Source organism: Bos grunniens, chromosome 2 (assembly GCF_055505025.1).
Source record: "Bos grunniens cultivar Pamir isolate PY7600 chromosome 2, Bosgru_T2T1.0, whole genome shotgun sequence".
NCBI lineage: Eukaryota > Metazoa > Chordata > Mammalia > Artiodactyla > Bovidae > Bos > Bos grunniens.
In genome coordinates this window covers 32009099-32117013 of record NC_141166.1, presented here as the reverse complement: position 1 = coordinate 32117013, position 107915 = coordinate 32009099, and the positions used below count along the sequence as shown (strand labels likewise).

The following is a 107915-nucleotide window of genomic DNA, read 5'->3' as shown; positions in this document are numbered from 1 at the left end:
TCTTTTAAAACTATTGTTAGATCTTTATTTTAAATACATTTTTTCTCTTTCTGTTTTAAAAAAATTGCAGTATAGTTGATGCACAACACTATATGTTACAAGTGTGCAATCTAGTGATTCACGATTTTAAAGGTTATAATCCATTTACAGTTATAAAGTACTGGTTGTGTTGTTGTAGAATATATCCTTGTAGTTTATTTTATACATAATAGTTTGCAACTGTGAATTCCCTACTCCTCTCTTGCTCCTCCTTCATCCCTCTCCCCACTGGTAACCATTAGTTTGTTCTCTATATCTGTGAGTCTGCTCCTTTTCTGTTATATTCATTAGCTTGTTGTGTTTCTAGATTCCATATATAAGTGGTATTTGTTTTCCTCTTATTTCAGTAAGCATGATAGCCTCCAAGTCCATCCATGTTGTTGCAAAATTTCATTCTCTCTTGTAACTGAGCATATGCATATTCCACTATATATATATAAAATAAATATATATTTATATATGTAAATATATATAAAAAACATAATATTGGGACTTCCCTGATGGTTCAGTGGTGAAGAATCCATCTGGTAATGCAGGAGATGCAGGTTCAATCCCTGGGTCACGAAGAGAAGAGAATGGCAACCCATTCCAGTATTTTTGTCTGGAAAATTACAAGGACAGAGGAGCCTGGAAGGCTACAGTCCTTGGGGTCACAAATGGGTCTGACATGACTTAGCGACTAAACAACAGCATAATATAATATTATTCAGTCATAAAAAATAAGGTGAGATATATACAGATAAAAGATGTGATATATATGATGTATATATAAAATGTGATATATATATATATATATATATATATAATGGAATATGTCATATCTTATTTATCTATTTGTATGATACTAGATGCTTAGGTTACTTCCATGGAGTTAGAATCTCTTTGTAAAACTTCTTGAGGTTGGTTGCCCCTAATATTTCCTTTTTCTTTAAGGCAAAAATTGTATCTATATATTATATTTATCTATGATTGGAAGATATATTCCTGGTTTATTATCTCCATATTCAAATTTCAAAGTAACAAAATAATAATTTTATACACCATACAATCCAGGGTAGGGTTGGGCTCAGGGTGATCAAATTCATTGTTCACAGGGTGGGCAGAACCCTCTGCCTTCAAACAACTTTTTAAGCTAGTTTAACTTTCAGCTCTGAGTCCTGGTGGCAGTCTTGAAATCACAGAAGGTTAGGGACTGCAATTACTCAGTCATAGGGATGAGCTTCTAGTTCGGAGGTGAGGAGAGGGTTCCTGGAAGTGACCAATGAAGCCTCTGCAGCAGAAACGGAAGACAAGGGCAGAGGGCACAGGGGCTGAACCGGAGGGGCGTAGACCAGGGGCTGCTTCAGAGCAGCAGCAGCCAGTAAATCTGATGTGAGAACGTTCTTCTTGTAGCTTCCAGAATTTAAAGGCAGGACCCAGACGGACCCTTAATTGGACCAAGGAGATCCCAGGAAGCCAGGAACTACAAGCCCTTGATTACTGAGGTGGCCCAGACAGTAGTTCCAGCTCCTGGAAGGTATGGTCAGGTTGTTTTTACAAGAATGGCCTAGGGACGGCCCCATACAACGACACTGGATGGGGGCCTACAGACTTCACATTGCTCAGGCCACGAATCAAAGCCCTCAACACTGTGGTCAAACAACACCAAGTGGACGCCCTTCTTGATGTTAGTCAATGTACGCACGATCCAAAAGGAGAAACTCTCTGTCTGCCACTGGATGGGAAAACGTTTATGAAAGAAATACTGCAGGATGGCATAGTTGGCATCTAGAAGTCTGATGACTGGCTGATATGTACGGTCACTGCCTTGTTCTGTCCAGCAGCGAGAGACAGAGATCCAATCTTTCCACTCTCCAGAAGTTCCAGCCACAGACCCTTCTTCTCCAAGTCTAAAAGTTCTCCCTCGTATCCACACCCATAGGCAGGACAGTAGCTCGCCTCCCAAGAAGTCTCCGGCCTGACCTCCACGTTTTCCCCCTCTTCCTCTGAGTCATCGCTACCAACTCAATGTCATACAGTTCCAGATATCTTCGCCCGTGGGGTTCACGCTGGGCTTACGTCCTATGGGTCTGTGGTCTGTGCTCGTAAAAGTGGCCCAGGATGCAGGGCCTGGGGCCCTCAGCAGGGGGCAGGCAAGTGCGGCTGACGGGCCACAGCTTGGCATGGTTATAGGGCAGGATGCTCTGCCACAGGTCCTGGCAGTCTGGCCAGCGCCAGCACACCTGGAGGCAGGGCCTGAGAAGCATGCTTGGGGCAAGTAGCTCAGCACCTCCCTGTATCTCAGCCCGTGCTCCTCTCCAGTGGGCCTTCTCTTTGCCGCCTCCTTTTTCTTAAATTTGGAGATTCATGAAGATCTTGAAATACAGTTCTTGGGAATGTCAAGAATTTACTGTACATCAAAATATTGATAGTGTGTTATCTCTGGTGGTTGGAAGAATGATCTTAAGTGTCTTCTTAGTAGCTTTTTCATGAATATGCATTACTTGTACAAGGAGAAATTAATGTTGCCTTTAAATGCTGTCTTGAGGGGAAGGTTAGGCTTTTTGCTAACCTTTTTCTGGAGGATGCTGATGGGTGAGCAGTGTGTAGAGGTGGGGATCCAATTCGAGTCTGTGCTCAGTGGGCCCAGCCAGCTCCTACCTACTTGCAACAGAGTGTTGCTAGGAATCAGATAATGGGGAAGGGAGATGGAGGAGGAGAGAGGAGAGTAAAAGAGAAAACCGCACTGTCACGAAAAGCTCAGAACTCCCCTTTCAGCCTTTCCCTTGTAATTAGTTGGTACAGCTAGCGGGGAAGAGCTCTTGGTAAGTTAGAACTTGTCGGGCTCGAGTCCTCAGGATGTTTAAGACTTGCTCAAGTGTTTGGGGAAAGCTTAGTTCTCAGATAGCTCCTCCTCCTTCCCTGTCTTTTTATTTTAATTCCCTGCCTGGAGGGGGTTTGCAAAGAGTTGGAAACTCTAGTGCGCTGATCAAGGAGCCTTCTCTCCAGGGCTGTTCTGGGGATGCTGGGATGAATTTGGTTGAAGCAGGTTTCTCTCTGCAGTGATTTGTGAGCTGACTCTGCAAAGCTCTTGAGGGGAGCAGTGGAGGAGGAAGAAAAGTGGCCAGGGTCCCAGAGAGTCAAGTGCATCTGCCTCTTATAAGGACTCTGTGACTGCATCATTAGGTCCACTCAGATAGTCCAGGACAATCTCCCCATGTCAATATTATTGGCTTCCATCTATAAAATCCTTTTTGCCATAGTTGTGTCTGACTCTTTGCAACTCCGTGGACTGTATCCTGCCAGGCTCCTCTGTCTATGGAATTTTCCAGGCAAGAAAACTGGAGTGGGTTTCTGTTTCCTCCTCCAGGGGATCTTCCCGACCTAGGGATTGAACCCACGTCTCTTATATCTCCTGATTTGACAGGCTTATTCTTTACCACTAGCACCACCTGAGGATGCCCCTTTTGTCATATAAGGTAGCCTATTCACAGAATAGGGATTAAGACATGGACATCCTTGGGGGGCATTATTCAGTCTACCACAGATGTTTTGCTGAAAGTTTTGTTTTAGGTTTGCAGGATTTGTTTACAAAAGAAACCGCTGGTTACCCAAAAACAATTTCAATTTTTATAAAAGATTATTTAACTTAATTTCAATACACAGTTCTTAGAAGAAAAGAAAGAGAAACAGTGGAGAGGAGTAGGCAGCATATACATCACCCAGTTGGGCTGAAACCCATGTCCAGACTTGAACAGTGCTGGGAAATCCCGAATGACAGCAATCTGAAGTCCCAATTGGGAAAGGGTCCCCGGTGGTGTGTCCACTCCATGGGTGAGACTTCAAATTGCAGTTTTGTGGGTTTGTCATCAGTTTGCATGGAAAAACCCAGCTCTGGTTTTTCTTTAACTTTTACAATGCTGTCTGTTTCACCTTGTGAGTCACAAGATTTTCTAGACCCCTGGGGGCTGACCAGGTCCCCAGGGGATCCAGAAATTCCAAGACCTACACCCTCTCTTATCTAAAGTGCCTCTTGATTTGCTGGTGACAATTGTGCTTTCTGGCAGGCACATTGTCCAGGCAGAGTCAGAAGTCAGTCAGAGGCCTGCTCACCTGCTTTTGAAGCCTGAGCAAGACTAATTCCATTTTAATTTCCCTAACAACAGAGATGGTTTTTGCTTCTAGAACAGTTGTTTCTACCTGCCTGTGTTGTAATCCCAGTAAACAAACTCCCGTTTACCAAACACAGCTTCTGGGCTTGACCTGGACCAAAAGTTTTATGAGGAACACCTTGTAACTTCCTGTACTCTTTCTGATGCTGGAGCTATTATTTTTATCCTCATTCTGTGCTGTGCTTAGTTGCTCAGTTGTGTCCGACTCTTTGTGAACCCATGGGCTGTAGCCTGCCAGGCTCCTCTGTCCGTGGGAATTCTTCAGGCAAGAATTCTGGAGTGTGTTGCCATGCCCTCCTCCAGGGGATCTTCCCAACCCAGGGATCAAACCCAGGTCTCCTGCATTGCAGGTGAATTCTTTACCATCTGAGCCACCAGGGAAGCCCCCTCATTCTACAGAAAAGAAATCAAAGCCTGAGATTTCAGCTGAGATCACACAGGGAGTAAGTCAAGGACCTGAGATTTGAACCCAGGTCTGTTTGGTCCCAAGATCATTCTCTTCTGTATCTCACTCTTCTGACCATGGTAGCAATCCCCTTGAGAAAACTCCCATAGATCCTTGCTCATTCCCTTATTAGACCCCTCCCACATCGTACTGGGATTAGTCAGTGTGACCAATAAAATACCATGAAAGTGAAGGTGGGTGTCTTCTGCAGTTAGGGCATCAAAGATGTTGTAACCATGCTCTCTCTTGGACACTCACTCTGGGGAGCTAGAGGCCATCCCACAAGCCTCTCAAACAACCCTGTGAAAAGGTCCACATGGTGAGTGATTGAGGTTCCTTGCTGCAGCCTGGAAAATCCCATGGGCGGAGGAGCCTGGTAGGCTGCAGTCCATGGGATCGCTAAGAGTCAGACATGACTGAGTGACTTCACTTTCACTTTTCACTTTCATGCATTGGAGAAGGAAATGGCAACCCACTCCAGTGTTCTTGCCTGGAGAATCCCAGGGACGGGGGAGCCTGGTGGGCTATCGTCTCTGGGGTTGCACAGAGTCGGACACAACTGAAGTGACTTAGCAGCAGCAGCAGCAGCAGCTGCAGTCCTAGCTGGCATCTTGAAACACCCAGAGCCCCGACCTTCCAGCTGGGACACTCTCAGGAAACTGTAAGACAGTAAAGTTTTTTGTGTTGTGCTTTTTAGCCACTACTTCTTGAAGTAATTTGTTACACAGCTATTTATGACTAATACAAGGCCTGAGTTCTAGAAATGTGGGCAAGTTTGCTCTGAGCTCTAGCTATGCAAAAGAGGTGCTGGTCAGACCTTGATCCTCTGAAACCTGTGTTCTGTTCCAACTACTTAGCACCTAGCCCTGCAGTGAAGAACCCAACAGTTACAGAATGTGTCCCATTCTTGAGCCACTTTCCCCAAAGAGCAGAAATACTGTTCATCTATTATCCTACTGCTCCATGACCATCCATGGCTCCATAATGCCCATAAATGATTCTCTCAAGCCCAAACTCCTTTGGCTGACATTTCTCCCTCCCATCTCCCTCATGTCACAGCCCTTCTGGTCTCATTTTTCACTGATCCTCAGGCTGACCCTTCAGGTCTGGTTGGACCAAGGTGTTCACCACTACACTCTCTTCTTGGTTGTTGATTTGTACTGCTCTTACCCCATTAGTTGCAAAGGAATGCACAAATCCAAGCTGAGAATCTGTTAGGTAGTAGGAACCAATGAAGGATACTCTGTGTGCGGTGTCTCTATTTGCACATAAGCCATTTTTACAGAGAAGGAAATGGAGGTAAAATGACCTGCCCAAAGTCCTAGGGGAAGTAGGTGACGGAATCAGTACTGACAGTCAAGCCCGCTCAGCTCTGTGGCTGTAAGCTCAGGATTTTTCCACTACACAGTCTTGCAACTGACTCACACTTCTGTGGAATTTTACAGTTTTAAAGCTCCTGCCTATGATCATCTTTACTGAGCTTCACAACAACCCAGGGTGATAGAGCAGGGACTGCTCACCCCATTTCACAGATGATAAACTCCACGAGGAAGAGTATTTGTCCCCAAGGGGACAAGTGTCAGAGCTGTGATTCCAAGTTAATATCTGCCTCCAGACCCACCGCTCTCTCCTCTGTCTTCTCTTTGAATGTCTCCCCAAACTTACCAGAGAGTTCTGTGTATCACTGATACTCAGTGCATATTTGTTGGCTGATTAATTTTTTAATGTATTCTTTAGTAAATGGAACTTCCCTGATAGCTCAGTTGGTAAAGAATCTGCCTGCAATGCGGGAGACCTGGGTTTGATCCCTGGGTTGGGAAGATGCCCTGGAGAAGGGAAAGGCTACCCACTCCACTATTCTTGCCGGGAGAATTCCATAGACTGTATAGTCCGTGGGGTCGCAAGTGTCGGACACGACTGAGCGACTTTCACTTTCACTTTTACTGTAAATGGTACAGACAGAGTCTGATGGCTAGAGAATTATCTGTGATGACTGAGACTGACTTTAAAAAAGCACACTTGAAAAGGTGTAGCAGAAAGCTATGAGGACAAACTCCAGGAGGAGCTTTATGATTGAAAGTCTGAGAATAGTAATACAGTGTTGAACAAAGGAAATATGGGACTAACTCTGCTGGGGGAATCTCTAAGAATGACCCATCCTTGCCTGGATTTACAAAAGTTCTGTTTGTTTTTAGGGGCAGGGGATGGACAAAATGAGCTATAAAGGGTCTGGCATCCATCACTCAGGTGTGGATGTCATTGTTATCTGAGTCACTGAGCCAGAGCAAAGAAGAGGAAGAACGTGTCATGTTCTTTGTAGGGGATTCCCCAGTGCTCAGGAATTCAGCTGATGAAGTTCTACAGAGAGATTCTTGGGGACAAGTCACACAGGATCAGGTTCCTTGGGCCTGTGAAGCTTCACAGGTTGTCCCACCCAGTCCTTGCATATCATCAGACACTCCAGAGGGTGCTCAATGAGTATCTGCTGAATGTCACATAAATGGATAGCTGTGCCTTTCTCCTGTTTCTCTAGGGTTCTCACAGTGTTTCCCCCTGTCCCGGACACCCATTCCAGTTCCAACTGTTCTTTGTTGTTAGGGCTTCCTTCTGCCCTAACCGCTTGCAAATCAAATCCAGTGGACTCTTGTCCTGCCTTCTGTGGGCATAGTCCAGGACTGGTCACCCCAGCCTGTGATCATCGTCCCTGTTTTTTTTTTTTTTTTTTTTAAAGCACCTTTTCATTTGGATTCAGAACGTACTTGGAGTAAGAGATGTGAAGAGACTCAGGTGTAGCCAGAAAGCAACCTTGAGCACTGGGCTGTCTGGGGCTAAGTTTCCCATTCATAATCCACTTCGGGGGGTTTGTGAGTGAGGGGGCCATTCCCCGGATTCCACTGGCCTCCATCTGAGGGCCAGGAGACATGGCTGACTCAGGATCTATCACACATGAGTCTGCATGTATGATCTTGAACAAGTTCTTCCTGACCTGCGCCCTGGCTTCTTCACTGTGAATGAGGTGGTCAGATTCCTTCATTCTGCCGTGCACTCAGCAGTTGTTTTCTGAGCATCTGTGATGTGCCAGGCTTTGATGACATGTTGGTAAACACAATACAGTTTCTGCAATCAGGGACAGTATGTACAAGGAGAGGCAGAGAAAAACCAATGGACGCAATGAACAAGTGCCGAGAAGATGTAATGTCAGGTGAGTGTGGGGAAGGTAAGTACAGCAGGGCAAGTAGGCGTTACTGATGGGGGTCTGCTTTAGGTAAGGTGGTCATGGCAGGCATTTCCCAAGAGGTGACATTTGAGCAGAGACCTGAAGAAAGGAGGGAGCAGGCCAGGCATGTCTCTGAAAGAGTGGATCCTCAGAAAAGGGACAGCAAGTTCAGAGGGCTTTGAAAGGAACCTATTTAGTGTATTTAAGAAGCTGCAAGGGACTTCACTAATGGTCTAGTAGGCTACCCTGGTGACTCAGATGGTAAAGAATCTGCGTGCAGTGGAGGAGACCGGGTTTGATCCCTGGGTTGGGAAGATCCCTTGGACAAGGGAATGGCAACCCACTCCTGTATTCTTGCCTGGAGAATTCCATAGACAGGAGGCTGGCAGGCTACAGTCAATGGGGTTGCAAAGAGTTGGACACAACTGAGTGACCGACAATTTCAGTGATTAAGAAACTGCCTGCCAATGTAGGGGACACAGGTTTGATCCCTGTTCCGGAAACTAAGACCCACATGCTGCAGGGGACCTAACTAGAGAGTAGCCCTCACTCACTGCAACTAGAGAAGGCCCGTGCGTAGTAACAAAGACCCAGCACAGCCATTAAAGTATCTGACTCTTTGCCACCCCATGGACTGTGGCTGGCCAGGTTCCTCTGTTCATGGGGTTCTCCAGGTAAGAATACTAGAGTGGGTTGCCATTCTCTTTTCCAGGGGATCTTCCTGACCCAGGGATAGAACCCCGGGTTCCTGCACTGCAGGCAGATTCTTTACCATCTGAGCCACTAGGGAAAGAAAGTGAAAGTGAAAGTGAAGTCACTCAGTCGTGTCCGACTCTTTGCGACCCCATGGACTGCAGCCTACCAGGCTCCTCCTTCCATGGGATTCTCCAGGCAAGAGTACTGCAGTGGGGTGCCATTTCCTTCTCCAGGGGATCTTCCCGACCCAGGGATCGAACCCAGGTCTCCCGCATTCCAGGCAGACACTTTAACCTCTGAGCCACCAGGGAAGCCTTAACTAAATACTTAAAAAAAAAAAAAAAGCAATAGCAGCAGCAAGGAAGCCAGGTAGGGACAAAGTGCAGAGAAGTCACCAGGGGCCGGATCACATGGTAAGGACCTTGGGTCACCCCTTGAGTGATTGGGGCAGTCATGGGTCACTGAGAGCAAGGGGCTGGCAAGGTCTGACAAGTGGTTAAAAGGGGAAATTGATCCCCAGGGATCCGACTTGGGCTGCTCCCAGTCCCAGGCTAAGGAGATCAGGCTTGGTATGGGAGGGGCAGGGTAGACCCAAAGGGAGGTCCTGCCCAAGAGGCAGACTTTGTGAGCTGTGCCAGGACAGACTGAGGGAACCTGCCTGCCCATGCCTCATCCTGTTCCTGCTCCAGGGCGGTAATCCAGACCTCGGTGAGCAGTTAACACAGAGCTGACTGACAGATGAACCCACACCCCCAAACCATAGGCTGTGGTGGCCTCAGGGTTGGGGTGTGAGATACTAACTTAGGGGTTAGATGTCTGGGGTCTCGGCCACTCCCAAATGATATGTTCTTCCCTCTTTAGAAAAATCCTTCCTCTTCCCTCGCCTCTTCTCTCTAGTTTCCCTTAGCGCCATCTTTATTCTTCCAGTCAATTCCCTTTTCTTCCTTTTCTATATCCAGCCTCCAAGGACTGCATAGCATCTCCTAAAAGTCCAGGGCTTATTAAATAAAATCTAGTAAGATGAGCTCCCTGGCCCATCGAAAAGCTAAGACAGTTGCCTTTGTTCTGGAAACTAGAAAGTTGTAGCGTCTGATGTTAAGGATTGTGATTCTGGAGTCCTCTAAAACCTTCTAGTAGGGAAAGGGGAAGTCGCTCAGATGTGCCCGACTCTTAGTGACCCCATGGGCTGCAGCCTACCAGGCTTGTTCGTCCATGATTTTCCAGCCAAGAGTACTATAGTGGGGTGCCATTGCCTTCTCCAAAAACCTCCTAGTAGGTGCCAGGGAATTACATATTGTGATAAGACCGAGGATGTAGGTCCATCCAAGGCATTCCGGGAAGACCGAAGGGAGCTCTGATCCAGCAGAGTGAGGTGGGGCCATCAGGGAAGTCTTCACAGAGAAGGGGCTGTTTGCAATAGGGTTTGAAAGGTGGGTCGGATTTTGCCAGAGAGAGAAAAGTTGTATGCAAGAGAATGTTAGGAAAGGCCAAGAGCAAGAAGACTAGTGTGTTTGGGAAGTGACCAGTCAGTTATCTAAATTAAATGCCAAAAAGTCTTACCTTAGTGGAAAAATCAGATGTGCTGGTTGTTTGATCCCATCCGGTAGTTTTTGTTTTGTTTTCAAGTAACTATCACTAAATAAACACAGATGATCTTCAGGTAATAAATGAGATTAAATATTTATATTATGTTCAGGTCAAAGGGTAAATATAATGAGGAGAGAAGGGAGGAGAAGGTTGGGGTCAGGGATAGGAGATTTCCTGTTTAGACAGAATGGTGTCTGGTCAGTTGGCGACATTTGATCCTGAAAGGAAAAAAAAAAGAAAGTTTGGGAAACCTGGTTGAAAGGTTCCAAAACACTCCACTCAACTGGAAAACCACTTCTCAGATCTCCTACTCCCTTTTCCTAGAAATGGTTCATTTTGTTAAGAGTATTAAGAGAAGAAGGGATTTAAAGAGAAGACATTCTGATTCAGAATAAGAATACCTAGTGTTCCTACCACACCTTTCTCCCAAGGAGCTCGGGTTGCTGGAGAGAAATTATATCATTAATTCTTCACCTCATTCCTGCCTCCTTTTCCCCCAAATTATCCTCCTCACCCCAGCTTCCCTGGTAGCTCAGACAGTAAAGAATCAGCCTGCAATGCAGGAGACCTAGGTTCGATCGCTTGATCCCTGGTTCCGGATGATCCCCTGAAGGAAATAGCAACACACTCCAAAGCACCGGTAGAGCGAGGAAGTTCTTGATACCTAACTCAAATCTCTTTAGCTGTAGTGGAGCCTCATTTTTTGGGTGTTGTTTCCAATTGGCACAAAGAGCGAATGTCTTGCCCCCATCGTGTCAAGAAGCTTCAGAAACTTCCCTTAACTGGCCAATTTTTAAAGTTAATTTGTTAGATACTCCATCTTGCAAATGAGAAAGCTAGACTTTTCCAAAGCTGACGGGAGGAAAATCCTTGCATCCCACCAGCTGGTGCAGGTGGGCCACTGACTCAAGGATTCTTCGGCGAGTACTGAGCTCAGAGCCCTCTCCTGTGCACCACAGAAGAGAGAAGTCGGTTCTGATGGTTCCCTGTCCTGAAGGAGCTTTCTGGAAAGAATGAAGCAGGTATGTGTGTGTGCTGAGTCATTCAGTCATGCCCGACTCTTTTTGACCCCAGGGACTGTAGCCCTCCAGGCTCCTCTGTCCATGTGGATTCTCCAGGCAAGAATACTGGAATGGGTTGCCATTCCCTTCTCCAGGAGATCTTCCTGACCCAAGGATCAAACCTGTGTCTCCTGCAATGCAGGTGGATTCTTTCCCGTCTAAGCCACCAGGGAAACATGTATCCACAAAAAGCTAAACATCAACTTAAGTGATAAATGTCAATGCAAGATAACCATGGACAATATCATGAAGAAGAGTATTATTATACTTTAAATAATAATCCGTTCAGTTCAGTTCAGTCGCTCAGTTGTGTCCGACTCTTTGTGACCCCATGAGTCGCAGCACGCCAGGCCTCCCTGTCCATCACCAACTCCCGGAGTTCACTCAGACTCACGTCCATCGAGTCAGTGATGCCATCCAGCCATCTCATCCTCTGTTGTCCCCTTCTCCTCCTGCCCCCAATCCCTCCCAGCATCAGAGTCTTTTCCAGTGAGTCAACTCTTCACATGAGGTGGCCAAAGTACTGGAGTTTCAGCTTTAGCATCATTCCCTCCAAAGAAATCCCAAGGCTGACCTCCTTTACAATGGACTGGTTGGATCTCCTTACAAGGAGTCCCTTGCAAGGGACTCTCAAGAGTCTTCTCCAACACCACAGTTCAAAAGCATCAATTCTTCGGCTCTCAGCTTTCTTCACAGTCCAACTCTCACATCCATACATGACCACTGGAAAAACCATAACCTTGACTAGACGGACCTTTGTTGGCAAAGTAATGCTTTTTAATATGCTATCTAGGTTGGTCATAACTATCCTTTCAAGGAGTAAGCGTCTTTTAATTTCATGGCTGCAATCACCATCTGCAGTGATTTTGGAGCCCCCAAAATAAAATCTGACACTATTTCCACTGTTTTCCCATCTATTTCCCATGAAGGGATGGGACCAGATTCCATGATCTTCATTTTCTGAATGTTGAGTTTTAAGCCAACTTTTTCACTCTCCTCTTTCACTTTTATCAAGAGGCTTTTTAGTTCCTCTTCACTTTCTGCCATAAGGATGGTGTCATCTCTATATCTGAGGTTATTGATACTTCTCCCAGCAATCTTGATTCCAGCTTGTGCTTCTTCCAGCCCAGCGTTTCTCATGATGTACTCTGCATAGAAGTTAAATAAGCAGGGTGACAATATACAGCCTTGACATACTCCTTTTCCTATTTGGAACCAGTCTGTTGTTCCATGTCCAGTTCTAACTGTTGCTTCCTGACCTGCATACAAATTTCTCAAGAGGCAGGTCAGGTGGTCTGGTATTCCATCTCTTTCAGAATTTTCCACAGTTTATTGAGATCCACATAGTCAAAGGCTTTGGCATAGTCAATAAAGCAGAAATAGATGTTTTTCTGGAACTCTTGCTTTTTCCATGATCCAGCGGATGTTGGCAATTTGGTCTCTGGTTCCTCTGCCTTTTCTAAAACCAGCTTAAACATCTGGAAGTTCATGGTTCACGTATTGCTGAAGCCTGGCTTGGAGAATTTTGAGCATTACTTTACTAGCGTGTGAGATGAGTGCAATTGTGCGGTAATTTGAGCATTCTTTGGCTTTGCCTTTCTTTGGGATTGGAATAAAAACTGACCTTTTCCAGTCATGTAGCCACTGCTAAGTTTTCCAAATTAGTTGGCGTATTGAGTGCAGCACTTTCACAGCATCATCTTTTAGGATTTGAAATAGCTCAACTGTAATTCTATCACCTCCACTAGCTTTGTTTATAGTGATGCTTTCTAAGGCCCACTTGACTTCACATTCCAGGATGTCTGGCTCTAGATGAGTGATCACACCATAGTGATTATCTTGGTCATAAAGATCTTTTTTGTACAGTTCTTCTGTATATTCTTGCCACCTCTTCTTAATATCTTCAGCTTCTGTTAGGTCCCTACCATTTCTGTCCTTTATTGTCCCCATCTTTGCATGAAATGTTCCCTTGGTATCTCTAATTTTCTTGAAGAGATCTCTAGTCTTTCCCATTCTGTTGTTTTCCTCTATTTCTTTGCATTGATCACTGAAGAAGGCTTTCTTATCCCTTCTTGCTATTCTTTGGAACTCTGCATTCAGATGCTTATATCTTTGCTTTTCTCCTTTGCTTTTCTCTTCTCTTCTTTTCACAGCTATTTGTAAGGCCTCCCCAGACAGCCATTTTGCTTTTTTGCATTTCTTTTCCATGGGGATGGTCTTGATCCCTGTCTCCTGTACAATGTCATGAATCTCAGTCCATAGTTCATCAGGCACTCTATCAAATCTAGTCCCTTAAATCTATTTCTCACTTCCATTGTATAATAATAAGGGATTTGATTTAGGTCATACCTGAATGGTCTAGTGGTTTTCCCTACTTTCTTCAATATCAGTCTGAATTTTGCAATAAGGAGTTCATGATCTGAGCCACAGTCAGCTCCTGGTCTTGTTTTTGCTGACTGTATAGAGCTTCTCCATCTTTGGCTGCAAAGAATATAATCAATCTGATTTCTGTGTTGACCATCTGGTGATGTCCATGTGTAGAGTCTTCTCTTGTGTTGTTGGAAGAAGGTGTTTGCTATGACCAGTGGATTTTCTTGGAAAAACACTATTAGTCTTTGCCCTGCTTCATTCCGTATTCCAAGGCCAAATTTGCCTGTTACTCCAGGTGTTTCTTGACTTCCTACTTTTGCATTCCAGTCCCCTATAATTAAAAGGACATCTTTTTTGGGTGTTAGTTCTAAAAGGTCTTGTAGGTCTTCATAGAACCGTTCAACTTCAGCTTCTTCAGCGTTGCTGGTTGGGGCATAGACTTCGATTACTGTGATATTGAATGGTTTGCCTTGGAAAAGAACAGAGATCATTCTGTCGTTTTTGAGATTGCATCCAAGTACTGCATTTCGAACTCTTTTGTTGACCATGATGGCTACTCCATTTCTTCTGAGGGATTCCTGCCCGCAGTAGTAGATATAATGGTCATCTGAGTTAAATTCACCCATTCCATTCGATTTTAGTTTGCTGATTCCTAGAATGTCGACATTCACTCTTGCCATCTCCTGTTTGACTACTTCCAATTTGCCTTGATTCATGGACCTAACATTCCAGGTTCCTATGCAATATTGCTCTTTACAGCATTGGACCTTGCTTCTATCACCAGTCACATCCACAGCTGGGTATTGTTTTGCTTTGGCTCCATCCCTTCATTCTTTCTGGAGTTATTTCTCCACTGATCTCCAGTAGCATATTGGGCACCTACCAACCTGGGGAGTTCCTCTTTCAGTATCCTATCGTTTTGCCTTTTCATACTGTTCATGGGGTTCTCAAGGCAAGAATACTGAAATGGTTTGCCATTCCCTTCTCCAGTGGACCACATTCTGTCAGATCTCTCCACCATGACCCGCCAGTCTTGGGTGGCCTCACGGGGGTGGCTTAGTTTCATTGAGTTAGACAAGGCTGTGGTCCTACTGTGATCAGGTTGACTAGTTTCTGTGAGTATGGTTTCAGTGTGTCTGCCCTTTGATGCCATCTTGCTACACGTACCGTCTTACTTGGGTTTCTCTTACCTTGGAAAAGGGGTATTTCCTCACCGGCACCCCTCCTAACCTTGAACGTGGAAGAGCTCCTATAGGCCCTCCTGCGCCCATGCAGGCACTGCTCCTTGGACATGGGGTTGCTCCTCCCGGCCACGGCCCCTGGCCTCGGACGTGGGGTAGCTCCTCTCAGCCGTTCCTGCGCCTTAATAGCTAATATTTATTGAGCACTCTACCTCATGCGAAGAGTTGCCTCATTGGAAAAGACTCTGATGCTGGGAGGGATTGGGTGCAGGAGGAGAAGGTGACGACAGATGATGAGATGGCTGGATGGCATCACTGACTCGAAGGACGTGAGTCTGAGTGAAATCAGGGAGTTGGTGATGGACAGGGAGGCCTGGTGTGCTGCGATTCACGGGGTCACAAAGAGTCGGACACGACTGAGCGACTGAACTGAACTGAACTGTTATGTGCCAGGCCTGTCCTGAGTGTTCTGGAAAAGGTCAGTTTTCATTCAAATCCCAAAGAAAAGCAATGCCAAAGAATGCTCAAACTACGGCACAATTGCACTCATCTCATAGGCTAGCAAAGTAATGCTCAAAATCCTCCAAGCCAAGCTTCAGCAATATGTGAACCGTGAACTTCCAGATGTTCAAGCTGGTTTTAGAAAAGGCAGAGGAACCAGATCAAATTGCCAACATCCTCTGGATCCTCGAAAAAGCAAGAGAGTTCCAGAAAAACATCTATTTCTGCTTTATTGACTATGCCAAAGCCTTTGACTGTGTGGATCACAATAAACTGTGGAAAATTCTGAAAGAGATGGAATACCAGACCACCTGACCTGCCTCTTGGGAGACCTGTATGCAGGTCAGGAAGCAACAGTTAGAACTGGACATGGAACAACAGACTGGTTCCAAATAGGAAAAGAGTATATCAAGGCTGTATATTGTCACCCTGCTTATTTAACTTACATGCAGAGTACGTCTTGAGAAACGATGGGCTTGAGGAAGCACAAGCTGGAATCAAGATTGCTGGGAGAAATATCAATAACCTCAGCTATGCAGATGACACCACCCTTATGGCAGAAAGCAAAAAGAACTAAAGAGCCTCTTGATGAGAGTGAAAGAGGAGAGTGAAAAAGTTGGCTTAAAGCTCAACATTCAGAACACTAAGGTCATGGCATCTGGTCCCATCCCTTCATGGCAAATAGATGGGGAAACAGTGCTAACTCTAATTTTGGGGGCTCCAAAATCTCTGAAGATGGTGATTGCAGCCATGAAATTAAAAGACGCTTACTCCTTGGAAGGAAAGTTATGACCAACCTAGATATATTGAAAAGCAGAGACATTACTTTGCCAACAAAGGCCCATCTAGTCAAGGCTATGGTTTTTTCAGTGGTCATGTATGGATGTGAGAGTTGGACTATAAAGAAAGCTGAGCACCAAAGAATTGATGCTTTTGAACTGTGGTGTTGGAGAAGACTCTTGAGAGTCCATTGGACTGCAAGGAGATCCAACCCGTTCATCCTGAAGGAGATCAGTCCTGGGTGTTCATTGGAAGGACTGATGTTGAAGCTGAAACTCTAGTACTTTGGCCACCTGATGTGAAGAGCTGACTCATTTGAAAAGACCCTGATGCTGAGAAGGATTGAGGGCAGGAGGAGAAGGGGATGCCAGAAGATGAGATAGTTGGGTGGCAACTCCAACTCAATGGATATGGGTTTGGGTGAACTCTGGGAGCTGGTGATGGACGAGGAGGCCTGGAGTGCTGAAGTTCATGGGGTCGCAAAGAGTCGGACATGACTGAGCGACTGAACTGAACTCACAAAAGAAAAAACAGAATTTAAACCAATTATGGAATCCTAGTAAGTGAACAGCCCTGGGTGACTGTATCGGTCATATGCCCATAAGGTTGATTATGGTCCTATGCTTATTTTTTTTGGGCTAGCTTGAACTAATTATTGTGATTCCCAGAAGGGTACCATGAACTGATTGGCTTATTTGAATTATTGTTCTTTCTTGGACCAATTCTTCCTTTTTTTTTAAAAAAATTAATTTTTGTTTTATATTGGAGTATAGTTGATTTACACTATTGTATTAGTTTCGGGGGTACACCAAAGTGATTCAGTTATACATATACATATATCCGTTCTTTTTCAGATTCTTTTCCCATACAGGTTATTATATAATATTGAGTAGAGTTCTCTGTGCTTACAATATGTCCTTGTTGATTGTCTATTTTATATATAGTAGTGTATATATGTTAATCCCAAACTCCTAATTTATCACCTGCGCCCCCTGGGTCCCCTTTGGTAACCATAAGTTGTTTTCAAAGTCTATGAGCCTGTTTATGTTTTGTAAATACATTCATATATATCATTTTTTAAGATTCTACATATAAGAGATAGCGTATGATGTTTGTCTTTCTGGTCTGATTTACTTCACTTAGTATGATAATCTCTAGGTCCATCCATATTGCTACAAATGGCATTATTTCACTCTTTTTTATGGATGGGTAATATTCCATTGTTTATATGTAGTTCATCCTCTTTATCCATTCCCCTATCAATGGACATTTAGGTTGCTTCCATGTCTTGGCTACTGTAAATAGCGCTGCAATGAACATTGGGGTGCAAGTATCTTTTTGAATTATTGTTTTCCCTGGATATATACCCAGGAGTGGGATTGCTGGATCATATGGTAGCTCTATTTTAGTGTTTTAAAGATCTTCCCTACTGTTCTCCATAGTGGCTGTACCATTTACGTTTTTACCAACAGCATAGGAGGTTTTTCTTCAGACCCTCTCCAGCATGTATTGTTTGTAGACTTTTTGATAATGGCCATTCTGACGGGTGTGAAGTGGTACTTCACTGTAGTTTTGATTTGCATTTCTCCAATAGTTAGTGTGGCTCAGTATTTTTTCATGTGCTTTTTTATCATCTGTATGTCTTCTTTGGAGAAACGTCTATTTAGATCTTCTGCCCATTTTTGATTGGGTTGTTTGTTTTGTTGATATTGAGCTGCATGAGCTCTCTGTATCCATATATTTTGGAGATTAATCCCTGTCAATCCCTTCATTTACAAATATTTCCCCCCATTCTGTGGGTTGTCTTTTTGTTTTGTTTATGGTTTCCTTTACTGGACCCATTCCTATGATAGTTCAGTTCAGTTCAGTTCAGTCGCTCAGTCATGTCCAACTCTCTGAGACCCCATGAATCACAGCACGCCAGGCCTCCCTGTCCATCACCAACTCCCGGAGTTCACTCAGACTCACGTCCATCGAGTCAGTGATGCCATCCAGCCATCTCATCCTCTATCGTCCCCTTCTCCTCCTGCCCCCAATCCCTCCCAGCATCAGAGTCTTTTCCAGTGAGTCAACTCTTCGCATGAGGTGGCCAAAGTACTGGAGTTTCAGCTTTAGCATCATTCCCTCCACAGAAATCCCAGGACTGATCTCCTTTAGAATGGACTGGTTGGATCTCCTTGCAGTCAAGGGACTCTCAAGAGTCTTCTCCAACATCACAGTTCAAAAGCATCAATTCTTTGGCTCTCAGCTTTCTTCACAGTCCAACTTTCACATCCATACATGACCACTGGAAAAACCATAGCCTTGACTAGACGGACCTTTGTTGGCAAAATAATGCTTTTGAATATGCTATCTAGGTTGGTCATAACTATCCTTTCAAGGAGTAAGCGTCTTTTAATTTCATGGCTGCAATCACCATCTGCAGTGATTTTGGAGCCCCCAAAATAAAATCTGACACTGTTTCCACTGTTTTCCCATTTATTTCCCATGAAGGGATGGGACCAGATTCCATGATCTTCATTTTCTGAATGTTGAGTTTTAAGCCAACCTTTTCACTCTCCTCTTTCACTTTCATCAAGAGGCTTTTTAGTTCCTCTTCATTTTCTGCCATAAGGGTGGTGTCATCTGCATATCTGAGGTTATTGATATTTCTCCCAGCAATCTTGATTCCAGCTTGTGCTTCTTCCAGCCCAGTGTTTCTCATGATGTACTCTGCATAGAAGTTAAATAAGCAGGGTGACAATATACAGCCTTGACATACTCCTTTTCCTATTTGGAACCAGTCTGTTGTTCCATGTCCAGTTCTAACTGTTGCTTCCTGACCTGGATACAAATTTCTTAAGAGGCAGGTCAGGTGGTCTGGTATTCCCATCTCTTGAAGAATTTTCCACAGTTTATTGTGATCCACACAGTCAAAGGCTTTGGCATAGTCAGTAAAGCAGAAATAGATGTTTTTCTGGAACTCTCTTGTTTTTTCCATGATACAGAGGATGTTAGCAATTTGATCTCTGGTTCCTCTGCCTTTTCTAAAACCAGCTTGAACATCTGGAAGTTCATGGTTCATGTATTGCTGAAGCCTGGCTTGGAGAATTTTGAGCATTACTTTACTAGCATGTGAGATGAGTACAATTGTGCGGTAGTTTGAGCATTCTTTGGCATTGCTTTTCTTTGGGACTGGAATGAAAACTGACCTTTTCCAGTCATGTGGCCACTGCTGAGTTTTCCAAATTTGCTGGCAGATTGAGTGCAGCACTTTCACAGCATCATCTTTCAAGATTTGAAATAGCTGAATTGGAATTCCATCACCTCCACTAGCTTTATTCATAGTGATGCTTTCTAAGGCCCATTTGACTTCACATTCCAGGATGTCTGGCTCTAGATGAGTGATCACACCATCGTAATTATCTTGGTCATGAAGATCTTTTTTGTGCAGTTCTTCTGTGTATTCTTGCCACCTCTTCTTAATATCTTCAGCTTCTGTTAGGTGCATACCATTTCTGTCCTTTATCGAGCCTGTCTTTGCATGAAATGTTCCCTTGGTATCTCTAATTTTCTTGAAGAGATCTCTAGTCTTTCCCATTCTGTTGTTTTCCTCTATTTCTTTGCATTGATCGCTGAAGAAGGCTTTCTTATCTCTCCTTGCTATTCTTTGGAACTCTGCATTCAGATGCTTATATCTTTGCTTTTCTCCTTTGCTTTTCTCTTCTCTTCTTTTCACAGCTATTTGTAAGGCCTCCCCAGACAGCCATTTTGCTTTTTTGCATTTCTTTTCCATGGGGATGGTCTTGACCCCTGTCTCCTGTACAATGTCACGAACCTCCGTCCACAGTTCATCAGGCACTCTGTCTATCAGGTCTAGTCCTTTAAATCTATTTCTCACTTCCACTGTATAATCATAAAGGATTTGATTTAGGTCATACCTGAATGGTCTAGTGGTTTTCCCTATTTTCTTCAATTTAAGTCTGAATTTTGCAGTAAGGAGTTCATGATCTGACCCACAGTCAGCTCCCGGTCTTGTTTTTGCTGACTGTATAGAGCTTCTCCATCTTTGGCTGCAAAGAATATAATCAATCTGATTTCTGTGTTGACCATCTGGTGATGTCCATGTGTAGAGTCTTCTCTTGTGTTGTTGGAAGAGGGTATTTGCTATGACCAGTGTGTTCTATTGGCAAAATCTGCTAGCCTTTGCCCTGCTTCATTCTGTGTTCCAAGGCCAAATTTGCCTGTTATTCCAGGTGTTTCTGGAGTCCCTGGTGGCTCAGAGGTTAAAGCATCTGCCTGGAATGCAGGAGACCCAGGTTCGATCCCTGGGTTGGGAAGATCCTGTGGAGAAGGAAAATGGCAACCCTCTCCAGTACTCTTGCCTGGAGAATTCCATGGAGGGGGGAGACTGGTAGGCTACAGTCCATGGGGTCGCAAAGAGTCGGACACGACTGAATGACTTTACTTTCACTTTCCAGGTGTTTCTTGACATCCTACTTTTGCCTTCCAGTCCCCTATAATTAAAAGGACATCTTTTTTGGGTGTTAGTTCTAAAAGGTCTTTTAGGTCTTCATAGAACCGTTCAACTTCAGCTTCAGCATTACTGGTTGGGGCATAGACTTGGATTACTGTGATATTGAATGGTTTGCCTTGGAAACGAACAGAGATCATTCTGTCATTTTTGAGATTGTATCCAAGTACTGCATTTCGAACTCTTCTGTTGACCATGATGGCTACTCCATTTCTTCTGAGGGATTCTTGCCCACAGTAGTAGATATAATGGTCATCTGAGTTAAATTCACCCATTCCAGTCCATTTTAGTTTGCTGATTCCTAGAATGTCGACATTCACTCTTGCCATCTCTTGTTTGACCACTTCTAATTTGCCTTGATTCATGGACCTAACATTCCAGGTTCCTATGCAATATTGCTCTTTACAGCATCAGACCTTACTTCTATCACCAGTCACATCCATAACTAGGTATTGTTTTGCTTTGGCTCCATCCCTTCATTCTTTCTGGAGTTATTTCTCCACTGATCTCCAGTAGCATATTGGGCACCTACCAACCTGGGGAGTTCCTCTTTCAGTATCTTATCCTTTTGCCTTTTCATACTGTTCATGGGGTTCTCAAGGCAAGAATACTGAAATGGTTTGCCATTCCCTTCTCCAGTGGACCACATTCTGTCAGACCTCTCCACCATGAACCGCCTGTCCTGGGTAGCCCCACACGGCATGGCTTCCTATGATAAGTTGGATGGAATTATCTGATTAGCTTAGGCCAATCAGGACTCAGCTTTGAAGTTCAGGTTGGATCATGCTCTACCCAAATTACAAGTGCTGCAAAACAAAGATGGCAGAGTGATGGCTCTGTGCATGGCTTCATAATGCATGGATTAGACAGTATCTCCCAGCTAGATGAGCATCTGGAATAGGCTCCCATTTCAAGAAGTAGCCTTGCTGTGTTCTCCATCCTGTTGTTTAGAGCAAATCATGCTTCCCTCTGGTGAGCAGAGGAGATCATAGATATCAGGTAGTGTGGAGTTAGGGAAAGAACTCTTGAATTTGCACTTCTAGGTATCTGTTCAAAGGAATGAAATCAGGATCTTGAAGAGTTATCTGCATGCCCATTCTCACTGCAACATTGTTCACAATAGCTAAGCTATGGAGACAACCATGCAGTGTCTGTCAAGAGATGAATGGATCAAGAAAATGAATATATTTACAATGGCCCCCTGATGCAAAGCACTGGCTCATTAGAAAAGGGCCTGGTTCTGGGCAAGATTGAAGGCAGGAGGAGAAGGGGGCAACAGAGGATGATGAGTTGGTTGGATGGCATGATTCGATGGGCATGAGTTTGAGCAAACTCTATGAGTTGGTGATGGACAGGGAAGCCCGGTGTGCTGCACTCCTTGGGGTCACAAAGAGTTGGACATGACTGAGTGACTGAACTGATTATTCAGCTTTAAAAAAGAAGGAACATCTGCCATTTGCAAAAATGTGGATGAACTATTTCTCTAGTTCTACATTTTTAGAGTTCACATATATGTGATACTATGCACTCTTTGTCTTTCTGTGTCTGGATTATCTCACTAAGCATAATGGACAGAGGAGCCTGGCAGTCTGCAAAGAGTTGGACATGACTGAGTGACTAACCACACAGAGAAATAGAGAGCAAGATGGTGGTTTTCAGGGGCTGGGGGGTGGAGTGGGGAAAATGGGGTGATGTTGGTTTAAGGGCATAAATTTCAGTTATAAGATGAGTAAATTCTGGGAAGCTAGTGTGAAGCATGGTGACTATGAAAAGAAAGAGTTAGTCACTCAGTTGTGTCCAACTCTTTGCCACCCCATGAATGGTAGCCTGCCAGGCTCCTCTGTCCATTAGATTCTGCAGGCAAGAACACTGGGGTGGGTTGCCATCCCCTTCTCCAAGGGATCTTCCCGACCCAGGGATCGAACTCAGGTCTCCTGCATTGCAGGCAGATTCTTTACCGTGGGAGTCACCAGGGAAGCCCTCTAATATTGTACTGTATACTTAAAATTTGCTAAAAGAATAATAGGTCTTAAGTGTTGTCACCACACACTACACACATGCAAGAATGGTAACATGTGAAGGGATGGATATGTTTAATAGCTCAATTGTGGTAATCATTCAGTTCAGTTCAGTCGCTTAGTCATGTCTAACTCTTTGCGACCCCATGAATCACAGCACACCAGGCCTCCCTGTCCATCATCAGCTCCCGGAGTTCACTCAGACTCACGTCCATCGAGTCAGTGATGCCATCCAGCCATCTCATCCTCTATCGTTCCCTTTTCCTCCTGCCCTCAATCCCTCCCAGCATCAGAGTCTTTTCCAATGAGTCAACTCTTTGCATGAGGTGGCCAAAGTACTGGCATTTCAGCTTTAGCATCATTCCTTCCAAAGAACACCCAGGACTGATCTCCTTTAGAATGGACTGGTTGGATCTCCTTGAAGTCCAAGGGACTCTCAAGAGTCTTCTCCAACACCACAGTTTAAAAGCATCAATTCTTCAGTGCTCAGCTTTCTTCACAGTCCAACTTTCACATCCATACATGACTACTGGAAAAACCATAGCCTTGACTAGATGGACCTTTGTTGGCAAAGTAATGTCTCTGCTTTTCAATATGCTATCTAGTGGTAATCATTAGACATCTACTTATATAAAAACACTATACTGTACACCTTAAATATATACTTTTTTTTTTTTTTTGTCGATCATACCTCAGTAAAGTTGGGGGAGAAAGATGATTCTTTGTGAGCTACTTGCAAGCAGATTTAAGATCAGTGCTGTTGCAGTAATTGAATGTGACCACCACACTGTAAAACTTGTGAATAGTGTTTAAACATATGTGTATGAAAGATATTTTTAATTCTAAAAAAAAACACATTGAGGTTAACCTCTCTGCTTGATTCCTCACCAGGTACAGTATTATCGTGAACATATAACCTTATTTCACTATTACTGTTTCCTAACTTTGAAGAAAAACAAGGCCAGCCTTACCCTTTTCACGGGCTGATGTGACAATCAGATGAGATTGTATAAGTGAAAATGCTTTTCAATCTGGTCAGGACAATATGCATGAAAAAGATAGCTGCTATTTAAAGTCTGTGGGCTTTAACATCTTGAAGGCTTAACATGCAAATCTTTCCCAGATTTTAAATAGGAAATAGGGGAATGGGAAGTGGAAAGAAAGATAAATTGGGCAGGGTAATTCAGGAAGGTCATGAAAAAAGGCTCTTGAGCTTTAAAAATGAGGAGAAAGGTGATGGATATTAAAGCTAGAATACAGAATAGAATTTCTTGTCCAAAGCAGTAATTCCAAAGGCAAATTGTTCTAGTTTCTTACTGACATAAAATCACCTCTTGTTCTCCCCCACTGGGTCCCCTACCAACTCCCCTCTGATCTCCTTCCCCTCTCCTTTACCTAACCCCCATGCCCCAGAAATAATTCTTAAGCTGCTCCTACTATCTTTCCCATCACCTTTCTGGTGCCTTGGCTCCATGTCCTCTAGGCAACTTGGAAAGGATCACCAGTCCTTAAACAGTCGAGGGAAAAAAGAATAGAATTATGTTCCAACAGGTTCCCGGGGCTCAGGCCTCTGGTTCATGCCTCCTTCCAACCTGAGATTCCAGCATCCATCATTCTTGACAGTTGCTTGCATGGGGAGGCCTCTTCCAAGTCTCTAAATCCCAGGTGCTGCTCCAACAGGGAGGGCGATTTGCCTGCAGCCTATCAACACATCTAGATGTCTATCTTGACGTAAACACCTGCAACACTGAAGGCGCGTCTACACGTAAATTAGATGTTACCCAGCCAGCCTAAAGGTGGTTATTGCAACAGTTTACCCCATCGTGTCCCCTTCTGCCTCACCACCACCATGCCAAGAATGCCACAGCCTGATTTTGTACTATCGCACATAAAATGATATACTAAAGGACAACATCAACCCTTCCAGGCCCCCTTGGTTGTCCTGAAACTTTGATTCTTTGTAGATGTGGAAACAACTAAAGATGTCACCTTGCTCATTCTTCTATTTCTAGGCAAATCTATCCATTCAGATAGTCTCAGGAAGGGGTTTGTATAGGCCTTTCCCTAGAAATTACCATAGAAGGAGTTGTTGTAGTGTCCTTGGGTCGCCTGTTCTAGTGCTTTTCAACCTGACATTTTGGTGAAACTTCATGATTTTGAGAACATATGTATCAGTTGCTCAAGATCCATTTTCTCTTTTTTTCTGAAAACACCACCCTGATTTCACAGGGTGGAATTACCCGTGGGTGCAGTGCATGTGTGTTCACTCAGTTGTATCTGACTCTTTGTGACCCAATGGACTGTGACCTGCCAGGCTCCTCTGTCCATGGAATTTCCCAGGCAAAAATACTGGAGTGGGTTGCCATTTCCTCCTGCAGGGAATCTTCCTGACCCAGGGACTGAATCTGTATCTCTTGCATCTCCTGCATGGACAGGTGGATTCTTTACCAACTGCGCCACCTAGGAAATGGGTGCAGACTTGGTCTCAGTAAAGTCCTGCCCTGGTCTAACCAAGAGGTGGGTCCATGCCCCAGGCTAGTGGACTTTCTCTCCTGAGACTTAGTGGAGATTAGTGAGCCGGATGAGCCATGCTGGTAGAGCCCATTCCAGAGGGGCTCTTGACACACTGGGCTTCTTCACTGCCCCACACTTGCCCTGACCCCCTCTGGACCCAGCCTTCCTGAACCTGGCCTCCAGTTTTTCCTCTGATCTTGGGAGCCACCTATGTCAGCCCCCAGAGTAATCCCCAGTCCCCAGGTGAGTTATCTTTATGCGGTCCACGTGCAGGTGTATGGGAGCTGGGTACCCTCTCCTTGAACCCGATAGCTGTACCGTCCCCTTAGGCAGCTTGAGCCCCTGGCCTTGCTCTGTGTTCTTGGAGCCTTAGGAAGCCATCCAGCTCTCAGGTGTGAATACACACACTTTTCAGATTTTCAGCCTTTGCTCATTGCCACGGCTGTTTCTACCTAGAGGTCGGGGTGACACCCACATAAACCCTGAGTCCCTTCTCTCCTACCACCTGCTACTTTACCAGCAGGAGTCATCACAGGATGATAGTGTTAGCCTTGGATCAGATTTTAGCGAGAGATTGTCTGACCTGGTTTTTTCATTTTCCAGATGAGGGAATGGAGGCCTAAGAAAGATCAGGGAGTTTGTCAAGATTAGCAGTGATTTGTCTTTTTCGGAAAACTGAAGAAATGAATCAGGAATCCTGGAGAACACTGGCAGGTGGGTTTGAGTCATTTTGATGAAAGTCTCTAGCCCCAGTGGCCACGAGAGACAGCAGAATGGGTTCTCGGGATATTATGGCTTGGCTATCAACCAGGCCGTACGTACTATGATAATTCAGGACATCTGTCCAGCATGGGATGGACATTTCCAGAGATGCTTGTGTAATGTCTTTCCGAGTGTCTGTTAATAGAACAGGTTCTTTGGGAAACCAGGGAGGTGTGGTCAGATGGGGGTTGGAGGGTTGCCAGATGGTGAGACAGTGGGAGGGATTTACTTTGGATGGGGGAGGGAGATGAGAAAATCCCTGAAGTCCCCACAAACCTCCAGATTCTACAAATGTCGCTAAGCTGGGACTCTACCCAGGCCAGGAGTTGTTTTGTTATTTGCTTATTTGATTTTCAGCTAGGGCATGCTGCATCTGCCCAGGCCATTAGGGCCATCAAAGGTCACCATGGCCATCCTTCCACCTCTTCACTCCTGCAAAGCTGACCGAAGTCTTATCACGATGGGAAATACCCCAGGGAGGGCAAATTCATTCCCTCTGGACCCCACGCTTTGGTTTCACATGCTTTAGATTAGGAAGTTCCTCCCAGTGTTACCCCTGGGTGTGGATTTCATTCTTCCCTTCTTTGCTGGTCATTTGTGAAAATGAAAATCATATTAACTAATTCGTGAAACATTCACTGAGCCCTATGGTATAACACTGTGCTAAACTAAAGCGATATCGAGATGGACGAGTCAGAGTTCATATGTTCTTCAGGTCCAACTGTCCACATGCTGCCTGGCCAGGATGCCAGGTTTCAGATTCAGGTCACTGGCCTACCCCCTGCTGCCCCTCCCCAGTACAGGATTCAGTTACAGCCATGCCCCCTGCAGGGTTTGCTTACATTGGGGGATTACCGTCCCCCCAATTCCCCTTTTTTCTGGGAGCTATTCTTTGGAGCACAGTTAGTCCAGGTGTTGGTGGGCAGTGAGATGCCTTTGGAGTCTGAGACATTTTCCCCTCGTTTCTCACAATTGCTGATGAGAGATCACACTCCTTCCATTTATGAATTTGCTGCTCATTGAAATGTAAATCTTTCTAAAGAGAGGATTCAGATATGCTCTGATCAGTTGCAACTGATGTCTACATAATTGGTGATGGAATAAGATGTTTTCTTATTTTCCTATAATTAAAAAGTTACCCCTGATCACTAGAGAAAAACTGGAATATAGAGAAAATGCATAAAAAAAGAAACAAAAATCACCCATGTTCTTAAAACCCAGAGACAACTGTGGTTGAAGTTTTGTTCTAGTTTCTAGCAGGCATATTGCTTAGCTTACTGAGAGGACAAAAGCAAAATCTCTCAGCAAGATGTTAGGCCAGTTACTAGCTTTTTGTTCTTCTACAAATGACTAAAATTTTTTTTGCCTCAGTTACCTCATCTGTAAAATGGGGATAATTGTGGTGGCTATGCTATAAGGCTGTGATGAAGATTTAGTGAGTTGATATATGTAAAGTACTTAGAGTACTGCCTGGTATAGAGAAAGTGTTCAAAAAATGATAATTGTTAGTAGTAGTATTATTATGACTGTTGGGCTTCCCAGGAGGTGCTAGTGGTAGAGAACCCACAGGGGTTTGATCCCTGGGTCAGGAAGATACCCTGAAGGAGGGCACAGCAACCCACTCCAGTATTCTTGCCTGGAGAAACCCATGGACAGAGGAGCCTGGTGGGCTAAGGTCCATAGGGTCACAAAGAGTGGGACACGACTGAAGCAACAGCATGCGTTATGTACGTTTTGATTTTGTAACTCACCATAGCTAAGCCTCCCTGGGTTGCCTTCATGGTTGTTGTTCTGTGCTCTCTGGAGCCCAGTTCTCGTGGTCCCCAGTCCTATCCAATGCCAGCTCCTAAATCATTGCTGAGTGAAGTAGATTGTTACAGAATATCTAGGGAAATGATGGAGGTGTTTACATCACACTCCGCAGCAAATTCTGCGCCTTTCTGTAGACGTTAAACATCTGTGAGCTTTCTCCAAAGTTTAATCCTGGTGGAAATTGTCCCATTTTCTCATCTCTCTCTTTCCCAAGAAACTCATCTTCAGCCTCTCCAGCCACCTGGCACTTAATCCTCCCACCACCCCCTCAAAGTCTCACCAGCTTACAAAGCTAGCAGCTGCAGTCAATAGAACTGAAGAGCCAAATCCTGACCAAGCACACCCCCGGGGCCTCATTTCATCCAACCCTGTGTGGGTCAACTTACACACATGGATACACTTAGAGCAAAGTGTCTAGGTAGACCCCCAAACAGGAGTCTTCCTTACACTGTTTGGTGTCTTTTTTTTTTTTTTTCTTTTCACTTGCTAAAGTATTGTTAGCACTTCCTATTACATTATGGTACATCCATGGGGCAAAAGATTAGATGGTCATTAAAAATATTCTTAGAAGTTCTTTTATGCAGGTTGCTTGTTTTGTTTTGTTTTAAATAGGGAGGAGGCTGCAGGCGTTGGAGGTATGAGGCTAGCCAATAAGGCTGCCAGCAAGTGAGGTTCTGTGCCCACGTTCACAGACTTCTTGCTTGCTTGCTCACTCTCTCAGTTGCTTCAGTCATGTCTAACTCTTTGCGACCCTATGGACAGCTCCTCTGTCCATGGCGATTCTCCAGGCAAGAATACTGGAGTGGGTTGCCATGCCCTCCTCCAGGGGATCTTCCTGACCCAAGGATCGAACCCATGTATCTTTATGTCTCCTGCACTGGCAGGCAGGTTCTTTACCACTAGAGCCACCGGGGAAGCCCTGTAAGCTGGCTTAATCACACCTGCTTCGTCATCATTAATCCCTTCCTGAATGCACTCAAGACCATGGATTGGAACATGTTTTTGTAGCTTTCTGGCAACTTCTCTTTCTTATCCTCTGCCTGTCTTTCCTCTTCTGCCCACACTTAAAAATGGCAGTCCTCAGGATTCTCCCTGGGCTGTGTTTCATCTCCTGTCTGTGCGGTCCCCTAGGGCACCTTGCCTATTACAGAGCCTTCAGTCATCATTCACTCGCCTAGGATCTTTCCCCTCAGCCCCAAATCTCTGCACTGGGTCCTGACCTCTCTACTTGGCTTTCTCCCAGACCCCAGTCAATATATTCAAAGTGGAATTCATCATTTCTGCCCCAAACTTGCCCCCTGTCTGGTTCTCTGTTTCAGTCCATGCCATTCTGTTCGCCTACTCCTCAAGCTAGAGACCATCTGTGTCTTCTCTTTCCGCTTTCCTCCCATGTCCAATCATTGTAGTCAGTGTTTCCTAAATTTTTTTTGTAATCAATCCAAACTACTACTCTGTACTCCAAATTGTGTTCATATTCTGTCTTTAATATCAAAATGCTTAGAAAAAATGAAGCATGGTAGATGGCAGTGGTTTTTGTCTGTTGGTGTGTTTTTAGTATCAGTGATGGAGTTGCTGTTGATTGCTACTGAAACCCAGACTCTTTCCTTTTTTCTAACAGAATTCAGTTTTGTTCAGATTTTCACTTCATCTCCTGCTTCAGAGGGCAATTCCAAATAGTCTAAGGCACCAATTCTCCAAGTCCCTGAGACCCTTCCAGGGGGTCTGGGAGGTCAAACCTATTTTTATGCTAAGCCATTATTGGCCTTTTCACTCTCATTCTTTTATGGGTATACACTATACTTTTCCAGAGGCTGTCATGTGATACTGCAATAGATTGAATGCAGAAGCAGATATGAGAACTCAGCTGTCTTCTATTAACTAGAAATTAGAGGGATTTGCAAAAATGTGGAACACTGCCACACTTCTCACTAAGCTTTAACAAGAATTTTTTAAAAAATAACAAATATGTTATGTTCACATGTAATGAGTTTATTATTATTGTTTTAAAATAAGCTGACAAATGTTTTAAAAACTTTCCAGTGTTAATTTATAATACAATACGCACCAATACCTTTAATCCACCTAAACACAAGCTCTCTGGTGACCAGTTTTAGAATATTAAAGGGGACCCAAGTGGAAAAAAATTTGAGAACCACTGTTCTAACTTGGTGACAGCTATTGGTTATGTAAGTGACCCAAATTAGCCCAATCAGATTAGGTCATGGAAAGATTTATATTCCATGTCTGGGGCAGCAATTTCTCTGCTTCCTCTTGTTGGGTGTGAAAATTTTTAGTCTCCGTTGCCACTAGTAGGGTGTTGCAAGGATGCTGACGTGACCTTGTCTGAAGCCCCGCTCTGCTCTTCCTGTGATATGAGAAGGTAAATCTCCATACTGCTGGATCCAGTTTGAGGTGGATTCTCCATTATTTGCCTCTGAAAGCCTGTTCACTGATACAGCACTTACCAATGATCCCAATTCTACATCCAGTTCTGGTGTGTGTGTGTGTATGTCTTTCTTCCAATACCACCAATTAACCAAATTCTGATACTACCTGGAGAGATTAATAGCATCACATCCCACAGGTTAAGGATTCACTCCCACAAAACTGTCCTCCTTGGAGCACTCCCCACCCCTACTTCAGATGCCAGTGTACCTGTGCTTCTGACCGATGGGCTATGATTGAAGGTTCCAGTGGCTCCTCCCTCGGTTCAGTTAATTTGCTAGGGTGACTCACAGAACTCAGAGAAACATTTTACTTACTAGATCACTGGTTTCTTACAAAAAGTACCAGGAGTAGCCAGGTGGAGAACGTGCACAGGACAAGGTGTGGGGAAGTGACTTGGAGCTCCCGTGTCCTTTCCTTGTGGTCCTCTCCCTGCAGCAACACGTGTTCACCAACCTCAAAGCTCTCTGAAAGCTGTTCTTCTGAGCGTCTATGGAGGCTTCATTATGTAGGCGTGATTGATTACATCATTGGCCATTGGTGAGTGATTCAACTTCCAGCCTCTCTCAGTTCCCCTGAGGCCAAGGAGGTGGGACCAAAAGCTTCAACCTTCTAATCACACTTGGCTCTCCAGGCAGCCCACCCCCACGCTTGAGTGCTGTCCAGAAGTCACTGAAGACATCTTCATGGCTTTTATCTCTTGGGAAATGTCAAGGGTTTAGGGGGTCTGTGCCAGAAACATGCACAAAGACAAAATATATATTTATTATCAGAAATCACAATGTCAGAGTTAGAAAATGAGGAATTGGCACCCCCTCCTCCCTGTCCCCCATTGTCCTAAACTTTGGAAGATGTCTTACTGTCCTGTATAATCTATAAAGAGTTTCCCAGGTGGCGCTAGTGGTAAAGAACCCATCTGTCAATGCAGGAGACGTAAGAGACACAGGTTCCTGGATCGGGAAGATCCCTGGAGGAAGGCATGCAACTCACTCCAATATTCTTCCCTGGAGAATCCCCATGGACAGAGGAGCCTGGTGGGCGATAGTCTGTGGGGGTCACAAAGAGTCCGACATGACTGAAGCCACTTAGCATGCACATATAACCTATAAACTGTCGTATTAGATGAACGCAGAGGTTTCTCCAAATGTGAGAAACCATCTAGAAGGAAGAAGATGCTGAGAAGGATGGGATAGCAGAGAATCAAAGCTGTACAGCATAGGAGGTTCACTGCACACAGATGTTCCAGTGCACAGGGAGAGACAGGTCAGAAGCAGGGATGCCACAGAAATCGCAGATTTGGTGTGTCCTTTGAGAGCCAGACTCCTCAAAGCTGCATCCCTTTCCCTTCCCCACTCCTAGTCTCCACCCCTCCCTCCCCTAGCTCTCTTTTTTGTAAACCACATTGTCAACATCTGTTTGGCTGAACTGACTCGGGGTGACAGCTGTGAAAGTTTACTCCATCGCCTGGCGAGGGGTGGACTAAACCTCACAGCCCTGGGACAGAGGAGTGTTTTCTACCCCCGGCATCCACACCGCCAAGCTGAGAACAAAGAGGCGTGGGTGGGGCAAGTCACCTGTGGCAGCTTGGTGACTGTCCCCAGTACCTTTTCCTTCTGTTGGCAGTTGCGCTAGTCTCTATGTTGTCGCTTTATTCAGGACCTTCAAAGGATCTTGCAGATAAGTTTGGGTGCAATGGGTGGGATGCAAACACGGTAGAGACATTGCTTCCATACCTTTGAAAAGAGCATTCTTGCTTGTTTAAAATTAGCTTGGTGTCATGGGGCAATAACTGATACCTTTCTTTTTATTTTCTTCTGGTTTACAGCTTTTTTGAACTTTTTATTTTATATTGGAGTATATCCAGTTAGCAATAATGTGAGAAGGCAATGGCACCCCACTCCAGTACTCTTGCCTGGAAAATCCCATGGACGGAGGAGCCTGGTAGGCTGCAGTCCATGGGGTCGCTAAAAGTCAGACACGACTGAGTGACTTCACTTTCACGTTTCACTTTCATGTGTTGGAGAAGGAAATGGCAACCCACTCCAGTGTTCTTGCCTGGTGAATCCCAGGGATGGGGGAGCCTGGTGAGATGCCGTCTATGGGGTTGCACAGAATCGGACACGACTGAAGCGACTTAGCAGCAGCAGCAATGTTGGGATAGTCTCAGGTGGACAGCAAAAGGACTCAGCCACACATATAAATGTATCCATCCATTCTCCCCCAAACTTCCCTCGGATCTAGGGTGCACATAACATTGAGCAGAGTTCCCTGTGCTATACAGTAGGGCCTTGTTGGTTATCCATATTTTAAATATGGCAGTGTGTGCATGTCCATCCCAAACTTCCTAACTGTCCCTTCTCCCCATTCTTCCCCTCTGACAGCTGGAAGTACATGTGTCAGTCGCTCAATCGTGTGCAACTCTTTGCCACCCCATGAACAGTAGCCCACCAAGCTCCTCTGTCCATGGAATTCTTCAGATGAGAATACTGGAGTGGGTAGCCATTCTCCTTCTCCAAGGGATCTTCCCAATCCAGAGATCGAATCCGGGTCTCTGCATTGCAGGCAGATTCTTTACCGTCTGAGCTACCAGGGAAGCCCATAAATTCATTCTCTAAGCCTGTAAGTCTGTTTCTGTTTTGTAAATAAATTCATTTGTATCATGTCTTTTTAGATTCCTTTCTTAACAGGACACTTTTTAGCCACAGCAGATATTTCCTGGCAGTGTGGGAGTGACTATCTGCAGATTTACAAGTATTTCTTGGGTTGGAAATCTCAAAGTGAAGTTGTAGAGAAGCTGAAAAACATTTGTTTGACTTACATCTTCTTTTTGGTGGGGAGCAGAGTAGGAAAGGAAGCAGAAAAAGAGCTTGGGGGCCCAAAAGGACAAACTGCACTCTTCTCTAATAAATTGCAAGTAGGATACTAAAAGTCTTTCTTGTTACAAAGAGATTAAAGCTGGATAGAAAGAAGCTCCTTGAACTTTTTTTTGGTTACAAAATAAAAAACTGCTAGGAAGGCACAAAGCACACTAGAGTTGGGATAAGCCCTGGGGAGACTTTATGTCCAAGTTAGGATAATCAAAAAGAGTTTAATTTACTCAATTCTGGAGTAAAACCAAGGCTGCATTCAGCAATATTTGAAGCCAGTGAAAGGTCAGCGAATGAGATGCCCAGTTGTGTTTAAATGTTTGCTTCTATTTATTCATGTCTTACTTTGTATTCTAAATCACATGCTTTCTTTTTTAACTAAAAAAAAAAAAGATAATCATCATGCCTAATTGTTTTATCATAGCTTTTAATTTTTAAAAAGCACAAGGAATGAAAAAAGCATTTCCTAATCTTCAGTATTTACTTTTTTACTCTCAGGGGTCCTCAAAGCCAAAGAGAGTGTCTGCTGGTGAATTAGAATAAAACCACAGGATAATTACTTTCTGGGCTACCAACGCAACATGAGTTGCTTTCCGTTGTGAGAATGCTGAAAAGTTGCCACAAAATTAAACCAATTAGGATAATAAGGGGAGAAGGAGAAGATTAAATTTATTTCCATCTGATTTAACTTATTAATTTCTCAGGGGAGAAAGATTCCCTGCCATTAACCTCTAGGTTTTAACCCATGAACCCCTTTTGTTCTCAAGATGTACTCGGGATTTAATTCATACCCCAAAGCCTGGGTCCTTTCAGTTGACTCAAATGGCTCTGGGTTTTTGTTTTTGTTTTTTTTTTCCTTTTTGGTTGTGCCCCACAGCATATAGGAACTTTGTTCCCCAACCAGGGATTGAACCTGTGTCTTCTGCAGTGGGAGTGCAGAGTCTTAACCACTGGGCCACTAGGGAATTCCCCCTCTGATCTTTCGGAAGTAGGTCTGAGGAATGAAGAGTCAGTGAACAAATCAGTCAGTCAACAGATTTGTTTTGGAGCTCCTACTGTGTGCCAAGCATGTTTTACAGTCTGGATACTCAGCGTGAACAAGTCAGAACTCCTGACCTCCATGGTCTTACATTCTAATGGGGGAAAACACATAATAAACCCACAATAAAGCAATAAAGTAACTGATGAGAGCTACAAAAAGATAGAATAGGGAAATATGATAGCAAGTCACTTCCAGAAGCTAGGACAGCGAGTGCAAAGGTCCTGGGGCATGGAGTCACTTGATGTGTTTGAGAGAGAGAAGTCCTGCATGACCGAGAGCTCAGGGGAGAAAGAATGCAGTGGTATAGCCATCTCTTCCTTTACTACTTCATTGTGTAACTTTACTACTTCTTTGTGCCCTGTGCAGCTAAAACCTTCCAAACTGTTCTCTGTCTGGAGCAGGAAAGCTTACTGTGAAGACAAATGCCTGGGAGGGATTTGTTGAATCTCATGCCAGCTCCTACTGTTGGTGCTAGCCAAAGGCTAGAGAAACTGGTGTCTTCTTTCTTTGTTCCTTGGGGACAGTGGTCCCCAACCTTTTTGGCACCAGGGACCAGTTCTGTGGAAGACAGTTTTTCCAGGGATGTGGCAAGTGTGGGTTAGGGGATGGGTTAGGGTTAGGGTTAAGGTTCAGGCAGTAACGTGAACAATGGGGAATGACGAAGCGGAGCAGCAGATGAAACTTCATCTGCTTGCCCGCTGCTCACCTCCTGTGTGTGGACCAGCAGGGGTCCTTGGCCCGGGGTCTGGGGACCCTTTCCTTAGGGAATACAGTTTTCTCATTAGGTTTAGGCTTTGGTTCAACCGTAATTACATTGTTAGGGATAGTCAGTTCTAAATAGGCTCTCCCATTTCTAGTTGCCAAGAGTGAAAACCACTCCAACTAGTACAGGCTGAAAAGGATTTTTTAAGAAATATAGAGATTGGGGCTTCCCTGGTGGTTCAGTGGTAAAGCATCTGACTTCAATGCAAGAGACATAGAAGAGACAGGTTTGATCTCTGGATAGGGAAGCTGCCTTGCAGAAGAAATGACAACCCACTCCAATATTCTTGCCTGGGCAATCCCATGGACAGAGGAGCCTGGAAGGCTATAGTCCATGGGGTCTCAAAGAGTTGGACACAACTGAGCATGCACAGATGCAGGACATGCATAGATATATCACGGACCAAGCAGAATGGCTGAAGAAAAAGATTCTAGGCTGAGCTTTCAGGAATGATGCCTAAACCACACTGCAGAATTGCCCCCCCATGGGAACTGCTGCCTCTTCTGTGGTTAGAAAGTTAGCATCGCCACAGCCGGCTGCTCTCACCCTTCCCCTGCCTTTGCTCCAGTCTGCTGCAGTTGAATATACATCCCACACTGATCCTCTCTTCCCTCATAATTTGATTTCAAATCAAAGTCTTAAAAGAGTGTATATGGTTAATAGGTCCCAAGCTGCATCCCCAACCTTAGTTGCTTGGGCATCTGAGAAATGTAATTTCTGGGTTTTTAGCCTCTACAGTGGAGGAAGGTCAACTAGAAGCTGGCATGGTTACTAGGAAGGTAATCTACTGAAACTACCACCCGGCTCAGCTTGGGTTGATGCCATCTGCATTCCAGAATTTGGGGCTCATTCTGGTGACTCCAGCAATTTTCTCTCCTGCACACAAGCCTGGGTCAGCTGTAAAACCACAAGCAATTTTCCTTTTCAGATCCTGCATTCAGGGCTGTGTGCCCCTAGGCAAGATATGATCCGGGGCTGGGCTGGTTTAGCCTGACATGGATTTGGAGGTGCTCGGGGGTAAAGCTCATCCAAAGAGTGACATTTAGACTCTGAGCCTGAAGAGTGGGTAAGTCATGGTTATTTTTGCTCATTTTTACAGCTGCAATATCAGCATAGAAATTGACATGTAGTAGGCACCCAATTAATATTTATTGAGTAAATAAATGAAAGACAATAGAGTGAGGAATGGTTAGGCATTAAATGCTAAGCAAATTCATTTGAGTCTCTGTGTGTTTAACAAACGCTAGTAATGCTTGATATGTGCCAGGCACTGTTCTAAGTGCTTCACAAATATTAACTTCTTTAATTCTCATAACTACTCTATGAGATATGCACTATTCTTAATCCCATTCTAAAGCTTAGATACAGAGAAGTTCTGTTACTTGCCCAAGGTTGTAGAGATAAGAAGCGGTGGGGCCAGGGACTGGTTGCCCCAAATATCTTCTGTTGTTGTAAGACTTATCTGTTATTGATTTGGCCCCTATATATAGTTCTACACGCCTCCATGTGATAATATGAAAGTAAACATTTGTGATAAGTACATACATACAAGGGTTTGTTGCTGTTAAAACATTGAAATCCACCTGTCTTTATTCTCTCTTTATACTGCCTCCCAGGCCCTTTCATTCTCCTCTGGGCTGGGCCTACTCAGGTCTCCGTCCCTTTGTCCCTCCTCCATTCCTGTACTGAACTGCATTTTGGTGTTATTTCAGCTCCCATCAAGTCAGGTGGGCCCTTGGGTCTCCTGCTGAGCTATATAGGAGTCTATTCCTGCTTGAACAAACCCCAACATGGTGGTAGGTCCTAGAGTGGAACCCACTGTCCCCTTGATTCGGTCCAGAGTCAGAGACTTCTGACTGACTTGACTACTGTGACATCCTTGAGCTCTGTGGCCTCTTCTGGAAATGCTGTGGAGGCCACAGTCCCAGCACACAGCATCCTGCCTCCGCACTGGCCATGGGGTCCATCTGCCAACCTCCTCCTTGCCTGGTTTATTTTAGGTTAATGGATGTCTTGGAAAGACCGAGCTGCAGTGTTGTCAAAACTCTCCTGGCCCAGGAGAGCAGGGTATTTGCAAATGCTTTGGAGAGCTGGCTCTTCTTACTGGGGCAGCGTGAATTGTTTGCAAAACACCCAGATACTCTGCTAGCATTTTTCCTGAGAGCATGGAGGTTTGGCGGAGAGTGTTCTTTTTGTCAGTACAAACAACAGGGTCAGGGGTGTGGGCATAGGGAGGAAGGGTGTGCTGTTCAGAATTTATCCCATCCATCCCCTGCTTCTGAGCAGTTGGCTCTTCCCAAGCTTAGATAGAGCTCTTGAGGCACCTTGTTTCCACGAAGGCACCTGGCCATGGGGAAGTCCTCCTGGTGTCTACCTATAGGCCCTCCTGCTTCAGGACTACCCTCTGTTTTCCATGGAAAGTCTAACCCAATGTGCTTCAGATATCCACGGAAAGCCACCCATTTTCACTGCTCCTGACAAAGACTTTCCCACACTGTTGGGGACGGTGGGGGGGTGGGGGGCATCAAGGCTCCCTGTGCCCAAGTAGCAAGAGCATCTCTGTGGCTTCACTGCAGGCCTGGCGGGTTCTGAGCCCTTTAGCTCTTGACCTTCCACTCTCTGAGTCACAGGACCCTGCTTCATCTTGTTGGAGCATATTTTTTCCCTTGAGTTTTTTTTCCCCCCTCCCTTTAGTGTTTACATGAACTGGTTGAACCCATCACGTGGTGAATCTGTGTTTATATTTGCAGAAGCGCTGCCTAGGGAAGTTCTGTTTGTATAGAGGTCACCCTATCCCTGGGGCTTGGCTGCAGCTCTGCACTGGGTTTCAGCAGTAGTAACTGAGCTCACAGCAGGCACGACCCTCCCCCCTTTTCACTTCTCTCTTTACCCCAGGACAAAGGATCCTGGTCCCAGAGGCTCCATGCCTTGCAGTAGAGGAAGAGGAGGCAGATGCAGGGGAGAGTGGGGCCACCTCCCTCCCTTCTCATTCTCAACTCGACCCAGAGTTTTCCCAGACTTGTCTGTCTCCTTCCTTAGAACTTAACTGTCTTCCATGGTTTTAGAGGTAGACTTGAGTTGGTGGAGTAGATGGTAGAGTCTAAAGATGGGTTGTTCTCTTGCCAACCAACTGGGCTGACGATGTAGTCAGCATTCGAGGATGGTTGAGACCATGGACTTTGGAGTCAGACAGAAGTTGGCTGGGATCGTGCCTTTGCCAGTTGCTAGTTGTGTGGCCTTGGACAATACCTCTAAAGCTATTTCATCATCTTAAATGACTATAATAGTCCTTCTTCCTGAAGATTGTCAGGAGGATTAATTTAGGGCATGCATACAAAATGTTTTTAATGATGATGATGATAACTATAACAGCAGTTAGAACTGGCAACTTTCCTTCGTGCCCATTTTTCTCCTCTATTAGAGCAGTGTTTCCCAAGTTTTCTCATTATTACTCCCCTATGTGGCCTTTTTGGGCTTCTCAGGTGGGGCTAGTGGTAAAGAACCTGCCTGCCCATGCAGGAGATGGAAGAGATGCATGTTCGATACCTGGGTTGGGAAGACACCCTGGAGGAGGGCATGACAACCCTCTCCAGTATTCTTGCCTGGAGAATCCCACAGACTGAGAAGCCTGACGGACTACAGTCCAAAGGGTTGCAAAGAGTCGGATGTGACCGAAACAACTTAGCATACACGCATGCAAGTAGTCTTTCTAAGCACTGGTTTTTTCATCATTTCTTCTCCTTTGCTGTATACTCTGTATATTTTCATATACTTTAACCTTTTGAAGGCCCAAATCATTGTAATATCTAAGATATTTTAAATCCCCCTAAGAACTAATGTTCACAGTGATACATCCCTGGTTGAGAATGCATGTAATAGAGAGAGATTCTGCTATCTGGGGGGTCATGTAGGTTATTATTAAAGTTTTTTGACTTGATGGAGAAACACATATATCCCAGTGTAGCCGTTTTGTGGACATGGCTGTCCATGGGAGAGAGCCCCTAAGAAACCAAATGCTTGTTACACAACTGTGGGTACCCATTGACCATAAGGGTAGAGCTAGAGATCTTATCCACTGTGGTTTGTATAGTACCCTTTCTCCTTCTCTCCTGTACTTAATGTTTGCCTTTAGGACAGCTCTGCCTGGTAGGAGAACTGGAGGATCCATATTCACTGCTCGTGGGACTGGACCCCATTTTTCTACAGTCTTTGAGACTCAGTGATGACCGACACATGGATGTTGACCACACAGCCTCATCTATAGCTGTACATGCGTGTGTGTGTGCTCAGTTGCTATAGTTGTGTCTGACTCTTTGAGACACAGTGGACTGTAGTCTGCCAGGCGCTTCTGTAGGCAAGAGTACTGGAGTGGGTTGCCATGCCCTCCTGTAGGGGATCTTCCTGACCCAGGGATTGAACCTGAGTCTTCTGCATTGCAGGCGGATTCTTAACTGCTAAGCTACCAGGGAAGCCCCCATAGCTGTACATGAGACTGTAAACCATAGGAATGATTTAGCGAGCTGGCATCTCTTTGTATGCAAAGGAGAGAAAGGTTCCTGAAGAAGAATAGCATTAAAGACAAAGAGACCTGAAGAAGTGGTGTTTAAAGGCCGCATGAGTAACCTGCGTGCAGAGGGGTCTACTTAGGGGTGAGGCAAAGCTGCTTCTCTATTTGTGTAGACCAGGCCCTGCGCAAGGAGGCGTTACGCTGTTACATGAATGGTGCTCCCTGGAGTTGTGCAATATATGGCAGACCTGCACAGATGAGCTCTTTCTTGTGAAAGCCTAATTGTTAGATGCTGTCCCTTGGGAGCTGAAAGACAGACTCCATGTTCATAGTTCACTCAAAGTCTGACCAGTCTAAATGACCATTTCCTTTTGCGTTTTCTGTAATTCTTCAACAAAGCCATGCACATATAATTGCAGTGTGGAGTGCTATTGTGGTGGCCAAGAAAGAGGAGAGAGATGTGTTGTCCCACCTTGATTCGCCCTGGGTTCCAGTAGAAGACGGATAATGACGTCCTGGATGGGATGTGGTTCCAGATCCGTAGGGTGACCAGAGGTAAAGCTGGTGGCAGAATATCCTGAAAGGATATATGCACAAAATAATGTTTGATCCTGCAAATACCTACCTAGGTCAAGCTCTCCTGAGAAGGGAGGCAGAGTTGGGGTAAGCCCTGAGTTATGGTCCTCTGCTGAGGGCTTGCTATATGCTGGACAGGCTGAGAAGTGCTTAGATTTATATCCTTGGTCCAGAGCGTGGGTGATGATGATACCTAGTATTTAGCTTCTAGATTAAAAACATTTTTCCCCCCATTCTAACTTGGCAGTGTGAGTCTTGGTCCCTTCTAGCTCTGACATCTTAGAGAATCTGCCTGAGAGAATGTTCAGTCAATTCTGCTTCAAGCTGATACATTCGTTAACATCTTTCCTGAAAAACAAATGTTGCTTATGAGGAAGAGGAGCTTGATGTCTGAGAGGGACAAAGGCAGAGAAAAGGAGACTTGGGAGCACAGAACACAAATGCTTACATCTTTGGCTCTGCCTGGAGCAGAAGCATTCTTCAGCTTTTCCTCCAACATCACCACCCTAAGCTTTTAACCTTTCTGGTTCCAACTGTTTGGATGTCGTTGCTCTTTCCTTATTTCTTGGCCAGTTGTCCCTTTCCTGAGAATTTCCCTAGAGACTTGATGTTCTGCTCTGCAGCACGCTTTGCCACCTGCTGCAGGGGAAATAATCCTCAGTCTAAAGCGAGATGCATTTGGCATTGTTTATGGGAGAGGATGGAGGGCTTACAGGCTCGTGGTGCGAAGGTAAACACGGAGTAACACGGATAAGCCTAGGGCTAGATTCAAAACACTGTGCAATCCTGGCTCCGGCTGGAACTTTGGAGAAACCATTTACGCTGACTAAACCTGGACGCCTTCATCTCAGAAGGAGAAATTTTTGAGATGAGCTTTGAGGTTCTTTTTTCCAACTACTGGTATGTTATGACTTAAAAGAAATTTTGTTGAAAGAATCACCAATTCCTTCTCCCCGCAGTGTTGAGCCTCCCCAACCACTTAGGGCTTGCAACGACATCTTTCCAAATGGGGCTGTTAGTGGCTCTGAAAGCTGGAGGATGATATTGGCTTTTCTCTTCAGCTTTGGCTTCAGGTTTTTATGAGACCTATACTATCCGCTTCACCCCTCCTCTCCCACTCCCTGCTTCATCCTTAGTCAGGAGGGCACTTCCCCTGAGCAGCTGGATGAGGGGCCTGAGAACTCAGACACCGAAGGCAGAAGCCAAGTTAGGAATGGGCCTTCCAAAGAAAGGAGGTGGAGGGGACCGATTATTAATGGTATCAGTCGGTTCCCCAAATTGCCAATGATAACTGAGTAACTGTGAAATATTCTCCTTTCTCCTCTCATCCTAGGCCTTTAGGCAATTAATCTTGCAAGAAGAACCTCTTTTCTTCCAAACTGTGATCACTCCCACCTTTATTTTTATTTTTTGGCTGCACCACGCAACTTGTGGGATCTTAGTTCTCCGACCAGGGATTGAACCCAGACCCATAGCAATGAAAGTACTGAGTCTTAACCGCTGGACCACCAGGGAACTGCCACCATCTTTATTCTTCCTTGAACTCTGTGGGTCATGGCAAAACTGTGCCAGGGCAACTGGTAGCTTGTGCCATGAGGACCCCATAGAGCTGAGGTCCTTTGTACTTGGACCCAGCTGGTGACAGCTGACACCTCTCTGGAGACTGGAGAGAGGGGAGGGTCTGGCTGTTGGTGTTCCATCCCCACTCTATGGATCAACCAGGGAGTTGAATGACAGGATGTTCAACTCTACGAACTAAGGTTGGAAGCTTCTCTGTTCCTTCTCCCACATGGACCATCACCTCTCCAATAGTTATTCCCCCACAAAGCAGTAACTGCTTCTTAACCTAAGGAGCACCTCTTTTTGTTGTTAAATCAACACCCTTCTGCTTCAGACATCTCGTCAAGCTCCTTTCCGGCATTTCTAGCTAAAGAATAAGACAGTAGAAACTAAGGACTTGTGAAACAGGAGACCCTCACCCTGGCTAAAAGTTATGTCTGCCAACAAGTCTTCAATTCCTGAGGAAAAGCAGTATTTTTAAGACTCCCTCTACGCCGCCTCCTTGGAACATGCCCAGTCTGTAAAAAGAGGAGAAAGAGAGGGCATGGATGTTTAGGAGGTGGGAAGGTATGTTCTAGGAAATGAGACTGCATATGAATTTAATTTACAGTGGAAAATAAGAACTGAAGAAAGGGTCCATTAAAACCTTCAGATACTAAATCCTCTTGGTAAGAGGAGCCACATTTTGTGCATCTCTTGGAACCCAGAAAGGAGTGAGCACAATCCACCCTGGACAGAAAGATCCAGGGAACTTTAATCCACTTTAGAGTGTAATCATCTTAATAGTCAGCATGATATCCTTCACATCTTCTGCGTTCATTGCTTTCCTCTTATTTTGTTCAGACTGTAAAGCAATGGAGAAGACAGCACCTTCCATATTGTGTTTGGAAGTAGCCTTTCATGAGCTTAAGCACACAAAGCAAAGATCTCCTTTGGTTTTCTGCCCCCTTTTAAAATCACCTTGAACCCCTTCAACAACCAGTCCTCAAATTGGGCTCCATTCCATAAGAAGCCAGGCTGGGAAGCATCTGTCACATGGAAAACTGCTTGTGATAAAATGATAGGAACAAGAAGATATCACAGGACCGAGAAAGAATTGGTTGTGAATTGGTTGACTGTTGTTCAGATGCTCAGTCATGTCCAACCTTTGGGACCCCATAGACTGAAGCCCGCCAGGCTCCTCTGTCCATGGGATTTCTCAGGCAAGAATAATGGAGTGGGTTGCCATTTCATCCTCCAGGGAGTCTTCTTGACCCAGAGATCAACCTGGGTCTCCTGCATTCCAGGCAGATTCTTCACCATCTGAGCCACCAGTGGAGACTGAATTGGATGATAGTTACATGTATTGTCGAAAAAACTGAAAGAAATGTACCTCAAGTACTATCCATGTTGAAATTATGAAAAACATTTTTCTCTTTTCCAAAGGTTTCAAAATGTATCTTTTGCAGAGTATGTATCAGTTGGAGGGGGCCTTGGGTTGTATCAGTCATTCAGCCTAGTCATTGGCTGTCTTCTGGATTTAAGAAAACTGGGTGGAATCCAGGTATCTTTCCAGAGGATCTATGGAAGGTTTTCTTCCAAGATTTGGTATTTATGTCCTTCATCTCTGACTTTTCCTGGAGCAACCTGAGTGCGCGCGCGCGCGCGCACACACACACACACACACACACACACACTCCCTTCTATTGCAAGCTGTATGCACAGAAGGCATTGGAGTGTTTCTGGTAGAGGCATCCGTACAGACGCTGTTTCAAGCCAGCCAGCTGGCCCCCACCTTCTCTCCAGCCACTTGAGATGGTGGGAACTCAGCGGTTGCTGAGTCGGACGTGGGAGAATTGCAGAATCCACTGGTGAATTGCTCCTTTGTTCTCCTAATCGTCTAATCCTGGGGAATAGAGAAAGGGGTTTTCCTGGGACTTGGGACTCAGCTCTCCAAATCTGTCTGTCTCTGACCCCACCCTGAGGCTTGGGATGGGGAAGGGCAGATGGGAAGACGCCAAGGAGAGGGCGGTGTCAGTGTTGTGAGACTTTGATCAACGCTCCCTCCAATTACCTTTCTCAAGGGTCTGGAGTTACACTGACCTCATGTCAGGACCCCTGCTTTTCCTGGGTCTGGGCCAGAGCACTATCTCAGAAGGTTGTCTGTGACCCCCTTCCTGCCTCACATGCCCTCCAACCCACAGCCGGGAGGTGGCCGAAATCCAGGGATCCAGAGCATGCCTTTCATCTGAATGTTAAGATCTGAAATTCTTACTTTCTGGCCAATCACTATTCCAATAATCAACTTATCCCATGGTCTATACACATGGTAAGTGCTCATTTTCTTGTACTTACCTGGTTAGAGCCCTGGGCAAGAAGGCCAGATTCATGGTCTAGTTTCTTGTAAAAACCGTTTAGCTTTGCTCAGGTCTGTGGCCTCAATTGTGGCTCCCTGAAGCTTGGCAATGACTTTTGTTAATATGTGCGGCCAGCTGCAATGATAACAATAGCTAAATGTTTATTGAGTGCTTGACACTGTGTGGAGAGCGTTACATGTATTAACTCATTCAGTTCTCATCTCAACTCCCCGAGTGGGTTCTGCTATCAGCTCCATTTTGCGGGTGAGGAAGCTGGGGCACAGAGGTAAGGAACTTGCCCAGGATCCCTTGGCTCAAAAGCAGCAGAAGCTCGCACTGAACATGAACCCTGTGTCCCGAGTCCACGCTTACCCCTGGGCTGTTAGGAGGTGGGTGACTCAGGGGGACCCACCCTGACACCCAGAAAGCAGTCGCCCCCTACTGGCGAGGCTGACATACGCAGGCACCACCTGGCAGAGGTCACATCTTTCATTTGTGCGTCCCCAGTTAACCACCGTGGTGTCAGACAACTCAGTGCGCAAGTTAGGTTGAACTGAATGAATGGGTCGCCCAGCTATTTAATATCTGTCTGAGGGACTTCCCCAGTGGTCCAGTGGTTAAGCTAATCACTAATGCAGCTAAGCTAATGCAGGGGATATGGATTTGGTCCCTGGTCTGAGGAGATTCCACATCCCATGTGCCACAAACCCATGTGCCACAACTACTGAGACCTAGAACCCGAGCTCCACTGCGAGAGAAACCACTGCAGTGAGAAGCCTGTGTGCTGCAATGAAGGGTAGCCCCCACTCGCTGTACCTAGAGAAAGCCCGTGGGCAGCAGTGAAGACCAAGCACAGCCCAAAATAAATAAATAAATACATAAAAATTAAAAAAAAAAATCTGAGTCAGGGACAGTGCACTTTCCATTCCCATAGGGGCAGATGTGTCTGATACACACTGCACAAAAGAAGCCTTTTTGGATGAAGCAGAACACGAGGTTGTGTTCTGTTTGCTGTTTTTCATATTCTTCTCTAATATCTACCCCTTCCCTCTCACTTTCCACACACATACGCGTCATCCTCTCTTCTGATTGTTCTCTGGATGTTGTCCTGGTGCTTGGACCCACCTGCTGCCTGGCTCTCCTTCCTCACTGACCCTGAGGAAGCAGGTTTCCCCAAGCTGCCCTTTGGGGCTATGAACAGATACCTCTGGAGCAGCAGCTTTGGGGGTACTGTGAGACCCTGGGACTGAGGCTGGGGGCTTATCAGGCCTGGTGCATTTTTTGCAAGTTTCTTGCCCTCTCTGAACCCAAAGAGGAAGCTGTTGCACCGTGAAATGAAGGGAAAGGGGTAGAAAAATATCCTGAATCTGGATTCTGAAAACTTCTCTTGAAACCCTTAAAATTAAGAGAGGCCACACTCTTGATGGCTGGGCTGAGCTGGAACGTGGAAGGTCTGGGCTGGTGGATGAACTTGGTGAGCAGCATGTGGACCTTGAAAGTTGGTCACATGGCTTTAAACATCGTTTCTTGTTGCATCTGGTTTTCTTTTTGCCCCACGCCAATCTGAGCCAAGGGGACTGAGGGTGCAGGCAAACCAACTCATTCCCAATTTCAATTACATGAAAGTAAACACATCGCCCTTTGAGGGATGCCTAACTCTGCCAACTCCAGTCTCCAGACGCTGGCAAGGACCGTCTAATGTGTCTAATGGCTTTGGCATGGACCAGCAGGGGATTCTGGGTATGGATGTGCAAATAAATGGGGCAGAATGTGTGTGAGTAGGCAGAGGGATGGTCTGCTTGCAGGTTTCAGGTGTCCTTTGCTCCAGGGGGCTGTCAATCTCTTCCCAAAGCAGTGACTTAAGAGTAGGTGAGTGGTGGCAGATAGAGGAGGATTCAGAGAAAGAAAATGGAGTAAAAGACTGGGCAATGGGAAGCCAGCTGCTGGGACACAGTGCCAGCTCGTGTTTCAGAGACTGCTAGAGAAAGAGCCAGGCCACGTCTCCCATGAGGCCTCTGTGCTGGCCAGACTGCCTGTCCCGCCCGCCACACGGGCTTTCTATCCCGCCTGGCTGGTTCGGCCTCATCAGGAGCCATAACCGCTTCCCTCTTTGTAGCTGCTCTTGTTGGTCCCTCTACACACAAGTAGTCCTGCTCTGAGAACATGAAGGAAGGTCTCCTATGTCTTCCTGTTTCCAGGAACGTGGCTCAGCAATCTCCAGCCTTCCCTTCATCTTTCAAGCAGCTGGTTCACCCAGAGTAGTCAGCACCCTGCCCTCAAAGTGCGTGGTCAAGGGATGAATGGACGTTGGGTCTCCTCTAAGCATCCCTGGGGGCCCTCCCCCCCAACCCCCCGCTGACATAACACAGCTCCTACCACTCACTCTCTGCTTCAAATATCACTTTAAGATCAGCCATCTATTGGGCCCCATTTTAGTCAAGGTGAGGTGAACTGCTTCAGCAGTCTTACACTCAGATCTCAATGGCTTTGCTGAGGACACTGACTTCTTGCTCACATCTTCAGGGCAGGAGGGGTAGACTTGCCTGGAGTGGTCATGGGAGGACTCTGCTCCATGAAGTCACTTATCTATCCAGAGGCTCTTTTTATCTGTAACTCTGAGTCCTCTGTGGACACTTGATTCTTGGTGGTGGGGATGGGGAGGGAAAGACCTTGGAGGAAGCCATGGGAAGTTTTTATGGTCTAGGTCTGTGGGTGTTCATCACCACTCCCCCCCCGCCCCAGCATGTGTTAGGCACCTGGTCGACCTAACATTCGGGAAGCTGGGAATGTGTGGCCCCGGAGGTAAAGGCCAATGGTTCAGTGAACAGATAGACAGTCTCTGCTGCAAACACCTTGTGTTTAAGAGCATAATCTTTGGCATTAGAAAGACTTAAGATGAATACTGAGAACCACCACTGAGTAGTATGTGCTGAGAACTCTGAAGAAGTAATAGACCACTGGAGTTAAGTGGAGAGGTGGGTGTCTCAATTGAGTTCATTTTGACACCAGAGCTGTGTGTTTTGGGGCTGGTTGCTTGCTCTCTCTGTGCCTCCATTTTTTCATCTGTAAAGTGAAGCTAAAAATACTAATCAGAAGGTTGTATAGATGAAAAGATGATGTGCTTAAACCCTTAGCACAAGGTGCAATCCATAAAGACCTGATAAATGTGACCATCACTATTTCTACTACCCAGTGTCATTATGATTGTTAAGAAAAATAAAGATAATAATCACTCAGTCATGTCTGACTCTTTGCAACCTCATGAACTATGGCCTGCCAGGCTCATCTGTCCATGGGTTTCTCCAGGCAAGAATACTAGAGAGGGTAGCTATTCCCTTCTCCAGGGGATCTTCCTGACTCAGGGATCAAACCTGGGTCTCCTGCATTGAAGGTGGATTCTTTACCATCTGAGCCACCAGGGAAGCCCACCCACTGTCATTATGGTTGTTATTTTCTGTTAAATCCAGTGGTGGGGGCTGTGGGCAAAAAGTTAAGCCAAGTAGAAACTACACCCATCCCTTGATGGTCTCAGTCTTTCAGGGGCGACAACTCGTCAACCAGTGATTTTAGCATGTGACAGTTCTTTGTGAAAGGATGACTGTGGCACAGAGAGAGGTGAACCTCATTTTAGGGTTCAAGGGAATGGAGACCTCTGAGATGCAGATTGAAGACAGGAGACGCTTTGAGAGATGGAGACGTGGAAAGTGGACACTTGGGGCTGGGGATCAGGAGGTGGGTGAGGCAGGAACTGAGGATTCAGGGTGGGAAGGGCTGAGCAGCCCATGGGAGATGATGGGCTGGAGCAGAGCCACCCTCTGGAGAGGTACCAGGTCACAGTGCAGGATAGAGGGTAGGTTAGATGGAGCCGGATCAAGAAAACAAAACTTGACTTTGGCCTGTAGACAGCAACTGGGCTACCTTGGCAACCTCTGGCCTTGTCTTGTGCTTGCCCCGAGACTAGCCTCAGCATGTTGTCACTTAAAAAACCCACAAATCACGCTCCTAAAGTGGGGGAGATGCCCCCAAAAGATATATTCCTTCCCATATAACAAAACTTTATAACCTTTAACCATCTGTGCTCTCCATCTGGTGGCTAAGGCATTCTTTTCCTCTCTATTAATATAAACTCTCCCCTTTAGTTTCTATTTTCCCACCCCAAAGAGGGTCCAGTACTCTTCCACTCACACAGGATTCCTGTCTTTCCCCTGGGCTCATCTTTCTCTTTTGTAGAAGAATCCAGGGCTCATTTTCTGTTTCCTTATGCATACCTCCACTTCCCCTCCTTTCTGTAAGACAAGGGTCTCCTTACCCTTCCCCTAGGGGATGGCCGAATGGGTTTTTTTCTCCCAGTCAAACAGATTAATTGACCTCCAACTCCATGGAAGACACTGCATGTGTCATCGTTAGGGCTGTTTACAGGTATAGGGTAGAGTCACCCTTCCCTGCCCATTGGAATCCAGATGTGGCCAGCGACTGGTTTTGGCCAGTTGAGTGTGTGCGGAAGTGATAAGTCTCGCTTCCTGTTAGAGGTTTGCAAATCTACTGTGGATTGATGTTCACCACACTGCTTCCTCTTTGACTTTTGTTACTGACACTGACGATGCTTGAGATGGTGCAACCTGGGTCATCTCAGACTGGCTCGTGGAGGGAGGAGAGACAGGTCCTGCAGCAGACCTGCAATCCAGTTCAGTTCACTTGCTCAGTCGTGTCTGACTCTTTGCAATGCCATGGACTGCAGCGTGCCAGGCTTCCCTGTCCATCACCAACTCCCAGAGCTCACTCAAATTCATGTCTGTGGACTCGGTGATGCCATCCAACCTTCTCATTCCCTGTCATCCCCTTCTCCTCCTGCTTTCAATCTTTCCCAGCATCAGGGTCTCTTCTAAGAAGTCAGTTTTTCTCATCAGGTGGCCAAAGTACTGGAGCTTCAGCTTCAGCATCAGTCCTTCCAATGTATATTCAGTACTGATTTCCTTTAGGATTGACTGGTTGGATCTCCTTGCAGTCCAAGGGACTCTCAAGAGTCTTCTCCAGCACCACAGTTCAAAAGCATCAATTTTTCAGTGCTCAGCTTTCTTTATGGTCCAAATCTCACATCCATACATGATTACTGGAAAAACCATAGTTTTGAATAGACGAACCTTTGTCAGCAAATTAATGTCTCTGCTTTTTAATATGCTATCTAGGTTGATCATAGGTTTTCTTCCAAGGAGTAAGCGTCTTTTAATTTCATGGCTGCAGTCACCATCTGCAGTCGATTTTGGAGCCCAAGAAAATAAAGTCTCTCACTGTTTCCTTTGTTTCCCCATCTATTTGCCCTGAAGTGATGGGACCAGATGCCATGATTTTTGTTTATTGAATGTTGAGTTTTAAGCCAGCTTTCTCACCCTCCTCTTTCACCTTCATCAAGAGGCTCTAGTTCCTCTTTGCTTTCTGCCATAAAGGTGTTGTCATCTGCATATCTGAGGTTATTGATATTTCCCCTGGCAATCTTGATTCCAGCTTGTACTTCATCCAGCTCGGCATTTCACATGATGCAGTCTGTATATAAGTTAAATAAACAGGGTGATAGTATACAGCCTTGACATACTCCTTTCCCAATTTGGAACCAGTCCATTGTTCCATGTCCAGTTCTAAGTGTTCCTTCTTGACCTACATACAGATTTCTCAGGAGGCAGGTAAGGTGGTCTGGTATTCCCATCTCTAACAGAATTTCCTACAGTTTGTGGTGATCCACACAGTCAAAGACTTTGGTGTACTCAATAAAGTAGAAGGTTTTCTGGAACTCTCTTGCTTTTTCTATGATCCAATGGATGCTGGCAATTTGATCTCTGGTTCTTCTACCTTTCTAAATCCAGCTTGAACATCTGGAAGCTCTGGGTTCATGTACTGCTGAAGCCTGGCTTGGAGAATTTTGAGCATTACTTTGCTAGTGTGTGAGATGAGTGCAATTATGTGGCAGTTTGAGCATTCTTTGGCATTGCCTGTCTTTGGGATTGGAATGAAAACTGACCTTTTCCAGTCCTGTGGCCACTGCTGAGTTTTCCAAATTAGCTGGAATATTGAGTGTGGCACTTTCACAGCATCATCTTTTAAGATTTGAAATAGCTCAACTGGAATTCCATCACCTCCACTAGCTTTGTTTGTTGTGATGCTTCCTAAGGCCCACTTGACTTCACATTCCAGGATGTCTGGCTCTAGGTCAGTGATCACACCATCGTGATTATCTGGGTCGTGTAGTTCTTTTTTGTACAGTTCTTCTGTGTATTCTTGCCACCTCTACTTAATATCTTCTGCTTCTGTTAGGTCCCTACCATTTCTGTCCTTTATTGTGCCCATCTTTTCATGAAATGTTCCCTCGGTATCTCTAATTTTCTTGAAGAGATCTCTAGTTTTTCCCATTCTGTTGTTTTCCTCTATTTCTTTGCACTGATCACTGAGGAAGGCTTTCTTATCTCTCCCTGCTATTGTTTAAAACTTTGCCTTCAGATGGGTGTATCTTTCCTTTTCTGCTTTGCCTTTTGCTTTTCTTCTTTTCTCAGCTATTTGTAAGTCCTTCTCAGAACAACCATTTTGCCTTTTTTGCATTTCTTTTTCCTGGGGATGGTCTTGATCACTGCCTCCTGTACAATGTCATGAACCTTTGTCCATAGTTCTTCAGGTGCTTTGTCTATCAGATCTAATCCCTTGAATCTATTTGTCACTTCCACTGTATAGTCATAAGGGATTTGATTTAGGTCTTACCTAAATGGTCTAGTGGTTTTCCCTACTTTCTTCAGTTTGAGTCTGAATTTTGCAATAAGGAGTTCATGATCTGAGCCACAGTCAGCTCCTGGTCTTGTTTTTGCTAACTGTATAGAGCTTCTCCATCTTTGGCTGCAAAGAATATAATCAATATTGTTTCAATATTGACTATCTGATGATTTTATGTGTACAGCCTTCTCTTGTGTTGTTGGAAGAGGGTGTTTGCTATGACCAGTGGATTCTCTTGGGAAAACTCTATTAGCCTTTGCCCTGCTTCATTTTGTACTCCAAGGCCAAACTTGCCGGTTACTCCAGATATCTGTTGACTTCATACTTTTGCATTCCAGTCCCCTATGATGGAAAGGACATATTTTTTGGTGTTAGTTCTAGAAGGTCTTGTAGGTCATTATAGAACCGTTCAACTTCAGCTTCTTCGGCATTAGTGATTGAGGCATAGACTTGGATTACTGTGATATTGAATGGTGTGCCTTGGAAACGAACAGAGATCATTCTGTCATTTTTGAGATTGCACCCAGGTACTGCATTTCAGACTCTATGTGCTTGTTGGGGGGAGTGTAGAGAGGATGAAATGAGGAGCAGTGAAAAAAGGAAACAGAAAGAAACCAATGGACAAAGAGAAACGTCTTTTGGGGACAAGTGGTTACGTGAGGATGGTACATGATGTGGCTGGTGGTATGGGGGTGTGATTAACTCAAACTTCAGTGCCGAGAGCTCCCCAAGAGTTAGTGAATTATATCCAGTTTGAATCATCCTCAGTGCTTGGTTATTCATTCATGCATTCATTCACTTAAACTAATTACCTATTGTGAGTGGTAGGCACCATGCATTTGAAGATAATCAAGACATAGTTTCAGACCTCCAGTTACTCCAAAGCAAATTTGTGATTAAAACATGGTATGCTTACTTAAGACTACTGGTGTCCACAAGGGAGTGGGCATACATTTAAACAGTGAAGTTCCCAAATCACTACAGGTCCTGAGGAATGAACGCCAGATCCATTTGTAGCCTAGTCTCCAGATAGGACCTTCCCTTTCCCGCCAAAAAGAATTTGAAATGACCCTCCAAGCCTGGCAGTAGAGAACACTGGGAGTCTGAGATCTTAATGCCTGGATTAGCCCAAGAGCTGCCACAGGCTCAAACTTTTGCACTGTTTTATTACTGGGCAAGGTTTGATTTTTTTGTTTGTTTAATTAAACAGACTGAGCAATTTGAGCTTTAGTAAGTGAGCCTGGGAGATGAAGAGTAAGCGTGTGATGCACAGGTAAGGAGAGAGGAGCTGCAAGCGCAGCTTGGAGGACAGGCCAAGACTCAACAGTGTGTTCTCTAAAGTTGAGGCTTTTTATGCTTTGGTGGGAGGAAAAACTGGCAGATGATGAGACCCTCACCCCCACCTCCCAGACTTGTGTTTGCTTTGGGTAGGTAAAGTTAATGGCTTAGTAAAATGTCAGGAGTTGGGGAGTTGGGGCTCCGTCTGCCTCATCAAACCGTCTGGGCATCTTCAGACAGCTCAGAGTGAAAATGCTGTGGGTTCAGGTTATTGCTTCCAGGCTGTGAGAACCTGGTTTGACAATCAGACAAGATTCTGGCCTCCAGAGTCACAAACCCATGCAAGATGCCCTTTCTTGGGGTTCTGTCTTTGCCCAGCTTTTTGATCTTCTGGGAGGGCTATGGTTGACACAGGAGCTGGTCAGCAGAGTCAGTGTTGGGTCCAAGGAGAGAGCAATGTTCTCTTCTGGTGCTGGAGACGCCATCTCCTCCTAGAGCAGGTCAGGGAAGATCCCCCAAAAGGCAAGTCTTCAGTTGCGTTTTCTGGATGATTACAGGTGTTTCAAGCAGAAAACTGTTTTTGAAAAGGCACAGAAGGATAAAACAGCCTGATGAAGTCAAGGAGCTGTGAGTCGATGATGACTGAAGAATAGCGTGTTGTCTAAAGGCTTGTGTTCTTACCACTGGTGTTGGCTTTAGGGTGGACCTGCCTTTCTCTCTGCCACTTCATCACTCCTGCCAACCCAGATTCTAGTCCTGTTTAGCATCTCTCTAGCAGGGCTTTCTTCCTTGGGCATTTGGTCTCTTGAACTACCTGAATGTTGGTCACAATTTGTACCTTGGCAGTTTTTTTTCCTTCCTAAGTGGGACCTAAAACTATTAATAAATGGCACATCTTACAATGAATGCACGTTAGGTTTGATGACTTATCATTTAGTTGGTTGAGGTACTTATACTTACTTCTCCACATTCATTGAAACAACACTACCTTCAGTCTTTTATATAGGTCTCTTTCAGTTTCCCTTGGTTTTTCTCCTCGTTCCCATCATAGTTATCATCTTACGTGGATGTCAGTTAGATACTTGTTAGTAATCATGAAAGGAGCATGCCAAAGACTCACTTTATATTTGATAACCTTTTCCTCTGTAATGAGTTTTAGATTAGGATCAATATATAACACCTTTCCAGAGAATAGCTCGAAGTAGTGAAAAATTAGAAGTGGACTAAACTGTTAGTGTGGAGAAGGAAATGACAACCCACTCCAGTATTCTTGCCTGGAGAATTCCATGGACAGAGGAGCCTTGTGGGCTACAGTTCATGGGGTCACAAAGAGCTAGACATGACTGAATGACCACTGCTGTTGCTAAGTCGCTTCAGTCGTGTCCGACTCTGTGCAACCCCATAGACGGCAGCCCACCAGGCTCCCCCGTCCCTGGGATTCTCCAGGCAAGAACACTGGAGTGGGTTGCCATTTCCTTCTCCAATGCATGAAAGTGAAAAGTGAAAGTGAAGTCGCTCAGTCGTGTCTGACTCTTCGAGACCCCATGGACTGTAGCCCTCCAGGCTCCTCCATCCATGGGATTTTCCAGACAAGAGTACTGGAGTGGGGTGCCATTGCCTTCTCCGACTGAATGACTAAGCATAGCACAAATTGTCAACGATAAAGGGTAGCTTTAATAAATCACAATACACTTACAGGATAGCATGCCATCTCCTACTAAAAATTATGTTGGCAAAGATCTACATAACTGACAGGAGAAATAGCAGAAGATACACCAAAAAAGCAGAAGAGATATGGTATGATCCTGATTATGTTGAAATATTTATGTAGATAGATACACAAAATACGAGTTTTGTTTTCTTCTGTCCCTTTTCTTTATTTTACAGATTTCTACATGAACATGGCTGCTTTTATAATCAAAAAAATCTGTTAAATTTGTTACACATATTTGAGAGGTGGGAAATTCTTCACCGTGACTTTTTAGGGTCAGGCAGGACTTCTTTAATTTTGGTTGGAATTTTGCAGCCCTAAAAACAGAAACTAAGAGTTTTGCAGACTGTTTCCTAAAGACAGTGCCATTAGGTGTGGCAGAGAAAGCCAATGCCGTGCTGAGCATCAAGAGGAATATTTAAACCAGAAGTCACTGCCTTGCCCCCCTCATCCAAACTTGGTGCCAAAACATGCTATCTGCTGGGTCTCAAATAAAAATAATAGAGAAGTTCACAGCATAACCCAGCTATGGAAGACATTCTGTCTGCTTTTACAGAGGATTCTCCTTGCTGAAAATGTGGAGCCTGGGGAATTACATATGGTGCATATTTGGTGCATATGGTACATACGAAGCTTCCAGAGTTGGAAGGTGACAAAACATGGATATGATCTTCAACATCTTCCCTATGAGAAGAAGGGAACATCCTTAGAAGCATGAAATGGGAAATTTTCATTTTTTTTTTTAATGGCACCACACAGCACGTGGGATCTTGGTTCCCTGACAAGGTATCAAATGTGCACTCCTGCATTGGAAGCTCAGTCTTAACTACTGGACCCCCAGGGAAGTCCTAAAATGGGCAATTTTAGAAAAGAACTTAAAAGGACACTTTACAGAGATTTTAATACCTTCTATAGAGATGATTACACTTTCAAAAGTGCTCCACGTGGGTCACAGAAAAGCCTAAGTGAAATTAGTAGAGAAGAACTATGTCCCTAACTTGGTGGCTTCCAACTATTTTTTTGCACTTGTGGCATCATATTGAAATGTACTTGATGTGACTAAAGATCTCAAGACAGCACTGATGAGCCATTAATGATCACAATGCAGTCATCCACAGCAGTATAATAATGTCTTTCAGTGTCTGTAAAAGCATCCAGTTTCCTTATAAATGTCTTGTTTTCTTTTCAATGCTATGGTCTTTAGGAGTAGAACTCTTTATTACCCTGACACACTCTCTCTAGTGGGTTCTTCCTGCCTTCCCTCTTGGACCTCTCTCCCACCTCCCATTCCCTACCATCCTACCCCTCTAGGTCATCACAGAACACTGAACTGAGCTCCCTGTGCTCTATAGCAGCTTCCCACGAGCTATCTGTTTTATACCTGATAGTGTATATATGTCAATCCTGCTGCTGCTGCTGCTGCTGCTAAGTTGCTTCAGTCGTGTCCTACTCTGTGCGACCCCATAGACGGCAGCCCACCAGGCTCCCCCTGGTGGGAATACCCCTGGGATTCTCCAGGCAAAAACACTGGAGTGGGTTGCCATTTCCTTCTCCAATGCATGAAAGTGAAAAGTGAAAGTGAAGTCGCTCAGTCGTGTCCGACTCTTCGAGACCCCATGGACTGTAGCCCACCAGGCTCCTCCAAGGCAAGAGTACTGGAGTGGGGTGCCATTGCCTTCTCCGAATGTCAATCCTAATCTCGAAATTTGTCCCATCCTCCCTTTCCCCCATGGGGTCCACAAGTCTGTTCTTTATGTCTGTTTCTCTACTCCTGCCCTGCAAATAAGTTCAACTGTACCATTTTTCTAGATTCCTCCAGTAGTTTCTTACATGTTCCAATGAACATGAGCTGCTTCTTCAGAACTTACCTCTGTCCCTGTTATAGTCTGAATGTGAGTGTCCCCTCATATTTCTATCTTGAAGCCCTAACTCCCAATGTGATGGTATTTTGAGATGGGACCTTTGGGAGGTCATTAAGTATAGATGAGGTCTTGAGGGTGGGGCCCCTGCAGTGGGATTAGTGTCCTTACAAGAAGAGGAAGAAAGATCAATTTTTTCTCCCCATGGTCAGGCGCGTGCACGCGCGCGCACACACACACACACACACACAAACAAAAAACCATGTGAGCACACAATGAGAAGGCAGCCACCTGCAAGCCAGAAGGAAGGTTCTCACCAGAACCTGACCATCCTGGATCTGGACTTCTTCCAGATCTGTGAGAAAATAAATGTCTGTGGTTTAAGCCACTCAGTCTATTATATTTTGTTATGGCAGCCCAAGCAGACTAAGATAGTCCCCTTCCCCAAAGCAAAGTGTACCTGCTAATCTCAGCTACACAATATCATCAGCTCAAAGGACCACATAGCCATCACTGCCCTACCAGCGTGTATACTCCAGTGCAGCAAAAATAGATGTCATACTCATTCGGATTTGGTAGCTCCACCAGTGAGGTCAGGAGGATAGTGGTCGAGCACCACTGTTCCAGCCTGTGATGACTGGCTCCAGCATGTGTTCAGAGAGCTTGTAACACCAGGCTACACGCACTTCTGCTCTTCTTCTTTTAAAATATTTATTTATTTTTGGCTGCACTGGGTCTTTGTTTCCTCTTCATGGGCTCTTCTCCAGTTGCAGTAGATGGGCTTCTCGTTGCGGTGGCTTCTCTCATTGTAGAGCGCAGTCTCTAGGGCACAGGGGCTTCAGTGTTTGCAGCACTTGGGCTCAGTAGTTGTGGCTGTTGGGCTCTAGAGCACATGCTCAGTAGTTACGGTGCACGGGCTTAGCTGCTCCTTGGCATGTGGGTCTCCTGCATTGGAAGGCAAATTTTTTACCACAGAGCCACAGGGAAGCCTGCACCTTTGTTCTGACCTGGGATGACACTTTTTATGTCTTTGCTGATCAGACATTAAAAAATTTTTTTTAAATTCTTTTGGCCATACCACACAGCATGTGGGATCTTAGTACCCCCACCAGGGATTGAGCCCATGCTCCTTGTACTGCAAGTGTGGAGTCTTAACTACTAGACTGCCAGGGAAGTCCCATTGACTTATTTGTTAAATGAAAGAATGAGGTATTCTCAGTGTTTCAGAAGACCATTTTGTCAGTAGGATATTTTCTTTGCTCTCCCTATGGAAATCTCTGGGGTTCTGACAATTCATTTATTTTTTATGTCTAGCTGTATTGTCCAACCCTATGTGTAAAATGAGAAACAGGCTAGGGTGAGGAATGCTACATTCAGGTGAGAGAGGACTTACTTGGGGGGAGACCACTGATTAGAGGTGTCTTCCTGCTTAGACCAGCTTCTTGATCTTGGCTTCATGCCAAAGCCTAACTAGTTGGTAAAATAGTAGATCAAATGTTTGTGTACTCAGGGTGGTTTGCATATTGGTTAGGTGGTATCATGATGCCCTCACAGATTAAGCTCTCAAGGCTAGGTCCTTACAGAATTATGATAATTCTGATGGAGTAAAGAATGTTTCTGTTGCATGTGTTTGCTGGTGGGCTAGGGTGGAATGTGTGTATAAGTTGAAAAAAATTTTCCAGCTGATTCTTTTTAAAAAATAATAATTTAATTTCTTTATTCATGGCTCTCCTGGGTCTTCGCTGCTGTGTGGGCTTTTCTCTAGTTGCAGTGTGTGGGCTTCTCATTGTGATGGCTTCTCTTGTTGTGGAGCACAGGCTCTAGAGCGTGCCGGCTTCAGTGGGTGTGGCACATGGGCTCAGTAGTTGGGGCTCCCAGATTCTAGAGCAGGGAGTCAATATTTGTGGCTCATGGGCTTAGTTGCTCTGAGGGATGTGGGATCTTCCTGGACCAGGGATCGAACCCCCTGTCTCCTGCATTGGGAAGCAGATTATTTCCCACTGAGTCACCAGGCAAGCAAATCCCTCCTCTCAAGGTGATTCTGATTCACTTTTCACTTAAGAACTGCTCATTTAGGTAATTGTCACTTGACTTTTACATCTTCATAAAGGGGTTCTTTTGATGTTATTTCTCTGGAGCTCCTTCATCTACAGTCTAGACTGTTCACTTTATAGACTGAAGAAAAGCCTAGCTCATTAGGAAATGGATGCAACTCCAGATGCTCGGTTTTGCAGAGCAGTGTCTGGGTGTAAGAGAGGCAGCACCCATGTGTTTCTGTTAATTAAGTGCTAGATCTCAGTGAATGGACAAGTTCAAAGTCCCAAAATTTCTTTGTCTTTTTCATGAGTCAGGCTGGGCTGAAGTTTGAGTTTGCCAAATGGAGGCTCTCCGAGTCTTTGATGCTATCTGGGGAGGGATAGGATAAGGCCCAGAGAGGCTGAGGGTGTGTGTCCCTTGGAATGGAACAGTAGGCAACAGGTCTGGTGTGGGAAGGGAGATGCCAATCAGAAAGTTTGTGGAGAAACAAGGAAATATTGGGGGTCTGGAGCTGAGCATGAGAGAAGTCCTATGTTCTCCCTTCTTCCCCTCTCATAAGACAAGCTCTGTTCAGTAGCAGGCACTCTGTTCAGTAGCAGGCACTCTGTTCCTCCTTCAGTCAGTCAGTTCAGTCACTCAGTTGTGTCCGACTCTTTGCTACCCCGTGAATCGCAGCACTCCAGGCCTCGCTGTCCATCACCAACTCCCGGAGTTCACTCAGACTCATGTCCATCGAGTCAGTGATGACATCCAGCCATCTCATCCTCTGTCGTCCCCTTCTTCTCTTGCCCCCAATCCCTCCCAGCATCAGAATCTTTTCCAATGAGTCAACTCTTTGCATGAGGTGGCCAAAGTGCTGGAGTTTCAGCTTTAGCATCATTCCTTCCAAAGAACACCCAGCACTGATCTCCTTCAGAATGGACTGGTTGGATCTCCTTGCAGTCCAAGGGACTCTCAAGAGTCTTCTCCAACACCACAGTTCAAAAGCATCATTCTTCGGTGCTCAGCTTTCTTCACAGTCCAACTCTCACACACATACATGACCACTGGAAAAACCATAGCCTTGACTAGACAGACCTTTGTTGGCAAAGTAATGTCTCTGCTTTTGAATATGCTATCTAGGTTGGTCATAACTTTCCTTCCAAGGAGTAAGCGTCTTTTAATTTCATGGCTGCAATCACCATCCTCAGTGATTTTGGAGCCCCAAAAAATAAAGTCTGACACTGTTTCCACTATTTCCCCATCTATTTCCCATGAAGTGATGGGACCAGATGCCATGATCTCTGTTTTCTGAATGTTGAGCTTTAAGCAAACTTTTTCACTCTCCTCTTTCACTTTCATCAAGAGGCTTTTTGGTTCCTCTTCACTTTCTCCCATAAGGGTGGTCTGAGGTTATTGATATTTCTCCTGGCAATCTTGATTCCAGCTTGGGCTTCTTCCAGCCCAGCATTTCTCATGATGTACTCTGCATATAAGTTAAATAAGCTTAGGCAGGTTTATTCCTAGGTATTTTATTCTTTTCAATGTGAAGGTATATAACATTCTTGAAATAATAGAATTTTAGAAATGGAGAGCAGATTGGTGGTTGCCACCAGTTGAGGAGAGGGTAGAACGGGAAGAGGGGTTGTGGCTCTAGAAGGCCAACAGGGGACCCTTGAGGTGATGGCAACCTTTTGCATCGTGTCTGTATAAACAGCAGCATCCTAGCTGTGACATTGCCCTACAGGTCTATAAGATGTCACCCTGGGGGACTTGAGTAAAATGGTACAGGGAATCTCTCTGTATTATTTCTTACAACTGCAGATGAGTCTCCGATTTTCTCAAAACTGTAGATTCACATGAAGCTGTCACAAACTTTAATTAAAAAAACAAAAAGGCTTTTGACTTCCAGTGCCAGGAACAGGACTTGGAGAGGTTGCCAGTCTTCCAAGGAGGCACAAGGGAGTTCTAGAAGCCTGCATGTGTGCCCTGAGGGTACTTAAGTGGGTTCAGGCCTTGTCTCTAACACAATTTATGTACATTAGAAACATTTCCTCAATTTTGAATATGGGCAACTAAACCATTTCTGCAATGCTAAGACCCTATTTTTACACACAGCACCAAGTGTATGGGGCCACGGAGGGTTCCAGATGACAGGAGGTCTGGTTCCTTGGTGAAAGTCTGTCTGTCTGCCTTTGTTCTTTCTCACACCCTCCCTCTCATCTCTCTCCTTCCACAGGCTTCACGAATCCCGCTGGGCCTGGTGCCTGGGTGCTGCATCCTGGGGAGACGAGGGTAAGCGGAGGGTGGGGCTCTCTTTCTTGGGGACCTTGACCCCCCTCCCTTTCTCTCCCCTCCCGGGTTGCCGGGGGCCCAGCCACGTGCAGGCTGTGGCGGGGGAGCCACGGGGGAGAGCGCTGGGTCAGCAGCACCAGGCAGCTCCTGGCTGGCTCCCCGGGTTGGCTTTGCTCAAGGCGAGAGCTGTCAACTCTGCCCTTTTGAAAATGAGCAACAAAGGGGAAAAGAAAGAAAAGAGAAAGGGAAGTGGGGGAGCCCAGGGTGGGAGTCGGGGGGAGGCCAGGGCTGGGAGAACAGGTGGGGACTATTTAAACAGAAGGCCTGACTCAGCCGTTTTCTTTCACTGAGTTTCCAAAGGACTGTTTGTTTTAACTCCTCCAGGCGGGTGACAGGAGCGAGGCTGGGGTGGGGGGTGGGGTGGGGCCCATGGCCTTCGACGGGGAGCAAGGAGCCTGGGCTTTGGGGGAGGGGGAGAGTGGGGCAGGGTGGGGCAGAGCAGGCAACCTCTGGGCTCACAGCAGTCTGTTCTTCTCCAGGGGCCAAGGTTAGGGGTTTCCTTTTGCTTGCTTTCTGGTTTCTGAGTTCCAGGGTTAACATTTTTGTCAAAGGGAAAACTAAGGGAACTTTGGGCCATACAGGGGCTGGGGAACGGGGCCGAGAAGCTTGGGGAAGAGCTATGAACACACCCTGCCCTGAATGGAGAAGAGAAAATGAATGCCATATGTTAGAGAGTCTAAAAATTGATCTCAAAGCCTGTAGATGGAAAGAATGACAAGGGGTGAAGAAAACAGAATTCTCAGAATCTCCCCAGTTTAATTATTGTAAGACACCAGAAAGCCACTTCTCTCTTCCCAGAAGAAGGCCTACGCTTTCTGAGTACTTAGTTCCATAATTATATTCACAAACAGGGTAGAGCCTGGGGCTTCTAATTAGTTCCTAACAAAGCACACTGCCTGCAGGAAGGCCTCCAGGTCATCACCTTAAAAGGAGTTTCATTTATATTTGGTCTCCTCAAACTCTCTCTCAATGACTACATGGAGGATCTGCAAGTATAACCCCAGAGATGAGCGATGTGGTCTGTAGCTGAGAAGTATGATTTGTAAATCTAGGGAGTTTTTTTTTTTTTAATGTGTGTAAGCAACCATTTTGAAAGATGATTGCTTTCAGAAAGTTCAGCCTAATTGGAGTACTGTTAATGCGGTGAAAAAATGAAGTATTTTTTGGATTTCATCAATTTCTCCCTGGGGAGTCAGGTTCAGCCTGAATTCCAGCTTGAAATACATTCTGAGGAACGCAAAGTTGTACTGAGTCCAACAAATAATTAGCATTAAAAGAAAAGTGTGGAGAAAAAAAAAAAAACTGTGAATAGGACTCTAGGTCATGCATTTGTTAATTCACCCGCACCCCCACACCGCTTGCAAGACTGCAGCCTAGGTTGATCTTATCAGGTACTGTTCACATTCTCAGTCTCCACTCTGGTTGAGGTTCCTGGCCCCTCCTTTGTCTCCCCTTCTCCATCCATCCCCCAGTCTTCCCTGGGGCTGCCTGGAAGTAGCTCAGCAAGGCTTTGCCTGAGCTTGTCCACTCCCGCAGGTCAGGGAATCTTGTGTTGCCCCTGCACAGAACCCAGCGCGGTGTCAGGCATACGTGCTTATTAATAAATGCCTGTTGACTTTGATGATGGTGAGTAAGGGAAGGAGGTGGGTCTTGGGCAGACCTGCAGTATTTCACCTGGCTGTTTCGCTTGACATCGAATCACATTCAAAAGACAAATAAAAGGAAAGGAAAAGAAAAAAGAAAACTCTCCGAATTTCTACATTTGACCAGATTCCTAATCCATCCAGGGGAATGTTCTCACATCCTGAAGATACAGGAAAGTTAATTCCTACTTGAATGCTTCTACCTTAGCAGGGATCAGGTTGGGGGGTAGGATCTGTGCCTTAAGAGTCTTCTGGAGACTTGACTGAAAAATTAAGAGTTGGATTAAATAGATGTCCTCCTCTTTTTTCATCACTGAGGATGCCATAATTTCCTGTACTGCCACCTGAGCTCCACATTATGGAATATTCATGATTAGGAACTTTAAGTTAGCGTTCCATGTTCCAAGTACTTAAAATCAAAACCTTAAGCGCGAATTAATGCATAACTGATGTTTACCATATGGAGTCCACTTAGTTTTAGGAAAAAAAAAAACCAACAAAAAAACCCAACCCTGCAGTTATTCTAAGTATTGTTGTGCTTCCCAGGTAGCTCCGTGGTAAAGAATATGCCTGCCAGTGCAAGAGATATGCATTCAATTCCTGGGTCAGGAAGATGCCCTGGAGAAGGAAATGGCAACCCACTCCAGTATTTTTGCGTGGGGAATCCCACGGACAGAGGAGCCTGGCCGGCTACAGTCCTTGGGGTTGCAAAGAGTTGGACACGACTTAGTGACTAAACAACAAAGAACAAGAACAAAATAGGTGTGCTAGGTCCTGGACTAAGCTCTGTATGCTTGATCTCTTTTATCTTCATCAAAATCCTTTTAGGCAGATATTATGTTACCTTTTCATCCATTATACCCACTTTATTATTTATCCCTTTTATAAGAAAGATTAGAGAAATAACTTGCCTAAAGTCATTTGGAAAACTCAGCAGTGGCCACAGGACTGGAAAAGGTCAGTTTTCATTCCAATCCCAAAGAAAGGCAATGCCAAAGAATGCTCAAACTACCGCACAATTGCACTCATTTCACACGCTAGTAAAGTAATGCTCAAAATTCTCCAAGCCAGGCTTCAGCAATATGTGAACCATGAACTTCCTGATGTTCAAGCTGGTCTTAGAAAAGGCAGAGGAACCAGAGATCAAATTGCCAACATCTGCTGGATCATGGAAAAAACAAGAGAGTTCCAGAAAAACATCTATTTCTGCTTTATTGATTATGTCAAAGCCTTTGACTGTGTGGATCACAATAAACTGTGGAAAATTCTGAAAGAGATGGGAATACCAGACCACCTGATCTGCCTCTTGAGAAATCTGTATGCAGGTCAGGAAGCAACAGTTAGAACTGGACATGGAACAACAGACTGGTTCCAAATAGGAAAGGAGTATGTCAAGGCTGTATATTGTCACCCTGCTTATTTAACTTACATGCAGAGTACATCATGAGAAACCCTGGACTGGAAGAAGCACAAGCTGGAATCAAGATTGCCGGGAGAAATCTCAATAACCTCAGATATGCAGATGACACCACCCTTATGGCAGAAAGTGAAGAGGAACTAAAAAGCCTCCTGATGAAAGTGAAAGAGGAGAGTGAAAAAGTTGGCTTAAAGCTCAACATTCAGAAAACGAAGATCATGGCATCCAGTCCCATCACTTCATGGCAAATAGATGGGGAACAGTGGAAACAGTGTCAGACTTTATTTTTTGGGGCTCCAAAATCACTGCAGATGGTGACTGCAGCCATGAAATTAAAAGACACTTACTCCTTGGAAGGAAAGTTATGGCCAACCTAGATAGCATATTCAAAAGCAGAGACATTACTTTGCCAACAAAGGTCCATGTAGTCAAGGCTATGGTTTTTCCTGTGGTCATGTATGGATGTGAGAGTTGGACTGTGAAGAAGGCTGAGCGACGGGACTGGATGCCATGATCTTCGTTTTCTGAATGTTGAGCTTTAAGCCAACTTTTTCACTCTCCTCTTTCACCTTCATCAGGAGGCTTTTTAGTTCCTCTTCACTTTCTGCCATAAGGGTGGTGTCATCTGCATATCTGAGGTTATTGAGATTTCTCCCGGCAATCTTGATTCCAGCTTGTGCTTCTTCCAGTCCAGGGTTTCTCATGATGTACTCTGCATAGAAGTTAAATAAGCAGGGTGACAATATACAGCCTTGACATACTCCTTTTCCTATGTGGAACCAGTCTGTTATTCCATGTCCAGTTCTAACTGTTGCTTCCTGACCTGCATACAAATTTCTCAAGAGGCAGATCAGGTGGTCTGGTATTCCCATCTCTTTCAGAATTTTCCACAGTTTATTGTGATCCATACAGTCAAAGGCTTTGGCATAGTCAATAAAACAGAAATAGATGTTTTTCTGGAACTCTCTTGCTTTTTCGAGGATCCAGCGGATGTTGGCAATTTGGTCTCTGGTTCCTCTGCCTTTTCTAAAACCAGCTTGAACATCAGGAAGTTCACGGTTCATGTATTGCTGAAGCCTGGCTTGGAGAATTTTGAGCATTACTTTACTAGCATGTGAGATGAGTGCAACTGTGTGGTAGTTTGAGTATTCTTTGGCATTGCCTTTCTTTGGGATTGGAATGAAAACTGACCTTTTACAGTCGTGTGGCCACTGCTGAGTTTTCCAAATTTGCTGGCATATTGAGTGCAGCACTTTCACAGCATCATCTTTCAGGATTTGAAATAGCTCAACTGGAATTCCATCACCTCCACTAGCTTTGTTTGTTGTGATGCTTCCTAAGGCCCACTTGACTTCACATTCCAGGATGTCTGGCTCTAGGTCAGTGATCACACCACTGTGATTATCTGGGTCATGAAGATCTTTTTTGTACAGTTCTTCTGTGTATTCTTGCCATCTCTTCTTAATATCTTCTGCTTCTGTTAGGTCCATACCATTTCTGTCCTTTATCGAGCCCATCTTTGCACAAAATGTTCCCTTGGTATCTCTAATTTTCTTGAAGAGATTTCTAGTTTTTCCCATTCTGTTGTTTTCCTCTATTTCTTTGCATTGATCGCTGAAGAAGGCTTTCTTATCTATTCTTGCTATTTTTGGAACTCTGCATTCAGATGCTTATATCTTTCCTTTTCTCCTTTGCTTTTCGCTTCTCTTCTTTTCACAGCTATTTGTAAGGCCTCCCCAGACAGCCATTTTGATTTTTGCATTTCAGCATTTCTACTTCTAGTATAGACTTAAGAGAACTGAAAACATGTCCACACAAAGGCTTGCACATGGATATTCATAGTAGCATTGTTCATAATAGCTAAAAAGTGAGGACAACCAAAATGTCTATCATTTTATGACTGGATGAGTCAAATGTGGTCTCTCCATGCCATGGAATATTATTTGGCAATAAAAAGGGATGAAGTACTGATACATATTGCGACATGGCTGAACCTTGAAGACATTATGAGAAGTTAAATCAGTTAAACAGAAAAGACCCTGTATTGTAGGATTCCATTTATATGAAATGTCCACAATAGGCAACGCTTTAGAGGCAGAAAGAAGTTTAAAAGTAAATTAGTGATTGCCTAGGGCTGGGGGGTTGGGAAGGAATGGGGAAGGAGGAGGTAATTGTTCAAGGGTTTGGGGTGTCTTTTAGGGGTGATGAAAACATTTCAAAATCGATAAATGATGTTGGTTACATTTTGTGACTAATGAGTGACTCTGAATATACTAAAAACCATTGAACTGCACATTATTTTATTTTTTTTAAAGATGTGGGCCATTTTTTTTTAAAGTCTGTGTTGAATTTGTTACAATATTGTAGTTGGCCAGCTTGAATGGGCCCATGTTCCTCTGGCAGGGGATGAGAGTCAGGACGGAGGGTCCCCAGAGCAGAGAGAGCTCCACAGGGGATCCAAGATGGTGTTCTGAGCAGTTCTGCCAGGATGGACAGCTCAGCAGTGGTTTGGAGAAGCCAAAGCCTTGCCTTACATCCAAGACAGAGGACAAGGCAAACACAGGGCTTGAGACATCGTGAGGAACCTGTGACTAGGGCTGCAGAGACCGGCGGGCAAAGTTCAGGATCAGGCACGCTTATCTCAGCCCACAAATGGCTTTGCAGTGGATGTATCCTGGCAGCAGGTGCTGTGAAGGAGCCAAGCTGGGCTGAAAAATGTCACTTCCCTGGACTCTTCTTTCAGGAGACATAGTGGCTCCCTCTTCTCTGCACATATATTTGTTACGCTACACATTTAAGTGTGTGCGGTGTTAGTGCTTGCTCATCTCCCTGCGGCTTGTGTTGGACAGTAGACTCCTGGGAGCTGGTGATCTTGCTTTTTCTTCCACAGTGGTTCTGCAGGAACCGTCCCAGGAACTGTCCTGACACATGGTTTGTGCCTTAGTAAAGGATTCATTTGTCCTTTCAATCAATGCTGACCCCTCCAATTCTCCTTGAGGACTTCAGAAGGAAAATTCATGGATTTGAGATGACTCTGGCTAATATTCTAAAGTTCTTACAACTCAGATGGTCAGTATCCACTAATCTGATGTTGCCTAATTAGTGACATGGAGATGATATCTCACCAGTTGTCTTCTGCCCTGGTTATCATGATCTTATTTCAGTTCACCTCCAACAGTGGACTCTTATGTAGATCACAAGTATTAATGCCTCCTTTTTTTCTATAACTACATTTTCTATGACAGTAGAGGTGGGGGTGGTTCTGGGTCATCTACCCCTTTATCTGTTAAATATTCCTCTTTAGTCACTCGTGGTTCCCCTGGTGGCTCAGACGGTAAACAGTCTGCCTGCAATGCGGAAGACCTGGGTTTGATCCCTGGGTCAGGAAGATCCTCTGGAGAAGGAGATGGCAACCCACTCCAGTATCCTTGTCTGGAAAATCCCATGGATGGAGGAGCCTGGCAGGATACAGTCCATGAGGTTGCAAAGAGTCCGACACAACTGAGTGACTTCATTTTCACTGTTAGTCACTGAGCAATGAGCAGCCATTGAAATGTCATTGAATTAAATAATGTGAGTTCAAATGTATGAAACTGAAAGACAGCAAGAAAGAAAGAGTGAACCAATTGCAATGGTGCACGTAGTGAAGTGAGCTTGAGATGGGTGTGTTGATCTGCCATTACCTTCTAGCCCTGGTCCCCAAGCACCACCCAGCATGAGGGGCTCACTAAGTGAAGGGTGGCTCTAGGTTTACACCAAGGCCCCTAAACACTGCTCGGAGACTTCACTTGCTGCACAGAGATGCAGATCTCTTCCTGTGTATGGTCTAAGTCACTTTAGTCATGTCTGACTCTTTGTGACCCCATTTACTGTAGCCTGCCAGGCTCCTCTGTCCATGGATTTCTCCAGGCAAGAATACTGGAGTGGGTGGTCCTGCCCTCCTCCAGAGGATCTTCCTGACCCAAGGATAGATCTCGTGTCTCCTATGTCTTCTGCATTGGCAGGTGGGTTCTTTTACCACTAGTGCTATCCGGGAAGCCCTGATCTCTTTCTGCCCTGGAATTAAAATGGAGTTTGCTCGACTTACTGAGAGCTAATGTAGTCTCTGTAGTGGACAGAATTGAAGGCTTGTGCTGACCTCATGATAGAGTTGCCTTAGATGCTGACTTTGTATCCACATCCTCACATGAGATGCTTCATGGAGCCACTTCTCATACCTTCAGCACCTGTTGCAATGAACCTAGGTTCATCCCCGAGGGAGCTCACACAGATGTGTTCTATCCCTATAACACCCCCAGGGGGGACTTCTTGTGTCTCTACAGGTGACCAGATGACCCTTTCCTTTCTCTGTAAGTTATCTGATATGGGAGAGTGAGGAGGGGGTTGATCTGATTCAGTAAATAATTCCTAACAGATCCAAATATCAGCTTTTGATTTCTCCTATTCTTTTTATTCATTAAGAGGAAAAGGATACCTGACTATTTCTGTCATTGAGAATGAGGTTTAGTCAACCTCTCGTGATATGATAGCTGGCACACCAAACCTAACCACAACAGTGGGTTTAAACAACTGCCTTAGATTGTTCCTTGTTTATCATCCATGCATCGACCTGTCTACTTATTTTAAATAAAAAGTGTCCTATACACCTTGGCAAATTTTTGTATATTATAGAAGGAGTGATAGTGACAAGCAAACTCTCTTTTCCTGCTCATCCTATTTCCCTACTTTCTCTTCCAAATTTTTAAGGTATATTTCAACAAATATTTCTTGCAAAAAAGCATTGTGTTCATTGGGGAGGGATAAATTAGGAGGTTGAGATTAATGGATATATACTACTGTACATAAAATAGATAACCAACAAGGACCTATTGCATAGCATGGGGAACTATACTCAAAGTTTTGTAATAACATATAATGGAAAAGGATCTGGAAAAGAATCATTTTGCTGTATGCCTGAAGCTACATGACAGTGTAATTAACTATACTTCAATAAAAAAACATTTAAAAAGCATTATGTTTAAATCCGTATATTTTATTTATTTTTTCTTTGCTTCCTGTATTGATTTAAATATTTACTACATTCTCAGATGAGAAGCTCTTTCTTCTGGGCTGGGAGCTGCCTTTCATCCCTACTAGGAGTGATCAAATTCAAACAGGATCTGGGATGATAAAACTGGGAGTTGTGAAGCAACACACACTCCTGGGTGGAACACAAACATTTACATGTATTCTTACCTTCCAGGGATTACCTGATTAGAGAAAAATTGGGCCATAGCAAGTTCCCAAAGATTATTTCTCTGCTCTGGTTGATGTGTCTTTGGGAAATCTATGCAACACTCCCTCTAATTTCTCCCAGAGAGGTTTTGGAAACCTAAACAATGTCTCATGAGTGCTGCACAAATCAGTCCCCTTGACCATCTCCCCTGGAAGCTGTCTGTCCTGGCTCCCGGCCAGGGTGCCTCTGATTTTGCAAAGGCTGCAAGAGGCAGTTATATCCCAGATGGCTGGCAAAGGGGCTGCCCCACTGGTGCCTGCCTGCCCTGCAGTGAGAGGAGATAAGTGTCCTCCAAGAGCTCTGAACAAAGTGCTTGGAGAGGGGGCCCCGAGGTTGGGGAGAGCCTTTGGATCTAGGGCTTGGGGAGTACTCGCCAGGGGGTGCTTTTGATCTGGAGACTGTGTTAGTGGATGCGGGCAGATGCTATTCTGGGCAAGGAGGACATCACAGATGAGACACACAAATCTGTCATCTGGGACGATGTGAGCGGTGCTCTGTGCTGAGCCCTGAACTCAGCTGGAGCTGCCCCTAGTTTCCCAGTGATTCAGATCTTACTTGACTACACAGGCCCGGGTAAAGCTCTGCCTTCTCCCACTCCAGCCCAGCTTGGACTTCGGCAGCATTTATTACCCAGAAGAAATGGACACATATTTATTGAGAGCCAGCTGTTTGTCTAGCAGCACTGCTTCCATTTGGCGAATATCTTCACTGGAGTTGGGTCGGGTCGGGTGAGACAGGACCCTTCTCTCCTTCTACACATCACCTCTGCCCCTCTGCTCATTGTAGACTGTGAAGGTTTTCTCACCATTCAGCACTCATTGAGTGGTTGGCAGCCATGGCCAGAGCATGGCCTGGAGTTGGGTTTCCTAGAGCTCAGTTTAGATTAGGTGCTTATAGTTGATGAGATGGGCTTTCCTGGTGGATGAGATGGTAAAGAACCCACCTGCAATGCGGGAGACCTGGGTTAGATCCCTGGGTTGGGAAGATCCCCTGGAGGAGGACATGGCAACCCACTCCAGTGTTCTTGCCTGGAGAATCCCCATGGACAGAGAAACTTGGCAGGCTACATACAGTCCATGGGGTTGCAAAGAGATGGACACAACTGAACGACTAAGCACACAACACAGCTGATGAGATAGAGCATGAAGGCGGGGAAGAGATGGGTGGCTGAGTCCAGCAGCATCGGAATCGCCTCCATCTTAAGATCCTGAGATGCAGTCTCCTACAGACACGTTTGTAAGTTACTGGTCAAGTTCTTTGACCACAGGGTGTCTTTGGGGGTTAAAAAAAAAAAAAAAAAAAAGCAAAGAAGAGAATATTTCAGACTGTTCAGAGTCATTAATTTCTCCAAAAAGGCAGACAATGTGAAGGTGGGACTACACGGAGACCCTGACACCCTGGGTCCCAGACTCAAGTTCTCATCCATATGTGCTGCTGCTAATCAGAGCCTGGGATTTCTTGATGCTGCTTGCATGGAATTTTCCGAAAAGATCTGGGTCTCTCCATACACCAGAGAGGAGAGCGGCTCCCAGGATCTTAGGCTGTGTGACTCGAAACTAGGTTAGCAACAAAGGAAACCACAACACAGCCGCATAAAGAGGGGCCAGGCTGTGGAGGTGGGTGGGATCGCCTGCCTTGAGAAAAGATGCTCCGAGCTCCATGATATTTTAGAACAAGAGTCAGTCCTTATTTTTTGAAAAGAAGTGGGCTAGGAATGAAAAGGAGTCAGTCCCCTCAAAGTAGGAGTTGAGTCTGTGGAAGAATATTTACTGTTTCTACCCCATAAGATTTTGAAAATGATAAGAGGTGTAGCACTCAGGGGAATTTGGGGGAGATCTGGGTTGCTCTGGAAGGCCAGAGAAGCTGAGTGGGAGAGGGAGGGAAGCGGTGTCTAAAAATACTTGGTGGAGGAAGGGCCCATGAGGTCATCTCCCCAGGATACTCTGTCCACCCTGGCCAGACTCTGGCTCCCGCCCCTTGTCCAGTTCCGAGTACAGTCATCTGAACAGAGCTGGGGCTCAGTAATGAGTGTTGACTGACGGGCAGCCTGAGAGGGACACGGGGAACCTGGAGAGGGTTCAGAGGTGATGAAATGGCTGGAAACTGGAGCTCAGCGGCAAGGTCAAGGGAATGGGACTGGCTCCACCTGGACAGCGACAGGGTGGGGGTGAGGACTGGGGAAAGAACCATTTCTAGCCATCGAAGGGTCAGGTCTTGGCTCTGCTCTGGCCAGGCCAGGATGGAATCAGAGTCACGTGTGACTTTGCTCTTGGAGGTGGACCGTGAGTTCCAAGTGCATTTGAAACCCCAAGGCAAGGCAGAGATGCATTGTCAGGTTATCTTCACAATTACCCCCTTCTGTAAATGAGAGTGGCCAAGACTCTCAGCCATAGCAACTAACAGATCCTGAAGCCCTCCCGGCCTTTGAGAATGACTCGTGAGTGGTGTTTCAGACAGCTGGCATGAGAGTGGTGGAGACAGTCTTGGACAGGTGGGGAGCCTGTCTAGTGCCCATCAATCACCCTCTGCATGAAATCACCCACTTCTACACTGGACCCTGGAAGGAAGAACTGGAGTGAGGCCGAAGTGGGTGGGTAAGGACTCTTCTTCTGGGGGAGGGGGATCAAGTTCACACTTATGGAATCCCTACTATTGCCAAGAACTTTATGAAATGGGTTTCCTATTTAATTTTTCAGTAATTCTATGAGGGAGAGAGGGGAGGGATTACTCTCCCATTTTATAGACTAGAAGATGAAGGCAGGAAGAGATCAAACAATTTACCCAAACCTGCATAGTTAATGGGGCTTCCCTGATAGCTCAGTTGGTAAAGAATCTGCCTGTAAAGCAGGAGACCCCAGTTCAATTCCTGGGTCAGGAAGATTTGCTGGAGACGGGATAGGCTACGCACTCGAGTATTCTTGGGCTTCCCTGGTGGCTCAGATGGTAAAGAATCTGCCTGCAATGTTGTACAGCTGGAGTTTGAATCAGCACAGATCTAATTCTAGAGCCCATCTGCAGCTGGTAAGGGGAATGTGGAGAATGCAGTCAGATTCCCATTTGGCAACATGATCTTCATTGGTACCCAGGGAGCATCCTTAGGTCAAGCTCACTTCTGACTCTTAGGGTCCATGTCTAAATTAAGAGGCTAGTTGAAAGTTTTTTCAGCATGTCGCCCCATCTTTTAGGTCTGGATCTGCTCTAACTGGAAGGTCCAACTTGGAGACTCTCTGAAGCCCCTTCCAGGCTGAGACGGAAGCTGCCTGGGGAGGAGGAGGGTTGCAGTTTATGTCTGGAAGCTGCGAAAGAGATACAATTCCCAAGCTTGGATTTACAGTGGGTATCTTGTTGCCTCAGCCTGGAATCTGAACCAAACCATTTTCCATGGGTGAATTAGCGAAACAATCCAGTCCACAAAGGGAGCAGCTCCACTCTGTCAGTTAACAAGCTCTGAGGGGTTGGGGTGGGGGTGCACCGAGCTTGGAGGGGAGGGAGGAGACTGCTGGCGAGAAATTGACCTCCTCTTGTCTTGCTGCCCTGAGTCCAGCCTCTCTGCTTGGGAACCTGGGCAGGAGGCTGGTCTGATTTCCCTGTGGGCTGAACGGTGGGAATATTTTTTAGTGGCAGATTATACTTTCCCCGAGGTGGTTTGAATTACACCTGCCCCATTTCATTTAATTAGGGCTGGTGCTGCTGTCTATTGTGTCCAGTGGGCCTCCTGCATGAATAAATAGTAACATGTTTGTTTTCTTTTGGGTGGGGTATTTTTTTTAAATGATGGGTTGGCAGAAAACGGGAGACCATAAGAAACCGTGGTGAAATCATCAGGAAAGAAGATGTTAGAGGGCAAATTCTCATCCCACTAAGCCTGCAGGGGTGACTCCCCCTCTGCTTCTTCTTGAACCCACATTCACACAATGTATTCAGAACCTCCTCTGTTTTCACTTCTATTCTCCAGCCAGGCTTTCTTTCTCTTTGCAATATACCTGGGAATCAGGCATTTCCTCCTTTAGTACTGCTTTTCTTCCCTGCCCCTTCTCATTTTACTGTAGTTTTCCGTGCAAACTCTCTTTCTCTCTCTCCTTCTCTCAATAGCTTCTGTCTACTATGAAATCATTAATAGGGAACTTGTTGAATAAGTCATGGTATGGTCTTGCCATGGGGTGTTATGAAGCCAGGAAAAAGAAAATAAAGAACTCTATATATGTTGACTTGGAACACTTGCCAAGAGACATTGCAAAGAAAAAGATGCAAATAGTTAACTCTCTTTGTATAATAAAGGGCTGCTTGTATGCACACATACATTTCTGGAAATATACAAAAGAACAGGCAGCAGTGGTTGCTTTTAGGAAAAGGGGATAGAGCCTGAATTTGAAGAGAGATATACTCTTATATTGCATATCTTTCTGAGCTATTTGATATATATATATTTTTTATCATCTGCTTCCCTGCTGGTTCAGACAGTAAAGAATCTGCCTGAAAAGCAAGAGACCCAGGTTCTACCATGGGTTGGGAAGATTTTCTGGAGAAGGGAATGGCAATCCACTCCAGTATTCTCGCCTGGAGAATTCCATGGACAGAGGAGCCTGGTGAGCTACAGTCCATGGGGTTGCAAAGAGTCTGACATGACTGAGAGACTAACACTTCCAGCTTTCACTTTCATTATCATCTGCATGTATTGGGCTTCCCAGGTATCTTACCGGTAAAGAATCCACCTGCCGAAGCAGGAGACATGGGTTCAATCCCTGAGTTGGGAAGATCCCCTGGAGAAGGAAATGGCAACTTACTCCAGTCTTCTTGCCTTAGAAATCCCACGGACAAAGGAGCCTGATGAGCTGCAGTCCATGTGGTTGCAAAGAGTCAGACTTAACTTAGTGACCAAACAACAACAACAACTGCATGTGTTACTTTTTCATGAAGAATTGATTTATAAAAGGAAAACATGAAATATGAAAACATAATATAAGACAATACATATTTTATTACCAAGTGAAGTAGTGATTAAGATCTGCTTTACAGGATCCAGGTTTGAATCCCAGTCACTCCAAATACTAGGTGTATGACTATAGGTAATTTATTCAACTTTTCCAGTTCTCAATTCCCTCATCTATAAAATGGGGATAATAAAGAAGGCTGAACTCCAAGAATTGATGCTTTCAAATTGTGGTGCTGGAGAAGAGTCTTGAGAGTCCCTTGGACAGCTAGGAGATCAAACCAGTCAGCCCTAAAGAAAATAAACTCTAAATATTCACTGGCAGGACTGATGTTGAAGATGAAGCTCCAATACTTTAGCCACCTGATGTGAAGAGCCCACTTACTGGAAAAGACCCTGATGCTGGGAAAGATTGAGGGCAGGAGGAGAAGGGGATGACAGAGGACGAGATGGTTGGATGGCATCACCGACTCAATGAACATGAATTTGAGCAAACTCTGGGAGATGGCAAAGGACAGGGAAGCCTGGCATGCTGCAGTTTACGGGGTCACAAAGAGCTGGCACAACTTAGTGACTAAACATGAGGTTTTCAATCTTACAGTTTTCAGGGAAGGATATTTGTTAAATATATGAATAAATGGATTTAAGTTTCAAAAAGGGAGTAAGTGCCTTGTTTACCTGGCATGCTCCTAGAGGCTGTGGGGAGGAATTGTCAACAGCTGAACCCTAAGGGGTGAAGACAATTTGGTTGGGCTTCTTGGTGAGGCCATTCTAGTCAGGCAACAGTGAGGTCCAAGGGACCAAAGAAAGAATAGAGGATGTTGGTGAAGTGGTGAGTAAACCAATTTGTTAGGAGCAGAAATTTCTTCCAGAGGGCAATAAATGGAGGCAAAGAGGTTGGAAGCAGCTTGTTGAGGGTCTTGAAGGCCAAACCTAGGGTCTCAGAGTGTATCCTAGAGGCAATGGGAGGCACTGCAATTGTGATAAGGGAGTGGTTTAGCTGACTATTGCAGTAGAATTAATTATGTCCAAATACGGTGGATAAAACAACCATTTGTTATGTTCTCAGAGTCAGATGTGTCAAAGATTTGGACTGGGCATAGCAGGAATCATCTGTCTTTGCTTCCAAATGACTGAGGCTTTACTAGACTGAAAATTGGTGGTGACTTGATGACTGGGGCTGGAATCATCTGAAGGCTTGTTTACTAGTATGTCTGCAATTGATGCTGACTGTCGGCTGAGTCCTTGGCGATGTCTGTCTGCCAGGACATGTACTCATGGCTGCTCCTGGAGGCTGAGCTTTCTCTTAACATAGATTCCAAGGATTAGCATCCCAAGAGAGGCAGAAAGCTGTAATGCCTTTTCTAATGCAGCTTCAAAAGTTAGGCAGCATCTCTCTGTAGATTCTGTTCATCAAGACAGTGGCAAACTCTTGACCAATTACTAGGAGAGGGAAAGTAGAGTCTGCATCTTGATGGAGGAGCAGTATATGGGACCAAACATCTTGTTGGGCTCATTTTTTCAAAATACAATCTGCTCTAAAGAGTGACATGGGAAAAGCCACTCATTCAAAACAAATATTTGTAGAGTGTCTGTTATGTCTTAGGTATCATACTAGAGACTAGGGATAGAATGATAAGTAAAAATTGACATCATTCCAACCTCCTAGAGCTGACAGTCTTGTGGTGGAGACAGACATTAATCAAACCATCATACCAAAAATATAAAAATTTGACAATGTGATCCTGGAGGGAAACAGGGGGCCATAAGCTCGTATAATAGGGTGTAGATTTTATACAGTCAGAAAGGGCAAGAAAGTTTCCCTTAAGGAAGCAATGTTAAGGCTCACAACTGAAGGATTATAGAAGAAGAGCAAGCAGAGTAGTAAGGAAGTGGGTTCTCTGTGTGAAGATCCCATGACAGATGGGAGGAGGTGTATGTGATGACTATTAGTATAGCCCTGATGAGAGAGGACAGTGGCAAAGAGAATAAATAGCCATCTGTTCTATTGATGGCTAAATTTTTTAAAATTTTATTTATGTATGCGTTTCTTTATTTTTATTTCTGGTTGCCTTGGGTCTTCGGGGCTGTGGGCGGGCTTTCTCTAGTTGCGGTGAGTGGGCGCTACCCTTGAGTTGTGGCTCATGGGCTTCTCTTCTCAGTGGCTTCTCTTGTTATGGAGTATGGCTCTTGAGTGCAGGTGTCAGAAGTTGTGGTGCAAGGACTGAGTTGCTCCATGGCATGTGGAATCTTCCCAGACCAGGGACGGAACCCATGTCCCCTGCATTGACAGGCAGATTCTTAACCACTGGACCACCAGGGAAGTCTAAGAGAGACATTTTTAAAGAAAGAATCAGCCAGCTGTACATGGGGAACTTAGGAGAAGAGAAGGGTCAAATGTTTCTATATAGTTTCAGGTCAGGATGAGAACAAGGATGATGCTACCATGAATGAGCATTAAGAACTCAGAACAGGGAATAATTTAGAGGGTAAGAAATTGTGTTCAGGTTGAGAGATGCTGAATCTGAGGCAGTAGTAATATGAAATTACAGAGATACGGGTAGATAGTTGATTTGTCTGAACAGGTAAGGAATGGAGCTATAGATTTTGGAGCTATTGATAAAAAATTGAGAGATGAAACCATAAGCATGAGTTAAATTTTCAAAGAAAGAGGAGGGAGGAAGCCAAAGAAGTAGACAATGAGAATGGTCTGAGACAGAACAGGGTAGGGAGTCATCTGGAAAGTCAAAAGGGAAAAACATCTCAGGAGGAAGGGGTGGTCCATGATGCCACATACAGCAGCCAGGGCAAGAAGATCCAGCGCTGGACAAAAGCCCATAGGGTAAAGAATCCTCCTGCCTTATGGGCTTCCCAATTCCTAGGTTGGGAAGATCCCTAGGAGAAGAGAATGGCTACCTGCTCCAGTATTCTTACCTGGAGAATTCTATGGACAGAGGAGCCTGGTGGGCTACAGTCCATGGGACTGAAAAGAGTCAGACATGACTGAAGGACTAACACTTTCACTTTTTGTACCAAGCTAAATGGTTTGGTATAGAGTTTTCCCAGGGACCGGAGACAGAAAGAAGGAGTAGCGTAAGTAAGGGTAGAGAGGGTGGTGAGGAACAGAAGGCAGATGATGGGAGTGGCTTGAAAACGTTGTCAGTAAAAGGAGGGACCAAGCTTTGGGGAGAAAGCACAGACAGTCAGGTCAAGGAGGTTGGATAAGTTCGAGGAGACCTACTTTCATGAGAGAACGAGACGAAGGAGCTGGAAAATGCTGGAGAAGGAGCTAGAATGTGGTGGAAGGCAATGCCTTTGGGACTTTGGCTATCACTTTTTGTCTAAGGATTCTCTACTTATATTTTAGGATGGCAACCCCACACGATCATGGTTAGACAAGACCTTGTCAGCTAGAGAGGCATAAACCTAATAGAGATTAATTAGTATTTTATTTTTAAGACCATTGAATCTTAGCTTATTATTTTCTGCTTTGGTCTGAATAAATAGACGGACTGTACCCACCCACTCCAAACTCTTCCTTCCTGTCCACTCCCAGTGTCTCCTTTTTATTTTTATTTTTAATTTTATTGAAGTATAGTTGATTTACAATGTTATATTATTTTCAGGTGAATGAATGTTTTAAATCCATTCCTGCCAAGTAACTAATGTCAAATTATAGCTGGAAACCTCTCATCCATATAAAGTTTTGCCTTAGGTTTCCCTAATAATTAAAAAACAATTTAATGTTAAAAATCCCTCCAAAGATGTCTCGTATACTCTCATCATGGCATTTACAATACTATTTTGAAATGTTTTACCTCAAATGTTTACATACTCCCCTCTTCTAATTAGCCCCTATCTCTCCAGGCCAGGGGTTGTATCTTATTTGTCTTAGACTCACTCATGATATTCACAAGATAATTGCAGATTTATTAAAAAAATTATTCTTAGTGAACTGTCTTCGTTCAGTTCTTTTAGTCAGTCTCCATGACTTTGCATAGTCTCATGGAGAGATGAGGTCAACATCTATATTTGAGGCTCTTAAGCCTGTGATGCAAAGGCCAAATGACCCTCTTGCCATGATAGCTTTTCCAGTTACCCCTTAATCCTGCCTGGCCCACTGCTGGGCACTGTGGCATACAAAAGACAATACATGCGCTGTTTCCTCAGCTTGGAACACAATGTTCATGGACATCTCTTTCACATCATCCTTCACCTCTTTATTCAAAACACTTTGGAGTGGCCTTCCCTGCCACCCCCAAGTTCCTTCTCAGCTTTATTTTTCTCCATTGTACTTATTATTACTCAATATTTTATACACATTGCTCATTTGTTTTATTGTCTGTTCTTCTCTTCTAGAATGTGAGCCCCATGAAGACACGAATGGAGGTATGCGGCTTATAGTTGGTTAACAAAAAAAGACCACAAACTGGGTGGCTTACATAGCGAGAATGTATTATCCCCCAGAACTAGAGGCTAGAATTTTGAAATCAAGGTGTTGGCAGGTTGGGTTCCTTCTGTGAGCTGTGACAGAGAATCTGTTCAAGCCTCTCTCCTAGCTTCTGGTAGCCTCAGGAGTTGCTTGGCTTGTAGATGGCATTCTTCCTGTTTTGACACTGCCTTTTCTTTGTATGTGTCTGTGTCCAAATTTCCCCTTCTTATAAGGACACCAGTCTTACCAGGTTAGGATTAGGGCCCATCTTAATGACCTCATTTTAACTTGATCATCAAGAAAGACCTCCAAATAAGGTCACATTCATAGGTACTGGAGGTTAGGACTTTAACATCTTTGGTGGAGGGGTGTTACAATTCAACCCATAATAAATATTTATTGAATAATTAAATGAGGTCACTTATTTTATTTAGGAAGAAGATGGACCATGTAAAGGTAGAACTGATGTTGGCATACCTTGGTGAATATGTGACAAGCATCTTGTTGAAGACCTGGTAGGGCAGGAGGGTGATGAGGAGGGAGGCTGGGACTGCTGAGCCATGAAAGGCAGGGACTATCTGCAGCCAGACTGAGGCAAGGGTGCCCTTCATGCTTAGCAAAGCAGAGACCAGGCAAGGCTCAGAGAGGTCATCAAGGCAGTGCAGAGTGCTCTGCAAGGAGATCTGAAGCCAGAGGGGATGGCTCGTTCTGAAAGTGTCCAAGAATCACACCAAGCTTGGCAGTAGAGAGCTTGACCTTCTCATGATCTAGAAGGATGAGCAACTTGGTTTAATGTCTTAGCTGGGTCACAGGTGGGCCTGGGAACTAGGAGCTGAGTGCCCTGTGTGTTGTCTTATGTCATGTGATGATAGAATTCTGGCCATGTGATCTGCCTGCGTCTATGCTTTGATATATTATTTTCTTTTCCTTTAACTTCTTTTTCTCTTGGTGAAAGTTACTTTTGTCCTTTCTAACTTTTCCTTGGCTGATCTAAGGGGAAAGGGAATTGCTGGTGGTGAGACCAGTTGGGGAGGTTGAAAGCTCCATGTGGCTGGGGAGCAGCCAGCCCAGTTTGAGAGGACAAGGAGATGGGAGCAGATAGACTCGGGAGGGGCCAGACCCAATGGGTTGACCACTGAGCCTTTCCCATATGAGGTTTTAATTCACAAGATATAGAACCAGAAAAAATGTAAAAGGCTTGTCTGTGCCCTCCTGTTGACATAATATCACCAGACCGAGAAGGCAGTTACACACATAGTCGCTGTGGCACAGACTCAGCATCCAGGACACACGAACCTTAACTCAGTTCAAAGAGCAACTATCAGTCATCAGCCAGCAAAGCCTAGACCTGGGATTCAGAGATAAGCTAACAACCTAGAAGAGGAGACATGCATGTAAATGAAAGTTCAGCACCACAAGGAGAGTGTCAAATGAGGTACACAGTTTGCCTCTATTCATTTCTTAGGGCTGTCATTAACTAAGAACCAGAAACTGGGTGGGACAATAGGGAAGTACTGTCTCACCACCTGTCAGAATTCTGAAATCAATGTATTGGCAGGCTCATGCCCTCTCTGATGGCTCTAGAAGAGAATCAGTCCTTGTCTCTTCTAGATTTTGGTGTTTGCCAGCAATCTTGGTGTCCCTCGACTTGTGGATGGATCAGTTCAGTTCAGTTCAGTCGCTCAGTCGTGTCCAACTCTTTGCGACCCTATGAACCACAGCACGCCAGGCCTCCCTGTCCATCACCAACTCCCAGAGTCCACCCAAACCCATGTCCATCGAGTTGGTGATGCCATCCAACCATCTCATCCTCTGTCATCCCCTTCTCCTCCTGCCCTCAATCCCTCCCAGCATCAGAGTCTTTTCAAATAAGTCAGCTCTTCCCATAAGGTGGCCAAAGGATTGGAGTTTCAGCTTCAACATCAGTCCTTCCAATGAACACCCAGGACTGATCTCCTTTAGGATAGACTGGTCGGATCTCCTTGCAGTCCAAGGGACTCTCAAGAGTCTTCTCCAACACCATGGTTCAAAAGCATCAATTCTTCGGCGCTCAGCTTTCTTCACAGTCCAACTCTCACATCCATACATGACTACTGGAAAAACCATAGTCTTGACTAGACAGACCTTTGTTGGCAAAGTAATGTCTCTGCTCTTGAATATGCTATCTAGGTTGGTCATGACTTTCTTTCCAAGGAGCAAGCATCTTTTAATTTCATGGCTGCACCATGAAATCACCATCCGCAGTGATTTTGGAGCCCAGAAAAATAAAGTCAGCCACTGTTTCCACTGTTTCCCCATCTATTTGCCATGAAGTGATGGGACCGGATGCCATGACCTTAGTGTTCTGAATGTTGAGCTTTAAGCCAACTTTTTCACTCTCCACTTTCACTTTCATCAACAGGCTCTTTAGTTCCTCTTCACTTTCTGCCATAAGGGTGGTGTCATCTGCATATCTGAGGTTATTGATATTTCTCCCGGCAAACTTGATTCCAGCTTGTGCTTCTTCCAGCCCACCGTTTCTTATGATGTACTCTGCATATAAGTTAAACAAGCAGGGTGACAATATACTCCTTTTCCTATTTGGAACGAGTCTGTTGTTCCATGTCCAGTTCTAACTGTTGCATCCTGACCAGCATATAGGTTTCTCAAGAGAGAGGTCAGGTGGTCTGATATTCCCATCTCTTTCAGAATTTTCCACAGTTTATTGTGATCCACACAGTCAAAGGCTTTGGCATAGTCAATAAAGCAGAAATAGATGTTTTTCTGGAACTCTCTTGCTTTTTTGAGGATCCAGCGGATGTTGGCAATTTGATCTCTGGTTCCTCTGCCTTTTCTAAAACCAGCTTGAACATCTGGAAGTTCATGGTTCACATACATATTGCTGAAGCCTGGCTTGGAGAATTTTGAGCATTACTTTACTAGCGTGTGAGATGAGTGCAATTGTGCAGTAGTTGGAACATTTTTTGGTATTACCTTTCTTTGGGATTGGAATGAATAACTCACTCCAAACTCATGTCTGCCTTCTCCCTTGACCTCACACCATCTTCCCTCCATACACGTCTGTCTCTGTGTCCAGATTTCCCCTTCTGATAGAGAACACCAGTGATTCTGGATCAGGGCTCACCCTAACGACCTCATTTTGACTTGATTACCTCTGTGAAGGCCATATTTTCAAATAAGGTCCCATTCTGAGTACTGGGGGTTAGGACAAAACTTGTTTCTTTTCAGAGCACGGATACAATTCAATCCATTGTTTTTGGTCACTAAGTCATGTCCGACACTTTTGTGACCTCATAGATTATAGCCCACCAGGCTCCTCTGTCCGTGGGATTCTCCAGGCAAGAATATAGCAGTGGGTTGCCAGTTCCTTCTCCAGAGGATCTTACTGACCCAGGGATCGAATCCAGGTCTCTCACACTGCAGGCAGATTCTTTCCTGTCTGAGCCATCAGAGAAGCCCCCATGACATCAGCATAAAATACCTAATTCAGTGTTGTACTTGGTATTGGATAAGATCAATATACATTTTGTTAACATTAGAGTGCTTATTTGCATTCCTGCATGCTCAGTCACTTCAGTCGTGTCCGACTCTTTGTCATCCTATGGACTGTAGCCTGCCAGGCTCCTCTGTCCATGGGATTCTCCAGGCAAGAATATAGGAGTGGGTTGTTATGCCCTCCTCCAGGGGGTCTTCCCAACCCAAGGATTGAACTCGCGTCTCCTGTGTTTTCTGCATCACAGGTTAATTCTTTACCACTGAGCCACTGGGGAAGCCCCTAGAGTGCTATGTATAGACAAGTTATTTGGACTCTTGGTAGAGCTAAATGAGATCATCTCTTTAATTCTTTCTCTTTTGAGCAGGATCCTCTAAAAAAGGGGTCTATAGACCATGGCCCACCAGCCAAAACTGTCCTGTCTCCTGTATTTGTATAGCCCATAGGCTGAGAAAGACTTTTATATCTTTAAAAGGTTGGGGGGAAAAAATAAAAAAGTAATATTTCATGACACGTGAAAATGATATGAAATTCAAATTTCCATGTCAATAAATGAAGTCATATCAGGGTATGACCACACCCATTGGTTGATGTTTGTGGCTGCTTTGGCGTTACTAGAGCAGAGGTGAGCGGCTGCGACAGACAGTGTATGGCCTGCAAAGCCCAATATATTTACAGTTTAGTCAGGGGCAGCAGAAAAAGTTTGCTGCCCCTGCTCTAGAATAATAAAACTAAGCAAATAGAAACTCTGAACCAAGACCCAGCCTTTGAACACACACTGGCTGTGTGCACAGCCCTTAAATCTTTGGGTCTTTGCATTGTCACTCTAGATCTGACTGCTTGAAGTCTGAGAGGAGCAGCCTGAGTTGCTCATGGCTGGGGCTGACTTGACAAAGCTCCCAGGGGGAGCCCGGGGGTGGGGTGGTCCCTAGATCTGCCCCACAGGAGAGTTGCAGAGCCACATAAATCCGATCCTGCCTGCTGCACCTCAGTCACTGAAGTTGCCTCATGTCAGCTGTTGGTGGACTTCGCCTACTGAGAGATCTCCTTTTAGACATAATCACCTTTTTATATATGTGTAGCGCTCTAAATGCCTCTCCCACCCCAGAGCTTTGCCTGGTGATCGAAAGGAGCTAATCCAACAAATGGCATGATCATCTCTGAATGGCCTCAGTTTATCACCTGGACAAGCACAGAAGGTTCCACCCTGAGCTTCTCTTTGTTGTAGCAACAGGTGCTCAGGAAGGGGATGAGGGTGGCTGAGGGGGAGGATGGATTTAAAGGCCGGAATGAGGTGAGAGGAGGGAGGCTGTGGAATGCTCTTTGGGGGAGAGGTTTAGAAATAGGATCAGCTTCATTAGTTTGGAATGGTCTGGGACACAATCCTCGCAGGACTCAGGGGTGGCAGATGACACCAGAACCCTTCGAAGTTCTGAAAAATAGTTCATGACAGATGTAAGTGTTGTCTGTCCTAAACTGAGAGTTCTTAAAGAATTTTCTTAAAAAGTAGTAAGGGAAAAAAAGATTCTAAGGGAAAACCTATTTTTCTTTATATTTTTTGGTTCCATATATAACTAATCTCTATGGCACAAGCCAGTTGAGAGACCACACTGTCTACCTAGTCCTATCTGACAAGAGGGTTCCAGAGGGTTCCAGGAGGGTTCCAGAATGGTTACAGGTTTGTATATAGCTGAGTCCTTTTTCTATCCACCTGAAACTATCACAACATTGTTAAACAGCTATGTTTGCGTGCGTGCTAAGTTGCTTCAGTCGTGTCTGACTCTTTGTAACCCCCTTGGGCTGTAGCCAACCAGGATCCTCTGTCCAGGCAAGAATTCTGGAGTGGGTTGCCCTGCCCTCCTCCAAGGGATCTTCCAGGTGCAGAGATCAAATTCACATCTCTTATGTCTCCTGCTTTGGCAAGCAAGTTCTTTATCACTAGAGTCGTCTGGGAAGCTTGTTAATCAGCTATACTCCAATACAAAATAAAAAGTTAAAAAAAAAAAAAAAGGAGCCTCGGAAGTTTCCATATGTCTCAAATGCTGATTTTTTTTGAGATATTATGTTTAAACATTACTGTAAAATTTGATATTGGGGTGTCTGGAGCTAAAGTTCAGAGAAAGCAGTCTGGTGTAGGGCAGCTATCGGTAAAGTTTTTTTGGAAAGATCTAGATGGCAAACAGGTTTGCAGGTCATGTGGTCTCTGCTGCAGCTATTCAACTCCGCCGTTGTATAAAAGCAGGCACAAATCATATGTAAATAAATGATTCTGACTGTGTGTTAATAAAACTTTATTTACAAAAGCAAATGGCCCGCCAGATTTGGCCATGGGCTATAATTTGCTGATCCCTGGTATAGAGTTTTATCCTCTTCTATATTAGCTTTCTTTGCTCTTCCCTAGCAGATGCTAGGGACTATTTATTGGAGTCCTTACTTCAAGGCTGTATATTATCACCCTCCTTAATTAACTTTTATGCAGAGTACATAATGCAAAATGCTAGGCTGGAAGAAGCACAAGCTGGAATCAAGATTGCTAGGAAAAATATCAATAACCTCAGATGCAGATGGCACCACCCTTATGGCAGAAAGCAAAGAGGAACTAAAGAGCTTCTTGATGAAAGTGAAAGATGAGAGTGAAAAAGCTGGCTTAAAACTCAATATTCAAAAAACTGAGATCATGGCATCCGGTCCCATCACTTCATGGCAAATAGATGGGGAAACAATGGAAACAGTGACTGACTTTATTTTTGGGGGCTCCAAAATCACTGCAGATAGTGACTTCAGCCATGAAATTAAAAGATGCTTTCCCCTTAGAAGAAAAGCTATGACCAACCTAGACAGCATATTAAAAGCAGAGACATTACTTTGCCGACAAAGGTCCGTCTAGTCAAAGCTATGGTTTTTCCAGTAGTCATGTACGGATGTGAGAGCTGGACCATTAAGAAGACTGAGCACTGAAGAATTGATGCTTTTGAAGTGTTGAAGAAGACTTTTGAGAGTCCCTTGGACTACAAGGAGATCCAACCAGTCAACCCTAAAGGAAATCAGTCATGAGTATTCATTGGAGGAACTGATGCTGAAGTTGAAGCTCCAATACTTTGGCCACCTGATGGGAAGAACTAACTCACTGAAAAGACCCTGATGCTGGGAAAGATTGAGAAGGGGATGACAGGATGAGATGGTTGGATGGCATCACTGACTTGATGGACATGAGTTTGAGCAAGTTCTGGGAGTTGGTGCTGGACAGGGAGGCCTGGTGTGCTGCAGTCCATGGGGTTACAAAGAGTTGAACATGACTGAGTGACTGAACTGAACTGAACAGATGCTAGAGGACAGAGAGTGTGTCAGTATATGGCAGGAGTAGCTCTGCTTTATGGGAGAGCTGAAATTTGAGTAAACAGAATCCAGGAGAAAAAGGGTGAGGTGCTCAGAGTCTGGGTGAGATAGTGATCGACAGTGGAAGGAAGAATAGCCACAGCAGGGGAGGAGCTAGGTGCGCTTACTGGCAAAACTTCTGAATATAGATGCTGAAGTCAAGGTAGGCTGTAGAGGGAAGACATCTGGTTCCTTGAGCTGTCTAGGACCCTGAACAGCCTCACTCTTCCAGGCTCCACGTGACCCACTTCTACTATGGTTTCTGCTCTTTTTGGCTACCCTTGCAGTCTCCAGGATTTCTGTTTATTGTATCCCATCCATATTATTGTTAACTCCTAAATCTCTGCTCTCTCAAACGCTCTTTATAATAACCCTGCCTCACGATACCTGTCCCAGGCTTATGACATTCAGAATGAATTAGCCCTCCTCTATGCTTCTCTGGTCTGGGTAAAAATTCCATAATAGTGCAAATTATGGTTTTGCCTTCCTCATTTCTTGACTGTGAGATTTTCGTGTGTAGGTTCTATTTTACATTCTCAGTGGTTAGTTGGGGAAAAATGCCTATATCAAAGAGAGAAATACATAGGTGCTATAAGGAGTTAACTCAAAGCTACTCAATCTAGTGCCATCTTGCATGGCTTTCCAGTTATTTTGTTTACAATGTCTTCTTTCTCAGGAGGTTATACTGGTTTTGAAGGAGGGGACAAGGTTGAAGTATACAACCTACAACTGTACTGGGCTGGCCATGAAGTTCATTCAGGTTTTTCCTTAAGATGTTACATAAAAACCCAAATGAACTTTTTGGCAAACCCAGTGTTATATTGTGAGTAGTATATTGTAAGTAGTACAGTCAAAAATGGCAGAATTTCTATAGTCAGCCCAGGCTACAAGGGGGACTTGTTGGTTCCTGTAAACATAACAAGGGGAGGCCAGGTGCAGCTGGCCTCAGGGACACCTGGGAATGGAGAAAAGAGGAGGGACAGTCCCTTATCTTGGTTTTTGCCCATGTGTCAGGTTCACGCCTACTATCTTTACCCCAAGCAGGAACTTCCTTTTTTGTTTCCAGAAGTCTGATCCAGAAAGTCTTAGGAAAGCATTGGCCTACCTTGGTCATCTATCCAACCTGTGATCAGAGAGGTGGATTTTCATCACTGGTAGCTCCTGGTAAAATACCAGTGGCATGGGGTGGGAGGAAGACACCCTGACGAAAGGAGGGTGCATTTCTTAGAAGCAGGGAGAAGGTGTGCCAGGCAGACAGAATGAGAGACACCATATCAGTGTCTGTCCTTCCTTAGCGCTTGGTCTTGAATTGGGCAGAAACTCAAGTGACCAGTATCAGCCATTTTCTTCCCAAAGGGTCACTGCTCATCTCTTGTTCAATTGATCTCTGGACTGCGACTGCCAAAACTTTCTCAGAGTAAATGCAGTCCTTCCCTTCCCATTAAAAGATTAAGAACCCACCTTTTCCATAGACATGATAGGGTAGAAATGCTGCCATTGACTCTGCTCTTCTTTGCTAGTCCTTGAGTATTGAATAAATGAGTCCCAACCATTCATCATCCCTTCAACACACATTTGTCCAGCACTATTTAAAAAAAGTAATAAAATGTCGACTTAAAAAAATAATTTTATTTATTTTGGGGTTTGCTGAGTCTTCTTTGCTGTGCAGGCTTTTCTCTAGTTGCGGTGAGTGGGGCTACTCTTTAGTTGTGTGCAGGCTTCTCATTGTGGTGGGTTCCCTTGTGGTGGAGCACAGGCTCTAGGGTGAGGGGGCTTCAGTAGAGGTGGCATATGGGCTCAGTAGTTGTGGTTTTGGGGGCTCTAGAGCACAGGCTCAATAGTTGTGGCACATGGGCTTAATTGCCCTGCAGCATGTGGGATCTTCCTGGACCAGGGATTAAATCTGTATCTCCTGCATTGAGGATTCTTTACCACTGAGCCACCAGGGAAGTCCTGTCCAGCACTATTTTTTAAGAGCAGTTTAAGGTTTGCAGCAAAATCAAGCAGGAAGTACAGAGTTGCCATTGAGCTTTTCATAAGCTATAGCATGATCACTTTCTGTTGATGTCATCTCATTTGTTCTACTCAACAACTCTGTGACGTAGGGATGCATTTTCATCTCACTTTTCAGATAAGAAAAAGGTCTATAAGGATAAAGAGGCTTGATGAAGACCTCATGGTTTTTGAGGGGTCAGTTTGTGATGTTACTGTCATTTTCATTGAAAACATTCAAAGCAGAAGATTCCAAGGCAGGAAGGGCTGACTCTTCAATGGTAGAGTTCGCTATACCTATATTTGATGCAGAGAGAAGTAGCATAGGTCTTGAAATGTTTTCAAAACCCTGAATTCAGAAAACAGACCAGATTTTTTGCCCAAATCCATTCAAGTCATCAATCTTGAGTCCCACTGCATCTCCTGGAAATGAATCTGACAATTCAGTTAAATGATGGGGATCTGCTACATGGCCCCCTCTGCAATGCAGATGTGGACACTCTGACCCCTCCATGCCCATTTCACTGGCATCGAACAGCAATTTCTCTGGAGGGAAAGGTGCCAGGAACAAGGAAGAGATGGCTGGCAGGGCTCCCCAGATGCCCCCAGTTGATTTCTTCCAGGACTAGTTCTCATGCCCAAAGGAGTCTTGTGGTTCAGCTCATGAGGTCTGCAGGGCTACACTTCCAGTTTCTTCTTTCTTTGGCTTCAGTGTCTCTGAGCCCTGGTCTCTTGGGATTAGGGTGTATGTGGCTGGGAAGTGGAGACTGGGGCAAGGGAGGGGGCAGTCGAGTGGAGTAGGTGGCTGGTAATATTTTCCAGTTCTTTCTAAAGCGTCTGCCTTCCCTTAATGGACACGGAAGTGAGCCAGCCAACAGACTGCTCCAACTGCAAGATTGGTTACTGGTTACATCATCTGGGCAGCCAGACTGGGGAGGTGGGGAGAAACTGAGCAGGGATTAACCCAGCCCTGAGTGAATTGATAGACAAAGGCTGTGGTGATCAGGTAACCTTTTTCCCAAGCACTGGCCTTGGGGAGGTGGAGGGGAGCCAGATAGTCGTAATAGTGCCCGCATGGGTGCTGGGTGGCTGCCCACTCTTTACCAACATTTTAGCTCTATTTCACTCCACTCTATGCTGCTCCATCCTGAAAGTTCTGGTTGAGAATTGAATGTCCCAGGAATATACCAGTGCATGTATACTAAATCACTTCAGTCGTGTCTGCCTCTGTGCGATCCCATGGTGTAGCCCACCAGACTTCTTTGTCCATGGGATTCTCCAGGCAAGAATACTGGAGCAGTTTGCAATTTCCTTCTCCAGGGGATATAATATACCAGTGAAGAGATGATACTGAAACATCTAAGATGCGCAGCCTCGAGGCATCCCCTTCCCCAGCGAGGCACAGGGGCACACACCAGTTAGCTGGTGCTGTGTGCTAAGCCATCCCCAACATGAGTGGTTTCTGACACCATTCCTTAGTGCTGCTTCTGAGTCTAATGAGCCGCTGGGCAGCTCTGCTGAATTGGATTGGGCTCTGTGGTGGGTGGGTCAGCTGGCTGATCGGTGATGGCCTGGACAACTACAGCCTTTCTCTATACGCCTTCTCATCCTCTCCCAGGCTAACTTGGGCTTGGTCACATGCAGGGGAAGGCTTCCAAGCGGGCAGCAGGCAAAGCCTCTGGAGGTCCAGGGTTGGGACACATTTGAAGTTGCTTCTGGCCACATTCTACTGACCATAGCAAGTTACAAGGCCAGCTTGGATTGAAGGGGTGGGAGAAAGGGCTCCACCTCTGGTTGGGGGAAGGGACAGAGACATTTTTGTCCTCTACTCTAGACCCATGCACCCTTATTATGGACAGAAGACTGATAACGCTCTATTATAGCTCTTATCACAAACTGCTAGGCAGGACAGAGGAGGAGGAGTAGTACATTCTGATAGCAGTGGGTGGGATGGGAAGGAGTTTGGGGAAGAGTTCACAGAGAAGGAAGCCTTGAAGGACAAATAGCATTTCAACAAGAGCAGAAACACACACCCATTTTGTTTCCTTTTCTGCTCTGTCCCTCTTGCCAAAATCCGGCCCTGGACCCACCAGCTACCACCACTGATCTGATTGCAGGGATTCTCAGCAACCCAGTGAGGGGGGAGCATCATCTCTGCCCCTTACATCTGGAGACAAGAAGGGCTCCAGCAAGCCCTTCCTGTAATTAGAAAAAGGGAGATTCCTTGACTCGTGTTTTTGCCAAACTGTGGCATTTCTCGCCTATCTCTCTTCTCTTCTTGAGCTATTTCTCTATCTTTCTCCCACTGTGATTTCTGATGCGATTGGTCACTGGAAGTCAGCAAGGAAAAAGATAAATAAAAATTGCTTTCATTCCGTTGTCAATGGAAAACAAATTCGTTTCTCTTGTTTTGTGGTGGAATCACGCAGCATGTAAAGAGCTTCACGCAGTGCTGGGGACAGAGTATATATGTACACTCAGTCACTCAGTTTGACTCTTTGTGGCCCTTTGGACTTTAGCCTGCCAGGTTCTTCTGTCCATGAAAATTTTCAGGCAAGAATACTAGAGTGGATTGCCATTTCCTCTTTCAGGAAATCTTCCCAACCTAGGGATGGAACCTGTGTCTCCTGCATTGCAGGTGGATTCTTTATTACTGATCCATGGGGGGCAGGTGTTGGTGGGGAGTGGAGGGCAAAGTAGGTGGGTTGATAAATGGAGTGGGGGTGGCAGAAGCAGTATCGGTTGCTGTAACTATTATACCTAATGAGTCTTTGGAATAGAAGCATTGTTTGAACAGACCTCTACTGCCTTAGCAGAATTGCTGGCATGCTTGACAAGTATGCTCATTAAGAACAAACAACTTTCTGTTTCAGCAAATGCTTGGGTAGCTCCTTTCTCCTGAGAACAAACAAACAAACAAAAAAACCCCAGAAGGAATCTATCTGGGGTTGGTCATCCTCTGGTGGAGTCCACCCTTGGAAAAATCCTCAGGCCTCACTTACTGCTGCAGGACCATTACCCTCCCCCCGCCCCCCACCATGCTCCCCCTCCCCCATCCCAAGTCACCCTAGCACCAGGTAGAAAAGACAGGGATTCTGAGGGCACAGGCTCTTTTCTTAGGTTCTTCAGTTGCCATGGCCAAGAGTACTTCTGCAAAGAGAAAGATGATGCCCTCTAATCCTGATGTGTCCTTTCTCTGCCTCTGCTCTGCCTTTGAAGTTTCCAGGGGCCTTGTGTTTTCTTGGGTCCTGATAACGGAGGCGGTTGGAGTCTTTGGTGGGCCTCTTGTTCAGTTTACTTCCAGCCTGGAAAGTGTGGCTGAGAGTAGGATGTGAGAGGGAGCCAAGGCAGCCCTGGCTACCTCCACTCACACATGGATGTCAGATCTCTTTCTTCTCTGTTATTTGTGACACCAACTGTGTCTAAATCTGAAAGGTTTGGCTATAAGGAGCAGAAATGTAGCTCCAATGAGCTTAGACAAATGAAACATTTATTCCATAATTGGACCGGACACTGAGGTGCGCATAGAAATAAAGGAAGAGCTACAGAATTTGAAACCAAGCAGAACCCTGTGGGCATGGGTGTGGAAACCATCCTGTCTTGGAAGCCTTTCTGTCTCTTGAAACCAGTGTTTCTTGTTTGTAGGGAATAGACTCCAGCCTCCTTGACCTTCCCTGAGTTTCAAAGGGATGCAAGAGACAAGGGTGGAACAGCCAAGAAACAATAGCGTAGCCTTGGGGCAGGGTCCTGATTACACCTCAAGGACTATACACAACAATATCTTTGAGCTGTTTACAGAACTAAAGCTCCCAACTAACGGAAGATGTCAGCATACTTCATTCCAGAGAGATCCCCTGGGGCCCAGGTGGCGCTAGTGGTGAGGAGCTCGCCTGCTAATACAAGGGACTTCAGAGATGCAGGTTCTGTGCTTGGGTTGAGAAGATCCCCTGGAGAAGGGCATGGCAACCCACTCCAGTATTCTTGCCTGGAGAATCCCATGGACAGAGGAGCCTGGCAGGCTACAGTCTTCAGGGTCACACAGAGTTGGACACTGAAGTGATTTGCACACACAGATTAAAGGAACTAGAGAAGCTCATAGAGAGATTAACTGAGACCAGATTAAAGGGGTGTAGGCCCTGCACACACCCTGATGTTATCAACAACCCACCCTTGAACCATTGCTGTAAAACTCCTCTCCAAATCCTTCCAACTTGGGACACACAGTTTTCAAGGCAGGAGTCTGCTCTGTCCCCCTTTGTCTGGCAAAGGAATAAAGCTCTTTTCCACTCCACCCAAAACTCTTGTCTCTAAGATTTGATTCGTGCACAGAGGCTGAGTTTTTGGCATCAAAATCAGGACGCCTCTTCAACATTGTTTGTCCATCTCCACTTCTTTGTGCTTTTCTTCAACTGCTAGTTAGTTTTGACCCTTTCTGAGAGGCTTTCCTCTGGTAGGTATGTGATCACTAGCAGTCTCTACTTAGCAGCTTCGCAGAAAGAGGGTATTGTAGTTCAGTCCTAGTGAAGGGTTATGAGTTTTCCTACTTGGGTTATAAACCAGTGTTGTCTGAACATTGGTGCTAGGCTTTGGGCCCTTGGACTTGTCCCCCTCGCTCTACATAGGACTTTAGGTTCTGGCACCAGAAGAAGGAAGATGAAAACTTTTTCTGAACAGATTACAACCAATAAGTGCTCCCACAGGTACAAAACTTTAGGAGATATATACTCTTTTTCCATAGTCAGCAGAACCCATTAGTGTCATTGCTGTTTACTCTTCTTTTGAAAGACAAATTAGTATAACCTAATTACTGTTGTTCTGTCCCCATTGGCAGTGTTTGGTTTAGATGTAATTCTGGCCAAGGTGGTATAAGGCGACACTAACTGGAAGACTTCAGAGAAAGGTTCTCATCCTAAAGAAGGGTGATCTCTTTTATAGGCCACCCACTGATCTTCAGAGGATGGCTGGAGCTGCTGGATCAGGTTGCAGCTGTGCGGACCAAGTCAAGACTGAGGCTGAGATGCTGAGGAAGACAGAGTAGGGTACAGCCAGGTCCTAAAGGACCTGATTGAGCCAGCGTGTCAACTGACCTTGGACCACCCTCTCCAAGGACGTTTTGCTTATGAGAGGACATTTTCTTTATTGTTTAAGCCAGTGGTTTTCAAACTATGGTCTCTAGACTAGGAGTTTCAGCTTCCTTTGGGAACTTGTCAAAAATACAAATTCTTGAGTCTCACCCAGACCCACTGAATTCTGGAGATGTGGCCCAGGCCTGTGGGCTTTAAGGGGCCCTCCAGGTAGTTCTGGAGAGAATTACAGCTAGAACCCAGAGAGGATAGTTGTCATGGGGTGAGTGGTGGCCCCCAAAAGATAAATCCACACCCTAATCCCTGGAATCTGTAGATGTTACTTTATTTGGGAAAAGAGTCTTTACAAATCTATTTAAAGATTTTGAGATGATAATCCTGGATTATCCATGTGGGCCCTAAATCCAATGATGTGTCCTTATAAAGGAAGAGCCGAGGGAGTTCAAGACAGACAGCAAAGGAGAAGACGGGAAAGGGGGAGGCCATGTGACCACGGAGGCAGAGATGAGTGATGGGGCCACATGGGTCCTGACAGCGCTGGAGTCTGAGAGGCAGAGCACAGATCCCCCTCGGAGGATCCCCAGGGAGCGTGGCCCTGCCGACACTTTGGTTCCAGACTTCTGACCTCCAGCACTGTGAGAGGGCAAGTTTCTGCTGCTTTAAGCCACCAAGTTTGTAGTGATTTCTTATAGCAGCCCCAGGGAATGAATACAGTCCTCTCCTCTACGGGGAAGACTGAGAAGCTGGGTCAACCCGAGAGAGTGCAGCCAAGGAGGGAGTGGAGGGGCTGGTTTCTCACTTTCTTCATTCTCTTTGACCTCCAGATAGTGCCTCCCCCTGGCCCAATCCAGAGGAAAAGCACAATGGAGACCCCTTGATATGGTCCATTGGGGTCAGCCTCCAGAGACTCAGAGCAGGGTGGAGCAGGCGGGAGAGAGGCTCTGGAAGGGCAGCTGGAAGCCACCCAGAACACACACAACTGCGGGCAAAACACAACTGAATGGTAACCTTTGAACAGACCTGGAAGGATAAGGTCCACACATGTGTATGAGCTGAATGTGGCAAGAGTTCGTGCTTTGTGAAGTTAGAGAATGACAACATTCATCTGGCAAAAGTGGCCAGAAGAAGTGGAAATTCTAGTGATGTTTAAGTAATGGGACAAAGATGGCTGGAGACCCTGGGGGTGAAGAAGTGATTCCTTGCATCTGTCCAGGCTTGGAAGATAGCTAGAGGTGATAGCGAGATAAGAGGATGAAAGATGTGCGAACAGCAGGTGCTTAAGAGGGGTGGGGAAACAGAATGGGGAGAGGGAGGGACTAGGGGAACTACTATGTCACCTAATGGAGGACTGTGACGTTTCCGTACATTTCTGGCACTGTGGTTCAATCAACAATGGGGTCACTATTGCCCCTTTTAGCCTCCAAATCATTTCTTCTACTGACAGATGAGGACAACCTCATAAGATTTAGGCTCAAAGCCCCAGGAGTTCTGCTTACAGAAAGGTGGCAGAGGGTCTGCCATTTAGATGAGGGGGGCCCAGGGCTCAGAGGACAGACATGCGTGTCCTGGGCTCATCTTCTTAGCCGAAAGTTGCCAGGCAGGGTCTGGGTATAGGGTTGGATCCATCACAGCCACCAAGCTCTGTGGCCCCAGGCCGAATCTTTTGCCTTTTCTGTGCCTCAGAACCACGGGAAGAATGAGGTTCTCTCTATCTTGAAGAGACTTTGAAAAGAACAAATAATGGTAAATAAACCAAGGGAAATACATGAATAACAACCAGTGATTTACCAAACTACACAAAATTATCTAATTACAGAACAGGAAAGAAAAACAAAAGGCTAGGGAGGGGAGGGTGAGGGGGGCAGGGTGATGGCTAGGAGGGATTAAAGGAATTCAGATTTATTAGCAGGAGAGACAACCTGGCTCCCTCTCCTAATTCTTCTTAACAAAGCTTGCCTCGCTCCTGCAGATGCTCCAAGAGGGAACATCTGTCTACAGGCTCCTGGATTTTGACGTGTGAGCCTTTGGTCTAAGGAATTGTTTTCAAGCCTGCGAACTGGGTGGCAGACTCTGGTCTGGGACACTTCCTTATGCACCAAGTAAGGCACAAGCTACAGCCACTACCACAACAAAGAGCCCAGTTGCTTAAGGAAACACATTTGTCAGTCACTTGCCAAATGCCCTTCTCTGAGTCAGGGGGGTGGGTGTCCCACCCCTGCAGGGTCCTGCAGCCTGCAGAATAATTCTTGCGTGGTGCATGTTTCATTGTGAGCAGAGACTGTCTCTAACATGTAGGGAGAACTAGAGGGTTCATAGTAGTTTGTGTTTGGAGTGTGTGTGTGCTTGCACGTGTGCGTGTATGTGCGTGTATGCCACTGAATGTATCTGTGTGCCTGCATGTGATGCTGGGCCAGCAGAGATGGACACACTTCACGCACGAGATGAGGCCCTGGCCTAGCAGCGAGGGGATGTACGCTTGGGCGTTGAGTGTGAGCCGACAAGGAGTCCAGGCCCAGGGCCTCTGGGGACCTGTCGCCTGCAGGGCTCATTATAGAGGAGACCAGGTGCTTGGAGTGTCCCCAAAGCAATACAGAGTGCAGTCATGAGTTTGAAAAATATTCCTGCGAGAGATATAAATAAAGACTCCAAACCCAAAGCCAGGGTTTGAGAAAGCCATCCTTAAACACAGGATAATTTATAGCTGCTGCCGTCCTGTCCCGAGGATGACTCAGCTCTCCTAGCCTGAGCAGGCCCAGCCTGCTCCAGTAACCTTTGGGTTTGGCTGAAAGGAAGGCGCTAAAGAGAAAGAGCGCTCCAAGGAAGCCGGTGAGCTAACCACTCGGCTACCGGCTGCCCCTGCTGGGTCCCCTCCCCGCCACCTCCTTCTCCTTCTGGGCAAACTCCAGCCTGGACACAGCCGATCAGACCCTGGAAGCTGAGGAACAGGCCCCTTGGCTATTCCTGGCTGGCCAGCCCTCAGGAAGTCTCTGAGATGGATGTTGGTCTACCTCTGGGATCCGGTGGGTTCTGGTATCCACACAATGGGCCAGTCTTGCCCAGGTGGCATGATCTCAATACAGACACAAGTAGAACTGGAGAGCTGTTCTCAGTCATGGAGACTTTTGAACCCCACAGAAAGAACAGAAATGAGAGTACTTTCCTCTTTAATTAAAAAATAACTTACTCCAGTCAAGTGCCAAAAGTGGGCGGTGAAGAGGGGCAGATAAGCTTCAGCGTTGTGGTAAGTGGGTGTGGGGAGCAGTCAGACTTGAACAGGGTTAGTTTCTAATTCTCTCCTCCCAGCACTGCCTGCCCCCCTTCCTTCATTATATTTTTAGCAGACTCTTTGGCCAACCAAGGCGAAAGAGACAAATGCAAGTACAGAGAGTGCTTATCAAAACCCGTGGATGTTTCTTTTTCTCTTTCTTCTTTTTCCCTTAAAAACCTTCCAGGAGCAGGGAAAGGACTGGAAGTACTTGAAGGTCTTTTTAGCTCCAGGCCTCACCACAGCTTGGATCTCAAGAACGTTTCAATGCCAAGGCCGTGTGCCTGACTGTCCAAGTGTAGAAAAGAAAAAGCGTCATTCAGAGCTATTTTAAAAATAGTTTCGCTCTTTGATTAAATGGCTAAACAGCTCTGGATCAAGTTTTCTCTGCTCTAGCAGACGAATTTGTGTAACTGGCCTAATTTTAACCTAGATCCTTGCATATCAGGAATGTAATCATCGCTAAAGAGATGAACAGTTTCTGAAATCTGTAACTGTCTTCTTTCAACATATGTTTCGTAAGCCATTGTGTGTGTATATGTGTGTGTTCTGGAGAAGGCAATGGCAACCCACTCCAGTACTCTTGCCTGGCAAATCCCATGGATGGAGGAGCCTGGTGGGCTGCAGTCCATGGAGTTGCTAGGAGTTGGACACGACTGAGCTACTTCACTTTTACTTTTCACTTTCATGCATTGGAGAAGGCAATGGCAACCCACTCCAGTGTTTTTGCCTGGAGAATCCCAGGGACAGGGGAGCCTGGTGGGCTGCTGTCTCTGGGGTTGCACAGAGTCGGACACGACTGAAGCGACTTAGCAGATGTGTGTGTTCGGATGTGTGTCTGCAAACGGTTGTTAAAGATCTAAGTGAGGAGGAGTTGGAGTGTGATGCATGGTGAAGCCCAGCATCTTGTGTAGGGTGGGCAAGGGCTCTGACCTCTGGGCAGGGCATTATCTTTGGTGCCTCTCTCTGCTGTGTGCAGGACTTATTGCTAAGCTATTGTGCAGGAGGGATGGCACTAGGGTGGGACCCCTCAGCCTGGGTATTTATTGCTGTACATAGTGTTTATTTGTGGCACATAGGTTTTTTTTTTTTTAATTGTGTATATGATCAATAAGGGGAAGATCCCTTGGAGGAGGGGATGGCAGCCCACTCCAGTATTCATGCCTGAAGAATCCCTTGGATAGAGGAGGCTGGCGGACTACGGTCTATAGGGTCACATGAATGAAGCAACTTAGCACTAGTATGATCAATAAATACTGTTAAAGAGAAGGAAATTTCTTCTTCCATGAAGGAAGTTTCAAGTCAGTCAACTTAAAACACATACACACACACCTCCTCCCAGAAGTACACAAGCTGCCTTCATAAATGACAGAAAGCAGAGGACCACGGTAGCTGCATAACTAAAACCACACAATTTTGGCCTGGCCCAGTCGCGTTGGAAAAACAAGGAGCCTGCTTCAGATTTTGCAGCTCAGTCTTTTGAAGTCCACCCTCTGTCCCCTGCCTCCTCTTTTTTCTAATCTCTCCCTCTCAGAGTATTTTCCTTTTTTTTCACCTTCCCCCAGTTTCTAAAGGCCCCCTGCTCTTTTAGTCACCTGTTTTTTTTACATGATCAAAATAAGAAAGGCTGCCGTGATTGGCAAGTGTGGATTGATTAGCACATACAGATTGATTGGCACTTCTAGATTGATCAGAGGGACTTCCTTGGTGGTTCAGATGGCAAAGAATCTGCCTGCAGTGTGGGAGACCTGGGTTTGATCCCTGCATCGGGAAGATCCCCTGGAGAAGGAGTGGCTACCCACTCCAATATTCTTGCCTGGAGAATCCCACGGACAGAGGAGCCTGGCAGGCTATAGTCCACGGGGTCGCAAAGAGACACAATTGAGTGACTAGCACTTCCCTTCAGTTTGATCAGACCCCTGCACTTTATGGGAAGAAACAATCTTGTGGAGAAGTGAAGATTCTCAAGATCCCACAGCCATGAATGAGCAGCACCCTAGCCCTCTGAGACCAATGGAGAATGAATCTACAATAATTGGTAAGTAAGAGCTGGAGAGAAATTCCACGAGCCTGCCAGATAGAAACCTGGAGATGGAACTGGGGCTGAGTCAGGCCTCTGCCCTTTGCTAGCTGGTCGCCCTGCTTGGATTAACACTAGGCTGTCAGTGGTTTGTTTCTTCTGCTCTCTTTGGAGTAATCCACACACCTGGCAGGGCTCCCCCGATGTCATCTGTTCTCTGAACAACTCAGCTGCCAGGCAGAAGAGCCCAGCCCAGCAGTCTTGGTTCTGAAGCTTATGGGAAGGCCCTTGGTAAGAAAACCAGCCTTGAATTTCTGGATTTTCTTCCAGAGACAGTGAGGCCCCTTGGATTGGGTTTGCAGTTAAGCTTGGATGCTCACTCTGTGCACATACTCTGACCATCTGCGGTTCTCGGGGAAACACTCCAAAGATACAGGACCCATCTTGGGTGCAGCAGGGGGCCACAGAGCCAAAAAGATACAAACTTCCGATCCCCCGGGATGAAGGTCTGAAGGAAGATGCGTTATCTGTTGCTCAAAGGAGAGGGGCTGTGTGTGTCTGCACAAGGCAATGAATGGGATGGCCTTTGTCCAAAAGCAACACAATTGTGATCTGACAGACCTGTGAGATGGGCTGCTCATGTGCATCACAGCCCACATTGAGGTTGCTGGAACCTGCACACATGACTACCCTGGGAAAGGAGGAACTGCAGCTTCTGGAGAGAATTCAAAGGAGTGCAGGGGGGAAGAGGAGGTGGAGAACTGAGAGGGAAGCGGTCCACTTTGAGTATCCCCCCTCTGCTGCCCTTCCCCCACCCCTCTCCCCTAAGGCAGAAGCCCAGGGCAGAGGTCAGACTAAAGCCAGCTGATTCTGTGGCTGTTTATACCCTGTAACCAGATCCTGTGCCTGCTAGGCTGCCCAACAGCTGCGGAGATAAGGGGATGGGCCGTTGCTTCCAAAGACTGGGTGACCTGTGCTGGCGTCTACCTCGGGGGCAGCTTATCCCGATCATATACCTCGCCAGGGGGTGGGAGTGGGGAGAGGTGGGGCTGGCTGCCAGCTCCTGCCCAGGTGGCCGGGGTGACCTTCTTGAATCCAGGGTGAATCTTTGAGCTCCATATGGAACTTCCTCCTAGACTCTGTGCAAACCCCTTGTCTCCTCACGGGGTTGCTTTTTTACCCAGTCAAGAGAGGTAAGAAAGGAGTTTTGCCTGTTTCTTGGGTTTGTTTTCTTCTCTCTTTATCTTTGTCATCACAGAGACAGAAAAGAACATGTGGTAGAGCTCTGGGTCAGGTGAAATTTCTAGATTCTGCTGCCAAATGCATTTCAGGCCAGGGCATTTCTTGCCTTGCACCCATCCCAGGGCTCCCCTCTGAGGTTAGCCTTGTCTTCCCTCCCATCTCCATCCTCTCAGCCCTCCAGGCAGGGGGAGGGACCTCTCTGCCCATTCAGGACTCCCTGCAAGAAGGCAGAGGTAGTGAATCCTCCCTGCTGAAAGTCTGCAAGCCAGGGTCATCCTACTGGTCCTTCAGTGAGCGGTCCTTCCATTCCTCCCATCCTATGGGGGCAGGCTCCCTCCACCTCCACCTTCCAGTCTTCCCTTTCCCTCTCCCATTCTTTCCCCTCCATCTGCTTCCTCTGGCCATCTCCAGCCCTTTGGTCCTGGGCACCCCTCTGGAGCAGGTAGACATTGTGTTCTGGTTCTCAGTGTTCACACCTCTCAAGTATGAGATTTGAAGATGGTTCACATGTTCTTTCCTTTGGTTTCTTGTTCCCCTGCCACTTGGGCTCATCTTAGAGCCCAACACTGGCATGGCCCATGACCTGGGACACTCAGCACTGCCTGCCAAGCAGCTTTTTTTTTTTTTAACTGTCCCTGCCTGTCCCTTCCCTGCTGGCAACCTGGGCAAGGGTGGAGCTGGAGCTCATGGAGTTGGCTGAGTTTGTTCAACAGCTGCCTCAGAATGGAAAAGTGAAGTCGCTCAGTTGTGTCCAACTCTTTGCGATCCCATGGACTGTAGTCTACCAGGCTTCTCTGTCCATGGGATTTTCCAGGCAAGAGTACTGGAGTGGGTTGCTATTTCCTTCTCCAGGGGATCTTCCTGACCCAGGGATCGAACCCAGGTCTCCTGCATTGCAGGAGGACGCTTTACCCTCTGAGCAAAGGTGAGGGCAAATCTCTAGTGTATGGGAAAAACAATGAAAACCAAGGAGTTTCGACTAAGAGAATCCTGAGTTCAAGTCCACACATGACCAGTGACCAGTGACCAGCTGTGGAACCTTGGTGTCCTCTTCATTTAAAATGGGGATGATGACACCTCACACTTCAGGGTCAGAGGAGATAATGAAAAGGAAGATGCTTGGGAAATTGTTTGTCCTTAGTGTGTCTGACAGTGGGTCTCAGCAATCTTTGCTGCCTGCACAAATACAAGGCAGGAGAAGAGAACGGGGAAGGAAGGAGGGAAGGAGAGAAGGGGAGAGGAAAGAAAGAGAATGAAGCTTGCAGGGACCCCCTGCTTTTTCAAGCATCAGAATCTGAAGCAAACTGAACTTAGAGACTGCTGAGCTTGCAGGTTCTGCCTCCAAGATTTTCTGTGTCTTAACTTTGTAATTGGATACTCACTGACAAAGCTTTTTTTTTTTTCTTTTTCCTTCCCCTGATCAGAGTCTAAGTGAGCTGAGAGTGTATTAATCTAACAGCCAGAACAGAGGGGTTGATTAATAACTGTTGGTGTGTGTCTAGAGGACTTCTCCAAAGAGAGGGTTGCTTGAAGCAGCCAGGCTTACCTCTCCCCCCATCATTCTGCTCCCCACTTCCACTGCCCTGCTCAGGTCCTAGGCTTCTCCTGCTCCCTCTGGAGCCTGAAACGTGTCTTATGCCACATCCCCCTTGGGCCTGGAACATTTCTGATGCCGATCACTTCCAGGACTCTGCCACTTTCCAACCGACCTGGGTAGATCACTGAACCCCTCTGGGTTTCAGTTTCCTTATCTGTAAAGAGAAAAACTAGATACAGTCTTTGTTAGGAAAGCTAAATGGGATCATGTAAGGGAAAGACCTAGCCCAGGGCCTGGCTTCGGGCCGTAGCACAGGTGATGGCCACTCCTGCTTGGGTTCGTCAGAGTAGCTTCCCCCTTCTCTCTCTGGGGGAGCTGTCCCCTTCCATTCCATTCCTTCCTCTGCTCCTCCCTCTCCCCCAACAAAGACTGGCGTTAGCCAATGTCCCCCCTGTCATCAGAGGTAAGCCCATCACCTCCTACCCTACCTGCCTGTATCTTTGTTTTACTGGATGTGGGAGAAGTTATAGATTTTAGAATTTTGCACAGTCCTTCAAGCTTACAACTGCACATCTTCTCTGGTGGGATAATAGCTAGAAGCTCTGTTGGGAGTTAGTCTCCTGCTTGAATTCTTTTCATTTTAAAGTAAAATCACATTTATGAGACTTCCCTGGCAGTCCAGGGGTTAAGACTCTGTGCTTCCAAAGCAGGGGGCCTGGGTTCAGTCTCTGGTTGGGGAACTAAAGATTATACATGCCACATGGTTAAAGAAAAAAAAGAAAGAAAAACCACATTTATTTACTAACCAAAGGGTTGATCCTAATTAAAGGAATATTTTGAAATAGTTGCATGTAAAATGTTTGTGATAAAAATAATTGAATGCAGTGAGGAAAAGGAAAAAAAGCATATGGAGATATAGACTGAACTTGCTTATCATCTCAAAGCTAATTGTCATCAAACATGGTGATGACATTTTTATTCTGCTTTTTCATAGATCTGGACACAGGTGTCATTTTTCCTCATATGCTGCACCCACTAATTTTCCATCTCTCGCTTTTCTTGTCATTATGCTTTCCTTTCTCCTTCTGTTCCTGGTGTTGGACCAATGTACCAATTGTAAAGTTACAGATCTGAGTTTTTCTGCCATCAGCTGCAGTTTCTTCAACTCTCTCTTCCAGGTTCCAAGAAAACAGTGTTGTTTTCAAAGTGCTCCCAGCCTTTACTGGAGGCCTTTGTCATCAGAAGAGATGACACAATCTGGGTTTTGGCCATTGCCCCTGTTTCTGACAGAGGTGTTACCACTTTTACTGCCTTCATGTATTTATCAAAGTCCATGCCCTTTACCAGGCACCAGAGGCTGGTTCTTACACCCTCTTTTCGTGAGGTGTGAGCATTTCTAACATATTTTAGCCAATCTACAAATTGTTTTTCTAATTTCGAAGAAAGAACCCATTTCCATTATTCTTCATGCTGATAAACAAGGTACCAGTAAAAAAACCCGGTTTTGACTAAAAAATTAACAGTGTTGTTGTTGTTTAGTTGCTCAGTATTGTCCAACTCTTTGTGACCCCATGGACTGCAGCACTCCAGGCTTCCCTATCCTTCACTGTCTCCCAGAGTTTGGTCAAACTCATGTCCATTGAGTCGATGACGTCATCCAATCATCTCATCCTCTGTCGTCCCCGCCTCCTCCTGCCCTCAATCTTTCCCAGCATCAGGGTTTTTTCCCAGTGAGTCAGCTCTTCGTATTAGTTGGCCAAAGTATTGGGGCTTCAGCTTCAGCATCAGTCCTTCCAATGAATATTCAGGGTTGATTTCCTTTAGGATTGACTGATTTGATCTCCTTGTGGTCCAAGGGACTCTCAAGAGTCTTCTCCAACATCACAGTTCAAAAGCATCAGTTCTTCACTGCTTAGCATTCTTTATGGTCCAGCTCTCACATGACTACTGGAAAAAGCATAGCTTTGATGCAATTAAGATCCAGATACTCAAAGGACTTGGGGTGGCTGACCCTGGAGACAGGACTTGCCTTCCCGAGGCCCTGGGAGATTGGCTGGAAGCCACCCTCTGCTGGACTTTACATCCGTCCTGGGTTCCTCCCTTCTTGCTCTGCTTCCACATTTTCTTATCAGCCCTTTTGGGGAGCACTTTCATAATAAAGTGTGTAAGATCACTGTGTAAGATCCCTCCTCTCAGATCTGCTTCTGAAACATGCTTCTAAGACAGCTGGCTGTGCATTTCTGCATGTTGGTGGTTCTCGGAGTTGAGAGAAAATTGGAATTACTAAAGGAGCTTGTGAAAAATGCAGATTTCAAGGTCAGGTCCCAGAGAGTGTAGTTGACTAGGGTGGGGCCCTCAAATCTGCAATTTGGTGAGCTCTCTGGGGGGTTCCTGCATCGTGGCCCTGGAGCCTCGTTTTGAGAGCCATGGCTGCGGCCCCGGGACAGCGCTAGTTATGCCCGTAACAGATTGGTTGCTAGCTTGGGCTTCTTCAGCCCCACCCTACCTTGACATCTGCTGATCCCACAACTCCAAGTGGCTTGGCTTCAACCAGGAACAAATTGCTGCTGCCTTCAGTCCAACTGGCACTCCTCTGGTGTCAGGCTGATCCTTCAGATGGGGTCACTTACACACGGCTCTGATTCAGCCAGGGCGCTTTTCAGAGACCTCCATGTTTGAATGCTTGGGAATCACGAGACTTCTCCTTGGCTCCCATTCTTCTGTTCTTTCCAGCATCTGCCCAAGTTGCCCAGTGTTCATGTTCTGGTTACCGAGGCCCCCTTCTCCCCCGCTGCACACATTCTTTATCTCAGATCTCAGCAGCACGGGGCGTGGGACAGAGCCCTGAAACAGCCGCTTCTGGCAGTAAGTGTGGTAGTTACACACACGAGCATGATTGTTGCATTTCTTGGGTTGAATCAAGGCTCCCTCACTTACTAGCTGTGTGGCTCTGGGCAGGCTATTGATATTTAAACTCTCTGTGCCTTAGTTTTTTTTTTTTTTTTTAAACTGGAAATGAGAGTAACTACTTCTGAGAGTTGATCTGTTGCTGATCAGTAAAATGCCCAACACATAAAGTGTGCTCAATAGATATTTTCTAATCTTATTGTACAAGCCGAACAAACTTCTCTGACTGCCAACCAGAGAAGCCACCTGGAGATGAAGGGATGTTATTTGTACCCTCCATGCACTGGGGTACATCCTTCAGGGGCCCTGGTATCATGTTCCTTTCAGCCCTGTACATTCTCTGCTGTGTAGGATACGAGCAGTAGAAATACGTTGCCGAGTCTTTTGTAGCTCTGCATGGTTACGTTTTGACTGCTGACAGACATATGGAAATTTTGACCCTAGGGATAGCTGAAGGGACAGAAAAACGACAGGATTTGTACTGGAAAGCAGCCTGGTCCGACACACACTCACACATACATTCTCACCCACTCATTCAAACACAGACTCACATATACTCCCTTCCATACATACTCTCACTCACACACGTTTTCAAGCAGACTCACACAGGCTTGCTCACCCACTCTCACACATTGTCATAGAAACACCTTCTCCATTCCCCACAATCTCACAAGTGATTCCTGTGGAGTCATAATTAAAAAGACCTTTGAATATTGTATATTAGCGCATATACATGGAATCTAGAAAAATGGTATTGATGAACATATTTACAGGGCCAGAATGGAGATGCAGACGTAGAGAATGGACCATGGACACAGCAGGGGGAATTAGAATAGCACTGTGTACATACAGTACCATGTGTAAAATAGGTAACTAGCGGGAAACTGCTGCAGAGCACAGGGAGCTCAGCTCAGTACTCTGTGATGACTTAGAGGGGTGGGATGAGGGTGTGGGATGGAGGCTCTGAAGGGAGGGGATCAGTTCAGTTCAGTTAAGTTCAGTCGCTCAGTCGCTCAGTCATGTCTGACTCTTTGCGACCCCATGAATCAAAGCACGCCAGGCCTCCCTGTCCATCACCAACTCCCAGAATTCACCCAAACTCAAGTGCATCAAGTCGGTGATGCCATCCAGCCATCTCATCCTCTGTCGTCCCCTTCTCCTCCTGCCCCCAATCTCTCCCAGCATCAGAGTCTTTTCCAATGAGTCAATTCTTCGCATGAGGTGGCCAAAGTACTGGAGTTTCAGCTTTAGCATCATTCCTTCCAAAGAACACCCAGGACTGATCTCCTTCAGAATGGACTGGTTGGATCTCCTTGCAGTCCAAGGGACTCTCAAGAGTCTTCTCCAACACTACAGTTCAAAAGCATATATTTTTCGGCTCTCAGCTTTCTTTACAGTCCAACTCTCACATCCATACATGACTACTGGAAAAACCATAGCCTTGACTAGACGGACCTTTGTTGGCAAAGTAATGTCTCTGCTTTTGAATATGCTATCCAGGTTGGTCATAACTTTCCTTCCAAGGAGTAAGCGTCTTTTACTTTCATGGCTGCAGTCACCATCTGTAGTGATTTTGGAGCCCCCCAAAATAAAGTCTGACACTGTTTCCACTGTTTCCCCATCTATTTCCTATGAAGTGATGGGACCAGATGCCATGATCTTCATTTTCTGAATGTTGAGCTTTAAGCCAACTTTTTAACTCTCCTCTTTCACTTTCATCAAGAGGCTTTTTAGTTCCTTTTCACTTTCTGCCATAAGGGTGGTGTCATCTGCATTTCTGAGGTTATTGATATTTCTCCCAGCAATCTTGATTCCAGCTTGTACTTCCTCCAGCCCAGCATTTCTCATGATGTACTCTGCATATAAGTTAAATAAGCAGGGTGACAATATACAGCCTTGACGTACTCCTTTTCCTATTTGGAACCAGTCTGTTATTCCACGTCCAGTTCTAACTGTTGCTTCCTGACCTGCATACAGGTTTCTCAAGAGGCAGGTCAGGTGGTCTGGTATTCCCATCTCTTTCAGAATTTTCCACAGTTTATTGTGGTCCACACAGTCAAAGGCTTTGGCATAGTCAATAAAGCACAAATATATGTTTTTCTGGAACTCTCTTGCTTTTTCCATGATCCAGCAGATGTTGGCAATTTGATCTCTGGTTCCTCTTCCTTTTCTAAAACCAGCTTGAGCATCAGGAAGTTCATGGTTCACGTATTGCTGAAGCCTGGCTTGGAGAATTTTGAGCATTCCTTTACTAGCGTGTGAGATGAGTGCATATATGTATACATATAGCTGATCCACGTTGTTGTACAGCAGAAACTAATACAACGTGGTAAAGCAACTATACTCCCATTAAAAAAAAAAAGTAAACAGTTCAGAGAGGGGAAAAAATAAATAAAAAGAATTTTATTGGAAGTCAGTGGCGGGGGGGGGGGGGGCGGGGGATGGCAGGATCTGAGCAGGAGGCTTCATGGGGTCTACTGTGTGCTGGCCGGGCTTGGGACCAGCCAACCAGGCTGGATTCCTGAGTCTTCTGAGTGAGGCGACCACCGGCAAAAACAATTTCATTACAGAGCCAAATAATTAAGCCTTATACCTGAGATTCAGGCAATCTGTGGTTGAAGAGTCTGAGACATCTTCCTGGGAGGCACCATCACCAAAGGTAGAAAGAAAAACAGCCCCAGTGTGCCAGGTGTGATGCTACACACTTTTAATGAAGTAGCTCATTCAATCTTCTAACAACTGATAGGCAATGCTATGGTCCCATTTTACAAATGAGGAAAATGAGCCATGGTGGGATTTGGTAACTTTCCTGAGGTCCCTCAACTCGTATGCATGCAAGTCGGGTGGGAACCCAATAGCAGCCTGCCTCTAGGATCACACGGAGGGGCTGATGTCTGAGCCGAACTTGGAAGCCCTTGTTCAAATGTAGGGTGAGTGTTGGGGATGAGGGAGGCAGCGAAAAGGCACACAGGTGGGGAAGTGGATGGCGTGTACCAGAGAAGGGAAGGCAGCCAAGGTAAGTGAGAGTCAGATCTGGGAGGAACCTGAATATTTGTTTAAGGAGATTGGCTTGTGTTTGGCCCTGTGGGCAATGGTGGAAGGCAGAGGCCAGGAGGAGAACAATTTGTATTTTAGGAGGATGGTTCTGACAAAATGGATGGAAAGGACCACAGATTAGAGAAGGAAAGCCTGGTTAGGATGCTGTTATAGTGATATGGTCCACCTGAAAAGACATGGGGGCCCAGTAAGTCCAGAGGCAGAGTTCAGGCCACTGCAGGGGTCTGATGGGCAGGACTTTCTGACTGATGGCAGGAGGTGATCTTGGAGGAGAAGAAAAGAGGAGGAGAAGTTTGATGGGAGGTTTCTAGCCAGGAAGCTGGAAGGATGGTGGGGTGGTCACCGAACTTAAGAATGAAGGAGTAGAGGAAATCAGCTGCACGGTGAAAGATGAAGACATTTTTGGTGGTGAGGACATTGTAGAGTAATACAGAACTAGAAATATAGTGTTGTACATGTGAAACAATAATTTAATGTTACCTAGGTAAGAAATTTTAAAGTATATACTAATTAATTTAAAAAGTTAGTAACCTAATAAAAGAAAGATGCTTTTCAATTGTGGTGTTGGAGAAGACTCTTAAGAGTCCCTTGGGCAGCAAGGAGATCAAACTAGCTAATTCTAAAGAAAATCAAGCTTGAATATTCATTGGAAGGACTGATGCTGAAATTCCAAGACTTTGGCCACCTGATGTGAAGAGCCGACTCATTAGAAAAGATCCTGATGCTGGGAAAGATTGAGGGCAGGCAGAGAAAGGGGCAACAGAGAATGAGATGGTTGGATGGCATCACTGACTCAATGGACATGAATCTGAGCAAGATCTGGGAGATGGTAAAGGTCAGGAAAGCCTGGCATGCTGCAGTCCATGGGGTCGCAAAGAGTCCCACATAACTTTACGACTCAGTTCAGTCATTCAGTCATGTCCAACTCTTTGTGAACCCATGGACTGCAGCATGCTGGGCTTCGTGTCCATCACCAACTCCCAGAGCCTACTCAAACTCATGTCCATCACATCTGTGATGCCATCCAACCATCTCATCCTCTGTTGTCCCCTTTTCCTCCCGCCTTCAATCTTTCCCAGCATCAGGGTCTTTTCAAATGAGTCAGTTCTTTGCATCAGGTGGCCAAAGTATTGGAGGTTCAGCTTCAGTCTGTCCAGGGAATATTTGGAACTGATTTCCTTTAGGATTGACTGGTTGGATCTTCCCTCCAGTCCAAGGGACTCTCAAAAGTCTTCTCCAACACCACAGTTCAAAAGCTATCAATTCTTTGGCACTCAGCTTTCTTTATAGTCCAACTCTCACATCCATACATGACTACTGGAAAAATCATAGCTTTGACTAGACGAACATTTGTCTCTGCTTTTTAATATGCTGTCTAGGTTGGTCACGGCTTTTCTTCCAAGGAGCAAGCGTCTTTTAATTCCATGGCTGCAGTCACCATCTGCAGTGATTTTGGAGCCCAAGAAAATAAAGTCTGTCACTGTTTCCATTATTTCCCCATCTATTTGCCATGAAGTGATGGGACCGGATGCCATGATCTTAGTTTTCTGAATGTTGAGTTTTAAGCCAACTCTTTCACTCTCCTCTTTCACTTTCATCAAGAGGCTCTTTAGCGACTGAACAACAACAAAAAAGAAAAGACTTTCTTCCCAACAAATGAATGGAAAAAGAGCTAGTGGAGTAGGAGGTCTAAAATGTACTGTGATTTCAACTTTATTTCTTAAAGAAAATTGTGTACCTTTAAAAATTCTTCCCCAAATCAAAATGTTGGAAGGCATTTGGTTTACAGTATCATATAGAATTGTAATACAATAATTGTATGAGAAAAAAAGAAGACTAAGAACTTAGACAAGGTACACTAATTAACACATATGTTTCTCTTGTTTAGCTGATTTGCATAACCTATTAAAGAAAAAAATAGAGCACAAGAGGGGACTTCCCTGGGGGTCCAGTGGTTAAGACTTCACCTTCCACTGCAAGAGGTATGGGTTTGATCTCTGGTCACGGAGCCAAGAGCCCACATGCCTTGTGGCCAAAAAACCAAAACGTAAAACAGAAGCACTATTGTAACGAATTCAATAAAGACCTAAAAAAAATTAAAGCATCCTTATGACCAACCTAGATAGCATATTCAAAAGCAGAGACATTACTTTGCCAACAAAGGTCCGTCTAGTCAAGGCTATGGTTTTTCCAGTAGTCATGTATGGATGTAAGAGTTGGACTGTGAAGAAAGCTGAGCGCTGAAGAATTGATGCTTTTGAACTGTGGTGTTGGAGAAGACTCTTGAGAGTCCCTTGGACTGCAAGGAGATCCAACCAGTCCATTCTGAAGGAGATCAGCCCTGGGATTTCTTTGGAAGGAATGATGCTAAAGCTGAAACTCCAGTACTTTGGCCACCTCATGCAAAGAGTTGACTCATTGGAAAAGACTCTGATGCTGGGAGAGATTGGGGGCAGGAGGAGAAGGGGACGACAGAGGATGAGATGGCTGGATGGCATCACTGACTCGATGGACGTGAGTCTGAGTGAACT

General features: G+C 45.4%; 1 long non-coding RNA gene, 2 other non-coding genes and 1 pseudogene across 3 annotated transcripts; 3 read left to right on the top strand and 1 right to left on the bottom strand.

Annotated features, from left to right (window-relative positions):
• Positions 1-1501: 1501 nt before the first annotated feature.
• On the bottom strand, positions 1502-2285 carry LOC147377869 (F-box only protein 27-like; annotated as a pseudogene).
• Positions 2286-20275: 17990 nt separating this feature from the next.
• On the top strand, positions 20276-20347 carry TRNAS-GGA (transfer RNA serine (anticodon GGA)). The gene has a single exon. It is a non-coding gene; the product is annotated as a tRNA-Ser (tRNA).
• A 5329-nt stretch (positions 20348-25676) lies between these two features.
• LOC147377867 (uncharacterized) lies at positions 25677-59893 on the top strand. Its single transcript, XR_015142225.1, has 3 exons — positions 25677-25787; positions 35693-35830; positions 59600-59893. It is a non-coding gene; the product is annotated as an uncharacterized LOC147377867 (long non-coding RNA).
• A 10963-nt stretch (positions 59894-70856) lies between these two features.
• On the top strand, positions 70857-70929 carry TRNAY-GUA (transfer RNA tyrosine (anticodon GUA)). The gene has a single exon. It is a non-coding gene; the product is annotated as a tRNA-Tyr (tRNA).
• The last annotated feature ends 36986 nt before the right edge of the window (positions 70930-107915 follow it).